Below are 144,179 nucleotides of genomic sequence, written 5' to 3'. Positions count from 1 at the left end.
TCATCATACACCACTGTTGTTTATCTATGAATTATCTTTTCCAGCTCATTTCTTTCATTTGTTTAATAACTCAGATCAAAGTACTGTATCTCTCATATGCTGGGCTTTTTATTTAAAAGCAGAGCAATTATTACAAGTAAGGAACATCTCGACTCATCAAAGGAGAGTTCACAAGGCCTTTTCGCAAACAAATGTTACTTGTATTCAACCCTGCAGGCCTCCCACTCATTCGCTGTCACTTGCACGTAAACATACATCCTCATTTTCACACACTAACAGGTACCTCCCTCAAGGGCTCAGGATTCTTTGAGTCCTGTGTAATGTGTGGTTGGATGAACAGAGCCCTTTACAGCTCACTGCAACGACAAGATAAAGACGCAATTTCCATCTCACTGCTCTGAAACAAACCCTTTGCATGCAGCACTGAGAAGTGTGAGATTGAGCCACTAGCCTGCATTTAATTAGCTTCAAATAGACGTGCCTTTATCACTGGAGAGAAAAGAGAATTTTTGAGATGCTTGCTGCTGGCGGAGTGTTTCCTGAGGAAATCACCAGTGTTTTGTGCCTTCCTTTACCCTTCATCTGCTGTGTGCCGTGCTTTTGTTCACGACTCATGCACACTGCAAGGGCAATGAAATGCCACAGAGCATTTAGAAACAGGTCATTGTGTATGCAGCAAAACTGACCTTGTATGACACAGACACACAAACAGCCGATCACTGCTGATGCCTAATCAAAATCATTCCCGTGGAGTTCTGGGTCGTCAATAGTGTTGTTAGCCAGTTGCTAGGATGTTCTTTGTACTTTGCTAGGTTTAATGCTACGGTGTTAAAGATTTATTGACTGCTCTCTGTTATATTCTGATGGTGAGATATCGTTATGTTTTGCTGCTATGCAGTTGTAAGGGTGTTCTGATTGATTGCTAACTGGTTGCTATAAGGTTCTACAAGATTGCTAGAAAGTTGTTATGGCAGTATCAATGGTTCATGAGTTCAAGGTGTTCAATACAGAGTTTCCAGCTAGTTACTAAAGCCTTCTGCATTGTTGCTTAAGTGTTGCCAGGTAGTTGCTAGGATGTACATTGTAGTTTGTGATATAAGTGTTCCTACTTTTGAATGGGTTGTCCATAAAAAAGTTCCTTTTTAGAACAGCTAACATTCAGAATGTTCTGGGAATGCTCTCAAAGTTATGAACAAACATTCTTTCAGTAGCATTAATAAAATGTTCATTCAAAGTTATGCGGTCTTTAATATCATTGTGAAAATGTTAGCACAAAAAATAAATCATTATTTATACATTGTTCCTAAAGCATCTATGGTGAGTTACTGTGGTGTTAAGCATGGTGGGTTGCTGCTTTCTGTAACATTCTGGTGCTGAGATATGGTTGTGTCGTGTTATTTTGTGGTTAGGGATTTCTGGGTAATTTTGTAGGAAACTACTTCAGGAAATCAATCTATGAATGGCTTCCTTATAGTACTCTGTGCACATTGAACTGGGATATCATCAGTGGTGGACGAAGTACACAAATCAAGTACTTGAGTAAAAGTACAGATACGAATAATAAAATATTACTCCAGTAAAAGTAAAAGTACTCCTTTTTCAATTTTACTCAAGTGAAAGTACAAAAGTACTCAATTTTGTATGTACTTAAGTAAAAAAGTACTGAAAGATAGATGTTTGCAATTTTATATAGGCTAATTTAATTTTATATTAGCACATTTTTTTTTTTAATATAATCCTACTGCTCAAAATACTTGGGATTTTTTCCAAAATAACCACTATATGGAGTCAAGATATATTTTTGTTGTTGATATGGACTACGCTTACGAGAGTAATGTTCACTGTGAAGCTTACACTGTGATGTACCTGAGAGAAAACAGAGATGATAATCTGATCTTCACCAGTAAGAAAAAAGTATTTTAAAGTTTGTGGTTTTACAGAACACCACAGTTATATATGACAAGATAATAAGGCCTGAAGTTAGGAAGAACATCTTAAGGAAAATATAATTATATTTTCTAAATGATTTTTTTCCTTCTCAAACCTTGTCTGTGGTGTAAAAACACCCCTGGCCAAACGGGGTGCATCTCTTCCCCTCTTTGATAATTACTGTAGTTACCATGTTCTGAACATCACATCCTTTCTTTTCTCCCAAGATGTAATCTATATATCTATATATCTATGTCTATCTATCTATCTATCTATCTATCTATCTATCTATCTATCTATCTATCTATATATATATATATATATATATATATATATATATATATATATATATAGGTGGTTGAATAAAAATATTTGGACATTATTTATAAAAATTACCTCAAGTTAGCACCAGCAAACCTGCTAGACATTTAGCATCAGCTACAATATTTACTTATTTTCAGTACCGTTCTGAATAAACATTCATGTCTGTCTAACGTTACTCGTCTAAAAAAAAAAGCCTCAAGTTCAAATATTCATTTATCACCAATTAACTGTTTGACAAACACTTCCTGCTTCGAGATCTGAATTAAAAAAAAATCTCAAACATGCTCCGAAGTCCCAATCTGAATCAACCGAGTCGCGAACAGGCTCCGAAGTGCCGATCTGAATCAACGGAGTCGCGAACATGCTCCGAAGTGCCGATCGGTATCAACCGAGTCGCGAACATGCTCCGAAGTGCCGATCTGAATCAACCGAGTCGCGAACAGGCTCCGAAGTGCCGATCTGAATCAACCGAGTCGCGAACATGCTCCGAAGTGCCGATCTGAATCAACGGAGTCGCGAAAATGCTCCGAAGTCCAGAAGTCCCGATCTGAATCAACCAAGTCGCGAACAGGCTGTGAAGTCCCGATCTGAATCAACCGAGTCGCGAACATGCTCCGAAGTCCCGATCTGAATCAACCGAGTCGCGAACATGCTCCGAAGTGCCGATCTGAATCAATGTAAAAAATTATTATATTTCTCTAATAACTCTAACTCTACAACTCTATGAAAGACTCAGATCACGTATCTAAAAATAAATCGCTATAGTAAAAGAGAGAGGAGTGAAGTTTCCTACCGCTCTGCTGTGTTTGGTCCTCAAGCGCGTCTGACGCTCCGCGGCGCGTCTCCGCCCCTCACACGCGCGTTTACAGCGCTAAATTAATCATCTTTGCTAATTATTATACATTTACTTCATTGTCAGCTTCAGGTACTTCATTTATTATTGTTCAATGAACTGTTTGAAACAAAAAAGGTTGTATTTCAGTAATAATTCTAAATTATCAAAATAAAATATATAAAATAAATAATAAAAAATATGATTTTCAGTTACAATAATTAATCCTAAATTCCGACATTAATAACTTACTTTTAGCAACATCAGACGCACGCGCTCACAATATTTCACGGTTCTTACTTCTGTAGACTCACACTAAACGGTTCATTTGAATCAGTGAGTGGTCGACTCCAAAACAGCTGCAATCGGATCATTCTAATTCGTAAACGAATCGTTTGGTGCGATTCGCGATCCGATTTAAAGGTTTATTTTGAAAAGACTCAGTTCGTTCATGATGAATCAGACACCGCTTCTGCGTGTCGGAGCACGTGATATATTATAGGGAGTAACGATATGTTTTATGAAATGTAGTGAAGTAAAAGTAAAAGTTACTCAAAATAAAACTACTTCAGTAAAGTACAGATACTTGAAAAATGTACTTAAGTACAGTAACGAAGTAAAGCTACTCCATTACTGTCCACCACTGGATATCATACAAGTATTTTAATACCCAAAAAGACACAGGTCAGCTTAAAAGCTGGCTTCTTATAATCAAAAGCATAATTTTCAGATTTTGAAATCCAAATTTAATATTATGGTGTTCTATATTTTTTATGCTAAATCCATTGGATAAGCAGAAATGAAGTTTTCATAGTAAACAATGTCCCCTGAGAACAGTTTACATAGTTTGAAGATATTGTAGCTAAACAGCTGAGCTCTTTTAGAGTATATTATCTACACTGATATAATACCTGTGAAGGAAAAATCACCGTGCTTAGATAAGCAACATGCAGTGACTGCACTTCTGAGATCATGTGATCATGTGATAATGCATGCATGTATGCATGAGGTGTGGGCAATGGATCATATCTGGACATCTTCTCTTTAATCCCTGTCCTATTATGTGTGCCAGAAGCTAATCAATACCCAGAGGGCTGGAGGAGTGCTGAAACTGACAGCTTTAACATTGAGAGATGTTGCGAGATGCAAACCAACAGCTTGGATGAATTATAAGCAGGGGTCTCAGTCACAGTGCTGCTGTTATCCGGGTCTCTTGGCAAATGTTGTGAAATGTGCCTTGAAGAACGAGCCAGACCCAATATGGTGCCCCCTGTCCCCAGAGGCAGGCGATGTCCAGATGGCTCGCTCACTCACTCTTTTTCTGGCTCCATCCCTCTCTTTCTTCAGTCTCTCTATCTCGTTCCCTAAAAGGAGCCAAGCAATAAAGCGCGTGTGCACTAACCGAATCTACCCTACTGCCCTCATTACACCTCTTCAGAAAGTTAATAAACAGAAATATAATGTAATCTACAAGCAATTCACTGTATGTGTTTGTCACATACAGACGCAAAAGGACTTCATGAAGTGGAAAGCAGCTTGTTATTGGACTTAAAGAGGGCAGCATGAAAAAATCAGGGATAAGTAAATGTGTTGTAGCCATTTTATGGAATTAAGATATCTGAGAATTTATCTGAATCACAATTATGATAATAATTTATGATCAAAGTTCTATAATATATGAAGAAACCTAGCTGTTGGAACTGATATCTTTGGAACATTTGACCACTTTTTAAAACGATCACATTTAATCAAGAAAAAAAAAATCAAATATTTAAAAAACTGGATATTTTGAACTTTCTGAGAACATTCAGAAATAACTTAATTAGCAAAATATTATTTTTGTTAGCTGGGCAGATGGGACATCTACCAGCAGGGCTATACTGCACCATGCTAAACAGATAAACCTTGATCCCTTGGTTGGGAACATGTCTACATTTTATGAAATAACTCACAACAGGTATGCATCTAAGAGAGGGAGCGCCTCTAACTCTTGAGCAGGAGTTGTAATTTTGTTAAATTGTTTTAACGAGCAGCAATCCAGCTCTACTGTTATATTCAAATGTTATATTTCATGTTTTGTTGAGTTGTCATTGCGGTTGCAGTATTCTCTCCCACACACAGTTATTAGATGTGCTCTCCTGCTTCCACAGCTCACTATACCCATTCTAGTGAAATGACAAAACCAAATGCAAACAAACTCCTGATGTACATCCCCTCAATTCCACTCAGTCGTGGTTTATGTTACAGTGAGTTAGAAACCAGAACTTTTCCTGCACAAAGCAAAAACATTAGCAAAGAAAATGGATACTCCGATTAATTTAAAGATCTATCTACTGATTACTCAAAATAAAATACTTGTGAATGTAAATGTACTCTAATTTTACATCATCAACAAGATATCTGTGACACCCATGACTTCCCATGACTTGGATTTATCAAACACTGAAGTGTGGAGGAGGTGAATTTAATGATTCCTGTGAATTTTCATTTCCTCTGCAGCTTAATTTGGATTTTCAAAAACACTCAAAACTGTTTTTCCTTTCCTTTCTCAGTTTACCTAATTAAAATGTGCAAATGATAAAGATTTTTCAATTAAATTTCACTGCAATTTCACTGCAAGCCATTAAAAATTGTCCAACAGAAGTTCACTTAATCTATTTGCATTTGGGACTATATTAATAATTTCTGTGGGCGTTAACGTAGCATTTGCTGAATGAAGCAGGGGATTTCTAGTTCCCAGCATGCTTTGGATATGATTGGATGTGGAGAGTGGGCCTACAGTTTTTTAAATAAATGTTATTTTATATGTTTTTGAGCAGGGTTACACATTAAATTGTTACACTTTAATGTTCTGCTGTGTTGGGATTTAGATTTTTTTTTTTTTTTTATTAGATTTTGGGGTTATTATCACTATAGTGGAAAATGGAGCATGTACTTTGCCAAAAAATGCTTAGAAGATAAAAGTGTAGTAGTCTACATTGCTTTACTAAAGAAAACTGTAATTTTACAGATTTCAGTGGAGTGATTTGTTTTCTCTTCCTTGTTTTACATAAATTCCATGTCATACATTAAATGGTAAAATAGTTGCAATGATTGTAGTTAGAGGAATGTCACCCAAAAAATGAAAATTTGCAGAAAATGTACATACTAAGATGTAGATGAGTTTGTTAATTCATAGTAACAGATGTGAAAGTGAAATTTAGTATTACATCAAAAATAATCACCAATGGATCCTCTGCAGTGAATGGGTGCCGTCAGAATTGAGAATCCAAACAGTTGATAAAACATCACAATAATCCAAGTAATCCATACTTTCATCATTTAACATGAAAAGCTGCATAGTCCTCTTTCCATAATATTGCTTTCTCCTTTGGAAAAAGCAGTCTTGTCTAAATCAGGAGAGAAATATGCACAGATCAAGCACAGTTTACAAGCAGTTATAAATACATATGTTGGTGGATGTTGTCAAAACACCTTAATGATGGATTTCTTACAAGTGTGTGTGATTTTTCCATCTAGTTAGACATTAATTGATGGACTAGAATTGTTTAGATTACTTGTGGATTATGCAGGTGTTTTATCATCTGTTTTGACTCTCATTCTGACGGCACCCATTCACGGAATTTAATCTGCATTCCACTGTCTTCATTTGAAAGCAAACACAATGTAAAATTATTCCAAATCTTTCAGAAGATCCCAGAATACCTCTCAGTGCTCGCTTAACTGAGACAGAAGCAAATGTGACCAAGCAATTAGCACCTGTCCTTCACTCTCGTCTGATGAGAATTGTACCCACGTCTGCTACTGTGACATCAATCCAGACTTGTGTGCAGGAGAAAATGAGCTGAATCATGCTTTCAACAGATGTGACTCTCTTGTGCAGCTGTTCTTGTTGAGTTTGATGAAAGTGCCCCAACTCTGGAGAACACTGTGTACGTTTCCAGGGCTCCCGGGCACCAGATCAGTTTGTCGCACTTCACGCATCATGAGGACCTTTGAGGGGTCTGTCCTTAAACAGCTCTGACCCAGTCCCACTGCAGGCACACCGGTGTGGACAATGCCCTCATCTGCTTTCTCGACAGGTCCTTGCTTCCACCTGCTACGTCTGGCACTGTTGTCAGGACTGATCCTTGACTTCTGTAGAGCCTTCAACACCTTTCTACCTCACCACCTGCAGAACAAGCTCAAGGCAATGCAAGTAGAGCCCCATAGTGTCCTACAATACAGAGCTGTGAAGATGGTGGTAAGTTAATGGGTCTGTCATCCAGTGATTTCTCATCTGTATTCGTACACATTTGTATGTGAAGTGTACACATACGTTTTTGAGTTTTTGTATAGAGACTGAAAATTACAATTTAAACATACTGACAGCATGTAAAGCGTAAACCTTTGAATCTTTTAGTTTTACATGCATCCAGTAATGATTATTTAACACTTTCTGAGTGAAGCTTAAGAAACAAACATTTATCTGATCTGGCCCCGCTCATAATTTTCATTATTTTCATGCTTTAACATTTTCCATGGCAGGCCATTGAGTCTTTGAAAGAACACGTGGTGTCACAAATGTCAAAAATTCTTTCCATCTATTACGGAGAGTCAGTCTGAGTAATTTGCTATGAAATATCAAGGTTCTGCTCGGATTGCTACATCTGCTAATGCGATTCATTTGTTTCATCTCGCCTGCTGTGAGGATCAAAATCATTAGCAGAACAACCAAATCTTTCACTCTTTAATAAAAGCACTATTGGTAATTTTAATCTAGTGTTTGATTGATGTTGTTTCCATTTTCGCATTTTCTTTCCTTCCCAGTGTTTTTTCTTAGTTACTTCTTTAACAATCTCCTGCTGAGTCCCTAAAAATCTCTTTCATTGAAATTCAGTCTGCATGAAAATAACAACCTGTAGCCTGGCCTTAATGATTTTAGTCAGGAAACTGTGCTACATTCAGACACTAGAGAAAAATTAGGTGTAATTTTCAGACGGTCATTATCACAAAATAAACCCGACCGATGATCAGGTCCTGTACCACTTTGAAAAGGGTTTATTTTGTGATAATTACCCTCTGAATGTACATTAGCCCACTTGCACAATTGTTTAACAAATAAATAAAGAAATAGACATGAAATATTGATTTGAGTTGAAATGCCTGTATTATATGACAAGACTGCATACTACTACCACAGTCAAGTACAGAGTTTATTTTAAACTAATATGTTATGGAAGAAGAATATAAATGAACCAGTATGAAAACCATGCTGTTAATGAATAGTTGATATCATGTGGAGAGCTATTTGAATGTTCTGTATATAAAGCATCTGTACATTTAGTCATTCATCCCCCTGCAGTTAGAGCCTACAATCTTAGAAGAAAAGGTTCTATCAGGCGCTATGTATTTGGAACCCTTAAAATGTTCTATATAGCGCATTAAACATTAATTTTAATTAAACTGTCTGGAACTACCTGTGAAACGAATTATTTTAATGCACACCTTTTAGCCAGTCAGAATCAGATATTCAGACAAACCATGGTATAAATAAATGTAACCGTTCAACAAACCAAGCAACTAATAGTAGTGTTAAGGGAAAAAGTTCGGAGCGGATTCGCGAATCATTTGAGTTAGTTTGGGGATCGCAAATCATTTGAATCAAATCAGAGCGGCTTCGCGGATCATTTGAATCAGTTCGAGAGTTTGGAGCGGCATCGCGGATCATTTGAATCAGTTCGAGAGTTCGGAGCGGGATCGCGAATCATTTAAGTCAGTTCGGGAGTTCAAAGTGGGTTCGCGAATAATTTGACTCAGTTCGGGAGTTCGGAGCGGGATCGCGAGTCATTTGAGACAGTTTGGAGATCGCGAATCATTTGAATCAGTTCGGGAGTTCGTAGCGGGTTCGCGAAACATTTGAGACAGTTCGAGAGTTCGGAGCGGCTTCGCGGATCATTTGAATCAGTTCGAGAGTTCGGAGTGGGTTCGAGAATCATTTGAGTCAGATCGGGAGTTCAGAGCGGGATTGCGAATCATTTGAGTCAGTTTGGGGATCGCGAATCATTTGAATCAGTTTGGAAGTTTTGAATCATAGCTGTATAAAGATAGGCATTTTTGACTAATTTAGTAGCTAGTTATAATTACATTTTCCAAGCGTGTTTATGTGTGATATGTGAACTGGTATTTTTTGTTTTAATGATGTGCCTTTTAACAGTATTAAGTATATTCAAAAACTAAACAAACCGTGCCTAAAAAGTGCAAGCATAGGCTAATGTACAGTAACATAATGAAGTCATACTAGTGCTCGTGTACATTTTGAGTAAGTTCCTTCACTGCATTATTCGGTGTGTTCAAATGCATTTATAAGTGCATGTGAATGATCACAAAATTCAAGATATGGGGGTTAGAAAATGTATATTTATATAATTTTATGTAGTTAATCAATATCACATGAAGAGTGCCATTTCAGTTTTTCTCCAAAAATCAGCATAATTCAAATGTGATATTAAGTTACTATAAACAATAATTTAATTACAAATACAAAATGTTGCAGAATAATGTAACATATGAATGAATAATAGCCAAAAGAACCATTGTGCCAAAAGGGTTCTTTCTTGTCATTATAACCTTTTTAGCATAAATGGTTCTTTGGAGTTGAGTAAAAAACCCTATGGTTCTATATAGAACCTCAATTAACCCTTTTTTCTAAGAGTGTACAGCCATTGTCAAACTGATATTTGAAATCATATATGAAATTGAAATATATATTTCAGTAACTCTGACATGAGAAGCTTCGTTAAAGATTGATGACTCATGTTGTCTCTAGGCATTTTTATATTTTTAGAACATTTCCTGAGGCTTTAACTGTACGATATTTTAATTGTAATTTTATATTATTTATTAATTGCATGATTATGCATTTTCATTAAGAAATCTGCAATTTTGATATATTGAAGAGATGCAAAATTCTTTTTTACATGGTGATTGCATATAAATGTGTCTTAACAGTATGGACACAACCACCTTACTATGATTTTTAAAAATCCATTCACTCCTTTTTATTTAATCCCTAAAAAACCTAAACTGTCTCAAGTATCAAGCAGCTTTGATTTTCTGAGCGAATGACTTCATACTGCTCGGCCCCACCCACCACTGTCAAGACGGACTGACCAGCATTCGCATATTTCCACCCTCAGCCAGTTGTGCAATGTCTTCCATTTGTATGTAATAAACAAAAGAGTAAAAAGGGTGCTATTTCACATGAAATAATAGGCTAACATACAAAATTAGTCAAGTTTCAGCTCCGGAGCTGCATTGTGACCACAGCACCATTTCTGAGCTCAATGTCACTGCAGAAAGTGGCCAGTGTAATTGGAGCAGAAGGTGAGATGGTGTTTGAACTGATGAGATGGTGGGAAAGAGAGACAGAGAGAGTCCAGTGTGGCGGTGAAAGACTAGTTGTGAGCTTTCTCTATAATTAAGGCCACAGGGAGCTGCTTCCTGTACCGGGGGAAGTGACAAACCAAAAACCATTCAATTCTCACATCAGTAGCTGTGATGGGTCATTTGATGATCTAAACCACATCAGATTGGTCATGCACACTCGCACTCACTAAGTGCACAAGATTATAAATGCATGTGGGAGAATGTGTTTGGAGGGGATTATATTTGATCAGTTATTATTTTTTGGTCATTATAAATTGTGTCATACAGCGTGGTTCACGTACAGTGAAGGAGTTTGAGTGGAATATAACATGGTCTGATTAAAAATTCTCTTTGTTGGGGTTTGTAAATGTAAACCAGGGGTGCTTAATATTTGATACCGAGAATTTTAGTTTGTGCATATAATGTGATTTCTATTCTGTACCATAATAATAATAATAATAATAAAATATAGGAATGGAAGCTTGTTTCAGCCACAGGACGATAAGATTTAAAAGGAGATATTTACTATTTATCTCAAAATTCTGAGTTTGTATCTCATAATGTTTAAATCATTAATCAATTTTGTTTTTGTTTCCACCACGATAATTGCAACTTTTTATCTCACAATTCTGACTTTTTTAACAAAACAAACAAAATTGCAATATATTGTATAAATGCAGAATTGAGAGAAAAATAGTCAAAAATTGTGAGATAAAAAGTCACAATTACCTTTTTTATTTTAATTTATTGTGTTTATTCTGTTTGGGGGGTACAATCTTCCATAGTCATTTCTGTGTAACTATTTGTAAAATTTCTAGCAATTTTTCAGCTTATATGACAAGTTTTGGTACACCATTTAACTTATGAACATTTTTTTAAACTGGAGCTATTTAGACATTTTTTGACGAAACAATATGAGTTTCACAACCTTTGGTGTATTATTGTGTCAAAGTAAAGGCTACTGTCAGTCATTTACTTTTGTTTCTTTGACTATCAAACGATATGAGTTTCACAACCTTTGGTGTATTATTGTCTCAAAGTAAGGGTTACTGTCAGTCATTTACTTTTGTTTTTCTTTGACTATCAGGACTGTTGTGATATCACTCCATCAAAGTTTTTGTTTTTAGGGGAAAAGGTATTGTAAACAGCAAAAACCCTCATTTTGATACTCTTTTATTTGGTGTTGTTATAATCAATGGAAGAGCTGGTAAAGTGCAATCATCTGCTCTTGGTTTAGGCTACACTGATTGTGTTCCATTGATTTTCTCAGGCTGTATCAGTCTGTTTGATACTGATTGCAAGATGTATCTTATTGTGAGATATGAATGGTTCACTGAATTCGCAGGACATGTAGAGAAAGAGATTTTGATAAGAGAGAAATAGATCAAGGAAGACCAGGAAAAAAAAAAGAATAGAACACTTGGTCCTAATAAAGTAATAGGGTAACAAGCTATTTGTTCCTTTGCCAACCGGTCTGGCATGAAATGGACATGGTCCTAAATTAATGAATGAACCTCTGAGGTGACACTAATAAACTCTTAACTTAGGTTATAAATGAGAGAAAATAGAGAGGTTTTTAAGGATCTTCTTTTATTAGCTTTAGAGATTCAAATGGAGGTTTTAATCTAATACAGAGCGGCACACTGGAGACGCTCTTGAGCACAAAGAGAAGGCAGATGCTTCTTTTTCTTTACATAAATTGCACAAAGGCTTTCTGTGTTTCACATACACCCCTTACTGTTTTATATTCTACTGCTTGGGGCTTGTTTTCCTAATTTTTCTCCTGTGTGCATTAAAAAAATCAACCTTGAAACCAAACATGTTGGCACGAAGTTAAAGAGAAACAATATGTGGTGATCCTCTTCCTATTATTTTCAACAAATATTCAAGCTAATTGCTCTAGAGGTTTAAAAGCAGGCTGCATAAACAGGAGAGTTTCCAAGTGCTCTTGATAAGATTCAGTGCATGGGAGAGAGTTGGTTTTGTGATGGCATATACGTTCATTGAAAATTTAGCTGTGCACTCTTGGCTCAGACTCACATGCCTGAAACCTCCATCCGGATTTGGCACAAACTCTTGAGAGCAGAAAGGCATTAACGGTCTTACTAATGTTGTGAGCATGAAAAATTATTTGTGCACAAAGAAACCACTCTGTACATTACCCTGAACGTGAAACAACGTACAGAGCAGAATTTAATCACCTCAGAGAGTTAAGACTTTAACATAGTGTGTAGTGTGTTTTAGCTGTCATTTTATAGCCTTTACTTTTTACACTTTTTTTCTACTTTTTAAATAATCAAAATAAAAGTAGCTAATTATAATACATTGTTACTTTACATAAAAACTATGTTAAAAATGTGACAATAATTGACACCACAAAAATGATTCATATTGAACAAAGTTGTACATTAACCTTTAAATTACTACTTATAAAATTATATGTATATATACTGTGTGGGTGTATATATATATATACTTGTATTGTATATAATACAATTGAATTGTTACTACGGTATATCTACTGATGGATATGTAAGGGTAGTTAACAAAAATATTTACATTTGTTGCATTTAAAATGCATTTTCAGTTTCATTTACTTTTTGTTTTGGAAAGCAAAATATTGATGAAATGTATTATTTTCCCTTTTAAAATGAAATATTTTTTTTCCTGTCTGTATTCTTTGACATCACAGCTCAGTAGAAACCCTAGTGACTGGTTTGAAAGTGTGCAGCTGATCAATATTTTCATGATGTATTTGGTCTGTTTCCACGCAAATCTATTTAATACTGCGCACAAGTCATAGACCACTTTTATGTCATTTTTAAGCTTGAATTTTATGTAAAAGTGGCAAAGTTTATTATTTAAATTTCTCTTTTTGTTTCCCACAAACATTCAGATTTGAAGCAAAATGAGGGTGAGTAAATAAAGACAGAATTTTAATTTTGGGGTGAAATATTCCTTTAAAACTATATATGCCTGCACCCTTTGCTCTCCCATTCCCCCCACCCCCTGAGGAGTGGAAAAGCTGGAGCCGTTCTCTCATTCAAATGCATTTAGTTCGGCTCAGTAACACAGAGGCAGCAGCCAGCAGGCGGAAGAGCAAAGGAATAATTTACGCTCTGAAACAGACAGGAGCCCAGATGAGAGGGGCGAATTTGGAATCATTGCATATACTCCATCTCAAAACACTTAACAAACAATACCAAACCCAGGGTTACTGCCTAATAATCAATTAAAAACAACCCAATCGCAAAATTTGCCACAGAGTTATGCCTTATGCTTCTTCAGATTCTAAGATCCTTTTATTTGTAGGGTTAAATGTATAATGTAAGCAGCATCACTAAACATTTGCAAACTTAAAAGAGCATTAAGCTCACAACCATCACTAAAAGATGCAAAGTATTATTTAAAATATAATATAATGCAGTACATTTTAGCTTAGGCAAGGCAGGCTTTAGGGGGTTACTTTGGATAATATAAATGCATGCAGTGTCATGCTGCTTTTACGTCATATGTAAGCCTATTACCCATATAGCTGCCATATTTCTGCTGACACATTATTCCTCCTGTAAGTCCAATATATTGCAATTACAGTCGACTTTGTTTCATAAAAAATATACTATACATATCACCTTTGTTTCTGGAACAAGCTGTTAAAACTAGAGAATCTTCAGATCCAAAAAAAGAAAAGAAACTTATTTTACATGAGCTGTGAATGAGAGTTTGCAGTCAACTGAATGTGATAAAATAAAAATACTGTGTATTGCGAAATACTGTTAAGGAATGTCTTTGTACTGAATTATTCCTTGCAGACTGCATGCAAGAACAACATGCAACAAGACAAACGTATTCAGAAGAAATTATTCCGGTTCTATTTTGACAAACATATGAATCTTATGACTGGATCTTTTTAGTGAATCAATAACATACAGTATAACACAGTCCGTATAGCCCAAATCACGAATAATTGACTCTTCTTGGCTGGTACTTTTTAGTGAATCAAATAGATCATGTAGTCTGGTTGTAAAATGACTCTCAAACCTGTTCTTTAATGAATTATTCAAAGAGAATAATATTTTACTTAGCTGAATCATTTAAAGCAGATTACTGCAAATTATCATTACTTTCAATGATGTATTATTAAAATTAAACATGTTTTGATTGTCCAAATAATTTAAAATAAAAATTTAGTTTATATATATATATATATATATATATATATATATATATATATATATATATATATATATATATATATATATATATATTAAGGAATCTTTCTATCAATAAGTATATTTGTAGTGAAGAGTAGACAGAGGCTCTGCTAAAGCATTCTTTAACAGATTTTTTAATTCTGCAATTTTATTAAAAACAATGTTCCTCTGCAATGTTTCCAACTTCGGTGCAACAGTTTCCAGGAGTGCTTTTCTGTTCTCGCATGTGTACAAAGCAAGGTCCATGTTGAAATGATTTATTGAGTCTAGTGTGGAAGAACTTGACTGGACTGCACAAAACGTCGTTCCCATCGGACGCACAAACTTCTCTAGAATGTTATTGTGTAGTAGCATTAATATTTCTCTCGTCACAAAAAAAAAAAAGAGTTAGCTAAACTGTTAATTAGAAGAGAATGTTAGAAATAGGTTGGACTATACACTATAGCATCTGTCTTGCCTGTTTTGACTTCCAGCAGATTGGCTGTTGATTAGTCGCAAAACCTTTCAAATCCAATGTGTGAAAAACAAAACCAACCCATAACAACAGTATAAAAGCAGACCGATTTTGCATGAAAAAATGACTTGGCAACCTTCACTAAGCACCATTCCAAAATACATTTTTGTTGAATTTGTGGCCTATACTAAAAACGCATCTAAAATGAGTTATATAAGCAGTTACTAATGAGAAAGACTTGACCACTGGAATAAAAAGTTCTGATCTTTGTAGAGGTAAATCTACTAGACTGTAGCTGTGCTCTTCTTATTTATCAGTAAACTCTCTGGGACTCTAATTGACAGTTTAATAGTGGACTGGCATTGCCCGTCTCACATTAAACAAGTGTTAATTATTGCACACTTAGGCTGTCAGCACAAATGCCCTGAAGGTCCGTTTCTCACACAAAGCTATTTTATGTCTTCAGAAGACTTATGTAATGCATGGGTAGGGAATAATGTTGGAATATGAAATATTATTTTGCTCGTTTTATGTTTTTTTTTTCTTTCTTCCATTTTAGAGCTTGTCAGTTCCTGGTCACCGCTTGCAAAAGTCATAAAGGTTTGGAATGATATGAGGGGGAGTAAATGATGTAAGATGAAGTAGATCATGAAACAACCTGTTGCTTAATGTTGTTTGGCAAACATCTGCTCATTCATGGCCTAATTACCTGAAGGACTAGGAACATACTGAACTATATGTCAGAACAAAAATTATAAAAACAAGACTTTGATTTTGATATTCAGCATGTTCTATTTTTGGATCATAACTGACACTGAGCCAAATTTCTAACATTTGAGCAATGATAACTCTAGCCAGTATGATCTATGTCCTTGGTCCTTTGTGTTGTTTATTAAATGCATTGCAGGGGCATTTTATCTGTAGAGACAACAGAAGCAGTGCCTCTTAAAAACAATTTGGATGAGAAAATAATCCACAGTACAAATACTGTAAAACACAAAAAATCCTTAAGTGTGAAATCAAATAATGTAATCACTTTTTATCAATATCAAACAGTGATGAATTTTCAGCAATATCTCTTTTGTATCCTTTGAGCTCACTGTGTTTTAATGAGATCTCTCATGTTATCAACCGTGAGACCAGATCCTTAATAAAAAAGTAAACAATTCACCTGTGCAACATGTCAGGTCACATTTCACCCCAAAACCATGAAGTCACCAAAATAAGAAGTCATATTTTGCATAAAGAAAATGTAATCGTGTAAATGTGTCTGTTGCATTATTTTTCCAGACTATTAAGCACATTTAACCCACGAGTTCTCATTAATGTAATGTGTCTGGCATTGCTTTTATCATTATTTTTTAAATGAGGATTGCCATCGTTATAATACAGTCTTTTTTTATTTTTTTACTGTTTTGGAACATGATTTTTTTATTATCGTTTTGCTTTGCAGCATATTTATATTTCGGTTTTTAATTAAAGGCAGTACAACAAATACTACAATGATGTACATATATATGCATTTATGTTGATATTTTATATATAATTTCTATTAATGTAAATTGGAGGGGGTATTTTTTTTTTTTTTTCAGATTTTTGGAATAAATGTGACCACCTCTTGATGACATTGACCCAGTGATCTCAAAAGAAACTGACACTAATCACCATACAGGACAGTGTGCAATAATGACTCGTTGCTATAATTATTATTTTTAAAACCAGTACAATGTTTTCTTCTTTTTTTTTCTTTTTTTTTACAAAATGCATCAACAACACATCATTGATCTGTACTCAACAGCTTTCTCGTTACCTTATGAACAGTAAAGAAAATAGACTGTATTAAATTTATAGTTATATGCTACTTTACCTCAAACTGTCAGTTAGATGGTACATTAAGGCTGGAGTGTCATTGGACATCAGTGTATTAGCTGGCAGGCTAATATCATAATCGGGCAGTTTGGATTGAAGCATTTGCACAGAAATATATTTTATGAACCGATTCCACAGGACAAGGGAGCGATAAATAATGTGAATTTTGGCACAAGAACTCAATATCTGTGGTCTGAAGTCAAAGGGAAGGTTCCTTCTGAAGTTCCATTTTCTATGTAGCTCCAGTGCCAGGTGATTCAAGTGGTTGGCTGAGATCACACATTGAGACCTCTACATCATTAGCATACACTAATTAGCGAGGAAAATAAACACGGCAGCATAATTATTTGGAGGAATAAGACACAAACAAAGTAAAGAACACTACAGACCATCGTTATAAAACCTGTCTGTTGGTTAGGGGTCAAGATGCTGGTATATAAAGAGAGCACAGCTTTTCTTTGTAGGTTATGTAATGATATGTTCCTGCCAACAAGGCTGTTTATCTATCAACCAAACGGGTCTCTAAATTAGGCCATGACAGCTCAAATTTAGTTCAACTGTACATCATAAGCTTCTACTGGGATTCATTCTTTGTATCTGATATAAACACAGAGACATCCAGAGAAATTGACAAAGATACTTTTGACAGGCAGTGCCATTGCTTTCATAGCCACCTGACTACATAAGAGAAAATACCAGAAACATGAATCCAGTGCAATTCCCAGAAAGGATATGAACATTCACAAAGTCACATGAACATTCTCCATTTTGTCATGGTCATCTGCACTGCAGCCCCAGGCAACAAGCACCAAAACACACACACACACACACACACACACACATATACGAACACGCACACATTCAAATAATATGATAAGAAATACAGTACATACCAGATTGCAGTATCATGATGAGTAGCGTAAGTAGCATAATGAGATGTTTTTACAGTAAAGTAAAGTAAATGGTAGTGCCTACTCTTACATTAATAATAAGGTGGATAAGGCCAGACATGCTTGTAGGCGAGACAACCACCGAGTTTCTTTCTCCAATGTTGTGTTTTCTAATTACTCTGTTTTCCTCCCATCCCCATGTTTAGGGTGGTGAGGAGTGTGTATCATTAGTTTCCTGACAGCCACACGTCAACGTGTCCTTCACGAACCGCTGCACCACTAAGAAGTCATTTACACCGGTTCTCCCCATATGGTTTCATCACTATTCCAGCACAGTTTCCGCTGCCGCTCATAAAAACCCCAGGACTGTCATCCTTTTTAAAAATGGCATTATCCAGCTTAATGATGCAGCACTTTAATAGCAGTGAAAAAAGAAAGAAAGAAAAAGTAATAAAGAGTCTGTGACCAGAATGTCGTCAATTCCACATAATAAAAAGATTGTTTGTTATTCATGGGTGTGTGCCATGCAGATCAGCAGAAAATCTGGACCGGATGTGTTACGCATGTTAGTGTGCTGATAGAGACATAAGTACAAGCCAGGGCAAAGAAGGTGCAGTTCTCATGAGATACTAAGGGAGGGAGGACTGCTGTGTCTTGGACACTTCAATACTTGTGAACATATCTGAATCTAAATGAACTTATCATTTTTTTGATAGAAATGTGTGAAAGGGCAAATTTTTTTAGACCTTGTGTAGCCCTGCCCAATTTCAACGCTGCACTCAATGGGCCCTATTTTAATGATCTAAGTGCATGGTCTAAAGTGCATGGTGCAGGTGCACTCAGGGCATGTCCAAATCCACTTTTGCTAGTTTAACGATGGAAAAACAGTCAACGCGCCCAGGTCCATGTGCAATTAACCAATCAGAGTCTCATCTCCCAGTTGCACTCACACAATGTTGGGTTCGCTATTTACGTGGCAGAATTAATTTTTCATTTTTAAAAATGTTTGTGTGCTGCTGCACGTCCCTGTGTGTGTAATAAGCAAAGTGCATGTGTGTTGTGCACCTGCCTATAGGCGTATATTAATAACACACTCTTTAAGTAACAAAGAAAAAATATTGTGCCATACTTTAGACGGCCTAGTGTTATGACATCCTGTTCCCGCATTACATGCACGTGATAATTTTCGTTAACTCTACAATATGTAAATCCATTTCACAAGCTAATTATTCAACAGTGATGCTATACCCTAGCTACCGCAAAAAAGAAGTTCAAAGACAAATTTCTAAAGATGGCTGCACACTTGTTTCTCTGATGCATAAGATCTATATCGAATAATGAAATATTCGATATATTTATCGAAAAACTTAATTTACGAAAAACTGGACATTTGAACATTCACAGCATTAAGAAGTAAGGTTTTCATAAGGAACTTTATCATATATAATAATATGGTAAAAATATATTTACTTGTATCACATTAGCATGGCCTATATACTTTATACTATATAATATGAATTAGGCAAAACTTAAACTTTGGAACTTTCATAACTATTATGGAATAATGGTGGACTGGATAATTCGTAATAAGTTTTGAGTAATGCTGACACATATAAAGCCATTAGACAAAAGATTCAGTCTGTTCTCTACACTATGTACCCCAGGGGAAATGCTGTCAACATTTAGACAAATTGCGAGAAACAATGGAAAAAATCTGTTTCATCATCCTGCAGGCATGCCCTGATTATAAGAATTAATTTGCTGTTTCAAGTCCAGGCCTGAGTTTTTCAAAACTAACCAACAGAGAGAGAACTAAAGAAAACTAGTCCCCTAAGGACATTTCAAACCAGGATAACGAACATAGTTGATGTAAGATTACAACCACTATAAGCTTTTATTCATTAAACTTGATAGTTGAAAAAGAGCGACGTTAAAGAAAGAGTTTGGAGTTTAAGAATTACGAATTTGGTTAAATAAATATATTAAGAAGATGCTAGCAGAAAATGTTGCTTGTCCTGGCCAATTTTTCCTATTCAAAAGAAACTAAATATAATGTTTAAGGAAATGTATTGTTTTCTGGTACCAATATATGTGTTTCATTTTATTGAATTTTAATATAATTTAATATCTGTAAAAAAAAAAATAATAATATTAATAATCACATGATTAAATCATGTGAATGTGAAGGCATAGAATTCACCCAGGGCTGATAGTGATATGGAAAAATTTCTCACTGTGCAAATTTTTTTGTTAATACAAGATATTTTTAACTAATTGGTAAATGCATTTTTATTTAAAATAACCATGTAAGCAAATAGAAAACACTATTTAATCAGCATTTTCAAAGTGCATTTTTATTTTTGCAAGCAACTGTTTTTTAAATGGCTTTTATTCACTTTAAATGTTAAATGATAAAGTCACAGCATTATTGAATACAATTATTGCATTCATGCATTAATGCAAGTGATGCATTGTTTCTCCAAACAGGCCCTTTTCCTGCACTTTAATGTTTTATTTAGACTGGGTTCTGTGTTCTTGGAACAGGTACTGCATAATGCTCACAGTATTAGGAAATGCTTTTAAGGGTCTGCCTTCTCTGCCTTGACAATGTAATATGTCACATTAGAAACACTGCAGCAGAAGCCAGCAATTTAAGAGTAATGTGCAAGAACTTCTCTGTTACATTTGTAACCCTCATTCCCTGAAGGAGGGAATGGAGACATTACATTGACACTGATGTTAGGGGTCTCACTTGGGAGCCCCAATTAGCTTTCATTACATGAAATGGCTAATGACAATTGGCGAGTGAAATGTGCATGCCAGCCCACTCCCTGCACATATGGGTATATAAGATGGTGGCTTGCATCCACTCATTCAGGTTTGTGCTGAGGAACTGAGAAGGATCTCGGTATTCAGCGTAATTCACGGTTCTGGCATGCTGGATGTAACATCTGTCTCCATGCCTTCCTTCAGGGAATGAGGGTTACATATATAACTGAGATGTTCCCTGTCAGTCAGTCACATTCAATGTTACATCGACACTCAATCTGTAACCTACCCATCGCCCCATAAAAGAGATTATTTATCAATTATATGAGGGCTTACCAGGAAAGCCGAAAAAGGGTTGTCCCAACATTCTCACAATTCTAGATGTCTCGATCTAGATTCTAGATCTCATTTATCACCAGTAAAATATGGAGTGCCTCAAGGATCTGTCCTAGGTCCTCTGATATTTTCAAAATACATGTTGTCCCTTGGTAATATTATTAGAAAATATGGCATTATGCTGATTATACTCAACTATATATGTCAACGAGACCAGATGAAACTTCAAAATTATCTAAGCTAACAGAGTGTGTTAAAAATGTAAAAGATTGGATGAACAATATTTTTTCTCCTATTAAATTCAGATAAGACAGATATATTACTTATTGGACCAAAAAATGTTCCATCTGGAATAGCTTTCCTGATAATTTTCAGGGTTCAGACACACTCTCTCTTTTTAAATCTAGATTAAAGGCACATCTCTTTGGCCAAGCATTCAAATAATGCGTCTCATAATTTTGGACTGTAGTTATATCTGATCAAATGTGCATAATTATTCTTTAGCTTGGGTTGAACTAACTAATTTTACTTGGTTGGAACAGTAGCTATGCTAATTATGTCTCTATTTGTTTCTTTGTTTTGCTAACTAGGATTTACACAAGCTTCAGTCTGGATCCAGAACACCTGAGAAGATCCTCAGATGCTAAACCTGAAACAATATACAGCAATTTTGCTACAAGTCTGATTGCATCATATAATAATTGGTGTTAATAGTGTTTATCATCTGTCTGACTACGTCTTTAATTAATTAATCTCCACTGATAAGCTAATACTAAACATTGTAGAAACTAAATTTTCTGTAAAGTTACTTTGCAATGATTTGAATCGTAAAAAGCGCTATACAAATAAACTTGAAATGAATTAAATTGAAATGAAATGTCAGCAACGTTGGGGTGCAGAGACCCATCTGAATAGGAATGTGAACAACTTTTATTTGCAGGAAGAAAAGCACAGTGCTGAACGGGCATCTCTGAGGGTCCTCTCAGTTAGAGGAACACCAGTCAGTGACCAGACCCCACACAGACAGTCCTAATGAATAGAGAGTCAGACTTGTAACCCGAAGGTTGCGAGTTCGAGTCTCAGGTCTGGCAGGAATTGTCGGTGGGGGGAGTGAATAACTAACCCTCTCTAAACATCAATACCATGACTGAGGTGCGACCCTTGAGCAAGGCAAGAACCCCCAACTGGTCCCCGGGTGCCACAGCATTGGCTGACCACTGCTCTGGGTGTGTGTTCACAGGTTGTGTGTGTTTACTGCTGTGTGTGTGCACTTGGATGGGTTAAATGCAGAGCCGAGTATGGGACACCATACTTAGCTAGACGTCATTTCACTTTCACTTACAATACAACACTACAAATAGGACTTTCTCCTCGTACCTTATTTTGAAATTCACCGGGGGAAATGTATACTCGGATACTTCAGGGCCAGCTGTGTGCCAGAGCATCCTTGCCGATGGGTGCCTTGATGGGGAAGTAGAACAGCTGGCAGTGGTCCACCTGGGCTTCCCAGAATCAACTCCAGATTAACTGGACTGCCTGGAAATGGAGTCTCCATTCTCCTGAAAGGGTAAGCTGTCATGAGAGTGCATCGGCTGCACATTGAGAGTGCATTGAGCTCCCCAGAACATGAACGGAATGCAGAAATTTGAGCCGCCTCTGACTCCAGAGGAGGAGATGGCTGTTGAGTTGGCATGCAATGGGAGCACAACCCCCACACTGATGGCTGATGTTTGCAACTGTCTCAGTGTTGTCCATGTGGACCAGCACAATGTCTTGCAGCAATGGACAAAACTGGTGAAGATCAAGCAGTACTGCTAGTAACTCAAGGCAATTGATGCCTCAACACTTGCTCCAGTGGCACAACCTGCCCATAGAAAAGTAAGGTCCGACCATGTGCTGAAAAGGCAACGGAAAACTGGAGTAACGATGATCTTGTAAGTGCCATGGCACCATGCCCAAATGAGACACTCTTCACAGTGAGACATGCTATGAGGATTAGGAATTAATTTGGGTCTCCATTGTCCCTGACCAATGTGGCCCAGAGATCTTTACAACCAGAGGAACCAGACTGGGTAGAGCTCGATGAAGCCTCAAGAAATGAGAGCCGCAACCTCATTAACCTATGGACATGTGCTCAAGCTGCGGGCATGAAACATCTATGAAAGCTGTCTCAGCATGCTTGCTGCCCAGACACATGAGACAGCAGCGATCGTGTCCGTCATCAGAGGTAAGGAAGCAACTGTACCCAGAAGAACACGGTCAGAAAGATATCTGGAAAGACACTCTCGACCAGTAAGGGCTTCTTCATTTATTGAAGATTTCTCTTAGACGATAGAGAAATTGCACATGAAGCAACTGGCTCCAAAGCAAAAATCTGAATGAATGAATTTACGCCGCCATATTACCATAATACCCATATGTACGAGTAGTGGCTTGACATGCTAATTCCACTTGCCAGTTGTCACTGGGCATTCCTTGTAATGCTCAGAGGTGACTGGGGCTCCCAAGTGAGGCCTTTAACATCTCTGACTGACTGATCTTATAGGGAACCACATTATTGTAATTCTCTCTTACTCCATTTGTGTGTGTGTGTGTGTGTGTGTGTGTGTGTGTGTGTTAGCAGCGTTTAGGCACTTTGTTGATAGTTGTGACATTAAACAGGAGTGTGAGTTCTAATTTGCACCCAAACATGTGACAAACAGAAAAACTGTTTTTTCACTGAAAAAATCAGTGTTTCTCTCATTAAGGAAAACATCACCTTCCCTCCCTCATCACAGTTTTAATGTTCTTGTATCTAATTTTATTCACTGGTAATCTTTTTCTCATTCTAGTTAGAATTTATGTTTCTGCCAGATGTTTCTTCCCAGGTGTATTTTTTTTAACATACTTAATAGTTCAGTACATTTATTTTTATTTTTTTTATAAATACTGTTCTCACCGAAAAGATATCTATAAACTCAAATAAGCAAAATAATATATAAAATGAGGGTCTGGACAACAGTCACTTGCACAGTTTAGATTGTATGTTTTTTATATACTTAATGAAACATGCAGAGCTAGTAGCAATGGATTGATAAATACATATAAGAGCTGAATGAGTCAGACAGGAAGTAGCAAAAAGTGCTGAGAAGAAAGTAGCAGTAATCAATAGTAGTGCTATTTAGACAAATCACAAAACCACTAGGTTTTGTTTTTGCACTGGCAGTTAAAGCTATTTGATTTTGAACACAATCAAAAGCACAGCTGAGCATTAAGCTTGTCTAGGTAGGCTATATTTCATCACCAATCGTTTACTTGCATGCTTAAGGAGGGTTTCTGGAGGTATGGAAAAGAATAAATCTTATTCAGTATTTCGGTCCTTAAATTACATCCTTAAATCACAATACCATTTCTTGAGATGCTAGATTATGAAATAAAGATTTGTTTTCTGGGAAAGTTATCAAAATTAAGTGAGTTAATGCCTAAAATGGCACTTAGGCCACTTTTTTTGCAGAGTGATCAGAAGGTACATTAAAAGTTATTTACATATGTGGTTGGGAGCAGTATTCAAGCCACAATCTATCTTTATATTTTTTGTTAATTAATGTTGTAAGTTGAATTTCCAAGTTTTGAGTTTTGCTAATACAATAATTATTGCACATTCATAATTAATTAGCATATTGACATATGCTGCCCCTTTATTTTATTCCTTAAATTTTCTTTACTTGGTCGTAAAAATATATTTAAACATCCTTAAATTTACCTTCATAAATCCTGCAGAAACCCTGTCTTAAATCCCTTGTCCCAAAGCATTTTTGCGCTTGAGTGCATTCAAATTTTTTACAAATATTAAAGAGGCAATCTGAATATTAAGTCTGTACGAATATCTATCATATAGTGATCAACCTGAATTTGAGCTTGTAGGTCACATGTACCCTCTGCCAGGTCAAATGTGAGATGTCAAGGACCTGACGATTGGGATGGAAGACAGGAGGGGTCTCATTCCATCTCTGTCCCTGTCTCTCACACAGGTGCTGGCCTCCTGGGCCTCAATGTCAGACTCAGGCATGCAGCATCACTGTCATTTAACGGGCTGTAGCCAGCTGGGAGATGACAGGCTTGAGTAACACATTTCTTTAACTGACTTTAATATATAGTGACACACAGTGACCACATTCACGCAATCAGAAACCTAGACATCTGATTGCCAACAAAACAAAAATGCACATATGCAGTCTATTTATGTACAGACAAATATATGAAAGACATCTGACGGTGTCATATCTGACTGGTCTTCTCTGCAGAATGCCAGTATGTGTGTGTTTGTGTTTTGTATTTATACAAATTATGTGGTTAAAGGAGAAATATGGTGATTTTTAATGTTTAAATACTTTATGATCTCAGTCTAAAGTCATTATATTCTTACCCTTTTGTTCTCATTCAAGTACACTTAGTCTTCTAGTTGATTGAATGAATTCAATCAACTGAATTGGTGGTGGGATGAATTCAGATCTAGAATAGCCACTTCATTAAGAATATTTGACTAATTTGAGAATCGTTCAAAAAATGAATCATTCAAGAATCAGATAGCACTGCTTCAGTAACGAACTAGAAGGTTTAAAGAGCTACAAAAGAAAGTAAGTCATTGTAATGACAAGAAGGTCACTGTTTTTAGGTGAACTATTCCTTAAATATGCAGAGTGAACTATACATTTGTTGGTTAATTCCCCTGAAAAGTTTAAATACCATGACTCAAGTGCTACAAAATATTACTCAGCTTATCAACGATAGGATAATACAAAAAATTAATAAAAGAACATAAATAATACAAACACGTTATCTTTAATGGTAGTTAAAGCTGCAGTCGGTAACTTTTGACGATTTAATAAACAGAACTGCTTGCGCCTTGCAGAAGAACATTGTAGCCGGAACTACTTCTTTCTGTTTATGTCTATGAAGAATCACAAAGGTACTGAGTTACTCCGCCACGGTACCCCCGAAGCAATCTAAAATAGTCCGAATATAAACACTTATTATAGGTGCACCCTAGTGATTCAGGACAAGCTAAAAACACGGTTTGGAAAATGGATTCATGGTGTACTCGCTTATCATATACATTTTGTACATTTTGAACACAAACAAAGTTACGGACCGCAGCTCTGATTGGTTGTTTCTTAACGGGAGCGGTGTATTTCTGCAAATGGCAATAGGACCACTGGGAGGAGCCAGAGGAGCTTGATTTTTTTCACAGATTATCTGTCTCATATTCCACTGTCAGGACATAATGACAGGTTTAACAAATATGTAAAAAAATATATATTTTTACAAAAGTTACCTACTGCAGCTTTAATGATTTGTAAATTACATTTACAAATTCAAAACATTGGTAAGTGGTTTGCAAAAGATTGAGTTATTGTTGCATTTTGACCAGAAGCTATCCCCATAGTGTCTGGGTTTGAGTACTTTGAAAAAAGTGAATAATTTTGCAAATCCGCTGTTTTAACTGAACTGAAATTCAGTGATTTTTAAGGCTTTGTTTCTCCCACTGCTAGTCTGATAATCTGAGTCAGCCTGAAACTTGCTAAACTAATGGTGTAAATTCAAGTGGCAATGTCTGTTTGTCTGTTTCTGGAAACCTGTTTGAAATCATTATGCACATTTAGGCATTTAGCAGATGCTTTCTAAAGCAAATGAGGAAACAAAAGCATTATTTCTCCATTTGGTGAACCTAGTGATGTAGAAATCACACACTTCAGCTTTAAATTCTGACCTCTTTTGTTTAGTCTGACACATGTTTATTGTATTAGACTCTTTTGCATAAGCTGGGCAGAGCAAAACAGATCATTTCAATATATGATCTTGGATGAAGTTCAGCCCTCTGTATTTATCAGTTATGACTCATAATAGCTCTCTTTGTTTTGTAGAGCGTTGCATATTCTCTGTCAGGGAAACATGACAATGAGGGGTAAGTGCTGTAGTCGAATTATGGAGGACCCAAAACGTTTCATGTGTTTAATTTCCCAATGAATCCAAATTAATGAGCAAATAAACTCATGCATAAATAATTGAGATACATAAATGACCAGTGCAGCAGACTCTGAAGCACAATAGTGTTTCGTTAAGAGTTCATAGCAATGAGAAGATGAAAAAGAGGTAGCGAGAGAGGAAGTCTGGCGACGTTGTGGTAAAGGACCCGTCTCTTTAAAGTGATAAATGGTAATGACATTGCTTACTGTTGCCCAAATGTACGTTGACCAGTCACACAGTGCAGGGCCATTGGCACTGTTGAGGATAATTAAAAATGTGTGTGTGTGAGTTTGCAAAGAGGAAAAGAATGATTGTGTGGATGTGTGCATGTGTCTGTGGGGGAATAGAAAGAAAGCTTATTACCCATCTGCCATCCAATTTCAATCTCTTTAAAATAAATGAAACATTCACGAGACCAGGGACTTTTCATTATCTCTATCCTCGGACCTAAAAGGAGCCTTTTACTGCCTCTGACTAAACACCAGCAGAAAAAGAAGTGGAGGTGAAATGGGAGGAAATGAAGAGCTGGAGGCAGAAGAAATCTGAACTTAGCAAATGGCATTTACATAGCCTTTACCATGCAGGTCACACTGCCAAAGCAGAGCAAATCAGCTCATAACTAAGGCGAATTAAACAAGAAACCTGTTGCTAAGTGGAACAGTTTGGATCACAGAATCATGAAGAAGCAGTAACATGATTCTCTGAATCATGAAGAAGCAGTAACTCGTTCTCATGCTTGAAACATCATTCCCGAGGTGCCTACCGTCTTAAAAGCAACATGCTGAGCTCTGACAACACTGAGCAGCACAGTTAGTGAGTCGTAGCGTGCTGTTGCTCAGTCTCCTGTGGGTTATTGGTAGCATTAGCATGCTTAGGGCCCCCTACAAAACTTCCTGTCCTGAGGTCACATTTAAATGGAAGAGATTTGAGAAAAGGAATCTAGGTCTCGGAGAAGGTCATGGCCATTAATCATGCCAGAGACTCTTTACTGCCAGTCCCAGATAGCATCATTGATTGAGGCCAATGATTAATTCCCCGGTAAAGCAGGTGGAACTTGTGAAATCACATCTTTAATTTGTTTCAAATCACTGCCTGGATGGTCACATGGTTACCGGGACAAATGAAAAAGGGTGAATGTCTTCCTTGTGATGTGTAAAACTCTGTTTTCTGATTCATAGGGTCCGTGAGTAGTGTTCCATTATTGCAGCATGCAAAAAAGGAGATATCTAGATGATTCACTTGATTTTGCTCAGTGGGTAGCACTGTTGCTTGTTTCACAGCAAGAAGGTCCCTGGTTCGAGTCCCGGCTGAGCTGTGTGGAGTTTGCATGCTCTCCCCGTGTCTGCGTGGGTTTCCTCCAAGTGCTCTAGTTTCCCCCACAATCCAAAGACATGCAGTATAGCAGTAAAGTTAATTTGCCATAGTGAGTGAGTGTGTGTGTGTGTGAATGAGTGCACTGGGGTTGTCCAAGTTAGTTAGTGCACTCTCAAGGCTGGGTTGCCTCAGGAAGGCTGTCCGGCGTAAAACCTGCCAAAACAGTTGTGCAGATCACTCTGCGGTGGGAACCCCTGATAAAAATTGAGCAAGACGAAGGAAGAAAGAGATGTAGTCTATGCACTAAAGGTAAGAAAATACCAGTGACTTCTGCAGGTTGTATTGTTACGCCAGTAGGTGCCGACACATGATCGACTTTATGAAAAAGACATTTGAATCATTTACTCAACTCAAAAAGAATAAATAACTTTTTATTTGTTACAAACCAGTGTTTTTGTTACAAATTACTATAATACATCACAATAATATGACAATAAATACCACTATGCAAAATAAAGCAGCTTAACAGCTTTGTGCAGCTATGAAAAATAGAAGCGTTTGAAACTGAAGCCTTGCACATACTCGTTAAAACTAAAGTGGAGAAGAAATTTTAGTGTAATTTTAGTGATAAGTGACTGTTGTGATGTTGTTATATGAAAAATGTGATTTTATGTATCTCTCTTCTTAATGGTTATGTAACCCATTTTCTTGTAGGAGTTTAGCCAAATGAATGTAGTAATGAGTGTAATGACTCATGGTTAAATTTCTCTCTTTGTATCCTGTCATTTTTTATATACTTGTTGATCCATATGGAATATGCTATGTCTTTCTTTTTTACTGTGACGTTTGGCATAAAAAGTCCACTGGATTTTTAATCTCACTTGACCAAATACCATCTGAAGTCCACTTTGCAGGGCACTCTCAGGTGAATGCAACATTTACCCCATTATAAACTTCAGTTTTTCCCTGCATCCCCTCTGCTTTTCCTTTGAATTAACTCTGTCTCACATCACATCTAAATACAAGAGGGATTTTAACCAGGGAAAATAATGAATTTTTTGTTTATTTGTTCTAACCCTACTATTTGACTGCATTTCCCCATAGAAAAGCAGAAAGTCATCTTCAATGTCCTTCTTTTACGACGCAAGATGGAAAATGTCTAAATTTGCACTAATATGAAATCTCATGATCTTTAAATTATTCATGCACTGAGAGGCAAACTATAACCTGACACACTTCTTGCATTCTCTGAACTCTCTTTAGAGAGCAAGTTGGGTAAAATGGGTTGTTAAAAGAAAAGACAAAGATTTGATGCAGTTTTATACAGAAAAACTTGATAAATGGCAAATATACTGCATTCTGGGTTTAGTCCATTAAATTGTCCTTTGGTTCTCGACTGGTGGATCATGACTCAAAAACGCATTGCATATTTCTTTTGCAAAATGCAACTGTATAATTATACATAGTTAGGATTGCGAAATCCCAAAATACAAAAAACAAATTTGTCACCAAAATTTTGCAAAAACCTGACAAAAAAAGATTGAATCCAAGATTTGGTGATAATACAGCATAATGAGAGATTTACAAGCAATTTTTAAAAGGATCATCAAATGAAGTAAGAGATTTTCAGCTCAGCACAAGCGTTAAAAGGGAAGAAAAAACACTTTCTGTGTCTTTTGCTATAATGTTAAAAGTCAGTCAAATTTGATGTTAGGCATAATTCATCATTAATTAAAATCTAGGCAGATGATACCGTCAGCCAGTTGATGTCTGAGTAAAAATATGGGTCCTGAAGGGGGAAAAAAACAGCTGGGAAACTCATAACTGTCATATCTTCTCTGTTCAGAACAGTCTGCAAAATTCTAAATGCTCTAAAACCTACACTCAATGTTTTATTAAGACTTCTCAATACATTATTATAGTGCATTATTAAGGCTTTTCAGAAAAGCCAACATGTATTCATTTGAAATGATTTGCCAAAGTGTCAATCCAGGTTTAAATGTGTATTTTATCTCTGGCTTACACCACCACCCAGATCTTTTAATAAATAAAACCCCCAAGTTATGAATACATATTAGAGCAACACTACTGACATTTCGATCGTGTTTGATTATTCAGAGAGAATGAATTGCCAAAGCCCCCCAGAACCGTTAGTTCAGGAAGGAAGAGCCCACCACAACGCAGTCTGCTGCTAATGAGCCAATTATCTCTGCACTGCAACACAGGAAGGCATGGCTGTAAAACAGTGAAAACTGTTTTTTATACATCATTTTTACAAGAGCATGTTAGCCCGCTCTTTGACACTGAAAATGTAAGATGGATTTAAAAGAGCTTAGACAAGCTGAGTTTTTGTTGTTGTTTTTTTATATTACTTTTTAACCAACATTAATATATATATATATATATATATATATATATATATATATATATATATATATATATATATAAAACTTAGATACCTAATATGTGTTCATTGATTCACAAAATGTAGTTGGACCATGCTACAGAATCTCACATAATATTTATATATGTATGGTGCATCTAATCAGTTTATGAGGATGATTTTGTGACTAACACTACACTGCTTTCAAGCCACTGATGCTGCTCACTTTATGACTGTCTGACAGTGCCATCTAGTGGTAAACATCTGTTTAAACAAATACGCTTTCATTACAAAGCCTGTAAGAATTTATTTTTGTCTTTCACAGTTATAGCCTTCCAATAATTCAGTGGTTCAGTGCCCATAAAACTAGTAGAGAGATGAATAAGCCCCAGAGGGAATATCCAAGAGCTACTACTCCCAGATTCTTCACTGCATTTAATTTTGTGATGGCCCACTATAACCTTTACTGTACTATCCATCTGTCCTGATATACCAATAGGATGTGCCAGTTTCCATTACAGCCAGGCTGAATATTAGTCCCTTATCTGCTCTAATCTGATGCCCCATAAGTGAATTTAGGCCTTACAGGTGTGTTTTATAGTGTACGAATAATATATATTTGTTGTTAGAGCAAAATCTCTCTCTCTCTCTCAATTCAATATGTGCTTTATTGGGATGACAATTGTTACAATGTATTGCCAAAGCACAGTGTTTACACTAAATTTAGAACAGATATATAGGCAACAAAAACATGCATGTATATACATTTAAAAAGTAGAACAAATAACATTTTACATTTGAACAATTAATAATTCAATGTGGTGTGCGTCTGTGTGTAGACGCATCACTGATTTGTTGACTCCTCCCTCTTTTTGTGACAGACATCAATGTATTTTGCTGCTAGTAAGATACAATCTTGTTTTTCACCTAATAAATATTGAAGTTGTGTTTTCTTGTTTAACATTTTGAAGTCATTTCTCTCTCTCTCTCTCTCTCTCTCTCTCTCTCTCTCTCTCTCTCTTTCTCTCTAAGAAATTCTATTTTGTTTATTTCACAGATATTGTAAATATCACAGCACATTTATAAACAATTTTCACTTTTAATTACAGAATTTACTACATTTCTGCATAAATATGACCCAAAACATAATCAAGATTTTCCCACATGTCCTGAAAGAAGACAAAGGGAACCCAATCAAACAAATGAGAAAAAAATACTTTATTTGTCATTTATTTATTTAGGAAAATGATCCAATATGTGATGTGTGTGGCAAAAGTATGTGAATCTCTGTATTAGCAGCTCATTTGAAGGCAAAACTAGAGCTCATCTATTAGAGCAAACATCATATTTTTGTCACTCAAAGATATGTAAATGGCAAAGTTTTAGTCAAAATTGTTTTTGTCTAACCTGTTTGATTGGGTCCTCTTTGTCTTCTTTCAGGACTTGTGTGAAAATCTAGTCATATTTATGCAGAAATAAAGAAAATTCTACTTCTAATTCTAAACTTTCAAGCATGTGTACACTTTTCTGTCAAGTTTGTCAAAACAATTCTACAAATCTACAATGTAAAATTGCAGAATTTCTCTATTATGACTGTTTAACTTCCCCTTAAATACATTTATAAAATTCCACAAAAAAAATTGACTTTCTTTTTCCATAAAACCTAAAATAATAATAATAATAATAATTTTAATTAAATATATTTTATTATAACTTTTTTTACAATAAAAAACTGCTGGCATTAACAATCACTTTGGAGAACAACTAGATTGATCGTGATGAACATGGGACAGAGGAACTCAATCATCAACAGAGGGACAGTTTGAAAACCATAGTCTAAATTGTATTTATTTATTTATTATTTAAGAATATGCTTAACTGACGGGAAGAATCCCCCGTTCGTGTTTACAAGGTGAGCAGCACTGTGTCAATCAAAGCGGTTGTTTGAATTCGAAAGTAGGCGTTAGCCGAGGATCATGACGTCATCGTCAGACAGCTCTCAGCGCGTTCGAACATCACGAGCGTTTCGAACTTTCAATGGCTAGTGATTTAAAGCGTCGATTCCGTGGCCGCTCCGCGCTATATGGAACCATATAAACGGCAGTGATATTTTGGCGTGTAAAAGAATTGTTCCTACGCAGTGACCTTTTGGAGCTCGGATGCATAATATCGCGTAGGAGTCGCTGTGTGCGTGGTGAACGTTTTGCTCTCTGTCTGTTTTCTTTCATCGCTAAATGGAGTCACGAAGGGAATTCAGTCGAGAAGAGATCAACGGTACGGTATGGGAAGTCCCGGTCAAGTACGTTAGCTTGAAGCAGATTGGAACGGGAGCTTATGGCACCGTGTGGTGAGTAGACGCTTAACTGCCTTTTAAAACGGTGCCACATTAAGCAGAACTGTGTGGCAAGCTGCTTTAGCGTTCATTGCGTCTAACTAACTAGATTTTAGTAATAGTGACTTAATTCTGTTAGTTAGTATTACTTAGGTTTGCAACTAGTCACTACTGACTAGTAGGACTCCATACTTACTCTGTTATTACTCATAAATAAATAGTTAAAATAACATTGAAATGATAAGGACTACCAAATGAATATTTACTGGTAAAACTGGAACAGTTAACAGCAAAAATGTACATATTAGTCTAAAGAGCATAGGGTAACACTTAACAAGGTCCCATTTGATAACATTAGTCAATCCATTAACTAATACATTTGTTTTGGTATTTGTTAATCTTTGTTAAAGTTAACATTAGTTGATTAAAAACACAACTGTTCATTGTTAGTTCATGTTAGCTCAGTTCTAGTAAATAATATTAACAGATACACATTTTGAGTTTAATAAAGTTTTGGTAAATGTTGAAATTAACATTAACTAAGATTAATAAATTCTATAGAAGTGTTTTTTTCCCCTCCATTGTTTGCTTATGTTTACTAAATTAGTTTCAAATTTATTGTAAAATGTATTGAAACTGGAAAATGTATTGTAACTTACAGTTAAGTGGCTACAATTTTCGGCTTGTTTCTGGAAGCAATGTCATTGTTTCACTATCGGGATGTTGACTAGTAGTGAAGTAAGAAGTACTAGTGTTGACCTGAATTACTGCTAGTATCTAGTGAATAACCACTTGGGAAGTTTAAAGACAAACTAATCACCATTGCACTATAACTGACTGGAGTAGTAAAAAAAAAATGAGTACTGTAGTAGTAACATGCAAATAGATGCTAGTTCGTTTAAGGAATGCTACTGTTATGTTGTGGATGTTAATGTTACATTAGTATGTCAAAACTTTTCACCATGGGCATTGTGAAATCATGGTCAATCGTGAAATGGTACTTTGAAGTTGTGCTTATATCCTGGTTATGACATCTTGGTTGGTTTGAATTTTGTTAACATTGACCAGAGTATATGTATGGAATACGTTCATGTTACTTGTTAAACTTGTTTGGAGTTACGTAATAATATATAATATAGAGGCAGTCTGATCTCAGAATTTGAGTTGATACAATAACCAATAATATTTTGGTTTCGAATTATAATCAATATGATAAGAATGTACACTGTTAAAACACATGCTTTCAGTGGAAACCAGGTGTCAAATGTACTTTGCAATAGAAAAGATTGATAAATATGTCACCGATATATAATGCATTCCTAATATTGCAGGATCTTTGCTCTGGAAGCTAATGCTACTATATATATATTGTATTTTAATTTTCACTATCACATCATTGCTAAATTTAGTTATGATATGATATATCTTTGCAGCATTGACATTTCCTGTTCAGGGTTTAATGCCACAAAACCTTCACAGCAGCTCTAAGATCAAACACAGGTGAAAGTGGGGGACTCTGAAACCCACATGCTCTGACAAAGAAGTCTTTGCAGCAAAGCAATGTATCATCAGCTAACAAGCGTGTGCAGTTTCTTATTTGATTATTGCAGTTTCTGTATCAGTTCCTGAATTTGTTACAGTCGGCTGTTAAATTTTCAACCTCAGCTCAAAATATTTGTTTATGATGGCGATTGTTCTCCCTTTTTTAGCTCGGCCATCAACAATAAATTAAAAGAAAAGGTGGCCATCAAGAAGCTGCACCGACCCTTTCAGTCAGAGATCTTCGCAAAGAGAGCCTATCGTGAGCTGAGCCTGCTCAAACATATGAAACACGAAAATGTAAGTGTCTTTTATGCATGACGTGCTTTGAAGTTAGATCTTGTTGCTTCGATTGTTAGTTCCTATTTTCCAGCATTTTCAACAGCATGAATGACTTTTGTAAGGCACAAAAAGACTTATATCACACCATACTCGCATTGTTTTCATTGAGAATGGTGTGAGTATCAAATGTTTAGCTTGTTGGACTCATTGTGTCAGCTCAGAACAGGATACTTGTAGCGCCTGGAGACACACTGATGAATGATTTTACTGTCATAAATTGTAAGCGCCTTCTATAAGTATTAAAAAGTTTACAGTGAAAATTAGGCCGCTTTATTCAATCAGTCTGTCTGTCTGTCTAAGACCATTATGGCATCTTAAAACGACTGACTCACTCGCTTTTTCGCTTTATCAATTTTGCCATCCAACCCAAGGTAATAGGCCTGCTAGATGTCTTCACTCCTGCCACCAAACTGGACGACTTCCAAGACTTGTAAGTCTTTAATGAGGCCTTTGCATGCAAAAATCGATCTGTTAGCCATATGTCTGCAAGAGAACAAATGAGATTACTGTCTTTATTTACTCAGTCTTCACTATATTGTCATAAAACAACTGATGTAAAAGAACTGCATAAAGATCCTTTCTAATGTCGTTTTCTATCAGTAAATAATGATAGAATTCATTTTTTGGCTGAATTATTCTTTAAAAATAAGAAATAAACAATTCCTGTCTGGTTTAGCTACCTGGTGATGCCGTACATGTACACAGACCTCTCTAAAGTCAAGGGCATCCTTACAGAAGACCGCATCCAGTTCCTGGTCTATCAGATGCTGTGCGGACTGAAGGTCAGAGCAAAACAGCTTACAAAAAGAGGCTAAATTTTCCTAACCAGGCAAGATGTAACAAGTTTCAGCAGTTTTTCTGTCCTGGGTGATGCAACAGACAGCCAGTCGTAACAGAACATGGAATGAAAATTGACTGTTAATACACTTTCGTTCAAAAGTTTGGTTTCATTTAGAAGTTATTTTTTGAGAGAGAAATTAATCATTTTATTCAGCAAGGATGCATTAAATTGATAAAAAGTGACAGTAAACAATTCTAATGTTACAAAAGATTTCTAATTCAAAAACTGCATCAAGGTTTTCCCAAAAATATTAAGCAGCACAACTGTTTTCAAATTGATGTTAAACAATGTATGTTGAGCACCAAATCAGCATATTAAAATTATTTAATATATTTTTTTTAAATTCAGCTTTGGCATTTTTTGAATAAATTACATTATTAATATATTAAGGACATTTATTTGTTTTACATTTATTTGACAATACTACTGTTTTTACTGAATTAAAAAAAATCTAATAAATGCAGCTTTGTTGAACATAATAGACTTATATATAATATATATATATAAATACATCATGTTACCAAAATAAATTGGGTTGTGAATGCGGTTTCCTGTTGACTTTAATCTGGTAAACATCTAACAAAACTAAAGCAACTGAATAATTGAGGACAAAATATATACGTATAAAAACAGAAGTATGCTTTGGACTTAAGATGTTTGCCAGCAGAAATGGTACAATCTTTCAGATCAATCCTATCGGTGTAATCAAATACTAAAACATAACACTGAAAAATGTTATTATACTGATTTGTGCTATTTCTTTCTTCCTCTCTGTCTCTGTTTCTCTCCACTCCACAGTACATTCATGGTGCTGGAATCATTCATAGAGTAAGTGAGACTGGCAATGAATAAACAGCATCTGCTCATAATTAACATTTCCACACAGATCTGAATTAAAGATGCATGGCCTTTCTTGGGATGGTTGTAGCTCTTCCCTTCGAGATGCAAATGTGCTCAGTGGGGGAGTTTTCATCTCCATGAATTACATTTACTCACTGCTAATTCGCTAATATGTATTGATCAGTGGACTATAAACAATAATTAATTACACTTCCTCTCATCTGAGAAGATGAGAGAGCAGCAATCCATTTAATCTGAAAAGGAATAAATATATTGATAATTAATAGTATATTTATGAGTATATTAACTAGTTTACAGCAGCTTCAGATGTGGCTCATCCAATTAGATTTAAAATATTGGATTGCAGTTATGAGTCTTGTTTTTACTAATTTATTACATGTAAACCTGTTTTTGTTCAGTATTTATGATTTATTTATATATATATAAATACACAAACACACACATGTGCATGTTCTGAAATGTGCCATATTGTGTTTCTAATTCTATTAATATCAGTGAGCTCAAGGCTTTTTGTTTTGTCTGGGCTTTCCCATCATACATTGGTCCTATGAGGTAATGCCAGTAATTTCCTGTTTGGTGAGGTGGTGCCTGTACATGCTTGGATCTGTTCGAAGCCACATGGCTCTTTTTCAAAGTGCAAGGAGCTTACTGGATTCAGATAAAAGATTTCTTAAGAAATCCACTAACATCTTGTGGAATTGCTCAAGAACAATGTCTTTGTAGGAAGATTAACACATGTATGCATTGCAGGACCTCAAACCAGGAAACCTGGCTGTGAACCAAGACTGTGAGCTGAAGGTTTGTGCCATCATTCTTTCACCATAAAAGAGAGAAGTGTAAACCACTGAGAGTTGACAGTAACACTCTGTGTTTGGTCTGCCGGCAGATCCTGGATTTTGGCCTGGCACGTCATGCGGAAGCAGAGATGACAGGTTACGTGGTGACGCGGTGGTACCGGGCCCCTGAGGTCATTCTAAACTGGATGCACTACACGCAGACAGGCAAGATGTTTGTCATTCATTAAGACATACACACCTCTTAAAATTATTACTGGGAGCTAAACTTACTATGTTTAGGCAAAACATTTGTATATTTAATATTAATAAAAGATTGATAATAAAATATGACAAGAACGGAGTTAAACTGTGTCAGAACAAATACATCTTGATAATGTCAGATAACACTTAACACTTAAAGTCCTCCTGAAGTCAAATATTTAATCATTTAAAACTTATCTTTGATCATTAAAATGACATATTTAATTTCTTTTTTTCTTGTAAAAATAATTTTGTCATGCCTTAAAATAGCTTGAATGTAACTCGACACCCTTGCCTCATTTCCTATACGCTGATCTGTGAATGTGCAAATTAGTCCTGCCTCTACTTGGTCACACCAGCCAGCGCCTCTTGATTCACTGAACTGTAGTAAACACAAAAAATGGCAAACATGGATAATGAACTATGTTTTTACTAGCGGACAACTACAGTGAATACTGTAACAATTTTTTTTTTTTTTTGCACTAATTTATTATTATTAATTTATTTTTGGTTTTGTGTTGGTATTGGTATATTTTGCATGCTAGTGATAGGGATCGATCCCTTGACGTGATTGGTTATTGGATTGTGATGAAGCAAACTGAGGGCTGTTTCAAACCGCAGTTCTGGGTCAGTCTTTGGGAAACTACAGTTTTAAGGAGAAATACTCAGCAATGCTGTTGATGGTTTGTCTAAAAGCATATCAAAATCACCACATACACAAATAAACAACATAAAATCTACAGGGAGACTCTAAGCAAAACATGGTCAGGTCAAAGTGTCTGAATAATCGTTGTCCCAAATTTTGATAAATTTTACTGGTAGTCCACTGTATGAATAATTTTTGGGTTTACTTTAATTTGCTATCCTCATTTACATAAATTAACTATACCAACCCTTCAAGAACTGTATGCATTCAGAGTGAGGAAAAGGGCTCAGAAAATCACTCTTGATCCCTCACATCCAAGTTATCCCATCTTTGAACTTTTGCCATCGGCGCTTCAGAGCTGCAAATACCAGAACAGTCAGGCACAAGAACAGTTTCTTCCCCCAGGCAATCTACCTCATGAACAGTTAAATGTTCCCTACTTACACAATAAAAATGTCCAATATCCTTATATTGATTTGTTACCCCTTCATCCTAGTACATCCCTGCATCTTACTCCATTATATTCCATTATCATTTATAGCACAATTGTTTATACACTTATTTATTTGCAAATGTTTTTTTTGGTCTGTGTTGTCTCTGTTTACTGGAAGCTTATGTCACTAAAACAAATTCCTTGTATGTGCAAGCATACTGTACTTGGCAATAAAACTCTTTCTGATTCCGTGTAATGTACTACTGCACCCACTAGAAAAAAAAATGACACCAGATATAATTTTTGGTTTGACTGTATATGTGTTCCTAAATCTAAAGTATTATCTAAAACATGAGGTTAACATACACAGTAATTATTAATTTGGTCATCTGTTATACTCCAGTTAGGTTCTTGAAATCTGTCCAATAGCACCTCTATTGGTCGTTATGAGCAGTTATTACATGCTCTCATTGGTATTCATATATACAGTTCCTACATGCATTTATTTCTTTGTTTGAATTGCAATTCCAAATATAAAATACATGTAAATTTAAATGTGAAAATTATTAAATCAGGAGATGTTAAATAAGAGATGACATGAGATAACATTCAGATTTTTTTAGCTAAATTATGTAGTAGTTTGTGCTAAATAAAGGTCACACTTATTTAGACAAACAGTTCCCAAGTTCATAGTAGATCAATAATTTGCACTTTTAAATGTTGAATGTCTTCACAAATGCTCAGATACCGTTAATTAATGTAGATATCAATCTTTAATTGCCAGTTATTCTGAATGTGCTCCGATTTTGTATTACTAAGAGCTATACTGATTCAGATTTGCTGCATGAATGTGATGTATGTCAAATGATTAGCATTGTTTTAATGACTGGTGGTTTTAATGATTATTATAGTTCAATATGTGTGATTTTTGCTTTTTCTTCTTTCTAGTGGATATCTGGTCTGTTGGGTGCATCATGGGTGAAATGTTCAATGGAAAAACACTCTTTAAAGGAAAAGACTGTATCCTTCAGCATTTACTTTTTTCTGAATGAACGAACATATTCTGAGGGCTGGATTTCAAGAAATATTTTAATTCTTTATTAAAGGGATAGTTCATCCAAAATTGAAGTTCATGTCCTCATGTCCTTCTAAAACCATATGGTATGTTATTTTAAAATAAAATATAAATGTAGCTCTTTAGAATTTTTTATTTTATGTTCCACTGACAAAATAGCATCATACAGGTTTGGAAAGACATGGAGGTCATGAAATCATTAAAATGTTTGTGTGAACTATCTTTTTAGCATTCTGTTACTTCAATATCAAATTACTGAAGTATATTCCATACACAGTCAGTCATTTAGTTCTTTGTGATTGCATTTAGAAATATTGTGTCAAGAACAGAAAGAACTTGGAAATGACATGCAGTGCATTGTCTTTAACTTCTGATATTCAGACATGGACCAGTTGACTCAGATAATGAAAGTAACAGGGACACCAGGTCCAGAATTTATTGAGAAACTAGAAAGCCCTGAGGTAAGACATTTTCAGTGCAACCAAATATAATATATTTAATACATGCTATGTCTGAATCTTGATTAAACCTAAAACTGATCACTGATGCAACATGGAATGGATCACTTATGCAATGCAAAATAAGACTGAGAAAAGGTTCTTGAATATTTTGTGGAAAAAATTCAACTTGAATAATTAACATTTTGTGCGACTTTTGCTGTAGCTACTGTGCTCAGTTGTCATTCCTGATCTCAATGTCAATATGTCTTCATTGGTATTAAAAAGGCAAAAAGCTATGTCAGATCCCAGCCCCGTTACCCACGCAAAGACTTCTCGACATTGTTTCCCAGAGCGTGTAAAAAAGGTAAGTAATACCCCAATGAAAAACTACTCCTTTGTCACGTTGTCACATTTCTTGCTTAGCAAGAGACATTTTTCATTGTAAAACGTATGGTTTAGTTTGACAGCATAGTTGCTGCCTGTCAATGTGATGTGCCATTATTTCTGACAAAAATGACAAGATGCTGACCAAATGCAACAGAACAATTTAAGTTTTTACATTTTTCACCAACTGTCAGGTAGAATGTCAACAGAAGGTATTGCCACACATATTCTGTACTATTGCACCGCAGAGGAAACTTCTAGATTAATTATACATAGCAACTTGGATTTTACATTTTAATTTTAGATAACGTTTTAGTCATTTTGTTGTGAGTTTTTTTTTAATATTTGTATAAACTTTTTTTTATTGTTTTTATTCCTGTTTTTTGGTATTTTAGTTCAAGTTGAACTAAATGAAAATAATAAATGCTGTTTTGGCAACTGGCTGAAAAAAAATAAGTTTGTTGTCTTAACATTTATTTTACTTGAAGTAAAAATTCTATGGTTTTAGTTGTAGTTAACTAACAACCCTGCCCTACAATTTCTAGAATTGCATTTTTAGAATATAAAATGTAATTTCTGCAACTGGAGAAAACACTTCAAATAAACATATTATTTATATTTTTCAGATTGCAATGTCTATAAGTCCAAAATGGGAGACTAATTTTATAGTGACATATTCTGCTACCTTGATCAACATAAATCAACTCAACTAGTCCTAATAAATAATTAAATAACTTTATTATATAATCAACCATAGCTCAGCTTGCCCTGTACTAATACAAATAATGTTCAAATAATAATACATATATCAGCCTTTGCTATTCTAATGGCTTTGTTTCTGACACCCTGTGTCGTCCCTCAATGCCACTGCACTGGTAACTAACTCCAGCGGTAGATCTACTTGAGAAGATGCTGGTGCTAGATGCTGATGCTCGCCTCACTGCTGATGGTGCGTTGGCTCACAGTTATTTTGATGCCCTGAGGGACCCAGATGACTGCCCAGAGCCCACACCATACGATGACAGCTACGACAACGCCACATTGCCCTTAGAAGAGTGGAAACGTGAGCAACAGATATTACAGAGTTCTGCCTGCTGTACTTTATATTTGCACATGTTGTGTATGTAAATGCAATGTGATTGTTTTTTCATCCCAGGTTTATCATTTAAAGAAGTAAGAAGCTTTGTTCCTTTCCCAAGAAGAGACTCAAAGAGGAGAAACACACTCACAATGTCCTAGAGATGTGGATCTGACATTATCGGCTTACTGTATTGCAAATATGCGATTTAGTCTATGCCTTGGAACAATTTAGAATGTTTATTTACTTATAAAAAAGTATATTAATAGCAGTATTTTTTACAATAACTGACTGCTTGAGGTATGAGTGGTATACCTAGACATTTTATTTTGATTTAGTGGTAAATGTCCTCACTGGTGTGCATAGCACCTTAAACGGATCATTTGCTCACTCTCACACCATTTATTCAGAATTTATTCCATCCCTATAAAAGGAGAGCCATATAGATTTTCGTGTAGGTTTTGTAGGTCTTAAAGTTCATGTATTTCACAAAAGTTTTTTGTTTGTTTGTTTGTAAGAAAGAAATTCATACTTTTATTCAACAAAGATGCAAATTGACCAAATACAATAAAGGCATGTATAATGTTGTAAAATATTTGTATTTTGAATAAAAGCTTTTCTTTTGAACTTTCTATTTATCAGAGTATCCTTTAAAAAACAAAACAAATAGCGGTCTCACTGACCCTGAACTTTTTAATGGTTTGTGTGTGTGTGTGTCTGTATGTATGTATATATATATATATATATATATATATATATATATATATATATATATCTGTGTGTGTGTGTGTGTGTGTGTGTGTGTATATCTCTTAATACAAGTAGTATAAAAAAAACTATAAAGAATTGTTGGGAATACATAATGGACCCTGTTACTTAAATTAAACACTTAAAAAAGCCTTAGTATTGTGACGTGTTTTCCTAATTAAAGTCATCATGAAATAACAATTGCTACCAAATTTACTCTGCCTTCTGTCTGAGTGAAAGGATATGCTGTGAGAATTACGGTAATTGGACCGTGAAGCTGGTGTTTAAGTGACATACCAGAATGAAGCCAAATGGGAGGGATTTAGAAAGAAGAGTGTAAAGGAAAGTTAATATTTTTTTATTGAATGATTACAGAGACAATTATTTTTTTGTGAGTAACATGCACAAACAAATTTTTCACAAAAAATTTGTACATGGAATCGATTCAAATTGCATGCGAACTTCAAGGCTTGTGTTCACTGCTATCAAATCCTTTGAAAGGTGTGACAGGATGTTTAGCTTGTGGAAGTAATTGATTGACCCTGACAAATGGCACCAACAAGGTTTTGGAGTAAATACATCGCTTTGACATAGATGTGAGATCTGACATAAATACTTGTTTTCCCCAATTTATTGTTTTTGGCTTTACTCCTTAGTATTTTTTTCCTTGAAAATGATAACGTATGCCTTAACCCATGTCTTGGATACTGAAAATTTTATTTTCTCTCATGCAAACTGTGTGTTTGTCCATGCCTGGGTTTGTAATCATATTTGTTGACAGAAATGCTCATGTTTCGTTTATCTAGTAATACGCAGCTCCTCTTTGCTCACTGGTCTAATCTCTGCATGTCTCCAACCAATCCAGCTGCATGCATTACTCTGACCATATCATGAACTGCGTGGGGAACACAGTGGTATCTAAACACATTCAAGTGTCATAAACTTCCAGTCCCTGTTACGAGTTAAATAAACACTAACGTAATGCTTTATTAAATTAGTCGTACAGCTGATCGATCAGATGGCCTGCTTTTCTGAAGGGGCGTGTTTTTACTATCTCTACTGAAAGCTCCGCTCTGCCTTTGTATCTGGCGAGCTCCTAACTATCTACTCAGGCAGCGACGGTTGTAGTAGTCGAAGCTGAAATTAGCCAGCTAGCTTTGCTGCTGCCGTCTAATCGAAGTCACAGTCGATTAGAAGTTAAAATGATGAAAATGTATCCAAATTCATGAACGCGCCGAGGACATTTGCAGGAGAAGACTGAGAGACGGGAGACATTTGATCGGCGAATTTTAACCGGCTTTTCGGCCAAGCCACCCGCTTAAACAGCCTTCGCAAAAAGCTGCTGCTTCTCCACGGAAGTCGTGGTCGGAAAAAAGGTAAACTGTTTGGTTTTTAACGTGTATTTTATGTTTGTTGCCAATTCAAGTTGTGAAGTGAATGTCAACGGTCGCTTTGCTCAGCTGGCTGTTTGGATCCCGCACGCGGCGTTTCTGTTCTGTTTACGTTACCCGGGCTAGAGTGGCTAACTAGCCCGCCAGCTTTAGCAGCCTCGGCGTTTCGATCGACGCTGGGTTTATTTGTAAGCATATTCATATATACACTGTCTCAGAGCAACAGTTTTATGATTTGTAGTGGTAACGGTGCTGTCACTGTTTATTTTTGTGTAAGGGTGTTCTCGGAAAACTTAGCTGAATCTGAAGTTCTGTTGGACTGTAAATATGGCTGACGTTTCGTTCTAGAATCAAGGACGCGCAACCTAACATTTTTCTTGTGTGTTACTTTTTCTCAGCGCTAATTGGCTAGACGGAGAGTTTGGGTGGCTGTGATTGGTTGGTGATTGGTTATAAACTTCTCAGCCTCTGGTGGTCGTCGCACTTCAGTGACAAATTCCTTAAAACTCCACTGTAAGTTTAGTTATATGCTTCCTTAAGTGCTTAAGACAGTTGATACGAATGCATAACTTCGGTGTGGCTCTGTTTTACCATTTAAAAGTAGTTTTAGCCTTGACAGCAATAGGGCGAACTTGCGTGAGGCCTTGAGATGAAAAGTCCCGCCCACTGGACAGCAAAAATGAAAACACTGTAAATTGGCGACCGGCCTGAACTTAATCCTTTTTAATGAGTTTGTGTTATCGAATGTCGTAATAAACTAAACTAGCAGTGGATACATGTACATACCAATACACTAATTTCATATTGGTAAGTACGGATTTGTACTTGTATATTTATCTCGCCTGATAGTTGTCGTTCGAATTGACTTAACTTATAACTTACTAGTTTTATAAACGTTACTGTTTTGGGCAATTGAATATATGTGCTCTACTGTATGCATAATCAATTTGGGTATTTCGTTTAATTTTTATGTAGTATATTATTTATTCTATTATGGAACTATTTTTATGATTTCTAAAATCTTTTTATAAATATAAATACAAACGTCGTTCACAAGTTTGACGAGCAACATTTTACTTAACAAAGCCACTGATTCTACAATTCTACAAACAATTAAAGATGTAAAAAGGTGGCAGTGTTAAAGAATAATCTAATCATTAAGTATAATAATATTACATGGCCAAGTAGACTGTGTTTTTAAATTTATTAAAAACACTGCAGTGTTGCTTAGTTGGCCATATTGATTTTGTAATGTTAATTTATAAATATATAATTGTTTTATGTAAACAGACATTATAATTATGCAATGAACACAATATTTACTATTTTTAAATTGTGCAAAAATTTACATTTAGTCATTTTGCAGAAATTGTGCAAACAATTAAATAATTGAAAAACATTATATAGGGTTAATGAAATAAAAGGGACGAAGGTGCACATCAATCAATATTACATTTAACAGAAGTAATATAATTCCTAATATCCTTTATATTTTTTAAATTTATTCAAAATAATAGTGTTGTTTAAAGCCATATATAAAATGAAAAAAATAAAAAACAAACAAAAATCATCATGATGTGGGTTGTAACCACTTCCAGGAAATGAGAGCGTGCACAGTATTAACACATACATGACTCAGTCGACCATAGGTGAAGTGAAAACATCTAAATTTTGACTGTTTGGCCATACATTGAATTGCATATTGGTATCTTTGTGTATTGTATTAATTGGGATTCTAATGCTTGTTCTTTTTTTCTTTTGTCCACACAGGTCAAGGTACAAAGGGGCAGCGTGGTGTGAGTCCCCATGAGAAAACCACGACGGCGGGGAGGCCTCCCCGGGGCCCAAAGTGATGCCGCAGACACGGGTACAGCAGGTAGGGGGGCATCACAGCCACGCTCACTCTCTCCCTACCGGCTGAAGGTTTCACCCACCAGAGAAACCCTAACGTATGCCCAGGCTCAAAAGATTGTGGAGGTGGACCTGGATGGAAGATTGCATCGGATCAGCATCTTTGACCCTTTGATGGTGATCACTGAAGATGAGATGACAGCTCAGGACATTGCTGAGTGCAACAGCAACAAGGAGAACAGCGAGCAGTCATCGGTGACCGTCGTCGTCAGCTCTCCACGCCGATCGATGGCTCACAGGGGGAAAAAGAAAGATGCAAAGCAGTTGTCATCATCGTCATCACAAAACCACTGCTCCAACTCTCTCGGACAAACTCCAGTGCATTCTAGCGTCAACAGCCACCACGGCACCTTACCCAAGCCCACTTTTAGAGAACAAGAGTCTTATGAACCAGTTGAAGCGTCTCCTCGCCCTTCGGCATACTACCGTTACATTGAGAAGTCCGGTGAAGAGATGGAAACGGATGCAGAGTATGATATGGACGAGGAGGACGTGGCCTGGCTTGAGCTGGTGAATGAAAAACGAGTGTCAGAAGGCCATCCGCAAGTGTCACCTGACACTTTTGAACTCCTGATAGATCGTCTAGAAAAAGAGTCGTTCTTGGAGTCGCGAAGCCAAGCTCCCTCACAGAGCATCATCGATGAAGACGCCTTCTGCTGCGTCTGCCTCGACGATGAATGTCTCAACAGTAACGTCATCCTGTTTTGTGACATCTGCAACCTTGCTGTGCACCAGGAGTGTTACGGCGTTCCCTACATCCCTGAGGGCCAGTGGCTCTGCCGCTGTTGCCTGCAGTCACCCTCTCGCCCCGTGGACTGTGTGCTTTGCCCGAATCAGGGCGGAGCGTTTAAACAGACCAGCGATGGGCGATGGGCACATGTGGTCTGCGCCATTTGGATCCCAGAGGTGTGTTTCGCCAACACGGTCTTCCTTGAGCCCATTGAGGGCGTGGACAACATTCCTCCAGCTAGGTGGAAGCTAACATGCTACCTGTGCAAGCAGAAAGGTTGCGGGGCGTCCATTCAGTGCCACAAGGCCAACTGCTACACAGCCTTCCATGTAACCTGTGCGCAGAGAGCTGGACTCTTTATGAAAATAGAGCCTGTCAGAGAGACTACTGTGAATGGGACTACGTTTTCAGTGAAAAAGACTGCATTTTGTGAGGCACACTCACCGCCTGCGAAGGACGGGTCAGATGATGAGACCGGGGGGAGGGTTTTGGGGTGTCGGGCTAATAGGGGGTGCAGTGCCTACACGCAGACGCCACAGCTTAAAAAGCAGAGACGAAGCAATAAACTGGATTCTAAGCAAAAGAAAGAAGATGTGTCAAAAAAAGTTGCAACACCATTGGTCACTGTTTCAGAAATACCCACTCAAAGGTAAAAACATTGTAGATGATAAAATATGGAATATTTCATGTAATATTTAGTTAAAATGTTATATAAACGTACACACATTAGTCATACATTTGTTTTTTATGCTCAATAAGGATGCATTTATTTGTTCAGAAATGCAGTTAAAACAGTAATATTGTGAAATATTATTTAAAGTATTGGTTTTCTATTTTAATATATTTTAAAATATAATTTATTCTTGTGATGGGAAAGCTGAATTTTCAGCATGATTGCTCCAGTCTTCAGTGTCACATGGTCCTTCAGAAATCATTCTAATATGCTGATTTATTATCAATGTGTAACAATGTAAATGTAACATTTGTGCTGCTTGATATTTTTTGGAACATGTGATAAATGTACTAACCCCAAACAGTAGTCTATTCTATATCTATATCTTTAGTTTCAAAAGATCATATTTTTGATCAAATGAATGCATGAATGGTAGTATGTGAAAGATAAGGTAAAGCTTATTGCTTATGTAATTATTTTGCTGATGTTTTGTACAGATTGAACAAAATGTCTAAAGATGTGATCATACAGAAGAAGAATCAGTTCATGCAGAGACTTCACAACTATTGGTTACTTAAGCGTCAGTCACGCAACGGAGTGCCTCTCATTCGTCGTTTACATTCCCATCTGCAGGGCCAGAGGAGTGCAGAACAGGTCAGTGGTTATGCTTATATTAATTTTGTAGACATAATCCATGCTCCTTACACACAACTGCAGTATCATGGGTTGTGTCTGTGTTATAAACAATGTGTAGGCGGAGCCAGATGAAAAGCTGAATGCTGTGAGAGAAGAGCTGAAATACTGGCAAAAGCTTCGTCACGATCTGGAGCGAGCGCGACTCCTGATCGAGCTCATCCGCAAGAGAGAGAAGCTAAAGCGAGAGCAGGTAACATAAGTGAAATGTTACATATGATTACGATGTATTCGCACATAATAGTCAATTAATTTATCTTGAATAAATGATGACAACCAGAAATGTGGACTCAAGTTGAACCCGAGTCTTGGTTTTTAAGGTCTGTTTGACACTGTAAGCATTCTGTAGTTATTTCTGCACTCATATTTAAAGCTTCCAGCATAAAACACGTGCTGAGCCTATTTTTGCCCCATGTAGCAAGCTGAATTGAAGATGCACCATTAAACTATTAATGTATAAGATCAATGAAATATAGGCTTTTATGAAGCAACACAAAACACTGAAGTAAACAATTGAAAAAAGATGCCTGTCTGGCTCGGTGAAAGCAGCACAAACAAAAGATTTATTTTCTTTTGATTAAATCTCACTAAATCCAGAAGAGTAAGCAGTTCATATCTACAATTTGTTTCATGTAAATTACCATTCAAGTATAAATATGACACCCCTCCTCATGAACATTAGAATTTGTGAGGATCAAGCTTGTGCTAATTCTGTTATTTTGTTTTTTTTAATCTGCTTTTCAATTGTTAACTCCCAATAACCATTTCATAATTTATAGCTGTTATCAAAGACAATACTCACTTTGGTAACCAAAATATGTTTTTTGTATAGAGCCGAAGCTCTATTGTGCAGCAGAAATGCTGTCATTGTGAAAGTGTCAGGCTATGACTTGATTTGGCAAATATTGCATGTAAAATTGGACTTTTTCATTTCTTGAGCTTTAACTTGGTTGGTTTTTCAGGCAGGCAAAACCATGTGACATCTTGTACTATGAATGAAAGTGATGAAGGCACATTTTTAAAGTGAATACATTAACCACTTCCTTTGCAACTAATAAGAGGTTAGAAAAGGAAATAATCTACAACCATTAGAACAACTGAACATACTGACAAACTGTAATTTTCTACTTGCTAATTCGCTATTAATTTAGAAGGAGTGTTCACATTCAAAATAACTTTTTACTGGGTAGGAATGTATAAGCCTGTGCATGAAAGCCTTCTTTAATATCACCTGCTGACATCTGTCACTTTGAACATATGAAAATGTGCAATGTGTCTCACTATAACCATGAGTTGGTTCTGTAGGTGAAGATTCACCAGGCTGCGACTGAGCATCAGTTAACTCCTGTCCTGGTACTGCTGCGCTCCACTTTAGAACAGCTTCAGGAGAAAGATACTGCAAAAATATTTGCTCAGCCTGTCAACTTGAAAGAGGTCTGTCTATTTTATGTACTTTCATTTATGTACTGTTCAAAACTTTGGCTAATAAATCTTTTATGCTCACAAAGACTGCCCTTGTTTGAAAAATACTGTACATTATAAACCGTAGTTTAAATGTCAAGTCATGATCGATTAGGCTAATATGTGGCACTGGTCTTGCATGTTCAGCATCTTCAAAAATGTATTAATCATTAGGATTTATAAAATGCAAATCTACTTATATAAAAATCCTAATATCTTCATTTTGAAGATTCAATCCTTAAACAGAAATTGTTCTCTTGGGTTCTCAGGTCCCAGATTACATGGAGTTTATCACACACCCCATGGACTTCTCCACCATAAAATCCAAATTGGAGGCTCACAAATATCGCTCTATCACTGACCTTGAGGCTGATTTCAACCTCATGATCTCCAACTGCCTGCTTTATAATGCTAAAGACACTGTGTTTTACCAAGCTGCAATACGCCTGAGGGACTTAGGAGGTGCTATCCTGAGGCACGCCCAGAGACAAGCCCAAAACACAGGCTTTGACCTGGACACAGGCATGCACCTGGCAGAATCACCGCACAAAAACGACTACTACCGCTGCACTTTGGAAGATGGTGAGTAGTTAACAAAAAAAAAAATCACATAAAAGTCGATGCAAAACTTGTTGGTAGTGGTAAAGTTCATACAGTTAGGTGGGATTTCTTATTGCTCGTTTGTTGGTTTTATTGCTTCATTTATCCTCATTTGAAAGTTGCTTTGGATAAAAGAGTCTGATGATGACCCAAAGTAAATGTTCTAAAGAACACTCAGAAGTATAGCGGTAGCATAAGCAATGGTACAGTTTCTTCTAGTTTGGTCAGAAAAAAATTCTAGAAAAATTGTACGTTTTATCATAGCAACATGATTTTAAAGCACTGATCTATAATAGAGAACATTATAAAGAATTCGTCATTTTTCTAAAAAGGTAAATAGCATTGAATTTACTTTTTATTTTTTGTTGTTAATGGTTGGTTTTGTTTCGTGTGTAGTCGACACGCTGCTAGACCCTGATAATCGATTGCACATGACAACAGAAAACCAGTTGAGGGAGCTGCTAGACAAATTGGACGTGGTGACGTCCATGCGCTCGAGTGGTGCACGCACACGGCGTATACGCCTGATCCGGCGAGAAATCAACAACATCCGCTATAAACAGCAAACAAGGAACTCACACATGCTCAATGGAGACCTCAAAGAAGAAGAGGAGGAGGAGGATGAAGACAAAGAGATGGATGGTGAGCATAACCTGTCGTCATCATCGTCAGATAAAGGTGAGACTTGACTGTGGTTGGGAATCGAAACACGTGTTCAGAATTCAATTTTATTGAATCTTTTTTATATATATATATATATATAAGTAAAACCAAAAGAGTTTTCATAACATGCAGTTCTGTTAATGGTATTTCAAAGTCAGCTTTTTTTTTTTTTTTTTTTTTTTTGGCATAAAATGTCAATTCAGCATATTTTCTGAATGTATTTTGTTGATGCTATTGTAAACATTTCATCAATGCATGTTTCTTTAAAAAATAAAAAAAGTTAACCTTGCAATTTTATAATTTGATATTTTGGACTTCTCTCTGGTCACATATATCAAGACAAGTCACAAACCAGTCTTAAAACTCTGATTCAAACCAGTAGTTCTAATGAATCCTTTACTCACTCTAAACTGTTCTTGACGTAAGGCCTGTCCATACCAAAACTTCAACTATAACTAACTTTATTAGCGTCCACACCTATGCACAATAACAGTGTTTATAATAAGTTTGCGGTGCATTTATTTATTTTTTGCTCTGTCACTTTAAATGCTCGGCACTATAAAACAGGATGCAATTCTGATCAGCTGGAAAAAAATCGTTTTGAAAGTGACTCCAAAGATATTGTTCCTCTTCGCTGTTATTTTTAAAGTTGTGATGAGGACTCTGCTTTTCTTTTGAGTTTAGAATGATTTTTAAAACTATATCATCATTGTTATAATTACTTTACTTATGAGTCGCAAGATGTTTCATTCGTCATGTCTAACTCAAAATTAATTGTAAAAAGTTTAATTAGATTCTATATGATAAAGTTGTTTAATTCCATCCCTTCAACAAAATTATTGATTTCTCACCCAAGAATGGAAATCTTGATTTTTGTAACATCTGGTTGTTCCTCTTAATCTAGATGACTGTAAGTCAACTCCCCCACCCATGCTGGAACCCACAGGCCTTGCTTTGTCCCCTCCACCATCAGACACCCACCAGGAACCACCGACCCTGCGACCCATGACGTCCGACCCTAGGACATCCCCATGCACACCCAAGCGCCTCAAACTCAACAGCGAGAGCCAAGAGGCAGATTCAGATGCTGCACCTGTGAACAGCTGCACGAAACCTGAGGACCGCCTGCCCGAAAACAAACTGATCAACGGCCTCTCCTCCACAGAGTCACCGACCCGACTTGCCACAGGAGGAGTTGGGCGACGAACGTCCGTCCTCTTTAAAAAAGCAAAAAATGGAGCAAAGCTCCAGCGTGAGCGAGACAATCAGATGCAGAACAGAAGCAGGGAGGAGGCCGTCAGCACTGACCCAGACCCTGCACGCACACCTAACTGCAATGCCAACATCAAGACTGAAACCTCAGCCCAGCCAAAACCTTCAACACCTCCGCCAATATCAACCCCAGCCAAACAGAGAGCAAGAAGCCGCAGCTGTAGTCCAGAGCGCGAGAGAACACCCCCTCGACTGATTCTAGAGCCTGGTAAAGAAAATAACCACTTTACATGATGCATTTTATCTGATTTGGTGATCTGTTTATTTTAAGGGCTGCACGATTTGGGGGGAAATTATTGCAGGTTTTCCTGATTAAAATTTTTTTTTGGTGAAAGCTCCAGGTTTGCACAATTTGACAAAACAATGTGATTAATTTTGATTATCTAAACTAATTTATATTAAATTAATTTAATTTATATTAAACAAAATAAGAAACATTGCCATTGTATAGTATAGTCTACACATTTTTAAGATCTGTAAAATTACAATACAATAATATTTGTTCTAATTTCTTCATTTTTCTGATGTTTAGCTAACAAGCTTTTAATTGTTACCTTGACTTATTTACTTTTAAAATAACTATCACCACTGTAAATGACACGTTAGTCTGACTTTTTCATCTTTTTATTCATTTATTTTTACTTTTCAAGTCCAAATTTTCTTACACCTTTATAAATCTAATATTTGTATGACCCTAAACAATATGAAAATATGCTTATGATTCAACATCATAACCATAACAAACTCGCTTTTGTATCACATTTTCCACAAACCAGTGCAGGCCTTGGAGGGGGTTTTCATTTTACAAAGCATGGACAATCTTGTTTTTACATGATAACTGAAATTATGGACAATACTTTTTAATAACAAAAACTTTTTATAACACCTTATTTTTTCTCTCAATATTTTAAGCTCTTACCAACGGATTCAGAAAGCACCGAGATGGCAGCTCTGACTCAGAATGCAGCTCATCTCCGATTCTCAGAGAACTGTAAGAGGAAAAATGAATGACTGAAACCTCTGCATCATATAGCTCACATGCACGGTGCACTCATAATTTCTGTTGTTTTTAGCATCTCAACCCCAAAAAAGAGCCGAGGGAAACCTGCTTTGTCCAAAGTACCTTTCTTGGAAACGGTTAACGGAGACTTTGACTACACTGGGACTGGTAAGAAATGAATCCCAAGAAATTTCTCTATTTTTTTTTGAGTGCACAAGTGGATACTACAATCCTCATTCTATGCAGATGCTCTGTCAAATGGGGATGCGCCTGAACCCGAACCTCTGGATTTGGTGTGGGCCAAAAGTAGAGGATATCCGTCCTACCCTGCTCTGGTGAGAGAGGGCGCTCTTCATTCATACTACATGAATACAACACATTGATTAGATTATTTTAAGTTGCACATACCAGTCAACCAGAATTTTATCTACATATAGCCTTTCACAATAATGGAACGAGACTGACATCAAAAAGTGACCTTGTTTAAATCATTAATGCACATTCCTTGATTATGAATCAGGCATTTTTTTTTTTTGTCAGTCGAACCCCTTTGACTTAAAACACCTGAGAAGTTAATATTATAGTATTGTAATTAGGGCAGTCATTTAACAACACGTTCACATTCAAATTTCTCTAGTTAATGGTCACATGACAAGCTGGTTAAAAAAAATTAGTTATTTTTTATTTTGATTGTTCTTAATTATTATATTTTGATTGGTGAAAAGTGATTGTACATTTATATTTTTATGATATAATTATGATTAAATGTAGAGTTTCATCAACTCACTTCACTGGTAAACAAAATGTTTTTTATTTTTTCGTTGCTTTTGTTATTTTATTTTTAGTTATTTTGATTGTTAGAATTTTATTATTTTAAGTATAATATATTAAGATATAATTTCACATTAGGATTTAATTGTTATTAGCATTTCATCAACTCATAAATCCCCTGCAGTACCATAACCAAATAAAATCCTTTTTTTAATTTTTTCATTGCGTTTGGGAAAAACCTGTGTTAGTGCATGTTATTTGACATTGTGACATATAGTGTTCCTGTGGTTCAGTGGTAGAGCATTGCATTAGCTGTGCAAAAGGTTGTGGGTTCGATTCCCAGGGAACATGTTATGTAAAAAATTTTACCCTGAAGTGTTAGTCGTTTTGGATAAAAGAGCCTTCTAAATGCATAAATTGAATATTTTCTGTTTGGATAGCATTACTAATCCTTCTCAAATTTTCATGAGCCTTATATTTCGTATCACCAAATAGCTTGTTTTTTGGGTTGTGAATAGAGTTGACATTTAATTGACATCACTGACATTTAAAGGTTAAATAAATGGTTAGAATTGCTCTTATTTTGTAGATCATAGATCCAGACATGCCTCAGGAGGGTCTTCTGCATAATGGAGTTCCCATCCCTGTGCCTCCGCTTGACGTGCTGCGCCTTGGTGAGCAGAGACAGGAAGAAGCCGGCGAGAAACTCTACCTGGTTCTTTTCTTCGACAACAAACGCACCTGGTGAGCACAGCATCAGAGATTAACCTTGTTTTCCTTCAGATTTATTCTCCAGACTTTGCATTTTCCAATATCCATTGTAAGTATCCGTGGGCTTTAAGGGTTTCAGAAGGAAATGTTGGATACATATATATTTTCCCTTCTTCTGTCTGTCTTCGCAGGCAGTGGCTTTCACGAGACAAGGTGATCCCTCTTGGTGTTGATGACACGTCCGATAAACTGCGTATGATGGAGGGCAAGAAGACCAGCATCCGGAAGTCTGTGCAGGTGGCCTATGACCGAGCTATGATCCACCTGAGCCGAGTTCGAGGAGATCATGGTTTTGTCTGCTCCAACTTCATGTAGAAGAAAAACGCCAATCGCATCTGTCCTAACGTCCCACTCACATGAGCTGAAAGCCATTTGGTTAGTATACCAGGTACTAGACTCCTGATCATTCAGTTCAGTTTAGTTTATCCACAACCATCTCAGTCATTTCAGATTCAGTCCAGTTTTTCTCTTTACAGGGGTCATGAGCGGTTTCTATCAATGATTTGTTTTTATGAGGTGTCACTTTAAGGTGATGACGAGTCTCAACCACACAGTTTTAGCATTTCGGTACATTCAGAGGAATTAATTTCTACAAAATTAATTTTAAATGAATGAACTTAAAGAATATAGACGTTTGAATGAGTCACTGCCATTTTCTTAAGATAGCTTTTTACTTTTTAAAGTTTAACAAACCACTTGTACATTGTAAAGAGACTTGTGTATATAAGTATGTTTTTTATCATATTATCTAATTACATTAAATTTTTTTCTCTTGTTTATTGTGAATTAAATTGCCTGGAGGAATGAAGAAATGAAGGTTGTGTATATAGGTGTAAAAAGATTTTCAGATGAACTGACTTCCTACATAGTGTATCCTGCTTGTCTTTGATATCGGATGGCGAGTGTGTTCATACATACATTTACATTTCCGGCATACGATCGTGTATGTATGTGTATATGTACCAACTCACAGTTGTCTATGGTTAAATATATATTCTCATTTTTGATACAAAAAAAAGTAATTTATTTATGCACCGTAAAGAAATTAAATTATATTGGTTCAAGATGGAAATCAGATCTCTTATTTAAGATGATAAACTATTGCATAGGCTTTTAAGATCTAACTTCACATGTTCTTTCAGATCCTGGTTTAGTTCTTTTTTTAAAGATTTCATGGTGAAATGCTCGAGGGATGATGATGACGGCTACATATTGTACACTTGCTATTGGTGACTTTTCACCATCAAGCACAGAACCTTGTATTTATTGTAGAAAGTTGTGGAGCTTTTGTTCACTGTTTATAAGATGGAACCTCTAATAAATTTTAAGCTTGTACAAACTGCAGATTTTAGCTACCCACCAAATAACCTGTCTCGAACAGTATTTTCTCATGTGGGGAAATAAATGTTCTGTTGGAACTCTACTATGTTTGATATTGATGTTTTAAGACCATACACTGTTTTTCTTGTTGCATTTTTTAATATATATTTATTGTAAAGATCTGTTGAAATGTTAGAATTCCTAATAATATGTAATTTTCTGGTTGCATTATTACAGTGTAATACTTGTTGTTTTTTTCCCCCCAGATTGTGTTTAGGTAATTTTATATAATTTAAATAGTTTGAATTACATAAATGCATTTGTTTTACTTTATTTTAAATATTTGTAAACCCTAACAAGCAACTTTATAAAGTAGACGTGCACTTGTTATATTTTCCATGTTTAAAAAGTTAATTGAAGCAGATTCATAAAAATGGTGGAATACTATTGTACATTTGAAAATACTTGACTCTTAAGTGTTCAAGGAGATACACTCACCTAAAGGATTATTAGGAACACCATAATAATACTGTTTGACCCCGTTCGCCTTCAGAACTGCCTTAATTCTACGTGGGATTGATTCAACAAGGAGCTGAAAGCATTCTTTAGAAATGTTGGCCCATATTGATAGGATAGCATCTTGCAGTTGATGGAGATTTGTTGGATGCACATCCAGGGCACGAAGCTCCCGTTCCACCACATCCCAAAGATGCTCTGTTAGGTTGAGATCTGGTGACTGTGGGGGCCATTTTAGTACAGTGAACTCATTGTCCTGTTCAATAAACCAATTTGAAATGATTCAAGCTTTGTGACATGGTGCATTATCCTGCTGGAAGTAGCCATCAGAAGATGGTTCATGGTGGTCACAAAGGGATGGACATGGTCAGAAACAATGCTCAGGTAGGCCTTGGCATTTAAGCGATGCGCAGTTGGCACTAAGGGGCCTAAAGTGTGCCAAGAAAACATCCCCCACACCATTACACCACCACCAGCAGCCTGCACAGTGGTAACAAGGCATAATGGATCCATGTTCTCATTCTGTTTATGCCAAATTCTAACTCTACCATTTGAATTTCTCAACAGAAATCGAGACTCATCAGACCAGGCAACATTTTTCCAGTCTTCAACTGTCCAATTTTGGTGAGCTTGTGCAAATTGTAGCCTCTTTTTCCTATTTGTAGTGGAGAAGAGTGGTACCCTGTGGGGTCTTCTGCTGTTGTAGCCCATCCGCCTGAAGGTTGTGCGTGTTGTGGCTTCACAAATGCTTTGCTGCATACCTCGGTTGTAAAGAGGGGTTATTTCAGTCAAAGTTGCTCTTCTATCAGCTTGAATTAGTCGGCCCATTCTCCTCTGACCTCTAGCATCAACAAGGCATTTCCACCCACAGGACTGCCGCATACTGGATGTTTTTCCCTCTTCACACCATTCTTTGTAAACCCTAGAAATTGTTGTGCATGAAAATCCCAGTAACCGAGCAGATTGTGAAATCCTCAGACCGGCCCGTCTGGCACCAACAACCATGCCACGCTCAAAATTGCTTAAATCACCTTTCTTTCCCATTCTGACATTCAGTTTGGAGTTCAGGAGATTGTCTTGACCAGGACCACACCCCTTAATGCATTGAAGCAACTGCCATGTGATTGGTTGATTAGATAATAGCATTTATGAGAAATTGAACAGGTGTTCCTAATAATCCTTTAGGTGAGTGTATATCTTTATTTATTGGAATACCTCATAAAGCTACTCTCCCTATCGCATCACAACTAAAAAGTTGTTTATTCTGATAAACCGATTAAAACCAACAGTCACTCAGGAGAGCTCCCGCCCTGTTTAGCCCGATTATATAAATCCCCAATCAGAAACGCTCTCTCTGTCAATCATCTTAAACGTTCGGAAGGACTTCTTGGATTTGTTGTCATCTGATTGGTTGACGTGTTTTAGGAGGGCGGGTTTTTTTCCACAGGCTGAATGGTTTCCAATGGCTCCGGTGAAAGGTAATAAAAGGTGAGAAGTTGTTTTATGCTCCTATTTCACAATAGTATTGGGACACGTTTTATTTTTTTCAAGACACTTGAGGTGATAAATGTGTAATTGTTTGCAAAATATGTCAAGCGTGTGTATTTTGTAAGGGGTCACGTGAGGTAAATGCTTCATTAAATAACACTTGAAGAGTTGACCATTAAGCTGCAGTAGGTAACTTTTGTAAATATATATTTTTTACATATTTGTTAAACCTGTCATTATGTCCTGACAGTAGAATATGAGACCGATAATCTGTGAAAAAAAATCAAGCTCCTCTGGCTCCTCCCCGTGGTCCTATTGCCATTTGCAGAAACTCCATCGCTCCCGGTAAGAAATCAACCAATCAGAGCTGCGGTCCGTAACTTTGTTTGTGTTCAAAATGTAGAAAAATGTATGTAATAAGCGAGTACACCATGAATCCATTTTCCAAACCGTGTTTTTAGCTTGTCCTGAATCACTAGGGTGCACCTATAATAAGTGTTTATATTTGGACTATTTTAGATTGCTTCGGGGGTACCGCGGCGGAGTAACCCAGTACCTTTGTGATTCTTCGTAGACATAAACAGAGAGAAGTAGTTCCGGCTACAATGTTCTTCCGCAAGACGCAAGCAGTTATGTTTATTAACCGCTAGAGCATCAAAAGTTCCCTACCGCAGCTTTAGTGAAGTAACGTTAATCAAAATATATTGTATAGTAAAATTATTGTTGGTATATTGCTCATGTTTTGCTGAAATACAGATTTTTTTTCTTTCCTTTGTGTAGTGTACACTTGAGTACTTATAGGGGGCAGCAGTGAGTCATTGTTGATGCTGGAAGAGCCATGATTTCTTCTCCATAATGTGATGTCAGCCCACTCTAGCCAAATGTGTTTTGTGACAGCACTTGTCACAGATCATTTTAAAACGATATTTATAGCAGAAATACAGACCTATGCGCTAATCATTCAGGTCTTTGTTAGCAATGTGAAAAGATCACTGGTCAGACTCAATGCTCTATGATTTATTAGTTCACCCATGAACTCAGTAAACCTTAGCTCCTTTCATTCAATTACAGTCGTGCATTTAGTTTGATGTACTGACAAATCAATATTTAAAATCATAAATAACCATAAGCAAGGCAATAAAGGGTTTAATATAGTTTATCAATAATGGGTGTAGTATTCGATGCCTTAAAAAAAAGCTCAGTTTTTACGTATTTTTACTAAACATATAGACCTCAACTTTGTAAGGTTAATGAATTTTATTTTTTAGATTGTTCCAAAGTGTTTGATATTCCTTTTAAATGGCTGGAAGATGATTAAATCTAAGCAAAAGATAAAGTGTTACTGTGCATCTCTGTAACATTCAAAGCCAGATTTCAGTTTGCAATTTGAAAAGTTAAACATTCATATATTGATACATCCACTTTATCACAGTTTCATTTGTGGTCACAGGGAAATTAAAACCTAAAGGCAAAACATCAGACAGACATTGCTATTATAAATGAATATTTTAAAGGTATCTTCTAAATGGTATGGAGAGAAAGTAAAATTTAAACCAAGATTCATTTCCTGCCTTAAAATTAAGTAATGCACCTATTTTTTTTTTAAGCGGGCAATCCTACCACTTCGTTATATGATTGTGAGGCAATAGTTTTAGTCAAATACTACATTGATTCATAACCCAAAGCACGCTATAAAATTAATATATCATTAAAGGCTGGAACTATTAGGTGGTCTTCTGTTGACAAATTAATACTTTGTAAATGTTTGGATGCTTACGACCATACTCTGAACAAATCACTTTAATTACATTTTTAATTCAAAATGACAACTTTTGCCAAAAGTTTATGAATTTGCAGCACTATAAAAAAAAAAAAAAAAAACGTGCAATGCAAAATATATATATATATATATATATATATATATATATATATATATATATATATATATATATATATACTATATCTTCAAAATATTACATATTTATTATTAATGTGGCTCTGAAAATGTATAAATTCAAATTTATTACAACATGAATGAAAAGTAGTCAATAAAACAAAAAATAAACATTTTTATTTAATGCATATATGAAATCATTACATCATGAAGCTTACATTTGTTTTCATTTTTTATTAAACTAAACTACCTTTGCACATGGGTAACCAAAAGTACACTGACCTGGGATATTTTTCTGAGCAAAAATTTTAAAAAAGTGTATTGCAACAGAGATCATATGTCATAAATCTCTCTCTCCCTAAAGGCTGTCTCAAGACTGCATGTCCCAGGGCTGCTGTGGGAGGAGGGTGAGGTGGTTGTGTCGAAGTGTTCTCAGCTCTGTCAGCCGTCCCAGGAGCCTGGCGAAGCGTCGCGGGTCTTGTGCCGTCCCCTGACTACAGCAGCAGCAAGCTCGGGACAAGAGCTCCAAAACAAACTCCTGTAAGTTCTCAACACAGCCCACTGCACGCAGGGACGGCCTGTCTGCTTCACAACAGGGAAAAAGTAGAGGTCATTTAAAGCGGTTCTATACATATAAATAATAAAGGTTTTTATTAGCATCTACGGTTCCATGAAGAACCTTTAACATCCATGGAATCACTTAATTGCAAAAGAAAAAAGTTTGTTTATTGTCGAAAAATGTTCTTCACAAAAATAAAAAAAATAGTTCTGAAAGGTTCTTCGGGGATCCAAAAAATGTTTGTAAGCTAAACCTTTGACATTTGCTGTCTGACTTGAATATAGTGGAAGTTCCCATAGAAATGAGTCACAGTTGTGTTAATCATAATCCACAGACCTGAACATAGCACTGCAGTCGCTGTTAGAAGTGCATATTCAGCCTCGCTTACTGCAATAGTCACCATGCTGTGGAGGAAATTTACCACAGACCTCAAGAACTCCTCATTCAACCCTTAACAAAAATAAAAATCGCAATATTAGTAGAGACAAAAAGATTTAGACAAAATAATGAGACATCACTTGGATTAATCACTGCATGTAATGTGAGACTTTCCTGCTATGATTATCAAAGTTCATTATAGATCACCTGAGTGTGTCAATGTCCTGTTCTCAGTCTTGGACTCTAAAGTTTTCAACCAATCAGGGTTTGAGTTATTCATATTTGCGGAGTATAAAGCTGGTGGTAGAAAACACAGCAGTGAGTCATTATTGATCTAAAATGTGTTGAGTTTTGTTCAATTTTAACAATGCTTTATGGGCACAATTTATTTATAGAACACAAATAAGCTAAGCTGTTTAAAACTCACAATGTCCCAGACACCAATATTTTAATTATTCATAAAAGATGTATTACATAATCGTGTATGTGATTACCAGTGCAGACAGTAGTGGGGTTCTCAGAGAACTGCTGAGCTAAGAGTAGGAACATGACTTCAACTGAAGAGCTGGACAGAAGAGTGTTCTGGTCAGAACTATCCAAAAGCTCAAACCCTAAATAAAACATGACCACAAATTAGTTGTATGTAGAGGTATGTGGTGTGATCTAAGAGAAGCCGGATGTTACTGACCAGGTACAAAACTTAAAAATTGCAAAAGCTTCTCCGTCTGAGGAGGAGTCAGATCTAAACTGGTTGTCGAACTAGACCACAGAGGCACCTGGGGATAGAAAAGAATGATGTCTTCTTATTATGTATTATGGGCAGTATGTCTGTCTTCATTTTTAATGGAAAAAGACATACCCGGCAGTGCGTGTTGTCTTGAATTATGTACCTACGATAAGCCTCAACAATTCTATTCAGAATGCATCTCTGCTCTCTGGAGAAACCAGATACCTGCAAACAAGACAAGAAACTTAGGAATTTTTCAAATATAACTGGCTTCAAATCTCACTAAAACTCAAATTCCATGCTTGGAAAGTCTAAATAATCTGAGAGAGTTTTACCCGTGTGGTGAATCTGCTGGTGGATGAGACACTTCTGCTTTCAGTGTAGTCATCTTCAGCTTTTCCTGTTGATCCACTGTGTCCTCTGTGATTGGTGCCCTTCCTCAGTCTCTTCGACTGGCATTGCACCTCTGTAAGCAGACCTGACCAAAAAAAACAATATTAGATTCTAGATGTTGTTGGGTGAAGTAGCATCTGATGTTATCAGTTTCCCAAGAAATGACAGAAAATGAAGCCTCAGATCAGTCTAGAAGTTTTTACGTCAATCTCACACTCTGCCAGCATCCCGACAGCTCTGCATTTGCGCAGTCTGCAGTCCTGACACTTTCTCCGCATGTACATGTCCATCTCACAGCTTCCACCACTCTTGCAGCGGTACACTGCCTTTTTAGTCACGCTGCGTCTGAAGAAACCTAAGCCAAGAGAGATACTCTACTGTTTAAAAAGTTTGGGGTCGGTAAGTTGGTAAGTCTCTTCTGCTCAACAGTGATGCATTTATTTGATCAAAAATGCTGAAAAATCAGTAATGATGTGAAATATTACCATAAAAAAATGTTATCTATTCCTGTAATGGAAAAACTGAATTGTCAGCATCATTACTCCAGTCTTCAGTGTCACGTGATGTTTTAAAAATCATTCTAATATGCTGATTTGCTGCTCAGGAAATATTATCAATGTTGAAAATACTTTTGCTGCTTAATATTTCTGTGAAAACTTTTTTGTTTTTCCAGGATTTTTTGATTAATAAAAAGTTGAAACATTTATTTGAAATAGAAATCTCTAGTAACATTATAAATGTATTTATGGTCACTTTTGATCAATTTAATGCATCATTGCTGAGTTAATGTATTTTCTGAAAAAAAAAAAAAAATTACTGCGACCAAACCGTTGAATGGTATTGTATATTCTTACAATTCAGTCTTTTGGCTATTAAAAAAAAAGAGCAGCTCTTAGATATATCCCACCCTACTTCCTGTTTTCAAAGGAACACAGGAAAGAAAACTGTGCTCATCAAGCCATTACACGGAGTCTTATAAGTACTGAGTTTGGACATTAGTTGATACTGTAAATTCAAGAAGTGCCTCATGGATTAATGTGGTCTTAAAATTCTGTACTATTGTGATGGTCCAACCTTTGCATCCCTCACAGGTGAGGGCATTGTAGTGATATCCCGAGGCTTTATCTCCACACACCACACACAGCTCATCCTGGCCCTTCACTCGAGCTCCATGGGCCATCCTGGTCCTTTTTGGCACTGGAAGACCGACAATGCTGCCTCTTGTTGGGCTTTGGACCTCCATGTCTGGTTCACAGGTGAACTCCGAGCACTGATGGCTGTAGGGGTACTGTGGGTTGCACGCTTGAGCGTTTGGCGCTCCATACATTGAAAACTGCACATTGACATGGCCGAACGGCTGGTGGTTATAGAGAGGGCTTTGTAGATCTGGTTCCTGATAAGAGCAGCTCAGTGGATCCACAAGAACATCTGCAGCAGGGATTGAAGAAAATCTTGATTAATTAAATTATTTACAAGAAATATGTTCCTTTCTCACATGATTCTCAAATTACCTAACGACTTTTATGAGACCTTTGGGACGTAATAAAAAGAAAAGAATAATCCCAGAGTAAGAACTTTTGAATCTTTTCTGTCTCTGGAAACAGGATGCAGCTGAAGAGGTTACAGTTTTGTTTATGGTTGTTATTTACTTTGAAGCTTATGAGGTTTTTATACCCGTACAGAACGGAGCCATCCTGATGTTTTCTCTGTCGGCGGGAAGGTTGTAAAGATGGATTTTAGATTTAAGTTCCCCCATAGAGGGAACATGTGTCACAACTGGCAACATTTCTGAAGCACATCTGCCCGAGTAGCTTTTTTTTTTACGCCGTTACAGACACTTGAGAACTAGTAGTGACAACGAGCAAAATAATATCATATTTCACATGAGAAAAATTATATTTGAGTAAAACTGATCTCTGAAATCCAACAAATTTCAGCAAATCCATCTCTGTTTTTCTGCCATAAATATCCTTTTGCATTGTGGTGGTCTCTTTACTGGCCTTCAGTCCTGTCTTTTTCACAGGTGTTTTATGTCCTGTTACAGCTAGAGCATAACTTTCCAGTGAAAGTATCTGTTTGTAAACCACTGGAGTTTTTCATAAACATTAATGCTGGTAAGCAGCTGCAAATATACTATCATTGAGCGACCTTCTAAGACGAAGTTAAATGACAAAACGAAACTGAAACTGAAAAAGCACTATTCAGACAGTAATTGTGTCACAAGACAACATCTAGGAAATAATATTTGGACATTCAGATATTAAAGTAATGAACTAGAGGACAAAGGAGACAAACCACTGTGCATAATATATGATCGGTCACATGACCATACTTCAACATGGTGTCAAAGAAGAAATCCAGTAAAGTGATCATTTTATTCATGTAGTTTATTTAGCTACAGAGACAAAGTGCTCTAAGGTAAATATATTTATTTATTAATGCAGTTATAGTGCCACAAAAATATTATTATACTATACAAAATTTCATTAAAATTACTATTATTATAATCAGTGATTTATTATTTTTTCCGGTTTTTATTTTGGTTTTAGTGATTTTTTTTTTGTCAATTTTATTAGTTTTATTTTTTATTTTTTTTAGCAAATTTCTATTTTAGCAATAATTTAATAATAACTTCAATTAACAAAAATGGTTTTTAATAGTTTTGTAGTTAACAATAACAACACTGATTCAGTGAAAGTCAGTGGGGTCGAAAACAATATTGGTCCAAAACACACATTTAAAAATAAATAAATAAATAAATAAATATATATATATATTTTTTTTTAGAAATTAAGTTAGTTGTTCAGGGTCTGAATGAAATAAACGTGAGAAAATGATGACAGAAATTTTTATTTTTGGGTGAACTATCACTTTAACAATATTGTAATTCTATGATGAATTGATTTATATATAGTAAAGTGTAATCTTACCATAGTACTGTGGCGTCTCTGTGATGTCAAATGTGTCTGATGTGGAGAGATAGCCACCGATTGACATGCTCAACTCAGGATCTGTCCCCTCTCTCATCTGATCAGTTGGATTCTTGCTCTTCACTGAGAATGTCTGAATCTATAAAGAGCACAAAAACTTTCATTCACCCTGTCTGAGGATCATAATCCAATGCCTTCAAATATGTCTTCAGCAAGCCTTCCAACCCTAGAGAAAGACGAGCTATTTTAGTCGTCACTGTCATGAAAAGGTTATGACAGAATCCAGTGAATACTGTGAAGATCTCCGTCTGGCCTCCTCTGGGGCTCTTGAGAGGATCTGAAGATCATCGAGTGTGAGAATAAGACGAGAGATGAGGCCTGTGTGTCCGAACAGCTGTTCTGGCATGAGTTTCACAGAAAATGCCTCACAAAGAGCAGCCTGTCCCAAACACCCTCAACAGGTCTGGCCTGTAGCTGACTCCCAGCATTCAATAGCAGCTGAGTGAACGTACCTAAACTCACACTTTTTTTCTTCCAGTAGCTCTAAAGACCTGCAACACTTTAAAGAGAGTGGCTACTATAGTGGATCCGGTGTGTGTATATATCTATATTATAAACCGTTTTGGTTGTTTACTGAATGACATCCACAGGGAGCAATTTTGTGGCTTGGAAACTGGTGCAAAGCATCAAGTTCCAAAGCAACGTGAAAATTGCCTTATTCTTAACTTCAGCATTAAAAATCAACTATCACTTAGAAAAAAATAAATAAATCATAAACCCATCCCTGTCTTGATCCCTACACTGTAAGAAAAAAAAATCTGAAAAATGTAAAAATATACTACCTGTTTCCAGTCTGGACATTATCTATTAATTTTACTGAAGTTTTCTTTAAACCTAAAACATCACACAATGCATTGTATTGTACCTGAACATGCTTGTGCTGCAAACAAATGTCAGCTTTGCTGTGAACAATGAGTTACTACAGACAAATATCAGAGCACTGATATGTTCTATCAATGGTGTAAAACAAAACTTTCTCCTTCACGTCTCCAGTACAATGTGAATATATATAATTAGCTCTTTAACATAAAGAGAACTGATTTTTGCTGTGGTCAGTTCACACAACAAACCATTTTCTTTTGCCAAGTAGGATGTTTGACTGAAATATTGTTCCAGGACTAATCACATTTGTAGCGGTTACACTGGGCCATATTTTGAGACTTTTCTTAAAACATAACCCCTATAAACTGAATTAGTCCTGGAACAATATTCCAAACAAAAACAAGGATGTTGATTTAGGAACACATCCTACTCTGCAAAATCACTCAGAATATAATGAGTATAACGACATGCTCTAAAGGGGTATGTAGTATGGGCTGCTGTATGAACTGAGAAACATTTTCAGTTTCATTTACATTGGAGGGTTTACTGTTTGTTCACTTGAACGGTAGAGAAGTGAAAGAGAAACTTTGCTTTATACGCGTACTGGTGTCCTGGAATTTGTGTGAAATGACTCATTGTTCACAACTATGCTGATATTTGCTTACAGCATGAGAATGTTGTAACAAAATACTAAGCATCTGTTAAAATGCGAAATTTATTTAAAAAAAAAATCAGTATTCTTTGATGAGTAGAAATTTCGATTGACATAACTATTTGTAATATAAATATTTTGTCACAATGCTAAAGCCTACTGTCACATTTGATCAATTTGGTTCAAAGTTCACCTGCGTGACTCAGTTCTCAGAAATTCTGTAATGCTCAATACTACAGTTACCAGCATCTCAAATTCTTTTAAACATGGATGAAAAAAACAAAAACATTATTGATATATCCTCTGAACTATAATTCCTCCCGTTCTCGTTCAGTCTAACTTTGTGTTCTGTGTGGCAATATGGGTCGCTCTCTGTTTCCCAAGAGGAATGACAGTGACATCCAGCTCATCTCTGGGGCTTTAGGGAGTGTTTATACACGCTGTGTTTGCCACGGCTCTGTTTGTCATGCAGTTAATCTTTGACATTGAAAAGATCGAGGACTGCAAGAATCTAACCTTCCCACCCGGTATACTTTAGACCCCATGAAGGGGGCAGGCTTTCCTGAAATCTCCTCGAGTTATGACACGGACGCTCACACGTGCCCTGTCATATCCTGCTCTTTGCACTGACATGGAACATCCTCGATGGCGTTATTGTGGTAGCATCTCAAAGAGGCTGAACTCAGTTTCACAATGTCAAAATATAGATATGATTAGTGCCTCTGAGACCCAAGGGAGTAACATTTTTGCTATCGCTCCCATGCCATCCATCACAATGACTGTGGGTTCTTTTGTCAAAAGAAATCTGCACGATTAACAAAAAGACCTTCTTTGAACTCCATGGACAGTTCGTTCCAAATGGGGTTAGAGTTTGAACACTCATTAATTTTTCACAGTTTTCACAAGAACTTAAATAGCAACTATATAAATAAACATGCCTTCAGCTTATCATAACAGTGGTTCTTCTCATTCTTAAAAATAAAGGCTCCAAAAAGTTTTTTTCTCAATAACCCCATAGAAGAACCATTTCTGAGAACCTTTCTTAAAGAACCATTTTGTTCTTAGTGTGAAGAGCATTTTTCCACTAAATAACCTCTTGTTGAAAAAGAAAGGTCCAATGGACGTCAAAAGTTCGTCATGGAACCATATGCCAATGAAGAACCTTTCTTTTTAAGAGTGAAAATTTTGCATGAGAAGCATTCTGCTATTTTCAACATGTGCCTTCATTTCTTCATGTATTATCTTATTTGATGTTAGCTAGCTGCTTGTAGCCAGGCCGTGTTTAGAGTTTTAAGAAGGAAACAGGATTCTTAGATTAGACTTTTATATTTATGTATAAAATATGTCCAAGAGATTCAAAAAGGCGCTGTTTTGGAACCTAGTGAGCTGACTACATAGGCAATATTTTAAGTTAGCAGTAGCACAAACAGGGTGTTGGATTAAAGTCCAGATGTGCTTGTAATGTTTTGAATGTATGCTTATCAACAGTGGTTCATCATGACAGACTGACGTAAGGCTGTTGAAAAATTCTAGTCTATTAAAAGCAAAGTGCATATTGATTAAATGGCAACTTATCATTGATTTCTGTCTGTGATGTTGACTTCTGTGTAGCAGCTCACAGACAGAATAAACATGCAACTGAATGTCTAAATGGCTGCTTGATAAACGCCAACATTTCAAACATTCTTTAGTTGTCTGTTAAATTTGGAATATTGGGAAACAGAACTGTCATGTTCACACTGACCCACCAAAGCCAAAACTGAAGATGATGATTGTTGTGTGAGTTTGAAGGAGACTTTAGAATATACCAAAAAAAAAAACCAGCAGAACTGCTACTTAGCAAAATAACTTGGGAAGGTTTAAACTGATTCACAACACATCAATACATTTATGATGCTTATAGAGATATTTTAAGCACAAGTGTTATAAATCTATAAATTCTAATGCAATTTTTACTAAAATAAATTAATTGTTATATTCAGCAGGTTTATTTATTTATTGCATTTAATCAATCAAATGTGACAGTAAAGACATTAATTAATGTTGCAACAGATTTCTATTTCAAAGAAATGCTGTTCTTTTGAATTTCATTAATGATTATTCAAGATCAGGGTTAGGGTTGAGATGAGAAAACATGCATTAAAAAATGTTTCACCAATTCCATAAAAATATAAAACAGTACAATTGTTTTCAACATTGATGATAATAATAATAAATGTTTCTTAAGCAGCAAATCCTCATATTACAATGAAATACTGAAGACTGGAGTAATGATACTGAAAATTCAGCTTTGTATCACAGGAATAAATTACATTTTAAAATAGATTAAAATAGAAAAAACAGTGATTTTAAATACTATTTTTGACCAGATAAATACAGCATTGATTAGCATAAGACATCTTATAAAATCTTACCAACCCCAAGTATTGTAATGGTGGTGCATTAAAAAAAAGTAATAATAATTAAAAACTATATATATATATATATAGTTTTTTTTATTATTATTATTTCTTTCTTATCTAAGGAACCAAATTCATGAGTTGCATCCTGGGATGCTTTTTAAACAAGCAGACAGACATGTATGCTGGACTCTCACTGGCTGCTTTTTCTTTACAATGCATTCTAAATCATCCATTATAAAAGGTAAAAAGAAAATCACTTATTTCAAATTCATATGCAAGAATTAGAAAAACGTGATATTGTAAGAATTTACAAAAACGCTGGGAGTGCTGACAGTTTCTAGAGAATACAGATTGTGTACTCACCAGCTCTGATGTTGCGTGTGCTGGATCTCAGCTTGATATGCCTCTTGCATTTGTGAAGTTGACAGCAGTTCAGCCCCTGACTTCCAACACTTGCCAAACACACACTGGAACACACATGCGCAAAACAAACAGCGCTTCCCTCCAACACAAACCTTTCAAACACATACCAGTACGTGTGCGAGTTTAAACACAGGGGCATGGAAAGTCGATAATCCATCAAAAAAGACACTTTAACATGGTCCCGTTCAGCTTTTAACACTAACTTCACTGTTGGCAGAAAAAGTTCTGAATATATATTAAATGGTTTGGACCTGTTGAACCCAATCAGAGAGGGCCGTGATGGGAATGAGGAGTTGTTTAAGTAAAATAATGACTGATTTCTGGATGCACACTATGTGAATGAGTGGGCTCATTAGAACATTCCCAGCAGCCCAGTGTTTATAAACAGCCCTAGTTCATCTAACTGATGGATGAGCACACGCTATCTCTCCATTCTTCCTGCCGCTCCTCAGAGAACGTACTTGCTCAGCCAGGCTTTCACAACCACCCCAACACACTCCTACGTGTCACTACACATTCAGCTGGAGGCACGCAACTCAAGACCCCCTTATCTGTCTCTCTCGCTCTCTCACACACAGAGACCCCAACTCCTTCTGCTCCATGGGTGGGCCCTTCATGTTCTTCACTGGGGGCAAAGGGGACATTCTGAGGGTTGCAGATCCTGCCCTAATGCTCTCAACTAACAGGATGCTAATGGCAGCAACTATTATAATGAGGAAAAACAACATAGATGTGTTTTTCCAGGAACATCAGGGCTGCTGATATGAACCATGGAGTAGAACAGGGAGACGAGGTTCTTCCTGAAATGAAAAAAAAATTATCCAAGAGATTCAAAAAGGCGCTGTTTTTGGAACATAGTGAGCTGACCACATATAAGGTAGCTGCAGCACAAAAGTGATGCAAAGTTTGTTCAGAAAGGTAGATAGCACAATTACACAGCTATAAAAGAAAAATAAAGCATTGCACATATATTTTAGTTGGCAGACAAGTTTTATACATTTGTTTATTTTTCAACAAAAATTATTCAAATGTTTTTAGTAACTAGAGGCTCAAATCTAAATATTAGAAAGTGTAAACTTAAAAAAAATTTAAGCTGGCTAATAACTGAAATAAAGTACTAAAATTACTGAACCTATAAAACAATAATACATATATTAATGATAAAAATGACAAACACTTAAGTTTTTAAATAATACTGATGGAGATCCATTTCATGTGCATACTGTATGTGGAGTAGGCAGCAAAGGCAACGCACCTGGTTTTGGAACAGAGCCTACATTTAGAACACACACCATTGAAAGCTCCTGTGCTGAGAGCAAAAGTAAAAATGAGAATTTGTCATAGCTTTAAACTTTTGGAAAGAGAATTGTTGCATTAATATAAAATCTAAATTTACCCTACAATAGCGAGTAATAGATTTGAAACAAGCATCAGGATTGAGATATGTGAAGATGCTCCAGCAGATGAGCTTGGCCGTCTGCCTCCAAGTCAGAAAGCTTCCTCAAATGTTGGAACTGGCAATCTGCGGATTCTAAATTTTACCTCTTCCAATTTCTGATAGATAAAAATGTTCCATCATTATTTTTCTTTTCATTCATGAATTACAAAATGACTGGCAAAAGCAATTTCATGTTGATGATTTGCTTGAAAAGATGAATATGAAGGGGATGTAAACAAATTGATTGTCCACACCAAAAAAAGAAACAGTTCAAGCATGTTTGGCCTCAGAAAAACAAAACTCTTTAGTGAGTGTTGTGCTTTAATACAGGACAAAAAAGAAAGAAAGACAGAATGAAAGAAAGAAAAAAAGACTTAAAATATGACCTTCAATGAAGGTACGAACTGACTGACAGGTGCAATGCTAAATCAACTCAAAGGCCACAATATAAAAACTAATAACATCTTTACAATACCAAAAAGATTGCACAAAAACAGCTTATTAAGATCATTATAGCACACAGACTGAAGGCAGAACATGTTCACAGTTCTCTCTTAGTCATTCAACTGAATTCAACTGTATAAAAGAAAAATTATAGTTGTATGAACACGAATGTATGAGTTGTAAAAACTAAATAAAATGATTTCTGAGGTACAGTACAAACGGGTTTCAATAATTCCCTTTGGTGCCAAATATTGAGCCACTTAAAGTTAACTATTCACAATCTGAAAAAAAAAATTTTTTTAACCACTGACAATGCTAGGTATAAAACCTATTGATATACATCTAGCAAATACTATTAGGGAACAAAAATAGTGATTCTTGTGTCTCAGCTGTGGCTGTGGAAATGTGAAGCTGTAAAAAACATCTCCAGCATTTCCTCCAGTCATAGCAGGGAAGGGAATTGTTCAGTTATGGAGAAGCACAGCTGTCTCTTCATCTTCATCTTCATCTCCATCTGCAGAATCCCGAGGTGATTTGCTGTACATCATGAACTGCACGGATATCTAAAGAAACATGTCAAGGCAAAAAAGCTGAAATATTTTCTGACTATTCTGCATGAATTCAGACCATGCTCAGTGCTCATGGGATTCTGACAAATGAGCTTCACATGAAAGGAAGTCACATGACGTCAGTGATGTAAAACACACAGCTGGACGCTATGGCAACAATCAGAGTTTCGTCAATATATGTGATCCAGAAGGTCAAAAACAGAATGACTCAAATATTTACGCAATATTGTCCATAACATAAGTCATGTGACCTTTGACTCCATGTTTCCAAAACAAACTGTAAATTAATCGTTGTAATTTAGCACCAACATAGTTAAGCATTGCATTGGGGACACCACAGTTCTATTTTTATTTGTTTTATTTTATTTGTTTTATTTTTATATTTTGTTTTCATTTTAACTTGAAAGTTTTAGTAATTTTTATTTCCTTTTTATCAGTTTCAGTTATAATCAGGTTAAACTACACAGAAATGGGGGTAAAAATCCTTTGCAACTGGCCAAAAGTTGTTGTATATTTAATTTCTGTTAACGTTCATTTCAATTCCTAAAAATGTAAAAAAAAAAAAAAAAAAAAAAAAATTGTTAACTATAATAATCCTAGTGTGTCATGGTTTCATTTACAAAATGTTTGTCTATTATTAAGGAACATATTTTTATGGCTACATTATTAAAATAATTTTTGCACTTTATTTTACAGTACGTGTGCTTACATGTACTTACAGTTTACTTGCAGTTTATTTATCTAAGAAAGTTCTGGTAATACAAGGTAACTACATGGGGTAGGGTAAGGTTTAGGGGTAGGTTCAGGGTTAGTAACTAGTTATTACATAGTTATTGTAATTACTATAATAAGTACATAGTATGTACATGAGGAACATGACTGTAAAATAATATTACATTTACATGGAAGCCTGTTTTAGTTCCATTACGAATTTTGGTATGGAATTATTGTCATGACAATTTCATGAGCATGTTTTCTCTAAATTCTCATTTACAATGAGTCCAGACATTTGACATCTGTAGGTCCATGAGGACAGTGTTGGGAATCAGTGACCTCACTCACACAGCTCAGTGTTTAAAATGTTGCTTTAAAGGATACTATAAGGTCAAGTGAGAGCGTTCCCAGGCTGCCGATGAGCCAGGGGAGGTGGTGTATGACATAGCTGGCCTCTCCCTGCCCTGGATCTGGGTTCTTCAGTAGCACACTGATGCCATATGTTGTGTTTCCCAGAATCACCAGAGCGAACAGGAAAAAAGACACGCCCTCTGTTGACTTCCTCTGAAACTGCAAGAAATATTTCAACTTCACTAAAAAGCAATATCTGTACATCTTTAATTACATTTTACATGCATATGTAGCATGCCAATGCATGAATAATAACAGAAGTCTGACTGCTATGACACTATGGATGTCTGCAATGATTACAGTCTCCAAAGCAATAATGATGCAACATTCACATTAAACATGTAGAAGAGTCATTCAAATAAAAAAGAAACCATATTTTGCATTAACAAAATAAAGACTTTTAGGGGCTTTAAAAGGAATAGTGATTATTGCTGAAAAAGAACTCACAATCACAAGAGTGTTTCTTCATAAGAACAGATTTGGAGAAATGTGGTATTTTTAAATCACTCTGCAGTGTGAATGGGTGCCGTCAGAATGGCTCCAAACAGTTGAAAACAACTACATCAAAATAATCCACTCAACTCCAGTCCATCAATTAACCAAAGGAGGATCCATTAGTGAGCAAGTGATTTAATGTAAAATTACTTCAAATCTGTTCTGATGAAGAAACAATCTCAGCTACATACTGGATGTCCTGAGGTTGAGTACATTTTCAGCCAATTGTTTTTTTTACTATTGGAAAGACAATTCCTTTAGGATTTTATGCAAAGAGACATTATTTTAATGACATTTAACTAGATATCATCTCTAAATCCATATTTATCATTCTTCCAAACATTTCAATTATTCCCAAAGTTGATTCTCATTACTGTCTTAAAATAATTTTAATAAGCACAAATTAAAGACATTGCAATCAAGAGTAGATTTTGGTCCACTCATTTGTGACATGTAATGTCCAAACAATGAGAAATACTGTTGCAAATATTAGAAATAAATGTGCAAATACAATAATGAACACATACATTGCAAAAGAAAAAAAACAATGTAATGTAAAATAAAAATGCATTCATGAATTATTAAATAATACATATATAAATAAATAATTAAAATGTCTTTCTTTTGGTTTTGGGATGACATATTACATGTTCTTGATATATCTGTGAAATTCATCAGCACATGCATGCAGTAAGACTTACATTAGTGTACATCTGTGGCAGTCTGGAGCATAAATACAGTACTGAAGATACTGAGCCGAAGACAAAGCCGATAATCTCCTTTGTATCGAAGGGCTGAAAAACATAAAATCACCACGTCTCAAATCAATTCTGAAACCATGAATATGAATGAAGTGCAACTCAGTGATAAAATTAACTCTACTCACCTGCACTGATCCGCTGTCCTCCTCCACGGCCAGCAGCGCCCGAGCCTTGAACCTCACAGACCTCTGATCCTCTAGGGCTGAGCGAGGGACACTAATGAGGGAAGATGTAATTCCCAGAAGACATAACATGCTGACCGTATTCAGCAGTGCACCGTTACTGGCTACAGAGGAGAAAGACAGTTCCATGAATTAGCATTTCAGGCATTAGCACGTTCTTATAACACTGTGAAAGCTGAGGTCAGGGAGGAATATACAGTAATGTAAGGCAGTGACGGGACACTGTGACATTACTGGTACTTTTGTCACTGGTACTAAAGCTATTTAAAATGGTTTTCGGGAATTAAAATAAATGTAACAAAATATAAATATATGAAAATCAAATGAAAATAAGAAATGTTGCAACTAACTTAAGTTATGTACTAATATTATTCAAACTAAAACTGAAATGAAAGATAATTTTAAATTTAAATTAAATTAAATTAATGCATTTAGCAGACGCTTTTATCAAAGGCGACTTACAGTGCATTCAGGCTATCAATTGTTACCTATCATGTGTTCCCTGGGGAATCGAACCCCCAACCGTGAGCTACAGGAACACTAATTTTAATAATAATAATAATAATAATAATAATAATAATAATATTATATTTAATAATAATTTAAAGCTATTTAGAAATATAAAACCTAAACTTAAAATAATGAAAATATCAATTATGTTATTTTAAATAGTACTAAAATTACTCAATTAAATTTATAAAATTAAAAATCAAATTTATAAATTTAATTTATAAATTAAATACAAATTATGAATAAATACTATAATAGTATATAAATAATGTATATACTGTTATAGGATTTATTCATATTTTGTATTTAATTTTGTATTTTAATTTTATTTTTTTATTTTAGTACTATTTAAAATAATATACTATAATGAATAACAGAAAAAAGTACTAAAATTAAAACATCAAAATATATATATATATATAAATATATATATAAAATACTAAACTAATAATAAAACAAAACACTATATATCTCAAATGTGCCAAGCAGGTCTGCCAGGAAAATGATTTCCTGGAGACATGTTTCCAAAGAGCCTAATCTTATGACATGTTTAAGTCACTACTGAAATATGATATCCAACTCACCCCTAGATCCCCTATTCTTTAGTTTATAGTAATAGTACATTGACAGCATTAACAGGTCTGCCAGGACGTAGTACACTGCAGTGTATTTCTAAAGGAGAAATGAGGGTGATGAATATAAAATAATAACAAATAATAATAAAATCAGGCCTCAGTTCAAACTATAGCAAAACTAGGATCATTCAGTTTGTAAAGCAATTATTTTAATGGTACATTTTCATTCATTGAGCAGATATTTCATCTAAAGTGATGAATAAAGAATGTAAAAATGGTCAATTACTTGTAGTGGAAGTTGATCAGCCAAGAATGATCCAATAAGATTGCATGAGTCCCCGGCCAGCCAAAATAACAGGAACCATATAGACAGAGCGCTGTCCATATTTCCTGTCTTGCAGGAACTGTAGTATTGCCTAAAGTAACAGTCAGTATGAGCTCATTACTTCTCAAAAATATGCTAAATATAACACTTTACATATATAGGAGGCCGGTAAGATAAAAAAAAATAGTTAAAATTAGTCTCTAATGCTCACCAAATCTGCATTTATTTGATCAAAAAGTACAAATAAAATAGTAAAAACCACAAAATATTATTACAATTTAAATAAGTGTTTTAAATATTAATATATATTACAAGGTAATTAATTCCTCTGATGGCAAAACTGAATTTTCAGCAGCCATTGCTCCAGTCTTCAGTGTCATGATCCTTCAGAAATCATTCTAATATATTAATAAAATGTATTTTGATTATCAATGTTGAAATCACTTGTGCTGCTTAATATTTTTGTGGTACATGTGATACACACATTTTTTCTGGATTATTTGATGAATAGAAACTTCAAAAGAACAGCATTTATTTAAAATTGATTTAAAAAAAAAAAACGTATTGTCTTTACTGTCACTTTTGTACCATTTTAATGCACCATTGCTAATATATATATATATATATATATATATATATATATATATATATATATATATATAATTAATCCCAAACTCCTGAATGTTTATCTAGAAGTGTTCGAAATACTTGCTGTGAATTAATTAATTTTATATCCATTATGACAAAACTAAGCCATTTACAGTGCAGCAGCATAAGAGTTGGCCTACTCACGGTAGTGAAGACACCATGAAGCAAACTATCGACAGAAGTCCGAGAACAACACTGGCGAGGTCTCTGCCATCCTGGGCACATTCACCCAGTCCATACCAGATCCACTCAATCCCCAGCGGACAGAGAGAGCTGAAGTTCCCATCCCCGCCGAGCACAACTCCATCCGACATCATTGGAAAAACAGCTGAGAGGAATCAGTAGGAATCACATAAATCCACGGCATTTGAATAGCGCTTTCTACAAACAGCCCAGGTGGAATTCTTATGAAAACAGATTTGCTTCTGGTTGTCAGTGCAGTGTTGTTTAAACACTCACGGAACCAGAGGACATCACAAATAAGTTAATAAAAGCAGGCACATTTAGCACCTTACCTGTGGTGTAGCTCCTAGGCTGCTGAGGTAGAATATAGTAGCGGTATGTCGATTTTAGTCCGCAGTTATTTAGAGAAGAAAACAAATAAGTCAAAACAAGGAGCGATGTGGTTGGATAGTTGAGGCGTGACGTCATGAACAGCGAAGCAGCCGGAAGCCTCGCTTGCTAGGGATGGGGTCGCTTCACGAATCGGTTCTTTTGAACAGTTCATTTAAGAGATCCGGTACAACAACAAAAAACGGTCCTTGAAATATCAAATGTTCTAAAATCATCAAATGTGTTTTATATTGTTAACAGTCGTTTTTTTATGGCAAAATACCATATCCGTAAACAAAAATTTGCCAAAGGATTACTGGCAATTAAACAGTCTAAGATCTTCCGTTAAATCCACATATTGACAAACTTTTTTTTAAGTTGTATTGTGTATGTGCTCCAGACATTACAGCAACCATGATTCAACTCATAAAACATAAATTTAAAACCGAAATATAAAATGAATTTACATTAAACAATACTACAATCACTAAATACAGATCTTGTTCTATGTGTTTTATTGATTACAACAGTCAACTACAACTGTAATAAAGTGTCAAAAATTGTTTTGTAGCATTTCGCAGAAACTGGATAACCGCTTGATTGATTCAGTGCGAATCTGAACCGTTTCGACCGATCAAAATTTTTTGACCGATTCAGCGGTTACATTACAATACATATGTGATCGACATCTTTCATTTCACAGATCGGTGTCAAATTAACAGCTTCAAGCTGCATTTTAAATTTAAAAAGGAGCTATATTTTCAAATAATTGCCCGTGTGTAATGAAAAAGGGTGAGAAAATCAGATACATTTTCCCTACCTTACCCAAAGTAACGCTCCGTGTACTCAGCTGATCATCACGTCTGACTTCACAAATCTCCATTCAGCAAAAACATGACGTACAGGCGTGACGCAAACAGTGGTTTCCTAAGAAGCTCTAGGCTCCCGAGAAGAACATGTACAGAAGCCCAATTAAGTCATTACAGCACTCTACAGGGCGCCAAAATGTAAAATACAGTGGATGATGGGGCTAGAAGTCATCATTTTTACTCCAGTAAATGATTCTCATGGTAGGCTCATTTTTAAAGTCTTTACCTGAACAGAAATAATCCAAAGTCTTGACTACAAAAAGCTTTCGAAAATTATTGCCCAGGAAACAATATACAGTTCACTGAACACAGGTGGAGCATTTCTGGAAACATGTTTCCATGAAGTAAGCTTCCATTTTGAAACCAGTTATTGAGAAATTATGCACCGATTAAACCAATTTTGAAGCACCAAAAAAATCTAACTTTTGTGAAACGTAAATAATAATATCTATAAAACTCATGTGTGACAACTTGCCTCTCACTCTGACACTTACCCTTGACATGGAACATGGTTCAACCTTAGTTCAAATCTACCTTCATTCTATAGTTCACTCATCTAAATGTATGCCACTTCTTGCACCAATTATTTAAAAATCATCATAATAATAAATATGCTTTTATAATTGCATAACACTGCTTTTTACATTTTGCACTTGTCTGATTTCAAATTAAAGAAAATAAATTAGGCATTTAAAAAAATTCACTAACATTTACTCAACATTTAAGGATGTAACCATTCTAAATGTAACACTGGCAATACTGTATTTTTACATTATTGGAATGAAATAAGCAATGCATGTTGAAAGTACTTTTGTATTGGCTTTTGTCAGGTGGCACAGACGTCCATTTAATATGCATCTTTTGAGCTAAAGGGTCTACGATTAAAGTTTCCAACAATCCAGAGGTCACCGTTTTATTGAAAATAAAGATCAAACTTTCCCTATTGAAGGGATTTCAACTGTAGGAATAAGAAAATACACATGCAAAGGAAACAGTTGGGCCATATATGATAAACTTTATCATACAACAGTAGGGAGAGATGAGTGTATCATTTATAAAGTATCATTCACAATAGATTTACAAATATAATAACTCAATAGTTTAAGAAAGAAAAAAAGAAAAACATGTTATTTACTAAATCAGACCAAAACAAGACTATTTAAATCTGTACAAGTGTCTTCATAGACACCCAACAATTAATTCGTCGATCCTCTGATGAAGTCAACATCCACAATGCACGTTTCAAAGTTCTCACGCTGTACGTACAATGGATCGTCTGGGTTTGGGAGAACATGAAGTAAACGAGGCATCTGAATCGCATCAGTTCCAGCGTTATCCCACCCTTCAGAGAGCAAAATAAGACTGAGCTTGAGGAAGACAGTTTTATTTCTCGCAGACGTTTCCTCATTCCTTCACTTGAAGTGCGACAGCTTCTCGGTGTCCACTTTTAAGCGTTTGCGTTTCGGATGTACGAAGTCATCGTCAGAGTCTTCTGAATCCTTATCGGCCTCCGCTTGTACCTCCTTCTCCAAGACTACTGGGAACGTCTGGTCGGGAAAAATCTCCAGCAGTTTCTCCTCGAAATGCAGACTCACGGCTTTGCCCGCCTCTGCCACTTCCGAGTCGGCCTAGGAGATGGAGGAGAGGGGAAAGAGTGTGGAAATGTGAGGAAAGGCAAGGAAAGAGCAGGTGAAATGCAGGCCCAGAGATGAACAGGTGAGGAGGAGGAGAAGAGAAGCACAGAAAGGGTTAAATCACCCATTTTGGCTGCTTTGGGTGCCAGCAGTGTGGTGTACAAAACATCTTACCTGAACATTACTCTGTTTCTCCTCATCATAAACCTGGATTATTCGAGACATCTAAAAAGGGCAACAACACCACCCAAAAAAAAAAAAAAAAAGATACAAAAAGAAAAGGGGGAAGAAAGATTTTATACCATCCACACAGTGAGGTCACAGCCTCATCTGTCTTTAAAAATGTCCAAGGAGCACAATTTTCAGTTTGCTCATAATAAATGCCTTTCGGTTAGAAGGTCAGTGTCATTTATATTGTAGTCAATTTGCCATAGACTTGTAAATGTTCTTGTTCGTATTTTAATGTTTTTTTTTTTCACATCTTGGCCAGGGGACTACAGATGAAAAATAGCCTTTTGGCTAATTCTGGCTTTTTTAACCATGTTTGTTCATGTGTTTTATGAAATTGCACTGTCCCCTTTTAAATAAACCATTAAATCAAATCAAATAAGCAAACGGCCTCTATATACTCAAGAAGAAGTAAACCTATAGGGCAGGGATAGACAACTCCGGTCCTGGAGGGCCACTATCCTGCAGAGTTTAGCTCCAACCCTAATTAAACACACCTGAACAAGGCAATCAGTGTTTTCGGGATTACTAGATAGATACAGGCAGGTGAGTTTTTATGAGGGCTGAAGCTAAACTCTACAGGACAGTGGCTCTCCAGGACCGGAGTTGCCTATCCCTGCTATAGGGGGATTTGCATTAGAAATAGAAAAAGAAAAAGTGCCAGTAATGCTGACAGACCCAAACTCAGTCCAACTGACATAAACTGGATGGAAAAATTACAGAAAATTAAAAGATGGTTCACAATAACGTGCTTCTTTGACATGAATGCCACACAGTCATCAAGTTTTGCAAAGACAGTAAAATGTCTATCACTTTAAAGTAATCTTCAGACAGAAACAACATTTCGTTAACCCTATGTAATCATCACAATGGCAGTGCTACAGTTCATAATGAGGGTGTTTTAGAGGATATGACTGTTAATTTTCTGCCAAAACAAACTCCCTATTTGTACAATTCAAGCACACTGTGACTGGCCACTGTGATGAACCCAAACACCCCAAACAGACCAATTCCATCCACTGAAATACCTGAAGTGAACATACACATCCTTTGGTAAATAGAAGCCGAAAAATCTTTATAATATCCAGTGTGTAATGATCACATCTTTAATTTGATTAATGTATTTCCACAACATTTAAAATGGCAGATGTAAAATTACTGGCATAACTGAGATATGCTGTTAATCGCACGCAGCAACATTAAAAAATGTCATAATCAACGAAATTGCAAAAAATTATGTCTTAAACATAACTTAGCAGGGTTATTGTAGTTTAGGTTGACAAACTAAATCCATTTTTGTAACAACAAACTACTATTATAAAAACTTACTAAAATAATGAAAACAGAAAATATAAAAATAAAAAATGGATTTAAAATATTAACAAAAACTATAATTATAACATTAAAAATGTACACACTTTCAAGACCACATGAAATCGAAATGATTGAATGGTTTATGGCTTTTACTCCATATATGTTTGCTTTAAAGTTAGCAATATGATGCTAATGCTAAAAGCTGACAAAATTAAGTAAAACTTAAAGTATGTGGGTCATTTAAAAAAAAAATCAACTCAAAACCCACCCAAATTTCTGTTATCAACAGGAAATACATAAACTTGCAATTGTCACGTTTGCTTCATGAGGTCTTGAATGAATGTCAGAAAGAGTTGATGACTCCAAAACTGCCATTCATATCATGCATTTGATTGTCATTTTTATTGTTCTAATAAAAATACTGAACAATAATCAAATGTATCATCCAAAAACACTGTGTGCAACATTAAATAAACATCCCTTCAATGCAGTGAAACATCTCAAAGTGTGTTAGCATTACAACAAACGCAAGCTCAATTTCCAGCTGCAGATTAATGCTCAGCTTGACTCAAACCATTATTTGATTAGTTAGTACTGGTGACCATGAGGCAGTCAACACATGCAGCCCATCACATGTTCATGCTGTGTTGCTTTAGTGTAATTTCATACTCTCCAAATACCCATTTCTTACATGCAACATCCCATCCCACCCCCACACAGGTTAAAGACATGCCCCGAACTCACCTCATTAAATTTGGCACAGTTGCTAAAGACAAGGCGTACGTCGAACACAAACTCTTTAGGGCTCTTGTAATGCAGATGATGTTTACGCTGCAGTTTCCGTTTTACCATGGTCAAATCCATCGGCTGCTTTATTATTTTATAGTAATTGGGTACCTGGAGAGAAATCAAGGCTTTAGCATTAAACCTGTAATGTTGAACATGGAGATATAGTCCAAAACTAAAATCATTTGCCCATTGACTCAACATGTATAGGTTTTATATGTGCATCCTGATAAAAAACACTTATGCTTTTGTTTATTAGTATTAGCCAAAATCATAGGTAGCATTGTAGTTTAGGCCCATAATGCATTGCAGCAAGCCTTTTTTCTCTGATCAAGCTAAAACTAAAGTCATTAAAAATCAATGCAAAACTTAAACTTTAAAAAATCTAATCATTTACAAAGAAATGAAACAAGAAGTACTAAAATAACTAAACTAAATCAGCAATAAAAATAAGTCAAATAGAAACAAACTAATAATGACACATTATAAAATTACCAAAATTAATCTAGGTTTTAGAACAGAGCCATGATCTACAGAAAGAAGTGAAGTAGTCTCAAAAGAACAAAGTGAGAGGGGTTTATAATTACAAAATCATTGTTATTACCCGTCAGCTTGATGCATTATTGCATCCACTCAGTAATGTAATTACACAAGAATCATAACCCTGCTATGACAAATAACAGCAGGAAATGGCCCATAGACTCAATGCATGTTTGCAAACAGATGACTGGAGTCACTACAGATGTACATGTGAGCCATGTTACTATTTTAGAAGCTTTATTGCAGTAGTGTTAATGACCTAGCAGAGAGGCAGCACATTAAATATTGCCTCTCATACTGAGCAATGGTCCAATTACACATCTGAGCTTTGCCCTTCATCAGAAATGTCTGCGTGAAGGAGACTCACCGTTATAGGAACAGGCTCTTGGAACTCTGTACTGAGCTCATGACAAAACACATGCAGCAGCAAGCGCTCGCAACGCTAAAAACACAGGGAGAGGAGAGAAGAAGAGACCATTAACAATCTGCAATTGTGCAATGACAAATTGTGGTGGAGATTTATCCATGATTGCGGAGTAAACTCAGGTTCACATTTTTAGCAAATATTTTAGAGCCAAACATCATTACTGTCTCACTGCATCTAATTTATGGTATATTACATTATATAGTGTCTGGTATGTAGTATTGGAATAAAATAAATCACACAAAACTCATAAAAGCAATTTATCTGTGCCAATCTACCAATTAGAGGTAAAGTACTATGTGCTCCCCATCCTTCACTCATTTTCTGACAATGATTGTGTTTGTCTGCTTTCAGAAGTCATAGATCCTCTTCTGAATATTATTAATCTGCCAATGTCATTAGGATATGTGTCCCAAAATCCTTTAAACTGGCTGCTTTTAAGCCTCTCTTTAAAAAAACACAACTTTCTTTGTAGATTAAAGACCCATCTCTATAACCTGTCATACACATAACTCACATTTCTATAATTCAAATCCGTTAAAGGATTGTTAGCTGCATTAATTAGGTCAGCTCGTTACACCGTAAGAAGAATGGCATCTACACTAATATTAGTCTGTTTCAGTCTAATTCCGAGGTCACTGTATCCACACAGACCCAGACCAGATAGTGGATCAGCACTAAAGATGACCTACAGCCCTGAATGTCAGCAGAGCCCATGTTAACTAGATCTGTATTGTATAAAGCGCTATATAAATAAAGGTGGCTTGACTTGATTCTCAGCGTGACTCACTCTCTGGTCCTCCAGACTCATTGCCATCTCACTCTTGTCCTTCTTACTGGGTGGGTCGTCATCAGAGTTGTATTCCATCTCTGGATTTATGAGACTTCTGCAGAAGGTGCACATCCAATCTCCACTGTGGCAGAAAAGTACAACACATAATTTAACAAACAAAAATCAGGAATTAAAGCCTTAAAACCTAAAGGGAATGGATCATACATGTTTGTTTAACCTGAAGTCCCTTATTGATGTAAGTTTCTGACACCACAAACAGGTTTTCAAGAATATTTTCCACCCTCTTGCTAACCTACAAGGAGTTATGCTACTGAACTTTATGACTACAATATATAAATGACCTCTCTGTTATGTCTGGCTTAAAAAAAAAGTAGTTATTTATTTCTGTACTCATTTTGTTTACCTGAGGAAAAAAGGAAATTTAATTAATAAAATATTTAAATGTATAATTAAAATTTATATTATATCAACCAGGGGACTAAGGCTATGCTAACCCCAATGGCAGTGTAAATGTGTGATCAGTACCCTTGGTTTCATTCCTCTAAATGTGCCAAGTCGAATGGTTAAGACGGATTATGTGTTTTGAAATGCTGCTGGTAGAATCATAGAATTGGTGTTCAAAATAAAATAAAGAATTAAAATAAATATTCATTTATGAATAGAAATGTTATCATGGCATGTAAAACTTTCAATAAAATAATATGCTGTTGGTGTCATCTTAAAAACCAAATAATACTACTAATAAAATAAATTAAATGACATAAAAATTAATTGAATACATAAATTAATAATTAATTCAAAAATAAATAAATAAAAAACCTTAAAATAAAATAATTTGAAAATAAATGTATAATAAATACTACAAAAAAAAAACAGTCATTTATAATTAGAAATGCTCCATATCTGTGCTGTCAAAATGGCTGAAAAACTAAATATGAAATTTTAACTTAATTAGAATTTAAAATGCATAGTTTCAGTTAGGGTGAATAAAAGCTTTTGGCTTCTCTCCCAAGGCCACAAGAGGGCGCATCGAGCAAAATATAACTGCACTTTTTTCAAAGTATAAGATGACATGACATTCTGTCAAAAAAATGCTAATGTTAAAAATAATGTTTATAAACCAATTATTATTAAGTTGCTTAAACACCTATAAGCAAAACAGCATTGTGCATGTATGCATAGTTTAATTCAATCTCACAGAGTACACAGAAATGAGTTGCAGTGGCATGGGGAAAAAACCCAGCATGAAATCTCAAGATATGTTTTCTTTCTTTCTTTTTTCTGTAACAACAGCTTGGTTTCAGTTTTGATGTAAACAAGACCTTCTCTGCATTGATGTTCTCTTTTCCTACAACATTAATAATTAACAAAGCAGCAGCGCTGCATCTAGTGACTTCACATGGATAGGCTAACGAAACCATTAAAATCCAACGATACTTGCATCGTCATCGGATCTCGTGTGCCACTGATAAGGCTGCCTCCTTAACACACACCTAATGATGTTATAAAATAAAATTAAATACTAGTCACTTGCTGATTAGCAAATGTAAAGATGTAAATAAATACAATCAGCTTTTATTGAAATTTTCTGTCAGTCAGTCTCCATATTTAGATAATGAATAGCAAATGATCTGCTTTTAATCGAAATAACAGACACCTAGGATTAATTTGTTGTGCTCAAGAACACATTGCTACTAGTTCACGACTTGCACCTTGTAGGGTTCAAACCTATAACCTTTCAGGTACCAGCTCAGATGTACTACACAATAACTCCATTAAAGGCCAAACCAAATGTGTTGCATCATCTGTATAAATGACTAAGGCTGCATTCTTTACCTGGGAGAAGATTTGAGTGTTGGGATATGGCAGGTCATGTGGAAGACTTTAGGACAGCGATCACAGCACAGCAGTTCTCCTCCATTCTGACACACGGCACACCAGTCCTCGTTCGGGTCATCTTCTTTTCCTACCGTGGTCTGGTTGTTGGCGTTAGCGGTGCTCACCTGCTGACTACCATTCGACTCGGTGGTCCCATTGGTTAGAGGTGCGCTGGAGTTTGGGTTCGTACAGGACGAGCGCTGATTGCTCTGTGGTTCAGATTTAACATTTTCACCAAGTGTTCTTAAAATGTCCTGGACTGAACCGGTGGACACAGAGCCGAGGACAGGAAGAGGGGGAGTTACGCTTCCTTCTGGACTGCTCATCTGGTTTGAGGAAGAACAACAACAGAAGACAGACATTGAACAATATGAGACAAACTGTATCAAACTGTATCTCTTGGGACCCAGACCCTTGTTATTCATATTTTATTGTAAAGAGCATGAAGGAAGATACTACAGGCAAAAGTCATGCTTTCATTCTCAATGAACTTTGGCTAGGTTTTGGCTAATTTTTCTTGCAAATGATCTCTTTTACTGTGTCCTCGTTACATGTATTTAAAATAGTAATAGCAGTAATCGAATGCATAATTACAAGCAACAAACCCTAAACCAAACCCTAAACCTAATCCTATTGTAGGTATATTAATTAAAATAACTCTGTGATTATTTATGATTATACTGTTACAAGAACACAAAATAAGGTGTAACTGCATATACTACAACTGTGCTGAAGCCTGGCTCAAAATAAAAAGTGGTTAAATAAGGGAAAGAAACTGTAAAGCTGAAGGTAAATACCATGCAAGCACTCCGTCTGCCATCTTTACAACTTTCTGTTTTGACGTTTGCTCCAGAATAGCTACATTCTTCCTCAACTCCCGGTTCCTGTTTGACCTTCACCTGGTCAACGGTCGTGTTCCCCGTTCCAGGTCTACCAGCTGACCCACAACTAAACACACACATAAGCAAAACACAGAACACACAAATAATTTTTCATGCAATGTCTCTTTGTTCGGATATACAGTTTCTAATCTATAATTAACAGCTGGTGATATAACTGCAAGTAATATAACTTAAAGAAAATAAACAATAACGTGTTTTTTAAACCATAAATGACTGTGAGGTAAAAAATGCAAATGCAGACCTGCCCCGACTGCCAGTGCTTGACGTGCTGGATGGACGAGCTGGAGTGTGAGAATTAGATAAACCTAGAGAGAAAGAGACACAGTGAGAGTGTTAAAAGAATTAAATCTTTAGAAAATGAGCAGACATTGTTATAGAGTCTAAGTTTTAATAATGCATACTCTGTCGATTTCCAAGATCCACAAAATGCTAAATTAATCAGAATTTTGTAAAGCTGCCAAATAATTAACTTCATATATATATATATATATATATATATATATATATATATATATATATATATATATATATATATATATATATATATATATAATTATATATATATATATATATATATATTCCGATGGTTTATTTCTAAAATGAATATACAATTCTGGATGCCAATTAAGTGTCATAAGAAATTGCATTTAAAGAACAAAAGTATTCACTTTGAATAATATAAATAATTTACGAATTGGATGATTTAAGGACAGTTCACACCGCACAGACAAATGCTAACAAACAAGTCATGTTCACACTCCTCCAACAGACACTGACAAACTTTGCACCGCGACAGCTATACGCTGTCTGAACACTGGATGTGACAAAGCGACCGTTGAAAATCACTTGTACTCGTCAGTACATCATAAATAGAACCAGGCATCAGTTTACTGTATGGTATTTGCAGTGTCCCACCGCACCACATCCAGTGAAGACAGCATCAATGATTATAATTGGTTCTGGTGTAAACATGGTGTAATTCTGACTGGGGGAAAAATGGATGATCATGTAGTGTAACCACAGTCAAAAATGTACTGTTATTAATGTCTCTGCATGTCTTTTTTCATTTGAAAAGATGGCAAAAAAAAATAAAAGTGGCCATGGGAGAAGTTTGCTTTAAGTGAAGTATGCACATGATCACATTTAGTCAGGTGAAAACGAACTCCAATCAACAGCAACAAATGCCATCTGTGCAGTGTGTGTTGGCCTTTAACTAAAGGCTTTGTGTAAACAAAAAAAAGCACTGTGTAGAATGATATGACTTATATTTGAAATAATAAAAATGTTTAAAACATTTCATTTAAATCTGCTGTGTGGGTTGGCTGAGTTAATATCAAAAGTTATGAAACATTACCTCATCAAACCATTTCTTTTATAAAGTGCACAACAGTGTTAATATTTCTATAATATAGCGGTAAGTTATTACTATTGTCATTTTGCTTTAGTTTTCATATTTTTATTTTTTCATTTCAGCAATTTTGTTGAGCTTTGTCATTTTCTTTTACGTAATAGTAATTTTGTACTTCTAACTGAACTTATTTCAGTTTTTTTTCTATCCAATAATTATGTTATTTTACTTCAATTACTGAATATGATTTTAAATAGTTTTAGTTACCAATAACATCTATGGAACTGCAATCATGGTAATTTCAAATAATTGTGATCAGAACATTAATAATGGTGAAATGCACTTATGCTAGCAGAAGTTGTTGGTGAACTGGCACATAAGGTTGTGTGGTGAAGTAGCATATGGCACTGATGCTTGTGGGGTTAATGCAGCCTGAGCCCCAGGGTTGGTGCATGTGGTTGGATGGGGACTTTGCCATACGGAACCAGAGGCATTGAGCAGGCATTAACATGCCAGGCAACTAGCACTGCTTTTGAACCCAGGTCAGTAGGGTAGGAGTTCATGCCATAAAGTACTGAGAGCATGACGAGTATGGCCTATTTAAATATATATAATATTGTACATACCAAATGCTAATCTGCATGAATATTTCTTGTCAATATTTAAATGAATACTAAATGATATGAACATTTGGAAGCCAAACAAGTCATGTCACGAATTCACCAAGAAAGTACCTGATGATCCTGGAGAATGCGTTGAAGGTCCCGGGGAGGGATTGGTGGGGCCGACAGCAGGATATGAACTAGCAGAAATATATCGACTGAGGATGTTATCCAGTGTGCTCGAGCCGGCATCTTCAAGCTGAAAATTACAAAACCAAAATTTGTTTTTGCAACACGTGAGCTCTAAATCAATTGAGCTTTGTTTAATTTTGTTTCAGTTGAGGAAGCGTCTGTTATATGAAAAACAATAATGGCAGATCCAAGCATAGGGATTGTCTTTGTCTCGTTGCCTTAGGTGCCTTAAACGTAATTATGTTTAGAACCTTTATTGCATTTAGGCTCAAAATTTGTTATATTTAGGTCCTTTATTACATTTCCACCCAATTATTAGATTTGTATCCTCATGATCATGCTTTCTGGGGTTTGAACTTACAACCTTTGGGTTACCAGGCCAGATTTATATCTACTAAATCATACCACAACATCTAATCATTTGACATTCAGTCTAAGAAAATGCAATAGTAAAGTTACCTGAATGGGAGGGATGTCAGGCAGGCAGGGCAAGTTTTCAGGGTTGGTGACTGATGGTATGAGCTCTATGGGGCCGACAATAGGACTAGTGGGGCCACGGTGAATGTGGGCATTGGCCATACTGGCACTGGTGGGACTGGTGGGGTTGGCAGCGCTAATGTTGTGTAGCGACGCCACAGGGAAAGGCCCAGCATGCCCTGGATTAGAGTGCTATGAAGGGGAAAAAAGGGAAAGGTGTTCGAAAATGGCAAAAATATTTTCATAAAGCAGTTAAATTAACTTTTTTTCATGTGGAATATGCTGTTAAATTATTTTTGTGTAAAAGGCAAGGAAATTTTACTTTTTTTTTTTTTCTCAAAAAATGATATCCACTTTGACATCAGAAAAGCATTTTACACTAAGCCCAATATTAAAGACATTGAATGTCTTTATAAATATAATTACAGTGTGAATAAGAATAATGTGTATGAAGCACCAAGAAATAATTACATACTAATGAGCATTTAATAGAACTCACTACTTAATGATGACACTATGTGTTAAACCTGAATGATTAAAGTATTAAACAACATACATTTGTATTTATTGATTTATTAAATAATCAGAAATGCTTATTTTATGAATTTTTATATTAATACATTTTAAAATATTACTGCATTACAAAAATACAGAATACAGCAGCCTGTCACATGCTTTAAAAAATAAAGAGTAAAAAATAAAAAATAATGTAGCATGAGGTTTTAGACACATTGTTTCATAATAAAATTAGGTTTATTAAGGAGGCATAACATTTCCAGAATTTTATGGAAACCTTCAGTATTTTTTTTTTTTTTTTAAAGGTTCTGGAAATGTACCACCCTTTCGCAACCCTAAATAACATAAAAACATATACCGTATTCTCCGGACTACAAGTCACACTTTTTTTTTCATAGTTTGGCTGGTCCTGCGACTTATATACGTTTTTTTCCTCATCATGACGTATTTTTGGACTGATGCGACTTATACTCAGGTGCGACTTATAGTCCGAAAAATAGGTTATATATTTTAAAACAACTGCTTTTGCTTTCATTTCTTCTATTCTAATAGAGATCAAAAACAGAGTAAGGAAAGCGAGTGGAATCTTAAAATTTAGGTTTTTGCTATATGACCTGCCGGAGTCTCTGCACTGACCTGTCTCTGTAATTGAGGCTGCATCATAGGATACGGTTGCCCGTTGAGTCGGGGCTGCGCCGAAGGCATGCGGTTCTGCCCTGATACCATCCGCAGGTGATGAGGCGGATACATGTGGGAGGAGCCATTAACCCCACCCCTCTGGAGGGCCTGCATACTAATGAGCCTTGGTGGCTGAAAAGAGAGACGGAAAGAAATTACAACCTGGTCCTTACATGAACAACTCATATAATCAGGAATAACACGGATGATTATAAGTAAAAAATCAACAAATATTTATAAGAATAAACTAAATGTAATTCTTCTGACATTCATTCTGAACAAATCGTAAGATAGAAATAAAAAAAAGAATCTTCTTTTTTTGAGAAAGAGGAAAAAACAAGGCAAGATGAACCACTTTTTGACAATGTTAAAAGACAAATATGAAGCTTAACCAGAAAGACCTCATTGGTTATCAACTTTCACTGAAAAAAAATGCTGGTCAACCAGGTTCTGCAGCTTTTTATAGATTTCTTAGTGAAACAGCACATCTACACTGGTCCACCAGTTATACCAGAATAAACCAGACATGCATGGAAAGCACGAAAGAACTATTCTTTAACGTACCGGTTGCTGTATACCAGTTATCTGTGGTGGCCCTCCTTGTCTGGGATGCTGGGACATCTGTGAGGCGATGCGCATCTGCTGCTGAATTTGTTGCTGATGTTGCTGCTGTTGTTGTTGTTGCTGCTGCTGCTGCTGTTGGTGCTGGTGCTTCTGAGCAATTGCAGCCTGCTGCATGTGCTGCAACCTCAGCTGGGCCAGGTTGATCTGTCCTGAGTGCTTACCGGGGTGGCTGTGACTGGGAGAGATCTGCTGATTGCCCATCATTTGGGGAGGAGGAGCAGTATGTGGCACTTTTTCAATAACCAGATTGCCTGGACAAAAAAAAGGAGAGAAGTCATCAATCCATATACTATAAAATATCAAATTAAAAAAATATACTGTAGTATGATGTTTCAGACACAATCAAATTAAACCGTAATATAATATTTCAGACACAATTTTAAAATCTAGTTAATGCATGTTTGCTGTATCCAAATTTAAACTTGGTGCGAAAGAGCCTTTAGTCTCAGTGTGCTATAAAAACAGGTTCCTGCTGCCAGTTTAGTCAGTTAAGTCAATACCGAGGTTAACCACATTCTTGGCCCAGAAGGTGGGGTCGCAGAAGAAGCGGACTGCTCCGTTACTTTGAGGTACTGGGTCCACACGGGCCTTCATAATGAAACGCAGCTGGTATGTGATCTACAGTGTTGAGAAAGTCCAAACAAAGCAAATGAAAAAAAGACACAGAAGAGAGAAGAGTCTATTATTGCAATGCTGTTTGTCATTTAAATAACTGATTTCAACAAGGTTAAAACCCTGATTAAACAACGTCCTTTAAAGGGGGGGTGAAATGCTATTTCATGCATACTGAGTTTTTTACACTGTTAAAGAGTTGGATTACCATGCTAAACATGGACAAAGTTTCAAAAATTAAGTTGTACGTTTGAAGGAGTAATTTTGCTCCCAAAATACTCCTTCCGGTTTGTCACAAGTTTCGGAAAGTTTTTTTTCGAGTATGGCTCTGTGACGTTAGATGGAGCAGAATTTCCTTATATGGGTCCTAAGACCACTTCTGCCGGAAGAGCGCGCGCTCCCGTATAGCGAGGCTGAGCAGCACAGACATTTCACTGCTCAAAGCGATTCACTGATCAGAGCGAGAGCGTCGCGAAAAGTCACAAAAGAAGTGTGTTTTTGGTTGCCAGGGCAAGACAACCCTGCACAGATTACCAAAAAAAAACAGCATTAAGGGACCAGTGGATGGAGTTTATTTTTACAGAGCATCAACGGAGTTGTGCAAGTGTTTTTGTTTGTTCCCTGCATTTCGAAGATGCTTGTTTTACAAACAAGGCCCAGTTTGACGACGGATTTGGGTATAGTTTATTTCTTAAGGATGATGCAATGCCAAGGAAAAAGGGTCACGATCGTGTGTTGGAACCACAGGCGGTGAGTAAAACTGCTTCAAATATCTCTGCCTCCTTGTTAGTGCCTCCCCTTTCATGCCAGAGACCCGGGTTCGAGCCCTGCTCGGAGCGAGTCGTTGCTGCTGCTGCTCTCGTTCAGTTTCAGCCTCGGGATCTGATTCTGGATCATAAATAAACGGCTGAATCTGACTGTAAGCCATGGTTTGTTTTGGATGATGGGTTTTCCCTCACGGTAATGTCACAGCTTCCACATGCTCTCAACACAAAAGCCTATTCGCGCTCGTGATTCTTTAGCTCCGCCCACACGTCACGCCTCCAGCCGGTCGTGTTTTTCCGGGAAAAATCGGTACAGACTATCTTTCTCTTATGAATATAATAAAACTAAAGACTTTTTGGATTTATGAAGGATGCAGTACTACTCTATATGTACTCAAGATTGACAGGATATTGAGTGAAAACGAGCATTTCACCCCCCCTTTAAAATGAAGGAAGTGATTTTGTTTTAAATATAATTGGCATCTTCAAAGACAGAACTGTTATTGTTGGACGGTGTAGTGCCAATACGTATGACATTTGCAAAAACAGAACCTAAAAGGAAAGTAAATGGGTGTTTTTGTTAGAGAAATGAGAATTGCGGCTGACCAGTCTCTTGCTGTAGAGCAGGGCTGTGCTGCTTCCACTGCTGATGGCCCAGTTGGTGAAGTTGAGCACATGGATGACCTGCTGGGCCAGGATGCTGATGTCCCTCTGTTGGTTGAGCAGCTTCATACTCCTCTCTTTGGTCACACTCTTTACATGATGATAGAGGGAATAAAGAGGGAAGAGAAGAATATTATGAACGACTGAAATTCTGGGCCTCAGAATGATGAACTTGCTAGAGCCAAACCAGGAACCATTAATGTGACAAGCAGAGAAGCAGAATAATGTGATCAGTTCCCAGAACAACAAGAACTGGACTAGTGCAAAACAAAACTAGATAAAACAAAACAATCAGTGTATTTTTTTATTTTTTATGAAAGTATTAAGAATGTTTTTATTTTTATATTTTCAGTTTTCATTTTAATTTTAGCAATTATGTTATGCACTTTCGTCACTTTTATTGTTTTACTTAATTCCTCTTATCTTAAATTAGTCTTTATTTCAGTTTTTGCTTAAGCAATTTTAGTACTTAGAATTTATTTAGTCCCAAAGCAGTTTATTGAAAAGTTTGTCAATAATATATATACACATATATATATATATACACACACACAATATATATATATATATATATATATATATATATATATATATATATATATATATATATATATATATATATATATATATACATATATATATATATATATACACATATACATATACACATATATACACACACACATACATATTTTTTTACAGCTTTATTTTTTACAGCTTTAAAATGATTTTAATGGTTTTATTTTTCAACAACACTGAAATGTACAATGTGGTAAGATGACACATTAAGGTTGAAAATCCTGTTTTCATGTATGTCATGTACACTTTTTTTCTCACTTTATACCCAATCCATCTAAAACAAAATCATCTAAAAGAATTGTGTTCATTGCAACACCTCGCCAGAACATCAAGGCAGTGAAGTAGCACGGTATGACACTGTTCTGCTCTCAGGGCAGTGGAAATTAAATGTGGGCAGTTTCTGATGTCTGGAGTCAGAAGACGATTCTCAAGAAATCAGTTCACAGGCTGACACAAATGACCCACGTTTATACCAGGTATAGACAGCCAGCCATCTGTCTCTGCTGGTGTGAATTGCAGTAAAAGGTGCCAATTGGGGCTAAACTGGGTTGAGCCATTAAGGAAGGCATTGTATGTATCTGACAAACAGCAATTCCCCTTTCAGCAATCCATTTGCTGCATTTTCTCAAACATCTGTCTTCAGTGTCTCAACTCTTCCTTGAACATGTCATTCTTGTCCTTCAGATGTTGATACATTGTTGAATCGTAAGAAAATATCGATACACGCATTGCGATATTTTGTTTGGCGATACTGTATCGAGTCTCAAAAACTTAATATCGATAAAAAAAATTATATATATATATATATATATATATATATATATATATATATATATATATATATATTAGGGCTTTCAAATGATTAACATTTGTAATCAAATTAATCAGAATTTTCAGTGGATTAATCATGATTAATCACTATTTGCAATTACACCTGAATCCTAACATTTTATTTTCTGAAATGCATACAGAAAGATAAATAACAGGACACAGATACATAATTTTCATGTATTGATTCATCAATATGTGGTTCTTTTTTTCTGAATTTCAAAAGTTTAACATTTACTTAGATCAAATTTACCTGAGCACTATATCAAACCATGCCATTTAACTACAGATAGTGTAAGAGTTATCAGTGGTTAAATATAGCCACATATCTACGAAATTATGCACAGAGAAACTCGAAAGAATGAACTCAGAAACACAAACATGCGCCACCATCACGTTAGCAGCACTCTTGTTTTTGGGAGGTGTTCATTTGCTCTGCCACAATACTTTAGGATCGATATTTTCACGTTCTGAAGGCTTCAAGTGCCAGTAAAACCAAGTAAAAATGCAAAAAAGATGTTTATCGAGCTTGGCATGAATGTATTTGAGAGTAACTGGGGTAAAACCTTAAGCTTCTTCTGTGTTTTTGTCGCGGCGCTCGCTGCTGTTTTTACTATCTTGAGAATTCAGAGATCGACGAAACTTTCCTGACCTGAATAATTTGTCACACTGCGCATGCGTGAAATGCGTTAAAAAATTTGACGTAATTAACAACAAACAACTAATTAACGTCGTTAACGCGCTATTTTTGACAGCCCTAATATATATATATATATATATATATATATATATATATATATATATATATATCATACATCATACAAGTTCCATGGCAGTTGTTTCATTTCTAGTTTATTTCCCGGCTGCTAGATGGCAGTCTTTATCTTTGAACAAATCATGAGTGACAGGAAATACTAGCTAGTATTTAGGGGTGGTCACAGTGCACTTTTCATTCCATTGACTTCCATTCATACACATGCGAATGCGTCAGACCGGAAACGCAAGCTTATGCGAATTCACATCACGTGAAGACGTGGGGCCAGTAGAAGATCGATACATCACTGCGTGACCTCTCTGTACAGACATTCAAAAATTAAGGAAGCGCTAATTTTAGCTGTAACGCAGCGTCCTATTTTATAGAATACATCTTTAAAAGATTATTTTAAAAAAAAGTTAAAAGTTAAAAGTGTCAATGGAAACAGGAACAGATGGTACATTTGAATGAGGACTCGTTTTATCATTTTTTTTATTTCTTATTGTGTATATATTTATAGAGAGAGAGAGACAGAGAGTACTATATAATAAGACCCTTTCGACGCCATCGCAGAATACACAGTACAAGCATATATTAATCAGTTGTGATAACGGGGAGGGGGGGGGGGGGTTTACTGTTATAACCTGCTCCCGCCCAGATTCGCAGCGTCGTCCGAAATAATTTAGCACGTTCAAAGTCTTGTGTGACCGGCCCTTTAGAGCACACCACTAATGTTAGTGTTAATATAGTTCACAGCTAGTAATGGAGGATGAAAATTTCTCCCAGTTCATGTTTCGGTGTACAAATCTGAAGTGTGCTGTCATTTGGGCTTTTGTGGTAATGTCAATTGAGTTGAGCTGTCGAAAATCGCAACGCAAGCACCGCACCAACTGCATAAAACACCCATAAAATGAGAGAAACGGCTCGCGTTGCGGTTTTCGACGGCGGAAAGTTAGTTAGACATTCTTTTTTTTTTGCCAATTAAACTCTTTAAGGCGGTTATGTTTTGAGCCCAAACTAACTCGGATAGTCATAAGTCTATGTTCTTTACATTGGCTTAATTTCTAGGGGGAATGTTTTTTTGTTTTGTTTTTTTTTTACAATGAACCATTTATTTAAATTAAACAATTTAATATATTCAATTCTAATCCAACCCTGACATTATAATATAAAACCAATGCTAAAATGTTCAGAAAAACATCCCTGTTACTGAACAGTTCCGTTTTCTGAATTAACTATTAATGTGTTTTATAATAATTTTACACATTTTTATGTATGCAATAATATAAATCCATTAAATGACCACACCATTTGAGCTAAAGGTATCAAACCAACTATAAAATATACAGAATATTATTCAGTATAATGCACAAAGCATAGTTTTTCAGATTATGCCTTTATTGTTTTTATCTAAATTATTGAATCCATATTTTTCAACTGTTTCAACATATACTGTACCCACTTTAATTAAACTGACACTGTTTGAGATAAAGGTATCAAACCAACTGTATTATATTCTTTATAATGCACAAGGCTTGGTTTTTTAGATTATGCTTTAAATGTTTTTATATTGTTTTTTATATTTTATTAAAGGATCCTGCAAGCACTTTAATTTAAAATGTATATATATATGTATATTAAAATATATCGTATTGCAACCCCTGTATCGTGAAATGTATTGTATTGCCAGATTCTTGGCAATACACAGCCCTAGTCCAGAGAGGTTCATACTTCTGTCTTACATCATCCATTTCTTAACTCGTGTCATTTTATTCATACCCTAGCAGTTTTGCTCCAATTCGCACCTTCAGTAAAGCTTCCCCCACAGTAATTTGCAAGATCTATGGCATGTGATAAGATTCACACAAGGTGGTTACTTGAAAAACACGATGCCCTTGTTTGCAATAGCTATTAACATCCATCTGAGATGATCCAGTCACAAATGGTTAGCGGAGACAAATTATTGCTTACATCTAAAATTACCATATTGCTCCAATGCATCACCTGCAACCACTCAGGATCAGATTTCATCTCTCAATACAAGCATCATTTAATTAACCAACTGTGTTATTATATGTTAAATATAAATGAACCACAAACATGACATCTTGAAAGCTTGTTGTTATTTTTAGTCTCACAGCTTCATCAACAAAACTTTTGATATACTTGCATCACATGATCTACATTTATTAATTTAGCAAACGCTTTCATCTAAATTGAGTTATCTGTGCCTCTGCATAAAGGGCTTTTCAAATTTTCCTTTTTAAATGGGTAGTTTTGTTTAAAGTTGTAACAAGTCCCAAGTTTAAAACCCTTGTTTTATTATAAAGATTGATTGACTGCTATTTTTATTTCATGTCATTTCATCTGATCCGGTTCACAAGCGCATTATGATGAAAAAGCGTTTGCATTACAAATTAGATGAAAAAAGATGTGTGCATAATCAGACACCATTTTCTCAGTTATTTGTTATATATCTTAGCTGCCTGTGAAAACATCTTTTAACTGGAATTTCAGACTTTAAGAAATTAAGTATTTGTGGCTTCTTGAAGCCTGTACACTTACCTCCAACTGCTGCAGCAGAGATTTGCCTTTCTTGTTGATTTCATTGATGAGAGTAAAGACTGCTATTTTTATTTCATGTTCCACCTTCTTATGCGTCTCGGCAACTTCTTTTATTCTAAAGGTGAAAAAATACATTAAAATGGCTCATAAAAAGTGCATAGAAAATAAGCATTCAATCATGTACAGGCACATTTCTTTATTAGATAAATCAACATCTAGAAATTTCATCACATAAAACTGATGGTAAAAATGCAACAGAAGTCCTACCTGTTTTGCAACTGAGATGCAGAAAACTCCACAAAGTTTCTTTTCTCTTGCAACTTAGTCATAAATGTCTCAATGATGCCTTTCTGGTTTTGAAAGGCTTCTTCAAGAAACTGGTACCTGGTAAAAAAAAAAAAAAAAAAAGAGAGAGAGAGAGATGGTAGAGATGAATATAATCTTATAGGGATACACCGATATGAAAATTGTCCGATAACCGATAATTCTTTATATATGAAAGCCGTTAACCTATATATGTTGGCCGATAAATCGAAATCCAAATATTTTTAAACATTAAAAGCCATTAAACACTTCAACATAAATCGAACATAAAGCAGCCTTACAAATAAATATAAATATAATATAAAAATAAATCCCGTATACGGGATGCCTACGTTGACTATACTATATTACTATCAAATCTAATCTAATCTTGACAAACTATATATCGTTGGAAAGGTCTAAGACTCCCAAATACATATTTTTCCAATATTTTTTGTTAAAAATTATGTAGGAAAAGTAATAGATTAATTTATGACAAAAGTGCACCCTCAGAAATCTACATTACAAAAGGAGTTTTTACCTCTGTTTAAAAAAAAAGACTTCCTCGCTGCCTTTTTCTCTATCACATTTTAGAAATCATCAGAAGTTATATATCACTTGAAAACATAAAATTTCAAAACTCATCCTTTAAAACCCATTTTAAAATCAGACATTGCATTACCATGTAAATGGTACATCAAAATCATGTTAAATCAAGTGACAGTTAACAGGTTAACTAATAATTTACACGCTAGTCAGGGTCTTCTTCCCATAACAACATGCTGAAACACAGCAAATAAACCCAAAGAATTCATTAATTGTTATGCATATGACATTCCCAGTTTTGCTAGTTATTTATGTTGTTCACTGCTGTTCACACTGTGATCATATATTATTGGATCTAATATCATATATTAGATTAATCAGATATGATATTAATCAGATATTTATACAGTATAAACATAATATTACACCTTAAATATGTATTATTAACATATTAAACGCTCTAGCTATTAACCTCTATTAACCAAACACATTCTATATGTGATAAATCAGACCTATATGCATAAAATAAACACAATATAGAAATGTATAATTGCATAAAAGTCTGCAAATGCACAAGCGAACTTAACCCTGCTGGGCATGAAGGTGCAGCTCGATTGTGAATGCACTCTTCCAGTAACAAGGCACTTAAACACGGGCGTAGAAAGATTCCATAACATTATTTAACAGTAACGTTTTTATTATATTATGACTTGCCCTACCGATGTTGCACTTCGCTGTATTTAACTTTTCAAAGTGATTCCAATAATATTTCAAGCATTTAAAAACCATCATGGCGAACTGTGCTCATCTTAAGTGCCTCTGCAAGAAATAATGCATTATTTAATATATCGGCAAAATTTTCTTATCGGTTCGATAACGATAACATTAAAATTAACATTTATCGGTTGATACTGATATGGTGGCCGATATATCATACATCCCTATAATGTAATAAGGTGCTTTTACATTTTTCTATCTTTTCTGGAGGTACAAACTGTTGTTTCTGGATGATCTATTCCTTTAATGCCATGGTTTTTTTTCCCCTAGGTCTCTATTTGTGTAATTTTCTTGTTCAAAAACACTTTCATACATTGCCAGAAGATTTTTAATACAGATGAAGATGATGATGTTGTGTGGTTACTGTAAACACTGTGGTGCGGCTGACCTGTGTTCTTTGTGTTCAAGTAGCTGGCAGTCTCTGCAGGTTAGAGTGTCACATGTCTCACAGAAGAGCTTGAGGGCCTCTTGTTTGTGTACCGGACAGAAGACAGGTCTCTGGCCTGATGTCCCAACCGATTCTGCAAGAACCACCAAAGTTACATTCATCTTTTGCTGCTTCATTCTTCCCTCCACCCTCTATTCTCTCAATCTATGACTGCCATATGTTCTCATATGGTCTTTGCCAAATGCAATCACAAATGAGGGAAACTAAGTGGGTTAGCTTTAATGAAACAGTACAGGCTGAGCAAGCGACTCACTCAAAACTCTGTCTGGTGCCATAGCAACTGCACTACGATTCAGTCTGCTACATGTGCAAAACAGACACAACATAGCATTGCTGAAAACTTAAGTTGAATCTTTTAGCGTAACAAAAAAAATTATATTGCAACTGCCTTGCAAATATAATCAGTTCAAAAATTGAAAAGAATTAGCATTTAGCACATACCAGAAGATACTTCCTCTTTTTTTCGTATTTTATGGTCCTTCGTGAATTTGACCCGTTGATGAGCTTCAATGCAGGTTTTACAGAGCCACTCCCCACATTCAACGCAGAATCCAATAGCACTGGCATTATCTTCACAGCTGGTGCAAACCTGTTACAGAGCAAATAAAGGATGACATCTCTTAAAATAATGTCTAGAAGACTCTTGAATTACTACATGCAACATAATAAAGCAAGGTTTAATCTAGGGGTGTGAATACCAATTGATTGACAGGTTTCCAATCTGATTTTAAATCAATTTTAAATCAATTTCAACAAAACAACTTTTTAAAATGCATGTATTGGACACTTGCTTTAATTCTACATCAGTTACTGATTAATGCAGCATTTGTATTTAAAAGCCATTTCAGAACTGCTGTTTTAGTTAAATCAATATCACAGGGCTTATACTGACCTGTGTAGAGTTCTCAACCGATGTGCTTGTGGCCTCTGAAGTGTCCTTGACAAAGTAATTGTCCACCATGTCAATCTGTTTGTACTCCTGATGGCACACCGTGCAACGCATGACGTTCACTGCACAAAAACGTAAAAAAGAAACAAAGCAAAACAACACAGAGTTAGAAAAGCCTGGAAAACAAATAGAAGATTGCTTCACTCTTTTATACCATACAGGAGAGTCATGCAACTACTGAATCCTCACTTGAATCTCTAGACAATAACTTTATAATATTTTACCGGAAGATAAAAGACAGACAAAAAGTGTATAAAAATAAATAAATAATAAAAAAAAAACACGAAAAAAAATATTTAAATCATAAAAGTAAAATAATGACCAATGACTTGGTTCCTAATATAAGTGTCAATCGTGTCACATTCATCACATTTATTTAAGCCACATTCTGTCATTTGTAAGCAATTAGACAGGGAGCCAAAGGATGGTACTTGGACTAGTAGACTAGCTGACCATCATGACACATCCTTAATTGCAACTGAGAAGCTTTGAGAAGACACAAAACTGCGGAAAAACCCATGACAAAAGTATTTTTAGTATAACCACAAAAAAAATCTGCACATAATCAGCACTTTAATGGGACTGACCCATCATCATGTAAACGGTTGACATCTTTCTGCTTTCTACCTTTTGTTTCCAACTAAAATAAATTATGCAACTTAAAATAAAACTTACAGATTCACGGTCTTCACAAGGTTTTTCTCTCATGAATACACACACATAATCCTTCCTATAGGGAACGTTGAATTTTTGTAGAGGGTGCATAATAATACACAGTAATGCTGACTTCTTATGCATTTAAAATCCAAGATGGATTTTGATTAATCAATAATTCATAAGGTTTTGTTAGTTATTATTGCCATCCACCGCAATAACGACGAGTCTGCTCTTTGTATCCATCTTGCAGCAGCATTTCAACACAAATAATGATCTATTCATAAAACTAATTTCATTTCATCTTAATTTAATTTGAAAACATATTGACTGATTGGACATGCCCCTCCCCCATTCATCACATGCAACACCCCCCCCAACTCTTTTCCCTGACAGCCCATCAATCCCCCCACAAAGCCACAGCTAGAACCAGTCCAAACTAGTTTGAGCCAGTTTGCACTGGCTCATACTGCTTTCAGCCGGTTTCGTCTAAGCACCCAGCTGCAAACCCTGCTGATGATTGGCTGGTGAGAGCAGCTGGAGACACACTGCAATGAAACACAGTGCAACTCACAGCTGAGTTACTGTGTATTGATATTAACTGGAGGCAGTGATGCATTGCCCGAGGCACATTTATTCATATGCAGAGCCCTGTAATGCAATCAAAATGCCTTATTCAAAACCAATGGTTATGAACCATTCTCTTTAATATTTAAGTTTACAAAGCAAAGATTAAATCTAGCAAAATTCATAACGTTCATATGCTAGTGTTAACAAACTAGAGCACATAATGGAAATTTTGGTTACTTATGAGCTGTTAAATTTCATAAACGTGATGTAAATTGAGAAAAATGGGTAGCTGGTGTTTACATTTCTTTATAAAGAATTTATTTGCTCTGAACACCAAGGAAAGGCTCCATGAAGTGTCTGAAAGCAAAGCAAACAGAGCAAACTGTTACTGTCAAGCTGAGAATAACAGTTTGACAACTCTAGTTAGACAACATGCTCTGGTACAAAAAAAGTGCTTGTTGAGATTCTACAAGCAGCAAAGAGTGTCACGAAATTTTCTCAGTCAGTTTCTGTGATGAGTCACACTGTTTAACTCTTAGTTAGCTCCTCCTGAACCTTAATAAAACATCTACAAGCCCAAAACAATCCTGGCAAGTGAAGGAACCTTCAATTACTGATCCAAAAACAAACAAATAACAGCTTAGGGCAAGTTTAGGGCATCATTTATTTAAAAAAAAAATGTTTTTTAATTAAAAATAGTCCAAAATGATGACCGTTTTAAGACATAAAAACACAAAAATGTAATATTTCAGAAATGTTTCAACAAATTATCACTGAAATGGAGGGCTTAGCCTTCAGAAAAGGTTGATCATCCACTTTAGATCATCAAATTAAATATTACGAGTTGATATATTTTTCTTTCCAAATATAGGGATAGTCGCTTTTGCATCCCTGCTATCAACATTTGGGAAACACAGTTTAAAACCATGACTTTTGTGATTTCTTTCAATACAAAACAATGTTACAAGAAACCTAACAATGCAAAAACTAATTTTTGTACAAATTTATATCACTGCATTGAAACCTGTCCTAAATTGTAATACTACTTCTGGTCAGTAAAATTTATTTTTAATCTTATAGCCTGACAAAATATGCTGCAGTGTAATGAGCACTGATGTGATATGCGAATATTATTGATCTGACGGCATTTTTCAATAACAGTGAAGAGATGGCTTAGTGAAGTATCAAAGCCTTTGGGTATATAAATATTCATCTGTGATCACTGATATGGGTGAAATTCAGAAAAATTTAAATAGCATCCCATGTTGCAGCTAACGCAGAGTTCATCTATTATTAACTACAGTGAATGGTGCTAACTTATTACAAGAAATGCATGCATAATGAATAATACATTGCACTCAGGAATCAACAGCAAAACATGTGCATTGACCAAAAATCAGACTGATCATCTCATATCTCAACTGAACCAATAATGACACAATACACTGATAACGCTCCAACAAACCATGCTAAAACGAATCCTTGCATCACAAATCAATCACCACAGCATTGCTTCTATCATGATTTACAAGCAAAGAATGCAGAATTTGGGATGACACAGTGCATATAGTCAAAGAAAACCATTGTGCATGAATGAGAAGATGATCTGAGGTCACAGGCCGTGACCCCTGCCCTATCACATCCTCTTGACTGGTTATCCTAGTTACCTTGTGTGTTAAACCGAATTAGTTCACTGGTTACCCCGATGGCACAAACATACCAACAGCATCAAATGATCATCAATACACATGACTCATTAGGTTTCTATTTTATATAAAGAGCTGTGTAATAATATAGTTTACATTTCAATATAACAAATTAAAATCGCTAGTGCTGTCTAACAATTAATCGCACCAAAATAAAAGTTTTTGTTTACATAATGTGTGTGTGTGTACTGTGCACATTTATTATGTGTAAATATACACACACGCATGTATATATTTAAGAAAAATCTGTTTTTGTTTATATATCAATTATAAATATTTATATATAATATAATTTAAATTAAATTTATGCATTTAGCAGACGCTTTTATCCAAAGCGACTTACAGTGCATTCAGGCTAACATTTTTTATCTAGTATGTGTTCCCTGGGAATCGAAGCCACAACCTTGCGCTGCTAACGCCATGCTCAACAACTTGAGCCACAGGAAACATATAATAAAATAATTGTATATTAAATAATATACACATACACACACACACACAGTAAATAATAATAATAATAAGAATAATAATAAGAATAATAATAATAAATATATATATATATATATATATATATATATATATATATATATATATATATATATATATATATATACACACACTACATGAAGTTTGTGTATTTATATATACACATCATAAATATACACCAGTACACACATATATTTTGTAAACAAAAACTTCTATTTTGGATGCAATTAATTGTGATTCATGTTTGACAGCACTAAAAATCGCATATTGTGATACATACCGCTATATAAATATATTTTATAAATGTGCTATCTATTTATCTATCTATCTATCTATCTATCTATCTATATATATATATATATATATATATATATATATATATATATATATATATACAATAAATGATTTTTTTGCAACAATATATTTTGTGACATAAACAATAGCATAAATTGCAAAACAAAATAATGTAAATACAAAGAAAGAAAGAAAGAAAATGGTACTATGGTGAGCAGGGGTGGGGGGCTAAATACTGCCAAGTAATAAAAACTAAAATACTTCCAAATAATATTTTAAATATACTTATCCTAATAATTTTCCATAGTATAAATTGGATCTTTATGCATACAAATATACGTCTACCTTAAAGATTTTAGGATAAGGGTAGGCTACTTTGCACATATTTGGGAGTCCAAGGCATCTAACAGATTGAAAACCCTGGGGTTACAGCATCAATACATGACCAAAGGGAATATGCTGCTGGTATTCATCTAACCTCACATGACTTGCTAAGCCGTAAATTACTTAACTAGTAAGTTCTGACAGCAACCTGTATACTAGAATACTACAATCTGTAGGTATAACCATATATGCATGGGTTAAACACCAAGCCCCAGCTGGCGATCTCACATATACGATTCTGACTGCACATGCCAACATGTGTAAACAGTTGAGCAATGGATCGTTTCTGGATTGACGGGGACAGAACTGATAAACCTCACTTCCCTTTTCCCAACCTACCAACACGAGTGTCCTGTCCGTGGGGCCCTTGCACCGGGACGGTGATCTTTCGCCTCGGCTGCGGGATGCACTTGAGGCAGAAGGAGTGCAGGCAGGGCAGGAGTTTGGGTTCACAGTCGCGGTTCTGGAGACTCTGTTTACACACAGCGCACGTATCCAGTAGGTTTATCGGGGTGGCAGGGGTTGAAGAGGAGGAGGTTGAGGATGCTGGTGGAGGAGGCGACATTTCGTTAACCAAAGCGGGTGATGCGCCAGCAGCGGTGCTGTCCGCTGAGGAGGAGGAGGACGACGGCGGCGGCTCGGTGCTCTCGGCATTTGGGGCTCCGTCTGTAGCTCCGCCGCCGCTACAGCTGCTGCTTGATGTCGTCAGCGCTTGGGGATCGGTCTCTTGAGACTTGAGCTCCTCTGCTCCTTCCTTCGGGACCGAGTCGATTGAAATGACGGCTTCTGGGTCCTTTGAGCTGCCGTCTTCGTTGTCATCTGTTCCCGAAGCCTCTACCTCCATATCTGCGGAGCGCTCCGTACAATCTTGGCTTTTGTTGTCCGCCATCTTTGCTCCTCTTTGAACTGCCTGACGTTCGACGCGCTTAGAAAATCCGATGAGTTTGACGTCATGCCGTCGCTCTAATGTTCGTCACAGAGAATAAACTAGACTACAGATAAAAACTAAAATACTTTTATGGTACGATATTACTTGTGTTTTTAGAAATTATATACATTGCAAGATATAAAATGAGAAAAAAATTATAACATTGGAATTGCATTAAAAAAATTGTATTCTTCAAATAGAAAAAAGTTTGTATAAACTTCAATATAATTGATTTAATTTTCAATTTAAAAATTTAACAAGAAACTTCTGTTATTTTCCTATTCTAATTTTTTATTGTTATTTTTTCGTTTTCTCTTTATTTTTAATATTATTATTTTTTTTTACTTGCTACATACTGCATTAAGCTAATTGAGATTTGTTATAGCACTTGCATTGCTCTTTTGTTGATTTTGATTGCTTCCATTGTCCTCATTTGTAAGTCGCTTTTTTGCTAAATGACTAAATGTAAATTTAAAAAGAGTCAAGGACAATATCTCCTATTTTGATGCCTCGATTAAATAGAAAGGTTTTTTTTTATCCTGGGGGAAATCATGGTTACCTAGTCTTTTAATATTATATTTTAAAGCCATATTTTCTTACATGAAGGGTCTGCAAATGATCAGACTTTTGACAACCAAAAATGTCACACAAACACATTATAAGAAATGCCACACTAACCTTCATCCTTCTCGATAACTCCAGCTGATGTTTCTCTTTCACTGCTCTTTTTTTGAAAGTAAGCTTTTGTGGGCGACCAATGCATCTTTGACTGTTTTTGTGCATGTTCAAGCTGCACTCATCAGTACGTTTTACACATAAATAATTTAATAGTAATTTTGAGAAATGTTTACTGGATGATTCACATGATATGTAATCTTCAGTGATATCAGTAATCAAATAAACACTCGTCTATTTTACCTGGAGCTGGTCGCCTTGTGGGGGCAGAAATGTTTACATCATATGACTTTCCCATTCAACAATTTGATCTCACAATGATGTCATCATGAGCTCACTTGATTCTCATGGTGTGGTCACAATGTGTGGGTCACAATGAGCTAACAGTATAACCACACAGCACACTCACTGTGAGCTCATACTGTGGTCACAATGTGAGGTCACTGCACACTCACTGTGAGCTCATACTGTGGTCACAATGTGAGGTCACTGCGCACTCACTGTTAGCTCATACTGTGGTCACAATGTGAGGTCACTGCGCACTCACTGTGAGCTCATACTGTGGTCACAATGTGAGGTCACTGCGCACTCACTGTGAGCTCATACTGTGGTCACAATGTGAGGTCACTGCGCACTCACTGTGAGCTCATACTGTGGTCACAATGTGAGGTCACTGCGCACTCACTGTGAGCTCATACTGTGGTCACAATGTGGGGTCACTGCGCACTCACTGTGCGCTCATACTGTGGTCACAATGTGGGGTCACTGCGCACTCACTATGACCTCATGCTGTGATCACAATGTGGGGTCACTGCGCACTCACTGTGCGCTCATACTGTGGTCAAAATGTGATTTCACTGCGCACTCACTGTGAGCTCATACTGTAGTCTCAATGTGAGGTCACTGCGCACCCACTGTCGCTATATTGTGGTCAGTGTGAGGTCACTGCGCACTCACTGTGAGCTCATACTGTGGTCAGTGTGATGTCACTGCGCACTCACTGTGACCTCATGCTGTGGTCACAATGTGGGGTCACTGCGCACTCACTGTGCGCTCATACTGTGGTCACAATGTGAGGTCACTGCGCACTCACTGTGAGCTCATACTGTGGTCACAATGTGAGGTCACTGCGCACCCACTGTCGCTATACTGTGGTCAGTGTGAGGTCACTGCGCACTCACTGTGAGCTCATTCTGTGGTCAGTGTGAGGTCACTGCGCACTCACTGTGACCTCATGCTGTGGTCACAATGTGGGGTCACTGCGCACTCACTGTGCGCTCATACTGTGGTCACAATGTGAGGTCACTGCGCACTCACTGTGAGCTCATACTGTGGTCACAATGTGAGGTCACTGCGCACTCACTGTGAGCTCATACTGTGGTCACAATGTGAGGTCACTGCGCACCCACTGTCGCTATACTGTGGTCAGTGTGAGGTCACTGCGCACTCACTGTGAGCTCATTCTGTGGTCAGTGTGAGGTCACTGCGCACTCACTGTGACCTCATGCTGTGGTCACAATGTGGGGTCACTGCGCACTCACTGTGAGCTCATACTGTGGTCACAATGTGAGGTCACTGCGCACCCACTGTCGCTATACTGTGGTCAGTGTGAGGTCACTGCGCACTCACTGTGAGCTCATTCTGTGGTCAGTGTGAGGTCACTGCGCACTCACTGTGACCTCATGCTGTGGTCACAATGTGGGGTCACTGCGCACTCACTGTGCGCTCATACTGTGGTCACAATGTGAGGTCACTGCGCACTCACTGTGCGCTCATACTGTGGTCACAATGTGAGGTCACTGCGCACTCACTGTGAGCTCATACTGTGGTCACAATGTGAGGTCACTGCGCACTCACTGTGAGCTCATACTGTGGTCACAATGTGAGGTCACTGCGCACCCACTGTCGCTATACTGTGGTCAGTGTGAGGTCACTGCGCACTCACTGTGAGCTCATTCTGTGGTCAGTGTGAGGTCACTGCGCACTCACTGTGACCTCATGCTGTGGTCACAATGTGGGGTCACTGCGCACTCACTGTGCGCTCATACTGTGGTCACAATGTGAGGTCACTGCGCACTCACTGTGAGCTCATACTGTGGTCACAATGTGAGGTCACTGCGCACCCACTGTCGCTATACTGTGGTCAGTGTGAGGTCACTGCGCACTCACTGTGAGCTCATACTGTGGTCAGTGTGATGTCACTGCGCACTCACTGTGACCTCATGCTGTGGTCACAATGTGGGGTCACTGCGCACTCACTGTGCGCTCATACTGTGGTCACAATGTGAGGTCACTGCGCACTCACTGTGAGCTCATACTGTGGTCACAATGTGAGGTCACTGCACACCCACTGTCGCTATACTGTGGTCAGTGTGAGATCACTGCGCACTCACTGTGAGCTCATACTGTGGTCAGTGTGATGTCACTGCACACTCACTGTGCGCTCATACTGTGGTCAGTGTGATGTCACTGCGCACTCACTGCGCGCTCATACTGTGCTCACAATGTGAGGTCACTGCACACCAACTGTCGCTATACTGTGGTCAGTGTGAGGTCACTGCACACTCAGTGTGGGCTCATACTGTGTTCACAACATGTCACTGCACACTAACTGTGTGCTTATATCAACATGGGATTGCATTACATCCTGCAACACCTCGACAGACCTGGGAATTATACAAGGATCCTATCTGTGGACTTCAGTTTGGCCTTTAATACCATCATGCCTGACCTTCTCTCTGACAAACTCACACAGCTCTTCGTGCCCCCCTCCATCTGTCAGTGGATCACCAGCTTCCTGACAGACAGACAGACAGCAACTTGTGAAAATGGGCAAACTCACATCCAGGACTATCACCATCAGCACTGTCATCCCCCAGGTATGTGTTCTCTCCCCACTGCTCTTATCTCTCTACACGAGTGACTGCACTTCAAAGGACCCCTCTGTCAAGCTCCAGACAGTCAGCAGATGACATTACAGTCATCGGCCTCATTGAGGACGGAGACGAGTCTGCTTACATACCGGAGGTTAAGCAGCTGGCTGTCTGGTGCAGTCTTAAAAACTTGGAGATGATCGTGGACTTCAGAAGAAACCCCCCTGCACTCCCCCCACTCACCATCATGAACAGCACTGTGACTGCAGTGGAGTCATTCAGGTTCCTGGGCACCACCATCTCTCAGGACATGAAGTGGGACATTCACATAGACACCATTGCAGAAAAAGGCCCAGCAGGGGTTGTACTTCCTCTGCCAGCTGAGGAAATTCAACCTGCCATAGGAGCTGCTGAAACAGTTCTATTCTGCCATCACTGAGTCTGTCCTGATTTCCTCCATAACTGTCTGGTTTGGTTCAGCTACTAAATCAGACATCAAGAGACTACAACAGACAGTCAGGACTGCTGAGAGGATCATTGGTGCCCCTGGGGTTCAGGTCTGGTGAGTTTGCTGGCAGCTAAGCACATCAACACCATGGTCATTTAACCAATTTTGGTGCTTTTGGCAGTGTGGGCAGGTGCCAAATCCTGCTGGAAAATGAATTCTGCATCTTCAAAAAGCTGGTCAGCAGAAGGAAGTATGAAGTGCTCCAAGATTTCTTGGTAAACGGGTGCAGTGACTTTGGTTTTCAAAAAACACAATGGACCAACACCAGCAGATGACACTGCACACCAAATCATCACAGACTGTTGAAACTCTGTAAAATTTGTTAAATGTGAGCCAAAATCATCACAATTAAAAGATCAAAAGACTTAAACTACTTCAGTCTGTGGGCAATGAAGAAGGTTGTTTTAATAGGATTTCAGTAAGTTGGCTTTTTCAAGCCAACTTAAGCAAGATGTTAAAAATACCTCAAGACCCACAAACAGAACATTAATTGCATGTTAACATTTAAAACACAAGCCTAAAACTTAAGTTACTTTGAACAGAGTTTAAATAACTCAATACAAAAGATAAACCTAAATGCAGTAATTTCCCTTCCATACCACTGTCCAATACAGGTCACTAATGTCATTTTTACAGTTTGTTCATGTAGCATATCAACACTAACGACATGAAACGAGAACATAAAGTGTTCAAATCAAAACCAAAAGTGTTAGCATGTGATGTTCTAAGATATATTTTGTTTTCATTTCCAGACCCATTGTTGGGGTTTTTGCAGTGGTGGACAGTAATGGAGTAGCTTTACTTCGTTACTGTACTTAAGTACTACATTTTTCAAGTATCTGTACTTTACTGAAGTAGTTTTATTTTGAGTAACTTTTACTTTTACTTCACTACATTCCAAAACATAAGATCGTAATTTTAACTTCACTACATTTCATAAAACATATCGTTACTCCCTATAATATATCACGTGCTCCGACACGCAGAAGCGGTGTCTGATTCATCATGAACGAACTGAGTCTTTTCAAAATAAACCTTTAAATCGGATCGCGAATCGCACCAAACGATTCGTTTACGAATTAGAATGATCCGATTGCAGCTGTTCTGGAGTCGACCACTCACTGATTCAAATGAACCGTTTAGTGTGAGTCTACAGAAGTAAGAACCGTGAAATATTGTGAGCGCGTGCGTCTGATGTTGCTAAAAGTAAGTTATTAATGTCGGAATTTAGGATTAATTATTGTAACTGAAAATCATATTTTTTATTATTTATCTTATATATTTTATTTTGATAATTTAGAATCATTACTGAAATACAACCTTTTTTTGTTTCAAACAGTTCATTGAACAATAATAAATGAAGTACCTGAAGCTGACAATGAAGTAAATGTATAATAATTAGCAAATATGATTAATTTAGCGCTGTAAAAGCGCGTGTGAGGGGCGGAGACGCGCCGGCGGAGCGTCAGACGCGCTTGAGGACCAAACACAGCAGAGCGGTAGGAAACTTCACTCCTCTCTCTTTTACTATAGCGATTTATTTTTAGATACGTGATCTGAGTCTTTCATAGAGTTGTAGAGTTAGAGTTATTAGAGAAATATAATTATTTTTTACATTCTTTGGTCGAAGTTTTCAGATCGGCAATTCGGAGCCTGTTCGCGACTCTGTTGATTCAGATCGGGACTTCGGAGCCTGTTCGCGACTCGGTTGATTCAGATCGGGACTTCACAGCCTGTTAGCGACTCGGTTGATTCAGATCGGGACTTCTGGACTTCGGAGCATTTTCGCGACTCCGTTGATTCAGATCGGCACTTCGGAGCATGTTCGCGACTCGGTTCATTCAGATCGGCACTTCGGAGCCTGTTCGCGACTCGGTTGATTCAGATCGGGACTTCGGAGCCTGTTCGCGACTCGGTTGATTTAGATCGGCACTTCGGAGCATGTTCCCGACTCGGTTGATTCAGATCGGCACTTCGGAGCATGTTCGCGACTCGGTCGATACCGATCGGCACTTCGGAGCCTGTTCGCGACTCGGTTGATTCAGATCAGGACTTCGGAGCCTGTTCGCGACTCGGTTGATTCAGATCGGCACTTCGGAGCATGTTCGCGACTCGGTTGATACCGATCGGCACTTCGGAGCATGTTCGCGACTCCGTTGATTCAGATCGGCACTTCGGAGCATGTTCGCGACTCCGTTGATTCAGATCGGCACTTCGGAGCATGTTCGCGACTCGGTTGATACCGATCGGCACTTCGGAGCATGTTCGCGACTCCGTTGATTCAGATCGGCACTTCGGAGCATGTTCGCGACTCGGTTGATTCAGATCGGGACTTGGGAGCCTGTTTGAGATTTTTTTTTAATTCAGATCTCGAAGCAGGAAGTGTTTGTCAAACAGTTAATTGGTGATAAATGAATATTTGAACTTGAGGCTTTTTTTTTTAGACGAGTAACGTTAGACAGACATGAATGTTTATTCAGAACGGTACTGAAAATAAGTAAATATTGTAGCTGATGCTAAATGTCTAGCAGGCTTGCTGGTGCTAACTTGAGGTAATTTTTATAAATAATGTCCAAATATTTTTATTAAACCACCTATATTTATATATAGATAGATAGATAGATATAGATATAGATATATATATATATATATATATATATATATATTACATCTGGGGAGAAAAGAAAGGATCTGATGTTCAGAACATGGTAACTACAGTAATTATCAAAGAAGGGAAGAGATGCACCCGTTTGGCCAGGGGTGTTTTTACACCGCAGACAAGGTTTGAGAAGGAAAAAAATCATTAAGAAAATATAATTATATTTTCCTTAAGTTGTTCTTCCTAACTTCAGGCCTTATTATCTTGTCATATATAACTGTGGTGTTCTGTAAAACCACAAACTTTAAAATACTTTTTTCTTACTGGTGAAGATCAGATTATCATCTCTGTTTTCTCTCAGGTACATCACAGTGTAAGCTTCACAGTGAACATTACTCTCGTAAGCGTAGTCCATATCAACAACAACAATATATCTTGACTCCATATAGTGGTTATTTTGGAAAAAATCCCAGGTATTTTGAGCAGTAGGATTATAAAAAAATAAAAATAAATGTGCTAATATAAAATTAAATTCGCCTATATAAAATTGCAAACATCTGTCTTTCAGTACTTTTTTACTTAAGTACATACAAAATTGAGTACTTCTGTACTTTCACTTGAGTAAAATTGAAAAAGGAGTACTTTTACTTTTACTGGAGTAATATTTTATTATTCGTATCTGTACTTTTACTCAAGTACTTGATTTGTGTACTTCGTCCAACACTGGGTTTTTGTTAACGGAGAAACCAAACACTGCAAGTCATTTTTTCACCATTTTATTGTATATTTTGTAAAAAAAAAACCCACAAAATTATCAATGACAACACACCCACATTATCTACTTTCTGTACACGGTAAACGAATGTGGGTTACTGATTTTCAAAGTAGAAATAGACATCTTGTTTAATTTTGGTGCAAAATCATGAACTATAAACTGGCAGACCCTCTATTAGCACTACAACACTATATTGCTCATTTGTGCTTTATGAAGACAATTTTCTCAGTTCTTCATGAAAAAAAGAACAAAACAAACATTTAAAAACCACTGTTTTCATTATTTAAAAGTCCTGTCTAATATTCTCTTTGTTCTCATCACCCTGTTGCTGTTTCGTCTGTGCCACTTCATTCTCCAGCTGAATGATGGCACGCTCAATCTCATAGTTCTTACTAACAAGAGACACCCAGCTGTGGAAACATAAGCAGAAACAATTCCATCAGAGCGGAGTAAATTAATTCAATTCAACCTTGTTTAAGACAAATTCTGAAAATCTGTTCCATATAGAAACAGAATGAAGTACTGACTTTGACTCAAGTTCTCGTAGTTTGGCTCCTCCAGCCATCTGATCGTTTTTGCGCTGCCAGTTCAGGTCCTGTATCTGCTTTCTTAAAACCACAACAGAAACACGTTAGGGGAATTCTGTTAATAGATAACCCTATAAACAGATATTACCCTGTTAATAGATAACTGCATTTTAAAATTAATTTCAAAAGCCAATTAAATCGTTTTTGCACAACCACAATATACAACATCCATATGTAAAGTAAATTGCATTGACCTACATGTTACTTACCTAACCTTCTGCAGTTCCTTTTGGGCATTTTCAATCATTAAGGCCAAGTTACTGTAATCACAGACACAACAACCAGTTATGACCAACATAAAATCCACAAATAAATCTCAGAACTGTTTTCATTTTATATTTCTATTGTGTCAGTTATGAATTAAATAGCTTTTTAATCCAAAGTCATGAGCCCGCAAATAGTGTTCACTGTATTCTGACATTAACCCCTTCAAAAATAACCTACAGATGAAGGTCCCATATTAAAGGAATAGTTCAAGTCACACCCAGTTAACCAAGATGCAGTGAGCTTGTTTCTCAGTGTGAACAGATTTGGACACATTTAGCATTACAACACTTGCTAACCAATAGAATGGACTCTATTTTGGCCAAAGCCAATGGTTTAATGTTAAAACGCCTTAATGATGGATGACGTTAATGGATGTTAACGGATGGATGGGAGTCATATGGATTACTTGTGGATCATTGTGATGTTTTTATCAGCTGTTTGGACTCTCATTGTAACGGCACCCATTCACTGCAGAGGATCCACTGGTGAGCAGGTAATGTAATGCTCAATTTTGAAGAAAAACCACAAAAACCCACAAAATTATCAATGACAACACACCCACATTATCTACTTTCTGTACACAGTAAACGAATGTGAGTTACTGATTTTCAAAGTAGAAATAGACATCTTGTTTAATTCTGGTGCAAAATCATGAACTATAAACTGGCAGACCCTCTATTAGCACTACAACACTATATTGCTCATTTGTGCTTTATGAAGACAATTTTCTCAGTTTTTCATGAAAAAATTCTTCATGAAAATTGAAAAAATGTCATGAAAAAAATTTCTTCAAAATTGTTCTGATGAAGAAACAAACTCATCTACATCTTGGATGGCCTGAGGGTGAGTGCATTTTCATTTCTGGATCAACTATTCCTTTAAATCAACACAGGGAGTCAAAGTTTCCTTCGAAAGATTCAAATCTTGAACAGTCTGTTCACTTACTCATTAGACACCTTCCAAGCATTAGTTCCATACTGGGCCATGAGCTCAAGGTTCTCAATGCGCACTGCCTGGTGCTCCAGCTGGGCCATAGAGTTATTGACACAGTCCTGCCATGCTGTGATATCATTCTTCTGCCCAGACGATGGAGCAGGAAGCTCATATCTAAGAAAAGCACAAGTAGGTGAGATATAACCGTAAACAACACTATTTTAGGTATAGCTGGATGTGCTCATTATCACATGTAAACTCGAAACTAACTTAAATCAACTAATGTAGGCCTTCCTTGTAGCTCAAACAGAAGGGCATGGCACTTTTAGGATCACTAGCAAAGCCAAGTTCATGTTCTTTTCACAGGGAAAGCAAGAACTGATAAAAATGTGCACCTTGAATGCAAAGCAAGTTGCTTTGGATAAATTAATGTGTAAATGTAAATGACACTATCTGTACAATGCCTGTAAGGTATCAACAATGAAGCTAGTTCAATTATTTAAATGTGTGCAATAGATCAGCTTCAATAAAGAGGAACTGTACCAAACTAACCAGATCTTACATTTTTGTATGAAGGAACAAACTACAAGCAAAGCACTGGGAATGGGCTGGACAATGAAACAATGGTGCAATCTAAAACTACTAGCATAGAGTAAATGATTTCAAGTAGAAAACAACTTTTTCTACTTAAATGCTTTTGATATATACAAATGCATTTTTATTATTAACAGTGGCATCTGATTGGTGGAGACCTCTATCCAACTTATTTTTGACATGTACAGAACAACTTGAATGTATTAAGCTTCTAGTTATTTTACCTATATAAACTCTCTGCTTCCAATTATTTTAGCTGTACAAAATTGTCAGCTATGCTGCTTAACTCTGAAAACTGGTATTAATCATCATAATATTTTAATTTATTATTGTAATCAAACTCTAGTTTGTAGTGCAAATAGTTTTACCATTTACTGCATTTTGACATTCTGACATTCAGCAGAAGTCTTGCATATTCACAGAAAACAGCTTTACAGCATTGCAAAATAAGCTGGATTGAATAATGCTAGTGTAATACTTTAACGGGAAATTGGCTAATAACATGGTATTTTAAAATTAAGTTGATGTGTTGGTAAATAATTTAGTTTTTTTGTGAAAGCAAATAATATTTTAATTACATATCTGTTAGAACTATTTATATTACTGCAGCTTTTTCAGCCTTTGAAAGATGTCTTTAGATTCATTGGAATTTAATTTTCTACTTCCTATGTATACATATACACACATACATACAAACACACACATACATACATACATACAAACATACATATATATATATATATATATATATATATATGTGTGTGTGTGTGTGTGTGTGTATTTTGTAGATCTTACCTCTTCATACTGAGCAGCTCCATGGGTTGACGAGCAGCCAGTCTCTCAAACTCATTCCTCATGATCTCTGTCTAATTAGAACAACATAACACTAAGAATATAGTGTGAACCAGATTATAGTAAAATAGGAGCAGAAAGGATCTTTTTCTTGTACCTCAAAAGTAGAGAAATCTGGTGTGGGCAGGTAGCTCAAATAGTTCTTGGTTGGTCTGTATCGCCTCGTCTCTTCTTCCACCAAAGCAGCTGCCTGATAATTATTCAAACCAATACAACTGTATAACTACAGAAAAACTGTAACACTATAGCATACTTAAAACATAAACATACGATGAACAAACAACTGAACGGTCTCTTTAAGAACCAGAAGTAGACGTTAGAAGTCTGCATAGACAGAGCCTGCAGGTCTTATATTTATTGTTTATCGTCGTTTTAAGGAAACAGGACGTACAAAAAGGAATATTCCGTATACTTACGGCTTCTCTGACCCCTGGAGCATCATAACCCTGGTCGAAATAAGGCAGAGCATCAACAAAAACATCACCAGCGACTGAAGCCGGTCCTGCCATCGTTTACAAAAGCACGCTTCCCGCTCTGCTTCTGTTACGATGGGATTGAATGACAAACTAACACCAGCGCCCTCTTGTGTATCGGAAGAGAATTTAACGCACATTTAATTTATATATATATATTCAAATAATAATAAAACTCAGCTAGATCATGAGTTTTGTGAGGGAAGGCTTACGAGTAGCTACTAGTGATTTTCAAATTAAATTGTGTGTGTAACACGTAGCAGTGACTGTAAAACATGTGTTTTAGGTATGGGAGTGGGGTATTTGGATGGTGTCCAATGGGCTTGTTTTGCCCTATATTTGATTGGACTGATTTTGTTACACAGACCTATCAACAATGCCTCTGTCTCTAAAGTAACGTTTCCATTCGAAAGTTTGAATTCAGTGGATCACTACTTATACACTAGTTATTACTTCTTACATGTTAAGGAATATTTAAATAACACAAATGCACTTATATCCAAAATTTAGTCAAAACTATGATATAGCAAATTAGCTTCTTTCAAGTAGCCACAAATTCACATTACTGCTGTAAGTGTACATTTTTAATAACACTGTATACTCCCTGTATACTTTCATTATTAGTTCCCATATATTTTAAACCCGTGCACCCTATACATTCCCATTCGCTTGACATTCTTCAAACTGTTCAATTTCCACATCAAGATCACACGGTTTCACACTTCCTTTCCAACATTGCACCAGAAACAAAACTGTACAACATGTAAAAGCCTCTGAAAAACAAACATTTGCATTTATATTTCACAATAAAGAAAATGTAGCAAAAAAATAATAATAATAATAACCTGGAAATGCAATTTATGTCATATAAAGAATCATAATTTAATTCCTGAAGGGGAATAGAAGTCATCCTTCATCATATTTTCTTCAGTTGTAAAAAGTTTTCGGTTAAAACGTAGGTTTTTCTTATTGTATACTTTAATAAAAATTACTTTATAAAGACAATAAAACATCTCAGACCTCTGACAAGGCCATTAACCCAACTCTTGTTATTATGCATTCAAAGTAATTTCTTTCCTTATTTAGGCCATCAAAATTACAATAACACAACACAGACTCCTCCCTTTTCTCTCTGTTGTAATTCAGTCGTCTTTGTTCCTTGTGCTTATTAACTATAATTTCCAGTCTTTTCCTATTTTGTGATGGAACGGCAAATCCAAGCAGGGGATTTTCAGGGCAGAACAAGCTGATTCCAGCCTTGACCTCATCTCCACCCTTGTGTGTTGGCTAAGGGAGAGGAACTGACATGCTGGTTGAGTCATCACACGCTTTTGAAAAGAAGCCGCTCGTACTTGGGGTCTGACACGGTTCTCTATTTCTTCTGCAAGAATTTCATTTTATTTCCTGTAAACAAACATATTTGTTAGTAAAACACTAGAAAAATAGCTAGACAAATGGAAAAGAGGCAAAAGATTTACCAAGCCCCTTGAGAAATTTGTTGACTCCACTAGGTTCAGGTTCAGGATACGAATCCAAATATTCTGCTGCTCTCATTTCAAACAGCCCTGTTAAACAAGGACAAAACATTCTCTCATTACTTAAAAGGAACAGTTCGCCCTAAAAATAAAAACTTTTTTCCCAACACGATTTCTTCTCTCACCTTTAACACCCTCTTTTCTGAGCTCTCGGTCATGAATGAAACCAGCAAACATCTGTGTGTCCATGAAGAGCTGGAGAAACTGTCGCACTCCTCGGGAAGGATGAGATTTCCTGAAAGCATCTCTCTGCAGCTCTCGGGTGCCACTGGGTCCCGAGTCGCTCATGTAGAGAGAATAATGCCCGACGAGCTCAACCAAGAACCACACAAACGCCTCTGACACCAAAGTGCTCAGGTCTGATTGATCTGTAAGAATAATAAAACCACAATGTGACATATCGATACTGCATGCATAGTACAAAAACAACAACAAACAAAACAAAACAGACAATATGTAGGAAAGTTTGTTTCTTCATCGGAACACATTTTGAGAAATTTAGCATTCCATCACTTGATCCTCTAAAGTGAATGGGTGCCATCAGAAAGAGAGTCCAAACAGCTGATAAAAACATCACAAAAATCCACACCACTCCGGTTCATGAATCAATGTCTTGTGAAGTGTAATCCTGTCTAAGAAACAAATCCATCAATAAGATGTTTTTAACATCATACCCTTTTTTCATGCTAAAATAAGAGTCCTCTATCCATAATATTGCTTTCTACATTTAAAAATGGTCTCATCTGAATCAGGGGAGAAAAATGGATGAAGCAAAAATAGTCCAAAACAGTTCTACACATTATGGTGGACTAAAATCATGATGGTGGATTTTAATACAAGAGGATAAAAGGGGATGATCCTTTTCACTGGAGAAAACATTATTATGCATTATGGACTGGTATTTTGGCTAAAAGAGATCGATTAAAAAAAAGTTTTTATTTTAAAAATACAGTTTTTCACTTCACAAGGTTTTAACCGTTGAACTGGAGTCGTGTGGATTATTGTGATTTTTCATCAGCTGTATGGATTCTCATTCTGATGGCACCCATTCACTTCAATTCATTGGCAATCGAGTGATGTAATGCTGAATTTCTTCAAATCTGCTCCAATGAAGAAACAAACATATCTTGGACGGCCTGAGAGCGAGTAAACTTTCAGCAAACCTTCATTTCTGGGAGAACTATTCCTTTAACTTTTTTTTGTTCTCTTCTAGCAAACCAAACCAAAATTATTAAGTATGCATTTTAGATTAAATGTTTGTCCAATCATATGCTCTCTAGATAATGTCTATAAGTATTTGCTATTTGATAAAAAACAGACCTTAATCTTCCTGTTTTAACAGGAAATGTCAACATAGGAAAGAAAACTGTGCTTTTTAAGCCACTAGTCCTTTAATGTTTAGTATAACAAGCATAATGACTATTTGCTGTTGGGCCAGCTTAACGAAACATCTGTACACCTGAAATCATACTTGTCAGCACGTTCCTGACATCACTGGCCTTGTTTAATGGTTGGTTACTCATCACATCATGAATAAAAAGACAGTGGGACTTTAAAAGGTGAACATCTTATTTTGACACAATAGGACAATGGACCAAAGCTTCAGTCACATGAATGAAACCGGTTTAAGACTCAGATGCTGTGGAGTCTAACCTCCTTCCCCGTCTGTTGTGTTTTGTTCTAGGATCTCCTCTCTGTTGTCCAGTATCTCCTGAAGCGCTGCCTGCAGCTTTCTAGGTAAGATACAGTCCTCATCTCCAAGCTAGGGCAACAGAGAGAAGAGAACGATGAATATAGGCCAAATTTATGAAAGAAACAAATCATTTTGATTCAAAGACAAGATAAACAGACCCATGATTACATTTCACAAAATGATTTTTCAGCAATTAGATCTTCAGCAATTAGTGGTCTGATGTAGACTAATGTACAAAGGTTTGGAGCCAGTCATTTATTTTACTTTGTATTATTATTATTATTTTGTTCATTTGTGAGAAATGCATATGTATTCTACAAGGATGCATCAAAATTAGGGCTGTCAAATTGATAAATTGAGATTAATTGCATCCAAAAAAAAAGTTTGTGTTTGCATAATATTTGTGTGTAATGTGCATATTTATATGTATATAAATGCACACATATACATGTATATATTTAAGAATATGTATGTATGTGTGTGTGTGTGTGTGTGTGTGTGTTTGTGTGTGTGTATATATGTTTTTATGTAAATATAAATATGCACAGTACACACATATGTATTGTGTATCTGAAAACTTTTATTTTGGATGCAATATATTAATTTGACAGCCCTAATCAAAATTTATCAAAAGTGACAGGCAAGACATTTCTAATGTTACAAAAAAGATCTATTTCAAATAAATTCTGTTTTTAACTTTCCATTCATCAAAGCATCCTGAAAAAATGTTTTCCACAAAAATATGAAGCAAAAACGGTTTTCAACATTGACAATAATAAGAAATGTTTCTAGAGTAGAAATGCAGCATATTAAAATGATGTCTGAAGGATCATGTGACACCAAAGACAGTAACGGCTGCTTTGTGATCACAGTCAATTTAAATATTATTTCAAATTATTATTGCATTTATGATCAAAGAAATGCCGCCTTGGTGAGCATAAGAGACTTCTCTTCAACTAACTGGGGTTATTATTGACACAAACATAATATAAGGGTAGTGTATAATGGGGAAAAAATGGAATTGGATGACAATATAAATAAGGCCAAAACTTCTTAAACCTGTCAGACTGATAATACATAAGAGCTGCTCAGGCTGAGACTTGAGTTTTAGACTACACCCTCACAAACACGCACTTCTGACACTTTCAAAAGGACACACCCTTGTATTAAGAAACTTAAACGTGCATACACACCTGAACAACAAACTTGTCTGCACACAAATCCACAATAAGAACCTGGAAGAATAACACAAAAAAGAGAAAAATGCATGGGTCTTTCATTCTCTTTCAAAATAGAAAGTCATATACCTAGATTTTTTTTTTTTTTTGACCTGACAGGAACCTCAGAGTGCAAAGTTCATTTTACAGTGTTTATCAGGTTATTTAAACAAGATGAATGCAATCTTGTTTTCAATTAAGATTTTTATTTATAGCATCTCCTCCTACATTTTGAAATAAAGGCTCCAAAAGGATGCCTTTGTTAAAATAACCATTATATCATTTGAGTAAAGAACATTTTAACATTTCCACTAAAATAATCTTTTGTCCAATAGCAAGGATCCTTGGATGTTAAGGTTTCTTCATGGCATACATACGTAAGTAAAATAACTTTATTTTTTTTATTTTTTTGCACCTGCAAAGCAAGTACCGTATTTTCCGGACTATAAGTCGCACTTTTTTTTATAGTTTAGCTGGTCCTGCGACTTATAGTCAGGTGCGACTTATAGTCCGAAAAATATGGTACTTCTTTTTGATAGACTTAACTTGGATCCAAATTCAAGCTGTTAAACAATTCAAGGCATGATGGTTATTAAATTAAACTCTGGCCGTAGTCAATCTAATATCAGAGCTCTCCTCTGTTGTTTAGAAGCATCTTATATAGGATCCATGTCAGCGTCCAAAAAAAAGTATCTTTCTACAAGCCAGATGAGTTTTAAGTAATTTTGAAAGTTTAAAGTTTAAATGTATCGTTCTGAAATTAACCCAGACAAATTACTGGACACATTCACACATGACCACCAATAAATCACACATCAATACTCTCTCACAGCTTCATTTTCATTCCTGTTAGAAATTAATAATGAGCAACCCTGACTAAGGTCAATAGGTCAAAAAACTGAAATTGTTGAAATTATTACTTAAAACTTAATTACTATCAATACTGGTATAAATAAATCCTTAATTAGAAATATAAGTGGACTTAAATAGGCTCCTTGAAAGTGACTGACCTCCTCAATGGGCATATCCCGCACCTCAGGCAGGGACGGAGACAGCGCCCCCAGCACAAAGGGAGTGGGAGAGCAGCATATGTCCAGCATGTTGGCAGGAAGCACCGGCACGAATGTGTGCTGCCATGTGAAGGGATACAACAGAGCCAAGGCAGAATGGGCACAGCGGGATAAGACACTGGCCAGAGACAAACAGAGTTAGGTTTGAGTTTAATTCTAGTTGGCATTCAGATTGCTGTATTTGGTTATCAGCATGGGTGGTGGTCTGTACCTGAGTTTGTCTGCGATGAAGATCACCCTCCTCTCCAGCAGCAGAGAAGCAAAGACCTGGAGCAGTCTGGGCACACTGAGACAGTGCATCAAACTCTCAAAGTCCACGTGCTCCAAACGAGAGTCCACCGGCCTGCACAGAGTCAGAACCTACACACAACAGAGACACACGGATGATCCTCCAAAGACAGTGACAAACCTGTGCTTTGACAAATCTGTATGAAAACAATCTAAAAATATTTGAAATGGTTTGAGTCTATATTGTTTGTACAGTTTTTATTTATTTATTTATTTACAGTTTTACTTTTGTGTAAAGTATAATTTTAACAAATTTTCTTAAAATGTATAAAAACATAATACAATTTAATTTAATTAAACAATGTAATTATTAATGATTACATTTTATTACAATTATTTTAATTTTTATCAATAGGGCTAAGTACAAGTAAAAGATACAACAATTGAAAAAGAAGTAATTAATAATATAAATAATTCAAGAAGAATGCTAATCTCTTAATTTTTTTGTCATAGGTGTTATCACATTAAAAATAATTTTGAAAATACAGAAAATTGTAGAAAAGTACTTCCTAGGCTAAAGTTTAAAGTAAAAAGGCTGTTCAAATGTGCATATGATATACCCATCTTATTGATTTTTTGCATATATAATTTAAATTTATTTTAACGTCATTAGTTGTTAAATTGCTTAATGTTCATTTGAAACATTTTCTTTGAAAAAATTCTTTGTTGTTTTAATTTATGGATTTTCATCTGTTCAGAGGTATGTGTTTCGAGATTATATTTCCACAATCTTAAAAAAACAAAAAAAGTAAAAAAAAATTACATTCTTAATAAAAAAAATGGCTATAAATAATAAAATTAAAATAAAATAAATGTTGAAAAATAAAACTACAAAGGTCAAGTTGTCATGTATGACTAGTAATAATGTCAAGATTTAAATGAATACTTATTAAGGGGCAAACTAAATTAAAAACTTTGTAAAAAATAAAATAAAAATCATTTTCTGAGAATAAATCACATGTAGTACTAAACGCTATTTTTCCTTTAAACAGTATCTTCTTGCCTCATTGCCAGAGCCCGGCAGGAAGTTCTTGACGGTGATGGTGCGTCCAGGAGCAGGGAAGGGAGCCTCCATGACACTGTGCATGAAAGGATGAACCAAGGCCGGGGAAATCGCTCTCCTCCTCTCCACCTCCTCCAAGATCTACCCTCAAACATTTCAGACAGTTACAGTTCAGCATCGGTCCAACTGGTTTAGTGTTGATTAAACAGGAAGTGTCCCTAACCTTTGAGAAGAGATTGAAGCAGCCCAGTCTGCTGATGATGCAGTGAACTTCAGGCAGTCTCTTCCCCTTCCCACTGGGCTGCAAGATAAAGGTCAAAGGTCAAGGTTAGTGCAGATTTACCACTGACAATACACTCATATTATTTATTCAATCTGATATTTTTCAAACTTTCATAAGGTAAGGTTTTGAATGACATGATGAATAAAAGGAGACTTTTAGGCCAAGTATTATTTTTATTGGTTAATATGACCCCCATATTTACAATCTCACCAGGATTTTGCGGCAGTATCCAAATAAGCGACTCCCATCCTCCCCCGTTAGGACAAAAGAAAATGTTTCACTGTGGGCGATAATCAAAGATTATATTAGGAGTGTGAATTAGTTATTTAGCCAAGTAACATAAATTGTTTATTATTTGCATGTTACCTGGTGTGGTCCGAAGAGGGACGCCAGTCATGACAGTCAGGAAAACAAAAGTTGGGAATCGCCTTTAATCTGTCTTCAGCCTCACGAGTCAGACGTGAAGACTTATCAAACTAAATGCAAAATAAAAGACAGAAAAATTATATTTTATACAAATCAAATATATAATGATGACATTTTTCTATATTGACTTATTATTTAAATATAATAATATAAAAGTAATATTAATTACTTAATTATAATGTATTCAAATTAATAAAAAATAATTATAAAATATTGTTATATTACATTTATATAAAATAACTCTTACAGCATATAAATACATATTATACATAGTTTTATATTATTATTAAAAGTAATTATAATTAATTTCAGATTAAAATGTAAATAATTGTATTATATTTATATAAAATAATCTGAATTAAAATATATAAACATAAAAATACATTTATAAATATATATTTATATATAAACATAAATATGTTAATATATCATAATATTTTAATATAAAAAATTAAAAAAGAAAATGATGCTTTCCACATTATTTTTCCCAAAACATCATATTACAGAAGTTAAATGCGATGTCAAATATTTTCTATTTTAAAATGTAATTTATCCGTTATGGCAAAACTAAATTTTCAGCATCATTATTCAAGTTCTTCAGTGTTACATGAATAATGAATGTATTGACAATTAAAATGTAAACATTGTTATTAGAATGTTTTATTATGTTTATATAAAATAATTTGAATTATAATATATTACAGACATTTAAAAAATAAATAAAATATTTGAAAAAAAGAAAATGGTGAAACAAACATTCCACAATTAAAATCTCAAATGACGCTCTGCCCTATATTATTTCCAGATTTTGTCATTACAGTTTATAGGTCTCTTTACCTTAGTAGGGAACTGTTGTGTGATTTCAGGGATGTATGTGTTTCCGGATAAAGCTTTTTTAAGTGACACAACTACAAATTGCTGGAAAAGCTGCTGCTCTTGTAGTTGGATCAGGTCCCTCTCCAAAGTGCGGTAACCCGGTCGTCGCTTTAAAGTTGATTGAATGTACACTGTGCGCTGGGAGCGATCTATGAGGAAAAAAATGTAAACAGCATTGATGGGTTTATAAAAATCGCTAAACTGGTTTGATATACAAGTTAAACTTGAATAAACGGGAGACACTGACCTTTAGAGCTCTCCTCAGGATCACTCTCTGTTCCACTCAATTCATCTGCCATAAAACACACAAACACACATATTTGAAAACTACATGATTAGACTTTCTCTCTTGGTAAACCAGCTAAATATGAAATGTGCATCCTCTCACCTCTGGTAGCTGTCACCCATACTCGTTTCCTTCCTCTTTTGGCTTCAAATATCTCCTGGATTCTGTTTACAAGCTACATGGGTAACACAACAAACAATATTTCATTAGAGTTCACTTAAAGCAATACTCCAGGCTGATTACAACTTCAGTTTGTACACTACTGTTCAAAAGTTGGGGGGACTCCGTAAGATTTTTTGAAATGTTTTTGAAAAAGTCTCTTATGCTCATCAAGGCTGTATATATGTTTATCAGTAACAGCAGTAATACTGTAAAATATTTGTACAATTTAAAATAACTATTTTCTATTTTAAAATGTAATTTATTCCTGTGACCAAAGCTGTATTTTCAGCATCATTACTCCAGTCTCCAGTGTCACACGATCCTTCAGAAATCATTCTAATATGCTGCTCAAGAAGCATTTCTTGTCATCATAATGTTGAAACAAGTTGTTCTTCTTAATAGTTTTGTGGAAAACGAGATACATTTTTATTTCAGTATTCTTTACAAAATGCAATTACAATGGAAGCCCCACAAATACATGTTTCAAATACGAAACAAATGCAAACAATAAACAAAACTACAACCATGAGACTAGATGTGTCATAATGACCAGCGACATGTCTGTACATGTGTATGTCTGGCCAGAGCAAAATGTTACAAGCTAATTATGATTCATAGTTATGGAGACCACATCACACAGTGAGACAGCAACTGTTGGGACATTTGCCCATGATGAGCGGAAACAGCGTGGTGGTGCTTTCCCCCGATAAAAACATAATGCTCAACATGTGTGTGGACAGTAAAGGCCTTTTTATGTACTGCTCAAAACACGCGTCATGCACTGCTTTGACCTCCACATGAGTTTCAAATAGTGTCACGGGAGAGTGATTTTATGAGGTTGCTAGGATCCAGAATGCAATACACTGAACAATGCAAACATGAACTTGAGCTTAGAAATGAAAAAGTCATGACTTTAATTCATCACAGACAGAAAAAAAGACTTGAATGTGGGTTTATGAATCTTTACTGTCTTGAGATGCTCTTTGTGAGTTCAAATTGGTTCGAGAAAATTGCCTAAAAAAACTGTCGGACCATAAAGGATGAGAAAGGTTTACAAATCAATAAAATCAGTAAGGTATGATTAAAAAATATAAATGAATGAAAAAGAATGCCTCAATCAACATAAGACAGATTACTCTTAAACATTTCTAATGGATTTGTACTCTAAAACAGTGTATCCTGCCTGTTTTGGTCTCATGTACTCAATAGCCCCTCAGCAAAACTTCTTACATCTTACATTCTAAATCATATAGTATTACATATCATTAAGCATCATCAACACTAATTTTATTAATTTAAAACACAGACTTAGCAAGTAGGTTCTTAAGTTGAAGAAATATAAAACATTATTTTGTAACTGCATTTAGTTTTATATTAATCTAAATAGTGTGTTAAAACTATATATACATTTTTTTTAATTGAATTAAAGCTGAAATAGTATATAAATATTAGATGAAAAACTTAAACTTCTAACCCTATAAAACAAAAGCTAATTCAAAACATTAGTTATTACTTTAATACTACATAATAGTATATTATTAATTAATGGTTCACTTAAAACACACTAAACAACATCTGTGCTGGTTAGTCAGCACTTCCTAAAGGAACTGTACATTTCTTACATGCTGTTTGATGTTTAAATGAGTGATTTCTATTGAAGACAGGATGGTTCTAACCTCCACTTTCTGCTCTCTCTCATCATTTAAACAGCATTTCTCCATGAACTTCATCTACGCTGCCTGACCTACTGATTTTATCTTTTCCAAAATAACTGTATGGATGATACTGACACAAAGCTGAACATAGCCGATTAGTCAGCGGTGTCCAGTATGATGCACAGGCACTTCATGATATTCCTCAACCACTTGTGCTCAAAAAGGGAGCGTTTCCTGCCACCATCCATCTATCTTCTCACCACTTCCTCTTCAAGCATCAAAGCTGACATTTCTACTCACACTATGTTTTTCATGTCTGTTTCTCTTTCTACTTATATTCACTGCTAATTTATTCATGAGGACTGGGACAAAACTGGCTAGAGAATTGGTTTATGTATCCAATGTATCAAAAATGGTTTATGTATGAACTGTTGTTTTTACTTATTTTAGGGTGCCGATTCCAAAAATAGTGCCAAAATGTCTCTATATTGTAAGAAATATGAGCACACTATTAATAATTGCTTTAATTAGCTTCTGTCTAAAATTAATTCATGTTAGCTAGCTGTATGATTTTATTATCTTGAACTGTTCACTTGTGAAATGAACATTACTTGGACACATTCACTTCTGCTTTGTAATGTAGAAACATGCAGTTTCTGTAAAGCTGCTTTGAAACAATGTGTTTTGTTAAACGCGCTACACAAATACAATTGAATTGAACTGAACTGAAAATTGAACTTCCCCACAAAATATGCTGACATTTTTAGTATTTTGTAGCATGTTTATGGTAGGTCAAAGGTCAAGGTAAAATTGTATTTTTATAGCACATTAAAATTTAAAAATGCTTAATGTAGGAGAAGCTCTGATAGTTAAGGGTAGTGTGTTCCAAAGTTTTGGAGCATAGACTGAAAAAGACCTGTCGCCTTTTGTTTTCAACCGAGATTTCGGAACATTTAAAAATGTCTGGACTGAAGATCTGAGTGAAGACTGCGCTTAAGTCCAACAGGACAAGGACTGCACAGTTTCCAGTCAACTGATAACAAAAATATCACATGTATGAATGATTCTGAAAACATTATTTTATGACTAATCCGGATTTCAAGATTAGAATTATGGCCAGTAACAAAAGAAAATGCAAATATGACCTTCATGTTTTATGCTACAACTGCAGGAGTTTTACTACATCCAAACAGTGACAGAAACCTACAGATTTAAAATAAATTAAATATTTATTTATAAACTATGTGTTCATGTAAATTTCTATTACATTTAGTTGAGTTTTTGAACATATTTTCACACTCCTTCGGAGATTGTTGAAACTGTAACTTTTGACATTTGTCTGCTTTTTGTTATTTTTGTGCATTAAAGCTAAGTCATACAATTTATTTTGTGAAAAAACTTTAGCTATTGTAAAGTTTGTACTGAACTAAATATCATCAACTACTGAAGGTAGGTTTTTCTCTCAAGATTTTGGGCTGTATTATAAGCATTTGAGAGCAGCTTCTGTTTATAAAAAACTAAGGAATTTATTATGTCATGAAAGTGTGGTTAAAGTTCACATGCATACAATCAGAGGAACAGGTGAATGTTGAGCAATGTTCAATGATGCCTGAGGAACATGTTTATGCATGTGGGTTTACCGGGGGTTGTCGGTTTGTCTTGTACGTAGTAGCAAGTTTGGCTGCTGATGATTTAGGAGTGTTTGTAGTGGAGGGACGTGTAGGTGACGTAATGGATTCTTTGCGGTCCCTCCCCATTTTATCCAGCCTGTCGCCGTTAGGTAACAGCGTGAACGCTTTCTGTGAGATCTGCATTCAGTAACAGACAAGAGAAGAAGTGGCAAAACAGACAGTTTAGCTCAACAATTAGCCAGTGGCCGTCATGTTCGTTTCTTTTTCTAATTAATAAACAGTTCAACTAGGCTGCATTTATTTGATAGAAAATACAACAAACCGGTAAAATCTTATTACAATTTCAAATAAGCGATTTCTATTTGAACTCATTTTAAAATGGAATTTGTTTTTATAAGGGCAAAGCTGAATTTACAGAAGCAATTACTCAGCATTTTTTTTTTATTATTTTATTATTTTCATTATTATTATTATCAATATCTAAAACAGTTTGTGGAAACAGTGATGCATTTTTAGGATTTTCTTGATTACTAGAAAGTAAAAAAAAACAGCACTTATTTGATAAGATTTAGCTGATAATCTCTTGTAACATTATAAATGTCTTTTATGTCACTTCTGATCAGTGTTGGGGGTAACGAGTTACAAAGTATCAGATTACAGTAACTATATTACTTTTTTGGGTAACGAGGTAAATTAACATTACCCTAATAATATTGGTAACTACACTACTTTACTAGACTATAGGAACGTGCTTTCCAGCGTTACACAAGCCGTGTTTGCCTTTGTGTAAAGTTCTGGGCCGGGTTTCCCGATAACGATTGATCTTAGCGCTTAAGAGCGTTTTCTACGAGTAATTTTACGATCGTTCGTTATTGTTTCACGTGCGTTTCCCAACAAACTCGTAGCTGTGCTTTAAGTGGTGCTCAGAGGAGTCGCTGTCCGTTTGTCAAGTACTGAAATGTCACCTTATAGAATGACTCGTAATTGTAGTACACGCTCGTTTATTGACGTTAACCTAATGCTGCGTTCCAGACAGACAACTTGGATATAATAACGATAATACAATACTATATTATATTATAGTGTATAATATTATACTTTACATTATAATATATAATGTACTTTTTATACAGTAGAGAGAGAGATGTTATTTCCGGGTCTAATACATACATAGCTGGTTTTCATGGACTTCAGCAAGTCATTGACATATTTACATGGATAAAAACAACTTAATTTATTCAATTATTTCTTAAAATAGCCTTATGAAATGTTTTTCCCCCTCCAGAACTGCACTGAGAGTCATGCTGCGTCCACTTCATGAGCATTTGACCATTTGATTGGAGTAAAACCAGCGTCACTTCACATACACGGAACTGTAAAGGTATTTACGTTAACACGTCAAAATAAAAGTCCGGTTTCAGTTAAAGACAATTATATTAAAAATTAATACAATTAAATTAAAAATTAAAAACATTAAAAAGGAGTTGAGAAAAAATAAACAGAAAAAAAAGGAATCCAGAAAAATTCAAACGGAAAAAACGGAATTTAGAAACAAATTTACGGATTTCATAGGGCCCTAAAAAAGTAAATTCAAGTAATAGGTAGCGAAGTTACATTTTCAAATGCAGTAACTAGTAATCTCATTACAATTTACAGAAGTAACTAGTAATTAATTAATTTTTGAGTAACTACCCCAACACTGCTTCTGATAAACTGAATGCACCCTTGCTGAAAAGAAAACTTATTTGAAAAAGAATCTTACTGAAATCACACTTTTGAACGATAATGCATATGCTACATACTGAAATCTGATAGATCTGATAGAAAGATAGATCTATAGGCATTTACAATGACAGTCACCTTGATGTGTGGGCTCTCTCTCTGTCCAACTGTGTAGTTTCGTGGCCGTCTTATAGGTAAACACATAGGTGAAAGTTTGATGTCTTCATATGGGTTCTCTTTTGATATATCCACTGAAAATGATTAATTGAAAATGAGAAGATCTACCATTAGCTACCATAATAATAAGTCATGCAAAAACATTTCAGTGTTCTCTACTCTAGCTTCAAGACAAATACTGATGTGAAAAACAACATGATTTCAAATCAACTAGTTGGCGAATAAGATGCCTTTTTGCTTTCAAAAACAGCTAGATGGTCTAATGCAGCTATCTTGGGAAGCATTTTTAAAAGTTAGACTATCTAATTGGCATACCATCTCAAAACCAGAGCAAGACATGATGAAATGGGCAAAAACATCTATGTAAGCATGTTAATTAATGCAAGCAAAGCATGTCAAAAAATGCAACACTAAAAACAACAAAACTAAAAACTGTATACTGCTCTTAAAACATTTGGAGTCAGTATGATTTTTGAATGTTTGTGAAGTGTCTTATGCTCAAGGCTGCATTATTTGATTAAAACTATAGTAAAAACAGAACAAATAACTGTTTTCTATTTGAATATATTTTAAAATATAATCTATTCCTTGTGATGCAAAGCTGATGCAGCCATTACTCCAGTCTTCAGTTCCACACAATCTTTCCGGAATCTATTGTGAATAGAATTCTAATGAAATAATAAAATAGATTTATAATATGCTGATTCGCTGCTCTTTTTGTAATATTATAAAAGTCTTTACTATCACTTTTGACCAATTTAATGCACCCTTAATTTCTTAAATTTATATATATATATATATATATATATATATATATATATATATATATATATATATATATATATATATATATATATAATTATTTTGATATATATATATATATATATATATATATATATATATATATATATATATATATATATATATATATATATATAATTATTTTGATATATATATATATATATATATATATATATATATATATATATATATATATATATATATATATATATATATATATATATATATATTTATTTATTTTTTTTTTTACCAAACATTTAATCAGCAGTGTACAAGAAAAAAGTTGAGTTTTTCCAGTCAGGGCAGATATATTTTCTGCTGTGCTTCTTAGTAATATCTGGTCAATGACGTGCATCTTGGCATTCTCAGAAATAACTCACAGATGACATCCTCATAGATGCTGTCTTCAGACCAGGCATGGAAAAGACCCGAACGGCGGCCCTCCTTCCCTCTAGAGGCCTGTTGGGCTGTCAGCTGTACCACATCCTCAAACTCAAATGACTTCCTGTGAAGAAAGAGAACAAGAGTGTGAACAGTCCCAGTATTGTGATTCAACAGTTTTTGAGTCTTTCATAAAGGGTGACCAATAATCCAAAAAGGAATGTTCCAGAATTCATAACAAACAGTTAAATTAGACATGATATAGAATTGATACATTATGACTGGAACAGACACTGGGTTTCAAATGATTAGGTAGAAAAACAATTAGAGGAAGGAGGAAACCCAACAGCGTGACCAGAAGAGTGTTCAGAAAGCCCTTGAGTGACCTCAGCAGTCTTCGTTGAAACAAAAGTAGGCAAAATGTGGACAATGGACTGTGATTCTACAGCTAAACTCTCCACGCTGTCCTCTGACAGAAAGCTGTCCAACAAATAAACGTATATAAGAAATGAGTACGACAAGTAGATTTGTCCATTTTCTTAAGAAACTGTGATTGGTGTTTATAAAATTTCACCCAAAAAGATCTGTTGTCATTTTCTCATCCTCGTGTCATTGCAAACTTGTATGACTCACTTCCTTCTTTAGAACACAAAAGAAGCCTTTTTTTTGCCCGTGCCAAGTCATTGGGGTCCAATGTTCTTTAAAATCAATTAAGTAATTCATTTTGCGTTCCGCAGAAAAACAGAAACATGAAAGAGAGAAAACAATGACATAAACGGTCCGTTTAAGCCTCTATGATACTCTGGCTTGGATCCTTCAGTGTCTATGGGATTTTGAAAATCTTACCACTTTGAAAAGTAATAGCACACCTCTCCTGAACAATACGCATGATTTGAGCTATCAATCACGGTAAGGCATGTCGATTAGAGAACGTTTCAAGCCAACACCTATTGTTTTGAGGATATTTCATTGTGACCAGGTTCAACAGGTTTTGAAAGCCAGCAAAACGCTATTTATAAAGGGTAATCAACCAGTTTTTTTGTACAATATAATTATATGAGGAAGTTTTGGAATCTGCCGTTTTATTAACCCAATTATTTAATGACTCATTTGATGGCACTGCATTACTAGAGATGATATTAAAGATATAACTGATGGCAATTTTGTATTTGATCTCGTATTTCATATGTATTTTCCTTCTCCAATTGGTAACCCAAATGATTGTTTTGATGTGTACATGCCTGATACCAACATTAAAAGCCTCAATAAAGGAAAGACTTTGTTTATGATAACTAGACAAATTCTAAATATTGCAATATTTTTGAATGAGTGATTACCTAAATATATTTAATGCAGCGTCTGACAGGATCTATAGTTTAAAAAACTGCTGGACACTGTACTAAAACCTCCCTCGTAAATTGGGATTAACTTCGTAAATTGGGATTAACTGAGCACTGTGATCTGCACTGTGGGAAAAGTATTCACCTGTTCTTTCTGTTTCTGGAAAACCCGTTAACTGGACAAGGAGGAGGTGGACAGCTGGGTGGCTTTAATATGTTGTCATGCTTCCAGACTTGATTCGATTTGCTGACTGATGGAGTCTGGTTCTCTAATTGGATCCACTGGACGGGCGGACTGCTTGCACCCTTGTACTGGAATGTGCGCTGTGGTTTAGGTGGAGGAGAAGAAGGTCCAATTTCACCAAGACACTTCGTCACCATTGAGGAATCCTTCTCCCACAAAGGTTCATCTGCCTCCAGTCGTTTCCAGAAACCCCTGGAAGTGTAAAAGTTCCCTGGAGGCAATGACGCCTCTGGATCATCTACACATTGAGGTAGAGATGTGTTTTTGTCATCTGTGCAATGGTTTGTCTTGATATTATTGCTTTTAACATTCAGTTTAGACACTTGGCCTTGGGTTACAGTGCTTAAAGGCTTAGTCACAGGAGTTGATGTTACAAATTTATTCGAATTAGTTCCATTTCTTAGGAAATCAGATTGGATTTCTCCTGTAACCGGTCTAATAGTCATCTGGTTTTCCCTGAAATCTAAACCCAGGCTTTTGGCTTTTGATACAGTTGCTTTGTTGTGACCTCCATCACTGCCGTCAAGTCCATTTCCAAGGAAGCCCTCTGAAAGCCTACTAGATGCAAGAGCCCGCTGGGGCTTAATATTCCCACTTCGAACGTCCTCCTGCTGGCTAAGTCCCTCCCACTGGGAGATTTTCTGCTTGATGTTGACGGCAGGTTCTCGTGTGATCGGCCATGCTGACGTCGTCACCGTCTTCCCTCCTGTTCCTCCTGCGACGACATTCCCTCCTCTTTTTACATGGTCCACTCCAAGGGCCAGCATGACGACAAGGCTGTCGTCACACCGCAGGACTGTGTGGCATTGCAACAGCAAACCTATAAAGGAAGAAACCCTTAATTCGTAGTCTAGAGAAGTTAATACAGTTCACAAAAGAACGCTTCCTCTGTAGGATTCGGTTCCTCTGCCATTCTTCCTTCACTTTGGAGTCTGCAAAGAAAAAAAAAAAACAACTCAACAAGCGGGTTTAACTTAGTGTGGCAGAATATATAGCAAAACTAAATCGAAACTAAATCAGCATCGCTCTTGCAATTTAATTAAATAAATATATGCTTTACTGGTTTCAAGCACAGCATTTACAATCATGTACTTCGAAACAGTGTTTCAGCGTCTACTCAAGCTGTTCTGAGTTGGTTTACTGTTTACCAAAGAAATTAAGACATAAATATTAGTATTGTGATTTTACAGTATTTTTTATTTGTAATCCTTGATTTTATTCTATTACAATATTATTTATTTTATTTATATTACATCATATTCTATTATATAAAAAATGTAAAAGTTAAATAAAATACAAATTTGCTAAAAAATTGTCATACCGGTAATTGCAATAATGATTTTATTGTTGTTGTTAATATTATTATACAATAAAATAATCATTATTGCAATTTTAACAATTTATATATACAGAAATGTTCAAAAACAGTAGGGATGTGGCCTATGAAGTCACTTTCAAACTTTCAAAGATTCATTTCTTTTTCAAAGATTTTTTTTTACTGAAATGGTTACTGAAAGAGGTTAGTTTAAAAAATATTGTAAACCAAAATATGATGAACACCCACATTTTTCACCAAGATTTCACACTCAAAAAACATCTTTATAGTAAATATATTATAGTAAATATTTTTCCTAAATATTGCCTTTCAAATACTCTTGGTGAAAATTCCTGTATTTTTATATATATATTTTATATACGATATAAATCTATATCGTGCAACTCTAGTTCAACTGACAAACACATTTGGCACACACAAAAGCTGAAAAAAAGCAGGAAACCAAAGATTGGCACCATAAAGGTCATCAGTGAACTAAAAATAAAAATTTTAACAAAAAGGAGACGGACAACCACATGAATATGGGAGAAGACAAAGCATTGTGGGGGCCTCCATCCCCAGGAACACCCACCACCCCCACTCTCACCCCTTCCAGCTGGGCCTGCCCCAAGCACTGCCGTGCATTAACACACTTGAGCATAATATAATTCAATTTCACTCCTCTCCAAAAGCTTCTTTCAGCTGCGGCACGAAAAGGACAGGCATTCCAGTATTTCCACATCCATGTGCACATAATAGAAGGGCCTTCATTGTGGCACAAGAATGAGCGGTCAGCACCTCAGTGAGGAAAATCTACAAGATTTCATGCATGTTAATAAACGCTGGTATCTATGCAACAAGTTGACAACAAAAACAGGTTACTTGAAATTACTCATTCCTGCATCAACTGTAGATGGGACAGATCTGGCAGCTCTTTTACAAGCCCTCATCTGTGGCCAAAGTGTTTTGGACACGTTACACATTACGCTGAGAGTGAAGACCTGCTGGAATTTATTGGCACTGGGACTGAACGACATAATTCGGCAAATACGACCATATTTGATCAGCCGGACTCAAAAATGATGCCTTTGTTCTGGATGACCTACATCTAACAGATGCACTGGAATCTCTCCGTGATTTGAGCCAGATCCCATCCCCCTTGATCATCACATCTACTGACCCACTTGTGTCTAAAAGTGTGTGCAGGAAAGCCTGGCCTGTGTTTCCTGATTCACAGGAAGGCCGGATCAGCAGAACGTCCATCACGATGGCTTTACAAATTTTAATCTGGTGTAGTATTTCCAAGCATGTTTTTTTGGTGACTCAGATGTCTGGCATGAAATTGAACACTGCAGAGTCCACAGGCACAGAACGGTGCAGATGGTCTGTGTAGGTTTGGACGGGCCAGACCAGCGGTTAATCACAACTTCTGAGAGTCTGCGAGTAAGCTGCCTAACTCCAGTCATCCTGACTTAAACTTCCTGAATGTATGCGAGGGGAACGTTCTCATGATGTTAACCCACAACCTGAGAGGCAGTATAAATCCTTTCTCTCTTTTCTCCAAGGCACCTGCTTCCAGGAATGCCAACAAAGCTCTGTGTTTGGGGTTTGGTTATCAAAAGAGTCATCAGCTACCGCAGACATACACAAAACACCCCTAAAACGGCCACATCAACCAGACAGTAGTATTCCCCAGCCCTCAAATGGTGTAAAATCAAGACATAATATTACCTTAGACAGGTGATCCACCCACCCCATGTACTTGTGCATGAGAGAACATGCCTCTGGGTGGAGTAGATCAGGACTGTGGGAAAGTGAGTTCACTGTCAAAGCTAAACCTGATCATGTTTATATGACGAAACCTCGTGTCAAATACTGCCAAGCAGATTGAGCTGTAAAAGTCAACAAATAACTTAACTATTAAAAAAAAAAAATGTGAGGAGTGTAATTACTTTAGGAGTAAACTTTAACAAAGTTTAAATGTTAATAAAAGGCTTCTATAATGAGACTTGAATAAACAATTAAAAAAACATAAAAAAGGATATTTATTATGAAAGGCTCTGAAACCATGTACGAAAAATAATATAGAAAATGATCAAATAGTCTATAATTAAATAAAAATGAAATAAATTCTTTAAAAAATTACATTAAAGTAATCAAAATAAAACAACAAGAACATTTCAAATTTATATTCAATTAGATAACATTACATTAATAAATAAATAGATAAATTAATAAAACCAGCGAACCAGAGCGCTATCATCCAGCCAGTTTAGATCTTTTGTTCTGAAAAAATATCAACTTACTTAGGCAAACTTGTTCGCTGTTTCACTATACATATGTTCGACTTCGCCGAGATAAATGTTTTTAAAACAGTTCATTTAGAGTAAATACTGAGTCTGTAACTCTGTTTTGAACCCGAAGTCTTCATATCTCACGGCTGGTTAGTTAGCCAGGCGGCTAAAAACTTCCTCGAGGGGTCAAAAAAAGACTTATATCCATCCACTTTCACAGCGACTGACTAACTAACAAAGTACCAAATAATTCCCTGCATCTGGCAACAGTGTAACTCCTGGTGTTGTTTATATTCCCTTCAGAAACTGCTCTCGACGTTCCTTGAGGAGTGGATGTGTTCGGTTAGTCCTCCTTCTGCGCTGTCAGTTCCCCATCTGAGCTTCAGCTTCAGTTCCTCTTGAGAAAATGAAATCAGCTCAAGACCTGGTGCTACAGTAAATTAAAAATATCTCTTCATAAAATGACCCATATGTGTTTCTAGGGACTGATTCGATAGAAACTCAAACTGAAACCGAAATGCTACTTTATCTTCTTTATTGTTTTAACACTTTAGTGACATGAGGCAAATATATGCTAAAACTACTTTACATTAAAATGCATTGGTATTATTTTATGGGAAGCAGTTTAGCCCATAAAGTGCTCTTTAATATTAATAGGTTACAAGTATATTATGTAATTTTGCGTGTATTTCGTGTGCGTGCGTGCGTGCATAAGTCTGTGTTATTTCGGTTTACACACACGTTTTAAAATGTTGTATTGTAGGCACATTTGTTGATTAATAATAGCCTATGCATACATACATATATGTATATCTATCTATCTATCTATCTAACTATATATATATATATATATATATATATATATATATATATATATATATATATATATATATATATATATATATATATATATGATAAACAGAAGTGGACCAAGAACTGAACCTTGAAGAACACCCTGTGAAACTGAAGCAGTGGCAGATTTATACCCTTGTATGGCGATATCATTTTTAGGGCCCGAGCACCGAGGTGCGAGGACCCTCTTGTATCTGCTTTGTTTTTTATTATTATTAGGGCTCAAGCCTGGAGGGCGAGAGCCCTATTGTTTTCCTTAGGATTATTTGTTATTATTATTATTATTATTATTATTATTATTATTTATTATTATTATTTTTCTTCAAGGTTTCGGGGGCTTTTGGGGCCCTTAACGTGCTTAAAAAGTCTTGAAAATTGGCACACACATTGGAACCTGCGGCCATTAGGGCCGGGCAGAGACTGATACACGGGCGTGGCACAGGGGCTCTACAGCGCCCCCTGGAATATGGAGGGCCATATATCATACATACTTGTACGTAGACGTACGAAACTCGGTACACGTATAGAACTCATCAATACAAACAACTTTCGCATTGCATATCATAGGCTCCGCCCAACAGGAAGTTGGCTATTTGGGGTTTATTATTCATATTTGTCGTCAAAGTTGTGGGGGCTTTTGGGGTCCTTAACATACTCAAAAACTCTTGAAAGTTTGCGCACACTTTGGAATCTGTGGCCTTAAGGAGCCTGCAGAGGCTGGGACCTGGGCGTGGCACAGGGGCTCTACAGCGCCCCCTGGAACACAGTCATAAATGTTGATGTATAGCTCACACATACTTGCACGTATTAATATGAAACTCAGTACACATTTAGATCTCATCGTGCCGAACAACTTGCGTATTGCATGTTATAGGCTCCGCCCAACAGGAAGTCAGCTATTTAGAGTTATGTAAAAAGCATATGCTCTGGAATTTGAAATACTTGTCATAGGTTTTTTACTCGATTGCCGCCAAACTGGGTCAACATGATCTCAAGACAATGGGGATGAAAAATTGCCAGGGGATTTTTGATATCTCAAACGGTTTGCTCGTGGCGAGGCGTTGAAATTATGGCGAGAAATGAGAAACAGGAAGTGTCTAATACCATCCACATACATTTCCTGATTTTAATCAAACTTCATCAGATTATTCATTGTATGATGTCAATCGCATATATGTGCCTATTAGGAGTCAAAGTTATAGCGCCACCAACTGGCAGCAGGAAGTGTGTCATTTTCAAAATGCTTTGTATTCAGCATCTTATTTTTACTCGATTTGCTTCAAACTTCATCAGAATAATGTTAAAACACAGCCGATATAAATCTGCTGGGGGGATATTGATATCTAAAAATATTGTTGCCGTGGCAACATGTCAAACTTGAATACTTCTCAGGTGATTTTAAGGCATATAACATACTTAGAATTTCATGAAATTCAGAACAAATATCAGTATTTATGATAACTAGACACTGGCAAAAGTTCATAAGAGGGCGTGGAAGAGGCACTCTATAGCGCCACCTTTTGTCAAAAGTGGGGGGGTTAGTTTTAGCTACAGACACCAAACTCGGTACAAAAATTGTTCTTATCAAGACGGACAACTTTCTAATTCACAGTCATCAGCTACGATCAACAGGAAGTCAGCTATTTTGATTTGAATGTGGATTTTTTTTTACATTTAGCTGTGAATTAATGCATACTGCTCAGAGGAGAGTAACACTATACACACCAAACTTTGTCTACATGATGCCAAAACATTTTAAACAACTTAAATTGCCAAAGGATTTTGGATAGCTTGAACGGTTTTGTCGTGGTGATTTTTTTAAATGACAGTAAAAATGGAATTATTAATTGTCCTGCATTTTTAAATTCCAAACACTTCAAAACCTTTTTTTCATACAAAAAAAAAGTTATTCTGAGTAAATATGGATAGTTTCACGACTTTACAACACTGTATGGATAACAGAAAATTAAAAAACTGTCAGACATCTCATCTCACTCTGTCCCTCTGTTTGAGTATTATGTGCTGAGACTTACATTGTCTGAGAGAAAATGCGCCCCTACAGGTTCAATTCCTTAAAGGGAAATTCGACTGAAAGGGAGGAGACTCTCTTTTAGTTTCATTTTTAAATCGGTTAAAATACAAAATAATACTTGGATTTAATTCACACTGACAAGCTAAACCAACATATATGATTATTACCGGGTCAGGGCGCATTAATAATTGATGTGTGGTCAGTGATACGTGAGAAACACGAGAGATGAATCACCGCTCTGAGCATGAGCGTGTGGAATGACAAGCTCAGAAAAACGAGTTTATTTTTGTTTTATAGCTTTAACAAATAAAATATTGAAGCGATATCACACAATTCACCAATTAGAACACACCAAGAGCTAAATTCAGATGTTTTTGAACTGTTTGTGTGAAAATGAAATATTCGCGGCTGCCTGTCTGAAATCACCGCCTCCGATCAGCGCTTACAGTGTCACAAGTTCAAAACAAACGAATTTATTCTTGTTTAAGAGCTTTTTCAAATAAAATATTGCCATAAATGCACACAATACACCCATTATAACACAAGAGCTAAATGCAGGTGTTTGTGACCCGATTAAGTGTGCAAGACTACTTGAAAACGCGACTGGCAGAATAACATATCTCTTGAGCTGCAGGATTCCGCCTTTCGTCGTAAGAATGAACACATCACGGACAAGATTATTTCAAAATACATAATTGCTTGGCGAATATAAACGAAAACAGCCACGTGAACATAAACTGTTGAGAAATAAATCTGAAGTGGATCTACTGGATTTTAATATTAAGTGACCGCATATACCAGCTGCTTCTGTCTTCAATTTTAATCTATATAAAAAATTAAACTCATTCATCTTGGCTGCTTTTTTAATATGTGTACGTATTTATTTATTATTTTGCTCTAACAAGACTTGATCTATATTTAATTAAATCAATTACATTTTATTTTACATTTGATTTGTCCATTTCTGCATCTAAACGCCTAAAAACCTAAAACATGCTCTATTATACTATTGTTAGCAATTTCTTTATCGTCCAATTTATCTGGTGTACACTTTTATTTTCATAATAAACTTGTTTGTTAGATTATACACAGTTACAGTGGTCTATAATAAATATTAACAGGTTTTATTCAAGCTGTTTAGAATGATTGACGTAGGCTAATTTTTTAAAATGTAAATCCAAAAAAAAAAAAAGTTTAAATAAATAAAAAACATTGGAAAAGAATAACTGTTGTACTTTTTTATACATTTTGTATAATTTTATAGTTTATGCATTATAGTTATAAAAACAAATAAATTTAGCCACTCACATAGAAATCTTAGGCCTTATCCTTTTTTGACAGTTTTAGGGATTTTTAAAAATCCTAAAAAAAACTTATTTGTGCTGCAAATAATAATTTCAAACTCATTTGATACTGACCTATGACATCCTGTGACATTATATTTATTTGAATTTACATAATCTCATAGATGTAACAGTAAATCTGTTCAGCTCACAGATCAATACTAAGCTGTAATGCAAGCAGAACTTTCACAAATGCTTATGAGTCATTTAAGGATTTGATAACACTGTAAAATAATGTCTAATTTGTTAACATTAGCAAATTCATTGATAACACTTTATAATAACTGCACTCATTAGTAAATAGTCAGTTCATGCTTTATAAAGCCTTGTCCCAATATTAATAGTCAGTAGTAAGCAGTTTATAAATACAGCTATAAATAGCTTGTCCTTGGTTTATAAGCACATTTATTAAAAAGGAGAGTAAAGGGTCAGTTATCTTCCTATGAAAAATGAAAGATAAAAATAAACAAACAACAACAACACAGATTGATACAGAACTCAGAAATTTTATTGTGGATTTATGATAAAATCAGCCTGTAAATGAATTCATACTCCTCCTCATACTACTCCATACTCCTTTTTCAACATGATGCCAATATACTGAGATGTTAAATTGTGAATGGGTTTAGGATAGCTTAAATGGTGTTGCCATAGAGATTTATTAAAGTAACATAAAAAATACAATAGTTATTTTACTATATCTTTAAAAATTTTCATTCTAACTCTTCATAATTTTTTATATAAGTAGAAGTCCTCATTTGAAGGAAGCACAGTAAGTTTCATAGCTTTATCATTTTCAAGAGCCAGCATAAAATTAAAACTATCATAACTTATAAATCAAGCTTGCAATTCTTAGTACCTATAATGGCCACCAGAGGGAGCTATAGGATTACTTTTAAATAATTATTGGAGAAACGAGTATGATTTAAATAATTTATAGAAATCTTTCAAATAAAATATGTATTTTAGGAATTTTACTGATAAAATGACCCTCACTTAATTAGAATAACAAGCTGAAGTATTGTGAACTGTATATTAAGAATAATTCTTAATAGGCTTTATGGACAGATACGTTTTAAGTGACTCTTGAAGGTTCAGCACCACATCCTCTTTTACCACTGTTTAAAGAATTAATCTTACAGAACAGGTGTGAATGAATTTTGGATAGCTTGAATGGTTTTGTCGTGGTGATTTTTTGAAATAATAGTAAAAAAGGAACCAGTAAAAAAAAGTGCAGCTTCTAAACACTTCAAAAAAATGTACACATAGAAGACAAGTCATTCTGAGGAAATATGCATAGTTTCATGACTATACAACATTATATGGATGACAGAAAATTAAAAAACATACATCTGATGTCACTCTGTCCCTCTGTCACTGTGTGTGTGTGTTTGTGTGTGTTTTAAGTGAATTAGGTGTGAAACTATCAGGGAGCATTTAGTCTCCAGCGCCAACATTTTACAGAACTGCCACTTTCCTGGAGTCTCAGAATTACAATGTGTCAGGTTCTGAGAGATCTAAGATTCCAAAAAATTATTTAATTAGAATACCATGAAGTATTGTGAAATACTATATATTAAGATTTTATATATAGGCTTAATGAACAGATTAGAGTGACTCGTGAAGGACCAGCACCACCTTTTCTTGTCCGATGGTTTGAGGAATATATCTTCCAGAATCTGGGATTAAGATTTAGGAGCTCATTTTTATTCCACCTCCTTTCCTGAAAGTCTGTCTTGCAGAATTGACTAAAAATTAATCTTCACATTAATTCCTAATTCTTTTGCAATTCTTTTGTCAGTTCTTCTTGACCTGTTTTTCTCTTCCAGCTTTCCTGGACTATTGTATAGCACTCATAAATGATTAAATAAAAAATAATGGTAGTTATTAAGATTGATATGGTTTGGAATTGGTAAAATGTGCTTGGAAAAAAATCACAATAAAACAATGTTTTAATGTTTAAGTTTGGAATATTAACTGACATGAAAGAATGCTATATAAATATTGTTCATGTTAACATAATGTTTATAAATGAAATCTTATTGTAAAGTGTTACTAAAGTTATATATATATATATATATATATATATATATATATATATTGTTCTGTGAATGTGATTTTAAAGTCTAGATGATTCGGATTAACCCTTTAACTGCCATATCAAGTTCAAGTTCTAGTTCAAGTTCAATTTATTTGTATAGCGCATTTACAACAGCCTCCTGGCTGACCAAAGTGCTTTAACATAAGAGCAAGAATATTACACATACATAAAAATAGACCAGACAAAAAATTTAAAACCACCCATTTCAAAATGTAGCATAACACAGTAGTCAGTACACTAAGGAAAATAAAAAAGTTTTTAGCAAAGATTTAAAAATAGACAAGGAAGGGGCCAGTCTGATCTCTAAAGCCAGGGTATTCCAGAGTCATGGCCCAGCCACTGCAAATGCACGCTCCCCTCTACGCTCCCCTCTATCCTTTAAAACCTCACTGCCAGAGGGATATTGTGAATGCATGTGCCCGCTGGGCACAGTTTACCTGATGCCACCGGGGTGGTGATGGCATTGGTGGCTTGAGCCCGCCATCGCTGCTTGCAGCTATATTTAGGGCTCAAGCCCAAAGGGCGAGAGGCCTATTGTTTTCCTTAGGATTATTTTTTATTATTATTATTATTATTATTATTATTATTTTTTTCCAACGTCTCGGGGGCTTTTGGGGCCCTTAACGTGCTTAAAAAGTCTTGAAAATTGGCACACAGATTGGAACCTGCGGCCATTAGGGCCGGGCAGAGACTGATACACGGGCGTGGCACAGGGGCTCTACAGCGCCCCCTGGAATATGGAGGGCCATATATCATACATTCTTGCTCGTAGACGTATGAAACTCGGTACACATATAAATCTCATCAATCCAAACAACTTTTGTATTGCATATCATAGGCTCCGCCCAACAGGAAGTTGGCTATTTAGGGTTTAGTATTCAAATTTTTCGTCAAAGTTGTGGGGGCTTTTGGGGTCCTTAACATACTCAAAAACTCTTGAAAATTTGCGCACACTTTGGAATCTGTGGCCTTTAGGAGCCTGCAGAGGCTGGGACCCGGGCGTGGCACAGGGGCTCTACGGCGCCCCCTGGAACACAGTCAGAAATGTTGATGTATAGCTCACACATACTTGCACATATTCATATGAAACTCAGT

General features: G+C 35.9%; 7 protein-coding genes across 13 annotated transcripts; 2 read left to right on the top strand and 5 right to left on the bottom strand.

Moving 5' to 3' along the window:
* The first annotated feature begins 32,693 nt into the window (after nucleotides 1-32,693).
* On the top strand, nucleotides 32,694-42,362 carry LOC113074136 (mitogen-activated protein kinase 13-like). The gene is made up of 12 exons (XM_026246873.1): nucleotides 32,694-33,074; nucleotides 34,769-34,898; nucleotides 35,312-35,370; nucleotides 35,617-35,722; nucleotides 36,580-36,609; nucleotides 37,393-37,440; nucleotides 37,529-37,643; nucleotides 39,707-39,778; nucleotides 40,215-40,294; nucleotides 40,559-40,637; nucleotides 41,547-41,720; nucleotides 41,814-42,362. The coding sequence occupies exons 1-12, from the start codon at nucleotides 32,962-32,964 to the stop codon at nucleotides 41,894-41,896; spliced, it is 1,089 nt and encodes a 362-aa protein (XP_026102658.1). The 5' UTR covers nucleotides 32,694-32,961; the 3' UTR covers nucleotides 41,897-42,362.
* Nucleotides 42,363-43,406: 1,044 nt separating this feature from the next.
* Nucleotides 43,407-55,841, top strand: LOC113074135 (bromodomain and PHD finger-containing protein 3-like). 4 transcript variants are annotated; one of them, XM_026246869.1, is made up of 14 exons: nucleotides 43,409-43,858; nucleotides 44,272-44,386; nucleotides 45,644-47,163; nucleotides 47,685-47,841; nucleotides 47,942-48,073; nucleotides 49,186-49,314; nucleotides 49,611-49,923; nucleotides 50,338-50,619; nucleotides 51,509-52,084; nucleotides 52,789-52,867; nucleotides 52,950-53,044; nucleotides 53,123-53,211; nucleotides 54,237-54,391; nucleotides 54,550-55,841. In XM_026246869.1, exons 3-14 carry the CDS (start codon nucleotides 45,680-45,682, stop codon nucleotides 54,731-54,733), a joined length of 3,675 nt encoding a protein of 1,224 aa, XP_026102654.1. In that variant the 5' UTR covers nucleotides 43,409-43,858; nucleotides 44,272-44,386; nucleotides 45,644-45,679; the 3' UTR covers nucleotides 54,734-55,841. The 4 variants fall into 4 exon arrangements, with proteins under 4 accessions (XP_026102656.1, XP_026102654.1, XP_026102653.1 ...); XM_026246871.1 differs by lacking the exon at nucleotides 44,272-44,386 and having other exon boundaries at nucleotides 43,407-43,858; nucleotides 50,338-50,583; XM_026246868.1 differs by lacking the exon at nucleotides 44,272-44,386 and having other exon boundaries at nucleotides 43,410-43,858.
* Nucleotides 55,842-59,793: 3,952 nt separating this feature from the next.
* LOC113074132 (bile acid receptor-like) lies at nucleotides 59,794-69,797 on the bottom strand. The gene is made up of 11 exons (XM_026246865.1): nucleotides 68,923-69,797; nucleotides 64,624-64,762; nucleotides 62,768-63,121; nucleotides 61,908-62,048; nucleotides 61,636-61,778; nucleotides 61,433-61,525; nucleotides 61,262-61,349; nucleotides 61,068-61,184; nucleotides 60,781-60,870; nucleotides 60,532-60,645; nucleotides 59,794-60,218 (listed from the first exon to the last, which is right to left on the bottom strand). Exons 2-11 carry the CDS (start codon nucleotides 64,718-64,720, stop codon nucleotides 60,007-60,009), a joined length of 1,449 nt encoding a protein of 482 aa, XP_026102650.1. The 5' UTR covers nucleotides 64,721-64,762; nucleotides 68,923-69,797; the 3' UTR covers nucleotides 59,794-60,006.
* A 902-nt stretch (nucleotides 69,798-70,699) lies between these two features.
* On the bottom strand, nucleotides 70,700-76,824 carry LOC113074133 (lysosomal amino acid transporter 1 homolog). 2 transcript variants are annotated; one of them, XM_026246866.1, is made up of 8 exons: nucleotides 76,570-76,824; nucleotides 76,199-76,382; nucleotides 75,368-75,497; nucleotides 75,091-75,178; nucleotides 73,940-74,100; nucleotides 73,755-73,847; nucleotides 72,532-72,717; nucleotides 70,700-71,427 (listed from the first exon to the last, which is right to left on the bottom strand). In XM_026246866.1, the coding sequence occupies exons 1-8, from the start codon at nucleotides 76,703-76,705 to the stop codon at nucleotides 71,329-71,331; spliced, it is 1,077 nt and encodes a 358-aa protein (XP_026102651.1). In that variant the 5' UTR covers nucleotides 76,706-76,824; the 3' UTR covers nucleotides 70,700-71,328. The 2 variants fall into 2 exon arrangements, with proteins under 2 accessions (XP_026102651.1, XP_026102652.1); XM_026246867.1 differs by having other exon boundaries at nucleotides 76,199-76,370.
* Nucleotides 76,825-78,356: 1,532 nt separating this feature from the next.
* Nucleotides 78,357-105,288, bottom strand: LOC113074131 (E3 ubiquitin-protein ligase TRIM33-like). Of its 2 annotated transcripts, XM_026246863.1 has the most exons (20): nucleotides 104,633-105,287; nucleotides 100,143-100,261; nucleotides 99,692-99,839; nucleotides 99,191-99,323; nucleotides 97,444-97,560; nucleotides 97,177-97,291; nucleotides 92,394-92,540; nucleotides 90,912-91,029; nucleotides 90,352-90,662; nucleotides 89,746-89,919; nucleotides 88,576-88,785; nucleotides 88,057-88,183; nucleotides 86,216-86,279; nucleotides 85,870-86,020; nucleotides 85,031-85,398; nucleotides 83,192-83,315; nucleotides 82,345-82,419; nucleotides 81,396-81,548; nucleotides 79,284-79,334; nucleotides 78,357-79,103 (listed from the first exon to the last, which is right to left on the bottom strand). In XM_026246863.1, exons 1-20 carry the CDS (start codon nucleotides 105,180-105,182, stop codon nucleotides 78,888-78,890), a joined length of 3,471 nt encoding a protein of 1,156 aa, XP_026102648.1. In that variant the 5' UTR covers nucleotides 105,183-105,287; the 3' UTR covers nucleotides 78,357-78,887. The 2 variants fall into 2 exon arrangements, with proteins under 2 accessions (XP_026102648.1, XP_026102649.1); XM_026246864.1 differs by lacking the exon at nucleotides 79,284-79,334 and having other exon boundaries at nucleotides 78,888-79,103; nucleotides 104,633-105,288.
* A 7,348-nt stretch (nucleotides 105,289-112,636) lies between these two features.
* Nucleotides 112,637-116,451, bottom strand: LOC113074130 (pre-mRNA-splicing factor SPF27). Its single transcript, XM_026246862.1, has 7 exons — nucleotides 116,301-116,451; nucleotides 115,982-116,074; nucleotides 115,828-115,898; nucleotides 114,451-114,612; nucleotides 113,448-113,498; nucleotides 113,179-113,259; nucleotides 112,637-113,061 (listed from the first exon to the last, which is right to left on the bottom strand). Exons 1-7 carry the CDS (start codon nucleotides 116,391-116,393, stop codon nucleotides 112,935-112,937), a joined length of 678 nt encoding a protein of 225 aa, XP_026102647.1. The 5' UTR covers nucleotides 116,394-116,451; the 3' UTR covers nucleotides 112,637-112,934.
* Nucleotides 116,452-116,845: 394 nt separating this feature from the next.
* Nucleotides 116,846-137,165, bottom strand: LOC113074129 (DENN domain-containing protein 2C-like). 2 transcript variants are annotated; one of them, XM_026246861.1, is made up of 20 exons: nucleotides 136,769-137,165; nucleotides 133,049-134,079; nucleotides 131,563-131,687; nucleotides 130,343-130,455; nucleotides 128,575-128,659; nucleotides 128,492-128,541; nucleotides 125,137-125,209; nucleotides 124,996-125,040; nucleotides 124,710-124,897; nucleotides 123,813-123,922; nucleotides 123,657-123,726; nucleotides 123,387-123,464; nucleotides 123,164-123,304; nucleotides 122,084-122,232; nucleotides 121,813-121,990; nucleotides 120,779-120,820; nucleotides 119,546-119,654; nucleotides 118,018-118,260; nucleotides 117,836-117,922; nucleotides 116,846-117,761 (listed from the first exon to the last, which is right to left on the bottom strand). In XM_026246861.1, exons 2-20 carry the CDS (start codon nucleotides 133,912-133,914, stop codon nucleotides 117,730-117,732), a joined length of 2,784 nt encoding a protein of 927 aa, XP_026102646.1. In that variant the 5' UTR covers nucleotides 133,915-134,079; nucleotides 136,769-137,165; the 3' UTR covers nucleotides 116,846-117,729. The 2 variants fall into 2 exon arrangements, with proteins under 2 accessions (XP_026102646.1, XP_026102645.1); XM_026246860.1 differs by having other exon boundaries at nucleotides 128,492-128,659; nucleotides 136,769-137,163.
* Nucleotides 137,166-144,179: the final 7,014 nt, after the last annotated feature.

The sequence above is a fragment of the Carassius auratus genome, unplaced genomic scaffold, assembly GCF_003368295.1.
Source record: "Carassius auratus strain Wakin unplaced genomic scaffold, ASM336829v1 scaf_tig00013767, whole genome shotgun sequence".
NCBI classification, from domain to species: Eukaryota; Metazoa; Chordata; class Actinopteri; order Cypriniformes; family Cyprinidae; genus Carassius; species Carassius auratus.
This window is presented reverse-complemented; position numbering and strand designations above follow the sequence as displayed.

What these genes read in the sequence shown, in the direction of transcription:
- LOC113074132 (XM_026246865.1), bottom strand. Translation starts at nt 64,720, where the DNA reads ATGAGAGAGGGGACAGATCCTGAGTTGAGCATGTCAATCGGTGGCTAT. An exon ending in CACCTGTGAGGGATGCAAAG is followed by an intron (nt 62,049 to 62,767) that starts GTTGGACCATCA and finishes CTCTTGGCTTAG; the next exon opens with GTTTCTTCAGACGCAGCGTG. An exon ending in CCAGCAGATTCACCACACGG is followed by an intron (nt 61,526 to 61,635) that starts GTAAAACTCTCT and finishes TCTTGTTTGCAG; the next exon opens with GTATCTGGTTTCTCCAGAGA.
- LOC113074130 (XM_026246862.1), bottom strand. Translation starts at nt 116,393, where the DNA reads ATGGCAGGACCGGCTTCAGTCGCTGGTGATGTTTTTGTTGATGCTCTG. An exon ending in CTCCAGGGGTCAGAGAAGCC is followed by an intron (nt 116,075 to 116,300) that starts GTAAGTATACGG and finishes AATAATTATCAG; the next exon opens with GCAGCTGCTTTGGTGGAAGA. An exon ending in CTACGAGAACTTGAGTCAAA is followed by an intron (nt 113,062 to 113,178) that starts GTCAGTACTTCA and finishes ATGTTTCCACAG; the next exon opens with CTGGGTGTCTCTTGTTAGTA.
- LOC113074129 (XM_026246860.1), bottom strand. Translation starts at nt 133,914, where the DNA reads ATGCTGGCCCTTGGAGTGGACCATGTAAAAAGAGGAGGGAATGTCGTC. An exon ending in GATACTGCCGCAAAATCCTG is followed by an intron (nt 123,465 to 123,656) that starts GTGAGATTGTAA and finishes TTTATCTTGCAG; the next exon opens with CCCAGTGGGAAGGGGAAGAG. An exon ending in CAGAAAAGAGGGTGTTAAAG is followed by an intron (nt 117,923 to 118,017) that starts GTGAGAGAAGAA and finishes CTTGTTTAACAG; the next exon opens with GGCTGTTTGAAATGAGAGCA.
- LOC113074133 (XM_026246866.1), bottom strand. Translation starts at nt 76,705, where the DNA reads ATGACGTCACGCCTCAACTATCCAACCACATCGCTCCTTGTTTTGACT. An exon ending in CTGATCAACTTCCACTACAA is followed by an intron (nt 75,179 to 75,367) that starts GTAATTGACCAT and finishes TTTCTCCTTTAG; the next exon opens with AAATACACTGCAGTGTACTA. An exon ending in CGCTCTCACTTGACCTTATA is followed by an intron (nt 71,428 to 72,531) that starts GTATCCTTTAAA and finishes ATGTTTCTTTAG; the next exon opens with ATATCCGTGCAGTTCATGAT.
- LOC113074135 (XM_026246869.1), top strand. Translation starts at nt 45,680, where the DNA reads ATGAGAAAACCACGACGGCGGGGAGGCCTCCCCGGGGCCCAAAGTGAT. An exon ending in AGAAGCTAAAGCGAGAGCAG is followed by an intron (nt 48,074 to 49,185) that starts GTAACATAAGTG and finishes TTGGTTCTGTAG; the next exon opens with GTGAAGATTCACCAGGCTGC. An exon ending in AGCCTGTCAACTTGAAAGAG is followed by an intron (nt 49,315 to 49,610) that starts GTCTGTCTATTT and finishes TTGGGTTCTCAG; the next exon opens with GTCCCAGATTACATGGAGTT.
- LOC113074136 (XM_026246873.1), top strand. Translation starts at nt 32,962, where the DNA reads ATGGAGTCACGAAGGGAATTCAGTCGAGAAGAGATCAACGGTACGGTA. An exon ending in ACCAAGACTGTGAGCTGAAG is followed by an intron (nt 37,441 to 37,528) that starts GTTTGTGCCATC and finishes GTCTGCCGGCAG; the next exon opens with ATCCTGGATTTTGGCCTGGC. An exon ending in GATGCACTACACGCAGACAG is followed by an intron (nt 37,644 to 39,706) that starts GCAAGATGTTTG and finishes TCTTCTTTCTAG; the next exon opens with TGGATATCTGGTCTGTTGGG.
- LOC113074131 (XM_026246863.1), bottom strand. Translation starts at nt 105,182, where the DNA reads ATGGCGGACAACAAAAGCCAAGATTGTACGGAGCGCTCCGCAGATATG. An exon ending in AGCCTCAATTACAGAGACAG is followed by an intron (nt 88,786 to 89,745) that starts GTCAGTGCAGAG and finishes TCCCCTTCATAG; the next exon opens with CACTCTAATCCAGGGCATGC. An exon ending in GCAGACGGAGTGCTTGCATG is followed by an intron (nt 85,399 to 85,869) that starts GTATTTACCTTC and finishes TCCTCAAACCAG; the next exon opens with ATGAGCAGTCCAGAAGGAAG.